The following is a 144,179-nucleotide window of genomic DNA, read 5'->3' as shown; positions in this document are numbered from 1 at the left end:
GCCATTTTTCATTTTCATTCTCAGTCACGCTCTCTCGTGATGTTTCGTTCAGCGGGTGCGCGCTGGAGTCGGCTGTGTGCCCGCCGATAATTGATAGGCCTATTAAGGCCAGTAACAAAGTAATTAATGTCATGTTTACGCTGCCTGTCCAGCCCTAAGGTTGGCCGGCAGGCAGAAAAGCCAAGCAGCCTTCACGCTTTTTAGGAAACCTCATCCACGAGCGGGATGAGGTTTCCTAAAGCTTTTACTACTTAAATAAAAAGTTTATATGAAAAACTAAAAACATATCTCATCTCATGTGACACAGTCACATGAGGGGATATGTCTCATTAAATTTTTAATGTCTGTAAATTTAAAAAAAAAACGCTTCAATCTCCCTGAGGCAGCTCCGTGCCTTAATTGGTACGCCCATGTAAAATGGCGGTGCGGAGCCAATCACGGGCAGCGGTCAGCTCCACGACCACCGCCGCCCGCTCCCGTCGAGCCCATCCAACGTGGGAAAAATTCAGGCTGTTGTGTTCTTAATTAAATTCCATTAAACACGCTATTCGATAAACATACAAACCGCCTAAGCAAAGGGATTTGGAGCCAATAACACTGCTAAAAAATCTGGTTCACTGAGAAATGTTTTTCTTCTCAGTATATAGTTTGTACTGAGGAATTACAGCTGCATCGGCGTTAGTTATTTGTAAGTGAAAGATTGTGAGAATTAGGGATATTATTGAGCATGCAGAAACAAACAAAAGATAGTTCTTGGCACATGGAATATTTCCTTTGCTGTAAATTGTTTATGTAAATAGCTCTCAACATTTAGACTTTTCTTGCCAATGCCAGCTTACTGCAGGACCCAAGCAAAGAATTGACTAAAGATCTGACAAAGTAGGCAACATGGCTTTTTATTGAAAGAGTTCTCCTATTCACATCACACAGAGGAAGATTGACTTGACTGATATGAAAGAAAAAGAGATAATGGGTGGAATTTAATGTCCTCCCTGAGATGGGCTAGGAGGCAGGGGGTGGCCCATTTAGTCGGGTGAGAAGGTATGATGTGGGAGCACCTTCGTGGCTTTCCCTGACTAAGTCCAGAAATGGAAGGGTCAAGGATGGCCTTTTTGCTCAGAGGCCAACTGGAGTCTTAAATGACCACTTTAGGGCTTCACCCTGCCGTCACAGATATTCTACCAGTGGTGGGCAGGGACCACACCAACATAGGCAAACACTAGTAGGTATGCCAGTGGCCTGGTGGGTGGGCCCTCTTTATCCGGCATCCTGAACCCAAGGGCGGGACCCTGGGGAAATCACCCCCCCACCCCTCCTTGACAACAACCGCTCTCCTCCCCCTTGCTGCAGCATCCCTGACTGGTCCTGGTGATCCCGCCTCACTCACCTGCACTACAGGGCTCCAGTAATGATCCTTCACGTAGGCCCAATTGCAGTATCAGCAGTAGTCACTGCTCTCGATGGTGCTGCCATTACTGGAGAGCTACCAACATCTGACTGGCCATCAGCTCTCAGGGTAGGATATGCGCCTCACACCAGTAGGTCCAGCAAGATGTTGTTCCCGACGGAACTAGTAATCTGAAAAGCAGCTAGTCGGCTGCCTGGTTGGGACTTAATCCCAATAGGAGTGGCCACCAAGTTGCCACTGCCTCTCCATCTGATGGACAAGCCCATCACCGTGACCATTAAATTTATCCCAAAGTATCTGATTTGAGCAGAATTGCTCAGTAGGGACAAAAAAACCTTCTAAAACTACAATCCTAATGGCTGGAAAAATACTAACCCGCAAAATTAGTCGACATCAGGATTTATGCTAGAAGAAATTCTATTGCATTCCTTAACTTAAAGTCCACTGTCAATTACTTCTACAGTTTTCCCATAGCTCTTGATTTGAGTAGAATAGTTTATTAATCCATTCGATGGTATTCACCAATCTGAGCAGAATAATTAAATTCAGAACTAATGTCCATTATGGTGCCTTGTGGTATAATGGATTTGTGCATAGGGTTCGCTTGCTTTACATGTAGTCATTTGATTTGCACACTATTGAATTTTGCTATGGAATTGTTCTCTAAATTTCCATACTGATGCGTTCATTAGATTTTTATTTTTTTCCATTTTCTGTATTTCCTTTTGCATTTCTTGCCTTTTATAAAAATGGCTTCAGATTTCAGATTTAAGTCTGTATTGATTTCAGGCTCTCACACATTTTAAAATGAGGACAAATGCCCCCGTTTGTTATTTTTTTCTCACAATCAATTATTTTATTTAAAGCCTCCTTTCATTTTCTGACTACTGCCTGGACTAATGGGAAACCAGGCTGGGAAATCTACCCTCTTCTCTGATATATTTGATTAAAATTGACTTTGGGAAACATTCCAAGGTAATTTAAGAGAAGTTAAGAGGAAATCCTTGCTGGTTTTAAAGTGATAAAATAGATGCCATGACTTGACAAATTATAGTATTGTCTCAGGATATGTGGTTTTAGCAACACTCTTAGGCCTTAGCTGGAATGTGAAGCCAACTAAAAGAGGCAACATTTTTATTTGGCTGTGCTCATTTAATCAAATATTTAATTCGGTAGGTTATTGGTTTTAAATAAGCTCCAGCTCCTGACTCCTAATTCTCAACAGTGACTTTTTGAGGCAATGTTTATTTTTATTGATGCTTTTGTTACAGCTGTCAATGTAGTGCGCACTTAAACTGCAGCAAAATGAGGAAAAGTCATTATATTAAATCATGTGCTATCAGCAATAGAGAAAACACAGTTGACTTGTGGCGGTGCAGTTCTCTATCTCCGGTAAAACAACTTTGCCTATATGTTTCTTGTGGGTTATCATAGTATCCCTGTGCAAAACGACCAAATCTGTGTAAGAAAATAGATTTTAATGGTCAGGCACTATCAAAAAGTACAAGCGCTGTGCCAATGTAAGGGCTTGGTCAAGAAAACGTAATGAAATTTATTTTTGTAATATTTGACAATTATCTAATTTACAGCAGTTATGGCAGCACATTAAGTGCTAACATTATGCCAATATGCCAAACAATCATCTGCTTTTCCAAGATTCCAAGATCTTGGCATCTTCCAAGATTACTTCTAATTTGTCACAAAGGACATTTTGGGGCATATGTGTATTATGGCCATTTGTGCCAGCAGTCTAGATTTAGATTTTGATAACAGCACAAAGTCAAAGAGAAGATGTAGACATCAATTTTACTGCTGGATCAGGGAAGTTATTTTTGAATAGAGGTATGTTAGTCTGGTGGCTATACTGTTAGGCTCATAATCCAGAGAACGTGGACAGTATTTTCGATCTCTGGGGGAGGCACGACAGGAAGTGGGCAGGCCCGCAATTTCCTGACAACGCTGGTGTGCCAGTTTGCCGGCATGCCCTCCACCCTCTGGGCCATATCAGAATTTTCCAGTCAGCGGGCAGGTCCTCCCCGACCAATTTGTGGTGTCCGGAACGCTGCTGGGGGATGGAGGCAGCCTCCAGAAATCACCTTCTTGCCCAATTAACTTGTCTATAGTCCTTTACATTATTTTTGTTTTCTCCTTTCAGCTTGCTTTCAGGCTTAGCTTTGTATCAACAAACTTGGATATATCACACCTCATCTCCTCATCCAAGTCATCTAATATAGATTGTACATAGTTGAGGCCCCTGCAACGATCAATGCAGAACCCGCTAATGATAGCCTGTCAATCCGAAAATGACTCCTCTCCATTAACCAACCCTCAACCCATGCTATTACCCCCAATTCCATGAGTTCTAATTGTATGTATAACCTCTTTTGTGGTACCTTATTGAATGCCTTTTGAAAATCCAGTTACCTGGAGGTTTTTTGTATCTTTTACTGCAGATTCAAAATAATTGTTTCATGTCTTTGCCATTTTTTATTACCCATTATGATTTCTCTTGTCTCGGCCCCAAAGGAACTCACTATATTTATTGCTGGACTGATGGCCTTGTTTGAACCTCTGCTGATTTCTGAGTTGAACATAATTCAGAGAGGCCTAAGGACGTCCTCGCTGAAATCTGCCACAGCTGCAGCCACATCTACAGCCTCAGAGCAGGGACAGATGATATTGTCAGTGGCTGTGAAGGTGATCAAGGCAGTGAATCTGTACACCTAGTTTCTTCCAAGCTGGAGCATGCGGCATTTACAACATCCCCCAGTTTGTCATCCACTGTTGCATAAGAGAGGTCACTGGGGCTCTCTATTCCAAGACAGCTGAATACATTTCATTCTCTCTTGCCAGCGAAGGCGAAGCGAGCATGGGTCTTCATGAGGATTGCAGATTTCCCAATGCTGCAATGTGCCATTAGCTGCGCACATGATTGATAGAGGTTGTTGGTAGATTAGTGAAGGGAAGTGGCATACAGCACAGTGTCTGAGGCAATTGGTATGGTAGGTGAGATATGGCATTTGAAGATAGATTCATGAAGCACTACATCCAGGTCCTCAGGGTTGGATTCCTGGCATTGTTGTCTTCCTTTGAGGGCCTCCTGGCCTTCTGTGGCATCACTTCTCCTTTTCACTTTCTGCACCAAAGCCTCCAGTGCAGCATTGGAAAATCTTGGAGTCCTCTCTCTGCCATAGTTTGTCCTGCTTGTGTATTCCTCAAGTCAAATTCGCTTTTACAATGATTTCCAGCACCTACTCCAGTCAGAGTTGCAGACTGGCTTGAAGCAGAACAGGGTAGCTTTAACTCATGTTAGCCTTTCATGACTTTGCACCCCTACCCCAGCTACAGCGTGCATAGTGCTGGCTGCAGGCGATAATCATTTAAATCAGCAGGCAGCATAAACTTTCTGTGCTGCTTACATCAGAAGCAATGGCGCGGGTTAATTACACATCAGCAACCCTGGGTCCATTTTCAGGGGTTAGTAATTTTTTGGGGCCTATGAATGATCACACAATAACTAGGTCAATGCAGATGGGGCAGGCCAATCTACACATTTCAGTTCCAGTATCTAATTACTTCTGAACTCATTCTAAGAATATAGTCTCCACTAACTTACCTGGAAGTTCATTCCACCTTCTGATCACTCTGCGTGAAGAACTTTTTGAGATGAGTCCTAAATTGCTAGTTAGAACTTTCCAGTTTAGTTTGAAGAAATTTTCTTGCTCTACCTTTCCCATACTGTTTCTTTTCACAAACTATCATAAGAACACCTATTTTGAGGCTTTCCTCGTAACCTTGCGAATTGTCTCTGAAGTGCCCCTAATAGTTGAATGTCTCCTTATGGCTGAACCTGGACAATACTAAATGAATACGCCTTTTGGGTATGGATGCTACAGCTATGTAAATATTCAATTTGGTTTAATGATGACTGCACTTGGTATTTTAGTCTATTGGAATCATCAGCTCTTTCTCACCATCAACTATTTCAGCATTATTCATAGAAGATGTGTTGCCTATTTTTTCTTCCCGCTTGTAGCATTTTGCAAATTAAAACAAAAATGTTGAAAATCTAACACAAAAACAGATACCACAAACACGCATCAGGTCCATCAACAAAGCAATTAGAAGGTTGAACAATATAGTCAAAACAGTGGAGCACAAAGTCATAGAGAAATTAGGAGGTGAGATACAGATCTGCTGTCTTTGAGCGATTCTGTGGTTGTGACCTAAAAGCAGAACATGTGCCTGCTTTCTTAGGTCCAAAGGTCGGTTCAGATAGATAGACAAAGGGGAAAGAATATACAAAAGTAAAGACGGGGAAGGGTTTAGATGAACAACTCAACTCCCCTTCCACCCCCTCCCACAATACCTCCCCAAAACTCTCCCACCAGCATGTTGTGATGAAGTGCCACTCCGATTTCTCTGGCATGCTGTGGGCATATGCCCAGGAAGTGGCAAAAATGGCATAGGCTGCTGCCCTCTTTGGATAAATGAACCCAGTTTACACAATTTGGGACAAGTTTAAGACTGGGGCAGACGTTGGCAACTGGAAGACCCTGATGCACTTGACGGAGGACTGCAGGAGTTCTTGTTGATGGTACAGAGGCATTGTGGTTACATTAGTGGATTAATGGTCTGGTTGCACTAATAACCCAGACAATGTGAGTTCAGCAGGGCAACTCGAGATTTCTAATTCGGTTCAAAAGAACCTGGAAATAAAAAGCTAATGCCAGTAAAATTGGTCATGAGGTTGTTGGATTGTCGTAAATAAACAACTGATTCACTCAAGTCCTTTACAGAAAGAAACCTATTGCCTTTACCTGGTCTGATTTATATGTGACTCTAGTCCCACATTAAAATAGTTAATTGTCCTCTGAAGTGGTGTAGCAAGTAGCTCAGATGTATTTTTCTTATTCATTCATGGGATGTTGGTGTTGCTGGCTAGGCCAGCATTTATTGCCCATCCCTGATTGCCTTTGAGAAGGTGGTGGTGAGCTGCCTTCCTGAGCCGCTGCAGACCATGTGGTGTAGGTACTGGAATAATCATCAACTTCTTGGCACAACTAGAGATGGGAAATAAATGACAATGCTCCCCTGTACCCTGAAAATTAATCTTAAAAACGTCCTCATTTTCAAATCAGAATGTGGCAGGCTGCAGATGTAGAAAGAAGTTGCTGAGAGAAGTGACCCTAAGAGAAAAATTCCTACTATTACTTCTGTTTTTTGTTAATTTTGTTGTGTGTTGTTGACATCAAACAGTAGCAGTTAAGCATAGCATAATTAAATGCAGAGTAAAGCTCCCTGAGTCATGACTGCAGGTGTGCAACCCCTGCTGTACTTTCCAAAGCAGTCACCTTCTGGCCTCTCTGAGCTTGATCACAAATGTAATATCAGTTTTTTCTTTCATCTGCAATATGAAAGCTGTGATAAGAATACAAAGCTAATGTAACTGATACTGCCATTCACATAATGGGATAGGGTTTTGTGAGGTTGCTCTTGATTTAGCTAGTATTATTAACAGCTCTCTCTCTCCACAAGTATTTTGCCCATCTCCTTTAAATTTACTGTTGTCATCCCTCTCCTCAAATTACCAATCCTTGACCCTACTGTCCTTGCTTAACTACCATCCCATCTAAATTATCAGACTGCTTATCCAACATCCAGCACTGAGCAGAAATTTTCTCCAATTATATATCAGGAGGAGTGAAACTATTCTCATTGGCCATCATAATAGATTCTGTCCCCTAGCTACTGGCTCTATCCGTCTCCTTGGGCTGAGGTTGAACCAAACTGTTTGCAACCTTGCTATCATATTTGACCCCCAGATGAGCTTCTGACCACATACCTGCACCATCACTAAGAGAGGCTATTAGCTGGAGTATTGAACTCCAAAATTGCACCACTGGCTTACACATTCCCAACGCATGTCCTAACATCCTATCAAAGTTAACATCCAGTGAGGCTCACACAAGAAGAGAAATGCATGTCACTGATACTATTTTGGAGGCAAAATAGTATCCGTGGAGTTGAAAAAAATGATATTGGCGAGCTGAGTTTTGCAGCTTATAACTCTTGAGTTCAAATCAATCTCACTGGATGGGAATCTATGGTATATCTTATTTTAAATAGAATTAAGATGAGGTTCGACTATATCTGTTGTAAATAATAATACAGCTTGGGGACTGCTTCAAGAATGTAATGCAACTCCTAAACTAGATACAATCGTACAGCATAGAAAGAGGCAATCAGCCCATCCTGCTTGTTCTGGCTTTTTGGAGAAGCAGTTAGTCCCACTCTTCAATTCTTTCTTCATATCTATGCAAAATCTTCCTTTCAAATATATACCTAGTTCCCTTCTCATAGCAACTTGCTGTATATAAAAAATCTCTTTATCTCCCCTCTGGTTCATTTGCCAATTATCTTAAATCCATGTTTTTTGATTACTGACCCTCTCTTCAATAGAAATAGTTTCTCATTTATTTTGTCAGAGCCCTTCATAATATTGAACACCTCTATTAGATTTCTCCTCAAACTTCACTGCTCTATAATTCTTACCCCAACCCTTACCAGTCGCTCCATACACCTAAAGTTCCTCAGCCCTGGCAAAATTCTGTTAAGTCTCCTCTGCACTATAATTTCTGCTCAAATCGAGGTCAAACAAGAGTAAATGTTACAATCTGAACATGCCAAATGATAAAATAATATTTTTCCTTCCTGATTTTCTTCTCTTCGCTTCTGAAGTTAGTGGAGTACATATTTCCTTCAATGAGCCTGATAGATGTGCAGTTCCCAGGTCCAGTGAAGAGAAAATGGGATCTGAGACCATTTGTGTCTGATTTCCATCCTCATTTTTTGTGCTTTGGCACAATCAAACCTGCATCTGCAGAAGCCACAGGCTCAGTGTAGAAAGGCTATGGGTTGTGACAACATCCTGGCTGTAGTACTGAAGACTTGTGCACCAGAACTATGTACATTCCTATCCAAAACTGCTCCAGTGCAGCTACAGCACTGGCATCCACCCAACAATGTAGAAAATTTCCCAGGTATGTCCTGTCCACAAAAGGCAGAACAAATCCAACCCAACCAAATACCGCCCCATCAGTCTACTCTCAATCACCAGCAAATTGATGGAAGGTGTCTTTGAGAATGCTTTCAAGCTTTCACCAATAACCCTCTTACTGTTGCGCAGTTTGGGTTGCACCAGGATCACTTGGTTCCAGACCTCATTACAGTCTTGTCCAACGATGGAAAAAAGAGTTGAATTCCAGAGGTATAATGAGAGGGACTGCACTTGACAACAAGGCAGCATGGCATGAAGGAAACCTAGTAAAATTGAAGTTAATGGGGATCAGGGGGAAAGCTCCCCACTGGCTGGAGTCATACCTGGCACAAAGGTGGTTGTGGTTGTTGGAGGCCAATCATCTCAACACAGGATTTTGTTGCAGGAGTTCCTCAAGGCATTTGCCTCAGTGCAACCATCTTCAGTTGTTTCATCAGTCAGCATCGCATCATCACCTTCTCAAGAACAAGTAGGATGGACAATAAATGTTGGCCTTGCCAACTATATGCCCATCCCATGAATGGGTAAAAAGGGAATAAAAAAGAACATGGTGATCATGCTCAGTGTGCAGTGCTTGAGTAATAGTGCTTCTTTTGCTTCGGCCAAAAAGTGTTTGCTCCAAAGCTTAGGAGCGAAGTGGATCCCTCCACAGACTGGAGGCTCTGCAGAGGTCCAGGAAGCATCCTGGAAAAGTTGTATTTCCCAGCTTCAGTGGTTGGCGGGGCATTGGTTCAATTTCTCTACCTTTCTATTCAGCAGCACAGACATTTAGAGCTATGGAAATAGTGGGATGACATCATACATCCAAATTCCTCCCACTTGCACTCAGTCTTATCTACAACCAGTTAAATGAGACATTGTGGCTTGTCAGGATCAGTTCATCCCTTTAGAATTGTTAACTTTAAAGGTGCCTGCTGATCAGACAATATTTACCCATATGTTTTTTTTTTGGGAATCCTCTGTTGCCGAGGGAAGCTACTGAGATGGACTTTAAACTGAAAAAAGTGAAGGAACCTGCTAATCTTCAAAGTTATGAACCCCCTCCCTCACAGTAAAGGAACTTTAAAGAAGCATAGAATTCAATATAGGGATTCCTCTGTATGCAATCTTGTTGGAGAAAGAGGCCAGAAAAGGGCAAAGGAGAATGTAAGAGCATTGAAGAAAGATGAAGTCAAGGATAAAGGAATTCATCCAATTTGGGAAACATTCACATCATGAAAGAGTTAGTCAATTCAAACATGTTGCTAACTTTTCCAGAATTCAGAGGGTGATAGATGGGAATCCCATTGCATTGTGGGCCCTCACTGCAATCCTATTGAACTTCCTGAATGGAAAGGGTTTCCACTCCCTGAATGTTCAAATTCTTTGTGACCAGCAGCAAATAATTCACCACGCCAGTGTCAAACCTGGAGGGATTAGACAGTATTCTTGAAGCGTGGAGATTTATTCTGGTTGAAAAGGCATACCCTGAGCTCTCATACATTCACTATGAATGACATCTTCACCAACTGAACATCAAACATCCAGTGGAGTTGTCATTGAGAAAACTGTTGGAGTTTGGAAGAGTCCATTTTGTGTGATAGATCAGGAAGGGCAATGCGGTCAAACACTGTGATTCCTTGCTGTGCCCTTGCAGAAGGAATAGAAATAGATTCCCCAGATGCAGAAGGTTTGGCTGTTATCAAGACTATGAACCTGAGACATGGGCCAGAATTTTTCCCGCATCGGGCGGGCTCAGCGGGAGCAGGCGGGGGCGGTCGTGGAGCCGACTGCTTCCCGCGATCGGCTCCACACTGCAATTTCACGCGGGCGAGCCAATTAAGGCCCACCCAGCATAAGACACAACTGGTAGCACTCAACGCTACCTGTGCGGGCAGGGGGAGGAGGAAGAGTCGGGGTCAGCGCTCTTTCGTGCATGCGTGTGAAAAAGTGCTTCAATCTCCCTGAGGCACAGAGCTGCCTCAGGGAGATTGAAGCGGTTTGTAAAAACATTTTTACAGACATAAAAAATTTAAAAAGGCATGTCCCCTCATGTGACTGTGTCACATGAGATGGGACATGTTTTTATTTTTCATATAAAATTTTTATTTCAGTAGCAAAAGCTTGAGGAAACCTCATCCCGCTTGTAAATAAGGTTTCCTAAAAAACGTGAAGGCCGCTTGGCCTTTTCACCTGCCCGCCAACCTTAAGGTTGGACGGGCAGCATAAACAATTACATTAATTAATTCATTAATGGCCTTAATGGGCCCATCAGTTATTGGCGGGTGCACAGCTGACTCCGGTGCATGCCCACCGAATAAAACATCGCGAGACAGCACGATGACATCAGGACGCATGTCCGATATCATCGCGCTGTCATCTTACACGCCGGTGTGTTCGGCCCGCCCCCACACGCCAACTGAAAAATCCTGGCCATGAAGATCCTGACTGGAAAGAGATCCTGACATCTGCCTAGCATGGAAATTTGTAGGGTGAATTGTTAGTGATATATCTTCCTCTGATTAAAACCGTCTTCTGACTAAACTTCCAAGCCCCATTTCCTGAGATTACATGCCTCTTCTAACCATTCTGTGACTCCTATGAGAGAAAAGCTGCCTGTGTCTTGCTAAACAAACATGCCACTTCATCTGAAAAACCACACAAGACCTAATAAGATCTTCCAACAATGAAGACAAGCAAAGTACTCACATCTGATTATTATTTTCAGTTATTGTTTAGCAGATGGGCTACAAACCTGTGCCAAGAGTTATCATTCTTTGCTCAATTGCAATAACTTATTGATTGTGCTGGTCCTTATTTCATGAGCTCTAAGAAAGAATTTCTGAGGGCATTTGTTGCTTTCTGACCTTTAGGGCTGCCTGGATCAACCTCCAACATATACTTTGAATTGGCTTTGAATGACTAGACCAGAAGTTTGATATGTGTTGCTATCCTGAGGTTAAACCTAATTCTGACCTGAGGTTCATCATGGCCACTGGTTGGTGGGAAAGCAGTTTTAGTGGATCTTGAATCCTCCGAGTGGGTAATATTTGTTGACTGGGCTCAAGTGGCTGAAGGCACACTCAACCCTATCCTGCAAGGCCTTAAGGCCTGCAGTATGTGCTTCTGAGTAAGAGAGATGCTGATCCACCTCTATGGGAAGGTGCATAATTTAATCTTCTTATGGCATCATCTCTTTTATACATACCTGCCCAATTCTGGCATTGTGCATAATTCATTTCCTGGATTGAGCTTCGCAATATTAGATAAAGACAAGCATGTGAAGGAAATCTCCCAGTTGATAATACAGAGGAAGGGTAAGGGTGAAAAAGTCCAAGTCACATGAGAGGTTGGAATTGTAAGGGGCTGCATGCAAGAAAGCTTGTGAATAGAGTTCTAAACACAGGTTCCATGAGAAAGAGTTAAGGAGCCACTGAAACAGGGTTCTCTGTGCAAGCTAACTCGTTCTATTTACGGAGTGAATTTGAGCAATGGAGAGGGTCCTGCAGTGCAAAACTGAGAAGAAGAAAGTGATGGTTCTCTCACCTCATCTGCCCTCATACAGTTCTGACACTGGCCGAGGTTCTTAAGGTGAAAGGGCTGTCAGTGAGCACTACTCCATTTCTAACTGCAATGCACAGGCAACTTGCTTGATTGGCTTTTTTCAGATGATCTCAACAATCATCTTATCCTCACCCTCATTTGTCCCATTAGGACCTCCAGGTCAGGATCTACTACCTCAGCCTTGGAGTTGCCTGGCTACAGGTTGGAGCTGCTGCATTTTGAAATTTCTGGTGCCTATCTTCAAGGAGCCTTGAAAAAGCAGAGCAATCCCCTGTACTGAACTATGAACAGGCTGACAAAGCCTGGAGGAGAAAGCACTGAGCTGCAGCTCTTACAGGAACTTGCCACCACTTTAAGTTGCTGCATGCTTTGAATTCCTGCAGCAACAAGTTTCCCTCCTGCCCCGAACACTTTCCTTCTAATCTACACATGATTTGCACCCCTGGACTGTCATGAAATTGAGTTAATCCTGTGAAATCTGGAAGGGTCAACAATGCACTTCCCCGCCAGAGTAAAGTCCCTCCAGCATAAGTGACCATGAAGAACTTACTTTATAAATTGAATGTATGTTGCAGTTCTCAACATCTTCATTCACTACAAATCTCACACCATCATACTTTGTAAACTAAAATCGCTTTTACTCTGACTTATTTTGGATTTTCAGAAGATTAATCTTTCTGCTTTCGTTCTAAAGCACTGTATAAAACATCAGACATGCCCACTCCATGATTTTCTAGCAAATCACAGCAAATCACCCCTTTTATAAACTGTAGGTTGTGGCACTAAATAACTACTCGGAATGGTTTTGGATATTGGTTTTCTGTTTGGTCTGATGTAACTTGACATTTGTGGCATATTCACAGTCCATAGTGATGTGAATGTGAAGGGATTTCAGAGTAATGCGACAGTTAGGGAGATTAGCCATAGCTACAGAACCATTCAGTTCCGTGACGTCCAGTTTTTCATCACGACACCTTTGCTCCCAAAGTGGCATTCATGGCACACATGTACATTTCTGGTGCCAGCTGCAGTGGACACTATTTTGGTTGTTAGCACAAACATGTTTGAGCATGTTAGCACAAACAAAGGAACATTCACCAGAATAATGCAGAAAATAAATCAGCACGTATCACTGACCTTGGAGCATAACTTTCCAGCTGATGCCCTCTCTTAACTGCGCACATGTGAACACGGGTTCAGCAGTGCAGGGAACCCTCAGAGGCACTATATAAAGGGATGGTCAACTGCCTACTGGTTAGTTGCTGGTAGATTTCTAGTGGCTCTTGCTGTGGTTGTAAAGGTGTTTGGTGATTTCCAGGACTGTTTAAAGTTGCTGAAGTGGGAGTGTTGGGGCATGTACTGTAGGACTTTGCCCTGACTTCAAGGATTCTTCACAAACTACATGCTCCCACACATGGGTGCAATAGTATGCATCCCTCTTGGTGTACAGCATGACAAGGAGAATAAGCAGAGGTCACATAGAGCAGGAGAAGCTGCTGGAAGAGGGAGGAGGAGGAGAAGGGCTGCTAGCAGAAGTCATATTCACTTGGGTTGATCAGGGACAAATTCACCTACCTGAACCTCAACTAGGAACTAAAGATGTTATCACTTAAATCAGTCACCTGTTGCAGCTACAGCTGTAGCTTCAGTGCAGGGCAAGTACAGCAATGCCAGTAACAATTAACTTCTTAGTGTCCTTAAATGTCTGGCTCCTTCCAAGTTTACAAACTGGAGCAGGCAATATTTGCAACATATTCCAGTTTATTGCACAAGGGAGGTCACTGAGCATCTGTATGCCAAGAAAACAGAATATATTTCATTCTCTCTTGCCAGAGAGAAGCAGGTGGAATGAACGTGTGGCTTCACAAGGACACAGTCTTCCCGGTGGCGCAGGGTGCAATTGATTGCACACACGGTGTTTTATGAATGCTGCATTTCAACTCTGAGATGTGCTTTAACAAAAAGTTCCCACTCCCTCAATGTTGATGTGTGACCATACTTAGCATATCATGCAGGTTAATGCCCAGCATCCTTGCAGCAGTTATGATGCCTTCATGCTGGAGCAGTCCACTGCACCATCTGCTTTCGAGCCACCACGCCAAACCAGAGAGTGGCTACTGGGTGATAAGGGCTATCCTTTGAAAATCCCATGCACAACCTATGCACACACATGCATGTAATGAATGCCATGCTACCAAGTGAAATGTGATGTACAGACCACTGAGGTGCTGAAACAATATTTCTGCAGCTTGGACCACTCTGGAGAAGCCCTGCAGTACTTGACAGAACATGTGTTAAGATTTGTTGCTGTTTGCTATATTCTGCACAGCCTTGCCAGCTTGTGGGCACAACCATTTCCATTAGCTTTATGGAAACCAGCTGAGGAGGAGGAGAGAAGGAAGGGAGGAGGTCATGAACATAGCCCCTTTCTATCCAGACTATTTGTGATTGACTCAATCGCTTGCGATAAAGAACTCTGCTGACCAAGATAAGGAAGAGACAGTTGGAATTTCTTGGGCACATAATAAGAAATCATGATTTAGAAAGTGTGATACTGATGGGAAAGATCGATAGTAAAAGAGATTGAAGTCGACAAAGGACAATCTTTTTAAAGAGCCTCATAAACTGAACGAATGTACCACCAACAAAATGATCCACATCTCTAGAGCAAGATTAATAAGATTAACATGGAGGTCCATAATCGCCAATGCCCGTTTAGGGCATGGTACCTGAAGAGCGAGAGAGAATGCCAATTCCCCATTGGTCAACAGTTTTGTACCTTACCTTTCCTCTGTTAATGAACATTGCACCATATGCTTGAGCACCACACAATAAACATGCCAAACCAAAATTATAAATCAAGCCTTGCTATATTGTATACAATTGTCAATGGATCACCGTTGTGCATTCCATTAGTGTCTGTCTCCCACATGCCTTTGTCTGCATGAGTGCTACTCCAGTAGTTGCAGCATGGATGATGGAAGGCTGTTGACTTTCAGTGGGTGAGGTTGCAGCTGGCTTTGCAAGACATCTCGAGCAGCTGTAAGCATAGAAGGTGTCGTTTCGATCTCAGCATGAGCAGCAACAGTCTGGGTTGGCTGGTTGACCCCAACAACAAGGGCATGGGGGGGGTGGCAGTGGTGGGCGGACAAATGCTGTCCTGCTGAGAGAGGACAGCAACTTTGTGCACCACAGTGCGATGCCATTCCCATGAAAAGTGGGTTATAGGGCAGGGCTATTGCATGCGTCAGTAAACTGAGCAATGTGTTGGAGGAGAGATTTCTGGATAAGTATGGCACACTTGTTGTGAAACTACACTTTATATCAAAGAATATTTTTGAATTTACAGCCTGGAAAGCACTAATTGAATTTCTTAAAAAGACTAAAGCCACACTCCATTGACTTGGTGGTCACTGTCAAAGATGTCTGCACATTTGCATCACTGTACCATTTGCAAAACTACTGAAATGGAGACAACGGCCCAGATTTTCACTGCAGCAGAAAGCTTCTCCCTCCTGGTGAAAACAGCGGAATTGGACAAAAGTCATAAATCCCGCCCCCAACAATGGCACTTCCCATTTTCACCATTAAAATCCACTCTAGTCAGATTTTGGTAGCCCAGGAGTGTGGAACCGGAATTATGCAAAATATGCCCTGTAAAAGCAGATCTGAACTTGGCGTATTTCTTTGGGTAGCCATGGGACCCCTTTGGAGAGATGGGGTGCCCCTGTTGAACTTGCTTAAAAATGTATTTACAGCTCCAGAAATGGCACAAAATAAATTCCAACTGCCTTACCTAACCAAGGCATTATGGAGGTTGGGGCTCCTGGTATCACAGGGCAACTATTTTTGAACCCACTGACCTGTGCACCCAGGTGCTAGGAAGAACTTTGTGCTGGAGATGGGCACATGGTGCTTTGTGCAAAAGGACATATAAGATGGGTATGACACCCTTGCACATAGAGGCCTTAGAAGGCAGACACCATGAGCAGCCGGAGGCTGGAGAAAGGACAGAAGGTCAGGAAGAAGAGGCTCCTGCACGCACGAAGGAGGAGGAGGAAGGGCAGGGCAACCAGGTACTGCCCTGTGGGAAGGACATCCATACCTAGGGCATCATGCCTCAATATGACAGAGAACCATTGTCAAAGGTGACTGAGTCTAAGCCGTGAGGTGGTGACAGACATATGTCACATGGTGCAGCAGCAACGCGAGCCACAATCTATTGACCCCCCATGCCCTGCCAGTCACTGTGAAGTTAACCGTCGCTCTTAACTTCTATGCCTCAGTATCTTTCCAGGGACCTTTATGAGACCTGTCTGGTATATCCCAGTCAGCAGCACTCAGCTGTATAAAGGCAATAACTAATGTCCTGTTTGTTCATGTGGAGGATTACATTGATTTCCCTATAGATTTGGTGTTCCATACACAGAAAGCCAACTATTTGGCTTTTGCCAAATTCACACATTTTCCTCAGGTGCCGGGTGTTACTGATTGCACCCATGTTGCCATAAAGGCTCCAACCCAACAGGCAGAGACCTTTGCCAACTGGAAGTCCTTTCACTCACTCAATGTACAAGTGGTTTCTGAACACAACAAGGTCTCCCTTCTGGTGTGCGCAAGGTTCCCTGGCAGCTACGATGACTCCTTAGGAGTTCACAACTCCCTCAGATATTTCAACGACCAACACAGATCTGTGGTTGGTTCCTAGTGAACTAGAGCTACCCCTTAAGAACTTGGATAATAGCTTCCCTTTCGGAACCCACAAACAGAGGCAGAGTGCAACTACAACGGCAGCCATGTCATCACCAGGAGTACCATCGAGCAAACCATTGACATTTTAAAGATGTGCTTCAGGTGCTTTGGTCACTCAGGTGGAGCTCTGCAATATTCCCCAGCAAAGATATTAAGAATAGTGGCGTGCTGCATGCTGCACAAAATTACGCAATGGGGGGGCTTACAAATCAATGCTGATGATGCCATGGGAGGAGCTCCAACCTCTGAGGAGGAGGAAGATGAAGAGGAGGTCCCTGTCCATTTGAAGATTTTGAAATGGATGAGGATGAGGAGGTCGCCAATGGCAGAGCAGCTGGGAGGCATGGCCATGTAGCCAGAGCCGACTCTGTGCAGGATTGGATCATTGCTAGATGAGTCCTTGTGCGAAATAGATTCTCATCAGGTCCTCCCATATCACAATTGCCATCAGCCAGCCCCTGGTGACATATGAATGCAAATAACCATAAATGAAGGGGCCATGCTGCCAAATTCCCCATTATCATGCCCACAATGCTGAGAGTGACATGACATCATACTCTGCTGGGAGGATTGTGTGTTGTAGCATTTACGCAGATGAGACACCTCATGCATGAGGAGCCCATAATTCTACAACAATAGCTCCTTGAAAGAACTTCCGCACTATCAATCCGGCAAATGGTCCAGTTTCTGACGTGGGTTCCACATGCAACATTCCTAGCTTCCATATACTTCTGCTTACCACACAAACACATCCTGTGACACGTGGAATGCAAACACAGCCAAAATAGAGGACACAGCAGATGATCATAGTATTTGCATGATACATGGCCTCTCGAACTGCAATACCTACACCTAGGACAATGTGTAATACTCATCCTTGAGATGCACCTGTTGCTCAGCATCTGCTTGTGGAGTCTGATCATTGACCCTCCCTTTAAGTTGAGCTTAGGTGGACAATGAGCATCTAAGGGCTTGAATGTTTGAACTCTGGAATCTTATGTGATACAGCAGAGAAGGAAGAAACCTTCCAAAAGCATCACAAATCAGCCAACAACCTTATCCTCTCCATGGCGTGTCAAGATGGATCTCAGCATGCCGCCCTCATTATTACTGGTAAGAACTGTCTTCATAATGTTACCATTCTTTTTGAGCTCTCTGGTGTACAAACACACAGAGTCATGTACAAAAGTAAGTAAATATATTCAAGAAATGCTCAAATGTGCTTTATACAATGTGCGAAGTGTAACCACGGTGAACCCGATAGTGCACTAGGTAAGACGGCACCGATCGCTCTCGCACACTCTAGGAAGTGCACCCCGCCACCGCACCCACCCCCCACCCTCCCCATGTTGCTTCGGCGGAGGTTATGGCAGGCTGCTCACTTCTCTGTCTAAACAGCAATGAGGAGCATGGTGGCCAGCCTCGTCATGCAGGCATCCATTGGGGACCTGCTACAGACTGTGTCCACTGCATTTCTGTATGGGCAGCTGTGGTCACTGGCACATGTGGAGCAGCCGAAGGCTTTGGCGGAGGGGCTGGGGTAGTGGAGGAAGATGAGGGTGCTGAGGGACTTCACCCTCCTCAGGTACCTCCACAGCCTTGGATTGGCCTTCGGGTGCGGTTGATGGGACTGGCTGTTGGACCATCAGCCCAGTGAGCAGCCTGCCATAACCTCCGCCGAAGTAACATGGGGAGGGTGGGGGGTGGGTGCGGTGGCGGGGTGCACTTCCTAGGAGTGTGCGAGAACGATCGGTGCCGTCTTACCTAGTGCACTATTGGGTTCACCGTGGTTACACTTCGCACATTGTATAAAGCACATTTGAGCATTTCTTGAATATATTTACTTACTTTTGTACATGACTCTGTGTGTTTGTACACCAGAGAGCTCAAAAAGAATGGTAACATTATGAAGACAGTTCTTACCAGTAATAATGAGGGCGGCATGCTGAGATCCATCTTGACACGCCATGGAGAGGATAAGGTTGTTGGCTGATTTGTGATGCTTTTGGAAGGTTTCTTCCTTCTCTGCTGTATCACATAAGATTCCAGAGTTCAAACGTTCAAGCCCTCAGATGCTCCACTGCCCACTGGAGCATCATCATGACGTTCCTCCCACCTCCGAGGGGGACTGTGCACAGATGTCTCTGACTCTGACAGCTCCTCCTGCACTCTGGTGTGATGACTGTGCTACACGTGCGCTATATCCCTCCGATGGCTGAGTTGGTGGAGTGTAGATTAGAATGATGTGAAGCTGCACCCTCAGACAGCTCTTCCTCTTCTTGGTGTCTGAGGGATGATCTGGCCTGGGGGTTGGGGAGGTGAAGGAGCAGAGCCGGGATTTGTGTGAAACACAAAATGAGCTATTTAGTTTTCACCCCTCACATGGCGAAAGCACGCTCTGCTGCACGCTGTTGCCTGTGGTCATGCTTACGTTGTCCACATAATGCAACCCCATCCTTTTACTCCCTCTCATGTGCATGCCCCATTTAACTCAGAGAACGAACATCATGGCCTCCACCATTACCAACATGTGCCAAGGTGATTTCAATTCCTCCTTTATCACCTGCTACCAGCGATTCACCATCGCCAATGGACAGCTGCTTAGGAATCTTGGCAATCTCCACGACCATTTATTCAATGGAATGTATGGATATCAGGAAGGCTGACCCACCCCCATTCCAGCTATCTCCATGGCGTTTTTCACCCTTTTGGTCTGCAACGACAACATTAATTTATGTTAGCCTGATATATAATGCATGGAGGGATATTGCTCTTCACTGCGCCTGTGCAGCACAGTCTCATTCATGTATGTTCCGTGTGCACTTACATGAGCTGTGTACACATACAAGCCTCAATGCTGAAGCAGAGGTATCCTCTCGCACCTTAGCTGCAGCAAGCAGATCTGACCCTTTCCTTGGAGCTCTGTGTGGATTGTAAAATTGTAAAACTCTCTTATATACCCACATACCTCACTGTAAAAGTCTGTGATATACCAATACACCTTACTGTAAAACCCTAATATACTCCACACCCCTCAATGTAAAAGTCTCTGATATACCCACACCCCTCATTTTTAAACTCTCTGATACTTCTCACCTTGCCAGAAGGCAGCAGGTCATTGAACCTTTGTCTGCACTGAATGTATGAGTGCTGATGCTCTCCAGCTGCGATCACCAGAGCCGCTATTTGAATCCAGGCCTTCTTGGCTGCTGCAGGGGTTTTACAGTGACCAGCCGGGTTGAAGACTGATCTCCTCTTTTGGATCTCTTCCACCAAAACTTGAAGGCCCTGGTCAGAGACCCATCCCTTTCCCCGCATCTCCTCTGTATGACATTCTATGAATAAAAATTCAGATTACAATGCTTTCATTCACCCCTTTGTGCTTACATGCACTAATCATTTTCACCATATCATCAATGATTACTATTAAGGTTTGGTGGTGAAGCTGGCTCTGCACAAATGCCTGGAGTCATGTACGCTGCAGCTGTGACCCCAAGCTAGCATGCTGCACTCTGCGACCGCAGACAGCTCTACTGGTTTCCCCACTCTTAGTCACACTGTTATGACATGACAGTGTCAATCTGTGAGGGACCTGGTGAAAGGCCAACAGTGTGAGTGATAGATACAGGGCAAGAGGGCAATTGAATCGAATAATGAACATAGCACTGTTCATCATTCATCCACTCACTGAGTCTTGGCAGCTAACTACATGATAACATAATATCTGTGCCAGGAAGTTCCAGCATCTCCCATAGGGAAATTACATGATGGGCCATCCGTTCCAGGGTCAGCTAACAGTTGGACAAAATTTGCAGCTGAGACACTCATCTGATAAGGCAATGATGTCTCCTCTGAAGCACAGGGACTTCACCATTGATGACCTACATTTCAACTTACACTTTCTGAAGGCCCATTTTTTTATCTGCACCCAAGTCACCTAAACCACGCTGGGGCCAGCTCTGACCCCTTACGACTTAGGGGATCACCTGCCCCCGCTCCTATTCTAGACCACACCCTCCGGACTGAAAACCAGAAGTTCAGGCAGCCATTTTTAAAGGTTGGGTTTGCAGAGCCAGGAATTTTCCTGTCTCTGTGCACCCGACTTGGGAGTGAAAATCTGGGCTAGCCTGCCTGCAAAGCCACACCAGGAACAATGGCCTTAAAAGAGATTAACGGGGAGCCATTTTCTATCCCATTATCAAAATGTCCAAACAATCACCTGGGTACTCAACTGGGTGGAGGCAAACAATTAGACTTAATCACTTGGACAATGAGGCCCTGGCTGAGAGAGGAATGCCCAGCCATGATCTTGCCAAGATAACTGGAATATACTAACCATGACATAGGACAAGTCAGCCCGCTTTCTCTGAAGAACAGGATAAGCAACCGAGACACTCAAGGAGCAAGACTCAGAGTGGGTTCCTTCCCTCTCTCTCTCTCTCCATCCAACTTACAAGTTTTGAGCCCTGTCTTCTGGTTTTGACTACCCAGCTGCTGCACACAGAGATTTTTAAAAAAAGAACTCAACCCAGTGCTGCTGTCTCCAGAAGAACAGACAAATCATCCATCTACATCTTTAAACAACCTTGATGCTGAAAGCAGCAGGACCACCAAATTCAGCCTGAAACCACCCAAGTCACTAACCTTCAAGAGCCACAGAACCCTTTAATTTTACATACTCTAAATTACTTAATCTATCCTCCCTCCTGATTAATCTATTTATGTGTGTGTGAACTTCCAATGTGAATTGTAAAAGTTGGAGTGTTTTGTTTTCTTAGGCCAGGTTAAGTATAATAAAAACTATCCTCTTTTCTTTTTAAAAATTCAAGAAAACTTGTCTGATCAAGTCTTTTATGGTCACAGCAGGTAACCAGTTAAACACTCAGGAATTGGCAAGTACATCCTTTTTAAAAAAGGGCTGTTGCAGTCAAACAAGGAGAAGGAAAAGGTGGGAGTGGGAATCATTCGACACATCCTCACCTGATTGTAACATCCTGCAAACTCCTTTGAATGCTGGTGCACGGGAAAATGATGGCAGCAAGCTGACCTTGCATGACCTCAGCCTGAGCTTCCATTGCAGCACCTAGACATTGAGTAACATCTGCCTGTGCTGCAATGAAAGCTGAGACATCAGCCATCAGACACTGCATTGTGGTTGGGTCTGCAACTGTGCCAGTGCTCTTGGCAAGCACTTCCAAGCTGGAATAGATGGGCTTCAAACTCTGCACAAAGCCCTGTGTCAAATTGGTGCTGGGCTCCTTCATGCTGCTAGACATTGACTGCCAGCTTTCTGGCTGGCCTGCCAATGCTGTGAAGCAGGCACCCCCTCCAATCCAGCAATTACCACATAGGCCAGTTGAAGAGGAGAAGTTACAATCCCCGATCAGACAGCGACCACAGAGACTCAGGCTTCCTTTAACTGGTTTTATTCAAGCTTATGCACGGGAGCCGCAATCATCCCTAAGAATGAAGACCCAGCTCCCAGATTGGTTACATTTCATTACTTTTGCACTTTTTCTTATCATAATACATTTGAGTACATTTGAATACATCCAATTGGTAACCGACACATCGGTCTCATGCTAACTCTACCCTATTGAGTACATAAACATGTGAATTTGCTAACCAATTATTCTAAAGGATGTATACATAATTATATTATCCAATCAAAATTAAAACACATTTGCAAAGACCTTGATTCTCACAACTCAAGACTGTTTGTGTTTCATCAAAGCCCCCTCTTTGTCTATTGTATGTCCTCCCATATCTAAGCTAAAACCATCTGCCCCTTCCCTATGTGAGAGGGGAGTACACCTAATCTAAGTTATGTCCTGCTTGTGTCTTCCAGTCCGACTCTCAAGGCTGTGCAATGTTCATCTGGTAATCTTCAACTCTTAATATGTTTAGCAGCCATGTCTGCCTGAGGATTTTAGGTGTTTTTCAGTAAATTTTTACAGTGTTCTATTTTAGCATTTTTAGTTTCCCCCTAACAGCTGCAAGCATTTAATTTTATGTACCCATGACCCTTCTTTAGTTGACTGCTTCATCTGAATCCTGTGCAGCAGAACCCATGTGAAGCCTCACCCTCCAGTGAGCTGGAACCTCTGCCACCCTTTTATCCCTTGTTCTGGCTGGAGCACACTCAAGTCCGGCATTGCAACACGCCTCTATAATCTAAAACATGCACGGTGTCAGTATTTAAACTAGTGGCTGTGAGTGCGAGAGTGAGCGACAATGTTCCCTCTCCATCACTGTCTTCCTGCTCTGGTTCTTCCACCACTGTCTGGTAAGGCTGCATTTCTTGTGTTTCTGAAAGAAGAGATACACAAGACTAAATTCCTGCTGAGAGAAGCGGGTGCTAAAGGGTGTTGAGGAAATCAAGTGATACCTGTTAACACCATCAGCACCTAGTAAATCGGAAGAGGTTATGGGATGTCAGGAACTAGGATGTGAGAAATGGATTAGATTGGAGTATGCCATCATCTTCAATGCTTTCAGGCCCGCTACTGGCCACTACCCATGACCTCAGTCATACCTGCTGTAATGATAGTCAGCCCTGCATCCTCCATTTGGTTGAGGGCAGACAGCCCTGCCCGGTCCCACCAGCTAGGAGCTGCTAACTCTGGTTGTGTACCACTGTTTCCTGAAAGAGGAAAGTGTGCCAGTGAGTGTGGTGCAATGCGCTTGGGTAATGTGGCTGTCTTGGTTGAATAGCTGGAGTGTGTGCAAGCTGTGAGATGTGGGTGTTAGGCTTGCAACTTTGCTCACAAAAGAGTGAGGTAAAGCTAAGAATATAAGGTATTGATTGTGATTGGAGATTGTTGATAGGTGTGTGATGGGGGTGTTGGTGAATTATATGTGAGCCTGGTGATACAGTTAATGGGATATGGCGTTTGAAGATACGATGACTAATCTTGACCACTCAGGTGAGGTCATTGAACTTCTTACGGCACTGCATCCAGGTCTTTTTGGTTTTGCTCCTGGCATTGGCCAACACGGTTATCTGCTCCCACTGCCTTTGCAAAGCACATCTGGAAGCCCTCCTGATCCCACCACCCACCTCCCCCCACCTCATCTCCACCTCCTGCATCAAGGCCTCCAGTGTGGTGTAGCATCAGAAAATCTTAGTGCCTCTCTCACCCATGTTGTACCAATCTTGTGCACGTAATTACATGTGATATATCTAGTATTGAACACTTTGTGATATTGCTTGATTTCACACAGTAAGAACAGATTTTCTGTAATTCTTCCAATTGCAAAACATGTTTCGGTACAATGTGCTGAATTATGACTTTCACTGGGAGATTGACGTATGTTGAAAGGAAAATGTCATTATGAAATGGCTGAATCCATTAAGAAGATTAACATCTTGGCTTGGCTTTTAATTTATTTTTCCTGGAATATCAATCACTGAAAAATTGTGTTGCAGATATTCCAGTGAACATTGTTCAGACCGTTTAGAAGTGGGCTGCAAAACTGTTGGCAGTAAAGATCGGAAATTCCACTTTGGGAAGCTCAGCCATTGGAGTGTCCGCCAGGGTGTATAGTTTGAAAATTGTTCCTGCTACTTCTTAAAGTTTGACTGGGTTTTAAAAGCAGAAGCAGATTTGTTTTGATCTAGAATACAGTAGCAAAAGTTCTGAAAGTAACATTCAATTAGGAATTGATAAAGGAAAAAAGAATGAAGGGCAATAGGGAAAGAGGAGGGGAGTGGAACTATTTAGATTGGGTTTAAGTCAGGCAGGAAGTTAAGATTTTTACGATTTCAAACCTGAACCCAACCTACTTTGAGCTCGTGGACTTCCAGTTTTAACACTAGGGGCTTGGGAGGCAGGCAATCAAACAGCTCTCTGGAAGCAGATCGATCTTTAGGAGCTTTTTAGGAGGCTGCGTGTTTCCATTTTAACAAGATTTTTACTTCTAACTAATGTTGACCAAGTTTCCCAGATTTTGGGAAGCCCAGCAGGTGAAAGGAGGTGAGACGGGCTAGACCCGCAAGCTAAGAGCCTTTACAGCACTTCTTGTGGACCAGGTTGAGCAGGAGTGTTTCCTTCAGGCCAAATAAGCTACCCTGTTAACTTACCCACCTGTCATCTCCCTGCCCCCTCCCCAACTATGATCAGTCTGACCACCACCTGCAATCACCAACTTCCTCCAGTACCCCCATGATCACCAACTACTCACTACCACCATTCCTCCATGCTGTGTCCTGACTTACCTGCTGTAGCCTTGTGTTGCAGGTTCTCCTGCCAGGCAGAGAGCCAGCTTGTCAAACAGTCTGGCTGCTGGGGAGGTAATTGCAGCAAATTCAGGAAACCTGTATTCCTGGGTTTCCTATTTATAACTCCCCTTCCCGGATCCGAAAGCCTGGCTTGATAAAAGAACTGGATCAGGCAAGATGGGCCGAATGGTCTCCTCTGCTGTCAGATTCTATGAGACCCAAGATTGTATCATCTGTCTTGTCCTGCAGATAATTATGAGCTTATTTTCTAATCTGGTGTGATCTGGTTCTTCCAACAGGGAGCCAAGTTCAAATGGAGTGCAGGTTAGAAACAGTATTATTATCTGTTTATAGTTTCAAAACACCAATTCTTAAATTCTGAGGAAATGAATCATACGGGCCAGAAAGGTTCAACCCAAGTCTGTGCTGAGTTAGCTCATTGCAGCCATAGTACCAATGCGTGTGATAAAATTAGCTATCGAGCTTGTAAACCAGTCAGATTGAGGTAAGATCCTGAATGCTAACCATGGCTGTGTTGGAAGGTTTGCTTAAATGTACGTAGCATTGGGCTCAGCTGTGAGGCCTCCAGTGGTTGCTGACACTCACTGTTTAGTTTACTCATGCAACTGGCCGGTATCTGGGGACTTGCATTACAACATGGGTCAGCATCTTCAGGAGAGGAGAGAAAAGAATTAAATATTCCTTCTGCTTCCTTGATAAGGCTGCTGTTGAAAAAGGCACTCATGTTTGAGAACAAAATATTCCTGAGTACAAGGGACAGAATTTTACGCCACATGGGCAGGCACCTGCCCGACCTGATTGGGTGAAAAATAGCAGGAGAAGACGTTGGGCGAGTGTCCCGACGTCATCCCGCATGTGTGAAATCTTCAGGTGGGCAGCCGCGCTTGGGAATTGGAGCCGCACCCGCTATCATTTAAGAGGTCACTTAAGGCCATTAAAAACCCAATTGAACCCAATGTTACATTGCCCGTGTGATTTTGCACTCATTGCACAGGCAAAATTAGCAGGCGGGCAGCCCACATTGTGCAAAAATTCATCCAAGGGCGGGATAAAAAAGGGTCAGCAGCATAGCCAGTGTGAGTAGTGAGGAATTTAGGAGATAGTTTGCTGCTGGTTGCTTATTTGAACTTGACAGCTTCATCTCTGTTCTGAGCTTCAGTCTTAGCATTTCTAGGCTTCATTTCAGGACTCATTGGTGTCTCCAAGGCCCCTGGGGGACTTTGACTGTGTGGACCCTTCCAGGTATAAGAGAGCCTTCTCCTACCCTGGTAATGGGGGTTACGGTCTCTGCTGGTGGCACTTCCTCTGAGGAGAAAGAGAAGGGCAGAAGGGAGAGGAGGCCAGGTGTCTCAATGCAGCTTCCAGGGGAGCGACCTGTGGGAGGAGAGGCGCAGGCACAAGGGGCGCAGGGCCAGCAGGTAGTCCAAGGTGGAAGGAGCTGCAGAAAATGCCACTATCCCACTGCCAGGGTTTACAGGCGGTGATGCAGCTACCTCAATATGTCAGACTTGCAATGCCAAAGGGGGCTCCGCCTCTCCAGGGAGACCATGACCTCCATTTGTCAGATGATTGGGCCTGAAATCAGCTCCGACTATGTGGGTGGACACCCCATGCCAGTGGCTTTGAAGGTCACAGTGGCCCTCAACCTCTATCCAGGGGTCTTTCCAGGGGTTAGTGGGGGATCTGTGTGTAGTCTCTCAATCAGATGTCCACAGTTGCGTCAAACTGGTGACAGAAGCTCTGTTCAGGTGGATAATGACATTTATTCATTTCAGTATGGACGAGGCCGGCCAGGCTGAGTGAGCCAGAGGCTTTGCAGCGATTGCTGGGTTCCCCTGCATCCAGGGTGCAATCGACTACACACATGTGGCCTCAAGGCGCCAGAGGGTCAGCAGGGTGCCTTCATCAAAAGGAAGGGCTTCCACTCCATGAACTTCCAGATAATGTGTGACCACAGGATGCAGATTCTGTAAGTATGTGCAAGGTACCCTGGAGCTCCCATGATGCTTAGATCCTGAGACACTCCCAGGTGCCGAGGCTGTTCGGTGCTCCAGCCCAACTGGATGGATAGCTGCTGGGTGACAGGGGCTATCTGTTGAAAAGATGGCTTATGATGCCTCTCTGCCACCCAAGAACAGAGGTAGAGCAGCATTACCGTAGGAGTCATGCCTCCACAAGGGCAATGGTAGAGAGGACCATAGGTCTTCTCAAGATGCACTTCCAATGCCTGGACCATTCAGAGGGAGCACTACAATATCCCCCAGAGTGGGTGTCACTGATAGTGGTTGCGTGCTGCACTCTCCACAATCTGGCACTGGCAAGGGGGGACCCACTGAAGGAAGAGGGTCTTGACACAACTCCATAGGCCACGGAGGATGAATCCAGTGGTGAGTCAGAAGGGGAGCACAGTGAGGAGAACGCTGGAGGCAGACCTCTGTATCCTTCAGGGAGGTAGGACAGCAAGGACGCCTTGATCCAATGCTCCTTCAGCTAGGCTGCCAAAGATCTGCTTCCATCTCATTCCAGGGCTGCAGCCTCCATCCCGGATTCTGAAATGACCCTTTCCTTTGAACCCAAAGTCCACTCAGTGCCTGTGCAATAAAGTTCAGAGCCACTCACGTCCAGCATTACATACTGGCATACCCTACACCGAAAAAATACAAAGGTGAAGCATACTCAGGCCATTACAACAAAAACAAATTCATTTCATTTTGACAATTCAAAAAAAAAAGAACATCACCTTCTCTGGTCTTCATTCCCAGACCAGAAAACATAAACAAAACATTACACAACAGAAGGTCACATGTGACCAGTCCCTCTTGTGCTCATGGTGCCTTAAACTTACCATTGCGAGTGCTACGTCTGGGTGCTCCACCCTCGCTGGCAGTGGCATTGGACGCAGCCTGCCGACTGTGCTGTCCAGTTGGTCTTGATGACCTTGGTGGTCATACTCTGGCCGGTGGAGCCTGTGCTGGCCCCACCTGGGAGGGAGCGGCCAGTGCCACGGCTGGCATCTCCCCAGTCACCGCAGCCTCATCAGATACCACAGCCACTGGTGGAGGGGCGGAGGAGCTGCTGCCATCATCCAGAGTGCCCTGAGAGGAGTCTGCAGAGACAACAAGCAGGTCATGCACCAACGTGAGGTCACTCTGAACCACCCTGCTTGCCATTGATGGACGGGCACCTAGCTGGGATACTGGGTGCCTCTTCCATCTCCTACAAGGACACTGACCGTCTGAGGTCAGAGCTTGTGCAAATCCAAGCGCAACCCCAGGGACCCGTAATTCTGTTCCTGAAGCTGCCTTTCCATGAGAGTCACTACTCTCTCAATGGAGGAGGTAGTGCACTCGGACATGAGGGTCAACACAGTGCTCATGCTCTACATTGACTTCTCCACAAGAGAGATCATGGCACGAAAACTCTCCTGGATCTCCGCCAGATCCTCCTGCACATCCTGCTGGACATCCAGCATCTGCCGCCTAATGGACGACTCTAGAGGCTCATCATCTGCCTTCGACTGAGCATCATCCTGGCCCCCAGCAGTCCTCCGACTGTCGGTGTCCTGGGCACTCTCTGCCTCCGCCTGCGCCTCAAGCGAGTGTGAAGTGCCCTAACCGCTGTGCTCCGACATTCTAGCCTAGAATCTAACGCCTGCTGAGGTGCTGGTATCTGTGCTGGTGCCTGGTTCAGAGAACGGGTGTGACGCAGGTGCATGTGAATTCCGGCAGTCGTCTGGCGTCAGCGGCGGCTCTTCGGGATCCTGCAATTGAGTGCGTGCTGGTGAATCTAAGGGAGAACAACAATATGTCATTAATTTAAGTCATCACACTGTCACTGTGCATGCCAGGTACCCTAGTGAGTCCATGGAGATCTGTATCATGCTGCCATCATCTTTCAATGATCAACAGGGACTCCAGTTTTGAGGCTCCCGTCAGTGATGAGACTACAATGATGAGTTTGAAAAAGGGTGCAGAGAGCGGGAGAGACTTCAGTTTGAAAAGAGTGTGGAGAGCAGGAGAGACTGCAGTTTGAAAAGGACGCGGAGAGCGGGAGAGACTTCAGTTTGAAAAAGGACGCGGAGAGCGGGAGAGACTTCAGTTTGAAAAGGACGCGGAGAGTGGGAGAGACTTCAGTTTGAAAAGGACATGGAGAGCGGGAGAGACTTCAGTTTGAAAAAGGACACGGAGAGCGGGAGAGACTTCAGTTTGAAAAAGGACGTGGAGAGCGGGAGAGGCTTCAGTTTGAAAAGGACGTGGAGAGCGGGAGAGACTTCAGTTTGAAAATGGTGCGGAGAGCAGGAGAGACTTCAGTTTGAAAAGGGTGTGGGGAGCGGAGGGGACTTCAGTTTGGGTACCTTGGGTACCTTGCTGGGAGTCGGAGCGGACCTGCGGGAGTCATTCGGGATCTGAGGAGCGGGCTGTTTCACTGTTTCAGCTGCTGTGAGGCTGCGGTCCGGGGAAAAAAAGAAATGCAACTGTGACATCATAGGAAGCTAATAAGTTGATTGGCTGGTAAGTGCTCAGTCGAAGGGGCAGTGTGTGAGAAACCAGCTTAGGACAGGCAAATTAAGGTAGATCTATAAATAAAGAGAACTAAAACTTTAAAATAATAAACCAAAGTTTGAAAACTTTAAAATTAAAATCAAACAACAAAGATTTTTAAAAAAAATAAAAATAAAGTAATTTAAACAAACATCTAAAATACATACCTTGTAGTTAAGAAGCATATAACCTTTAGTTGTCAGTGGTACTAGCATTCAATAAACACAGTAAATTGTAGCATACATAGGAGGAAAGTAATGAAAGTAAATTAACTAAATAACATAAGTTAGAATGGCGGGACAGGTGTTATGTTATAGCTGTGGGATGTGGGTGCTTTTGGATGTCAAAGCGATCCACGACAAACACGCCTGCAGGAAGTGTAAGCAGCTTGAGGAATTCCAGATCAGGATTATTGATCTGGAAGCTAAAATGCAGACGCTGTGCAACATAAGGGAGGGTGAGAAATACCTGGATACTTTATTTCAGAAGACAATCACACTTCTTAGAAGAGGGTCATCTGTTTTGCTTAGCAGTGAGGGACAGGAGGGTATGACTGTCAGTGAGGCAGGTAATGGGACCAAGCGGACAGTAGTGGAGGAGCCTCAGGCTTTGCAATTGCCAAACAGGTTTAGGTGCTCACAGCCCATGTGGGTGAAAGCAAAGTCTGCAAGGTGGATGAGCTGGCTGGCCATGGCACTGTGGTACAGGAAGCCATTCAAGCGGGGGGGAGAAAAAAGGAATGTAGTGGTAGTAGGGAATAGAATAGTGAGGGGGATTGACACTGTTCTCTGCAGCAAAAAACAAGAGTCCAGACAACTATGTTGCCTGCCTGGTGCCAGGGTTCGGGACATCTGCTCAGGGCTGGAGAGGAACTTGCAGTGGGAGGGGGAGGATACAGTTGTCATGGTCCATGTAGGTACCAATGACATAGGTAGAACTAGGAAAGAGGTTCTGCAAAGTCAATATGAGGAGCTAGGTACCAAATTAAGAAGCAAGACCTCAAAGGTAATAATCCCTGAATTACTACCTGAGCAACATGCAAATTGGCATAGGGCAAATAAGATTAGAGACGTATGTGTGGCTCAAAGACTGGTGTGGGAGAAGTGGGGTCCGGTTTGTGGCACACTGGCATTAGTACAGGGTAAAGTGGGGGCTGTACCGTCGGGACGGTTTACACCTGAACCATGCTGGGACCAGTGTCCTCGCAAATTGCATAACTAGGGAAGTAGAGAGGGCTTAAAACTAAACAAGAGGGGTGAAGGATCAAGCTTGGGCAGAGGTAGCAATTCATGGTGTAGAGTCAATACAGGAGAGCAAAATAGTAATATGAGAAATGAGGGTCAGAGAATGGTAGGAAGGGACAGAGAGAAAAAAACCTAAGAACACATGAACAGTCAAGACTAGATGTTACAAAGGTAACAAAAATACAAAGCTGAAGTCTCTCTATCTGAATCCACGTAGCATTCATAACAAAGTTAATGAATTGATGGCCTACATTGAAGAAAATAAATATGATCTGATAGCAATTACGGAGGTGTGGCTGCAGGACGACAAAGATTGGGTTCTTAATATTGAAGGGTGCATGACATTCAAGCAGAATAGGAATCTAGGTAAAGGTGGAGGGGTAGCAGCGTTAATCAAAGAGGGCATTGGCGTAATAGTTAGAGATGACCTTGGTTTAGAAGATCAGGATGTAGAATCAGTTTGGGTGGAGATGAGGAATAGTAGGGGAAAAAAGTCATTAGTGGGAGTGGTCTACAGGCCCCTTAACAGTAGCCACAATGTGGGACAAAGTATTCAAAAGAAAATATTGTGTGCTTGTGATAAAGGGACGGCAATAACCATGGGTGATTTTAATCTACACTTAAACTGGAAAAATCAGATTGGCAGTAGTAGCCTGGATGAGGAGAATTTGAGGAGATAGTTTCTTAGAGCAGTATGTTCTGGAACCATCCAGAGAGCAGGTTATATTAGATTTGGTATTGTGCAACATGACAGGATTAATTAATGACCTTCAGAGTAAAGGCACCCCTAGGTAGCAGCGACCACAATATGATTGAATTTTACATCCAGTTTGAAAGGGAGAAGTGTGGGTCCAAGACTAGTATTTTAAATTTAAATAAGGACAACTATGTGGGGATGAAAGCTGAGCTAGCTGAAGTGAGCTGGGAAACTAGGCTAGAGGATGGATCAATAGAGAAGCAGTGGCAGACATTTAAGGGGATATTTCAGAGTATTCAGAATAAGTACAATCCTACTATAAATAAAAATTCTAAGGGGAGGACCCATCATCTGTGGTTAACTAAAGAAGTTAAGGAAAGCATTAAATTTAAGGTAAAAGCATACTACTCTGCAAAGATGAATGGCAGGACAGATGATTGAACAGAATATAAAGTACGGCAGAGAATGACTCAAAGGTTATTCAGGAGAAAGAAATTAGAGTATGAGAGGAAACTAGCTAGAAATGTAAAAATGGATAGCGAGAGTTTCTACAGGTATCTAAAAAGGAAAAGAGTAAATAAAGTGAGTGCTGGTCCTCTAGAGACTGACAGTGGGGAGTTAATAGTAAATAATAAGGAAATGGCAGAAGAAATGAACAAATATTTTGCTTCTGTGTTCACTATAAAGGATACAAAAAACATTCCAATATTGGTTGCAAATCAGGAGGTGAACGGGAGAAAGAAACTTGGTGAAATTGAAATCACTAGGGAAATGGTACTGAACAAATTGATGGAGCTGCAGGCTGGCAAGTCTCTGGGTCCCGATGGACTACATCCTAGGATCTTAAAAGAGGTGGCTAATGAGGTAATTATTGCACTGGTGTTAATTTTCCAAAATTCGCCAGAATTCTGGAAAGGTCCCATCAGACTGGAAAGTAGTAAATATAACCCCCCTATTCAAGAAGGGAGGGAGGCAGGAAACAGGAAGCTATCGGCCTTATAGGCTATAGCTTGACATCTGCCGAGGTGAAGTTATTAGAATCGATCATTAAGGAGGTTATAGCTGGGCACTTGGAAGAGCTCAAGGTAATTGGGAAGAGTCAGCATGGTTTTCTGAAAGGAAAATCATGTTTAACCGATTTATTGGAGTTGTTGAAGGAGTAACTTGCACAGTGGATAAAGGGGAGCCTATGAAGACATACTGTACTTGGATTTCCAGAAGGCATTTGATAAGGTGCCAGATCAAAGATTATTACAGAAAATAAAGCGCACGGTGTAGTGGGTAACATATTAGCATGGATAGATGATTGACTGGCTGGCAGACAGCAGAGTGTACGCATAAATGGGTCTTTTTCTGATTGGCAGGATGTGACGAGTGGCTTCCCACAGGGGCCTGTACTGGGACCTCAACTTTTTATGATTTACATCAATTACTTAGATGAGGGGAGTGAAGACATGGTAGCTAAATTTGCAGATGACACAAAGATAGTCCAGAACTAGGGGGCACTCTTTTCAAATTAGGGGTAGCTCTTTTTGGACTGAGATGAAGAGGAGTTTTTTTCTCTCCCAGGGTTGTGCAACTTTGGAATTCTCTGCCTCAGAAGGTGGTGGAGGCAGGGTCATTGAATATTTTTAAGGCAGAGGTAGATAGATTCTTGTTAGGCAAGGGAATCAAAGGTTATTCGGGTCAGATGGGAATGTGGAAATCGAAAAACAAGAAGATCAGCCATGATCTTATTGAATGACGAAGCAGGCTCGAGGGGCCGAATGGTCTACTCCTGTTCCTATTTCTTATGTTCTTATGTACACAAGAAAGTTTGCACCATCCAGAACTCTCACCTCTGTGCACTGCACTCTTACCTTAATCTGACACCCCAGCCTCTCCGCAGCCAGTTGACTGAGGTGCGTGGTACCTCTCCAGCTCCAAGGCATCCTGCTCGAATCTGGATAGGATTAGGAGGTTTGGGGGCCTCCACCTGTCCACCACCTTCATTGTTGTTATGGGTCATCTTCTCCTGAAAGGACAGAGCAGCGTTGATTAGTACACTCTCTACCTGCAGCCTCATTGCAGCCTGGCCAACACCACATGAGGAACACCTTGCAGGACACACCCGAGTCGTGGCTCTCAAGCCACAAGGCTCTCAGTCCAAGCAGCCAGGGCTCACCCCCTTGGCCAGCTCCGGCGTCATTGACAGTTGGCACTCAGATTCTAACACCCCTGAGGTCCACGGGAGGATGGCCAGACCGTAACACTGCTCCACACTGATCCATGCCAACTCAGTACTCACCCTTGCCGAGCACAGCACGTCGTTAAACCTTTTGTGGCACTGCACCCATGTGCACCTCACATCTTTAAGGCTGTTGACCTGTGCTGCCACCTCCTCCGAACCTCTTTTTGTTAGGTGCAGTGGCCTCCTCCTTCTATCTCTGGGGACAAGGGTTTCCCTTCTGGCAGCCACCTCCTCCAGGTAGACCGTGAGGCGCTCATCCGAAAACCGAGGGGCTGAGTGCCCACCCGACCTGCCCTCCCGCCTGGAGTCTCCAGCCGCACTTGATGCCATAACTTCAATGTTCACAAAGCAGAAGATGTGTTCTTCCCTGGCTCCTTCAAGGAGCTGCCTGGGCCGTTTTTAAACCGGCCGGCGGGGTGGCCATTGGACCTGGTGGCTGACAGGCCCCCACCTCTGCCCCCGCTGGCCCCTTCCCGACCAATAGGAAGATGCCATTCACATTGGGCGGGCTTTAATTGGTCAGCCAGCGTGAAATTGCAGTCGGGGACTGATCACACCCACCCGCCAAGGGTAAAATTCAGGCCAAGGCATTCAGAAAAGATAGGGGAGGAAAGAAAGAAGGGGTGGCATTATAGATTAAGGAAAATATTACAGTAGCGGAGGGCAAATAGGTCCTAGAGGCCTCAGGACAGAATCTATTGTTATGACCAGTCCCTGCTAGGGTTATGTAGGCCGTACATCCCAAAGGCTGGCGGGTCGTTTCAAACAGCATGCCCCAGCTGCTGTTCGCAATGGACAGGGTACAGACTGTACCCAAGGAGCCCGTGCTTGCAAAACTCAAAACACAGTGTCCAGCATTAGAAGTGATTTTGCGATTGGACAACATTTGCTAAATAATAATCCTCAATGTGCTAAGAATTACACTGACAACCAATTTAAGATTGTCAGTTGGGCTCGCAGTGTGGTGCGTTTGTCTGTACTGGAAGCTACATATATTAATACACAGGGCCCTGTTGTTTTCCCCATTATATTGGTATTCTTGTGAGTGTCCTGATGAGTGCAAGATGAAAAGCTTAGACATGTCTCTTTTCTCAGCAATAATCAAGTTCTGCACTACCAAACAACAACTTGATTGAGTTTTTTGATGAGGTAACAGAGAGGGTTCATGAGCAAAATAAGGCTCATGTGGTGTACATGGACTTCCAAAAGATGTTTGGTGAAGTGCTACAGGTTTGTCAGCAAAGTTGAAGCCCATGGAATGAAAGACACAGTGGCGGCATGGATATGAAGCTGGCTGAGTGACAGAGAGCAGATAGTAGCGGTGAACACTTGTTTTCAGATTGGCGTAAGTTCCTCCGGGTTGGTACTAGAACCACTCCTTTTCTTGGTCCATATTAATGACCTAGATGCGAGTGTGCAAGGCACAATTTCAAAATTTGCAGATGACACAAAACTTGGGAATATTGAAAACTGTAAGGAGGATAATGATATATTTCAAGAGGACATAGACAGATTGGTGGAATGGGTGGATATGTGGCAGATGAAATTTAATGCAGAGAAGTGTGAAGTGATACATTTTGGTAGGAAGAATGAGGAGAGGCAATATAAAATAAAGGATACAATTTTAAAAGGAGAGCAGGAACAGAGAAACCTGGGGGTATATGTACACAAATCATTGCAAGTGGCAGGGCAGGTTGAGAAAGTGGTTAAAAAGGCATTCAGGATCCTAGACTTTATCAATACAGGCACAGGGTACAAAAGCAAGGAACTTATGGTGAACCTTTATAAAATGCTAGTTAGGCCGCAACTGGAGTATTGTGTCCAATTCTGGGCACCGCACTTTAGGAAGGATGTGAAGGCAGTTGAGAGGCTGCAGAAAAGATTTACTAGAATGGTTCCAGGGATGAGGGACTTCAGTTATGTGGATAGATTGGAGAAGTTGGGACTGTTCTTCTTAGAGAAGAAAGTGGGAGGAGATTTGATAGGAGTGTTCAAAATTATGAGGGGACTGGACAGACTAGATAGGGAAACTGTTCCTATTGGCAGAAGTATCGAGGACCAGAGGGCACCAACTTAAGGTGAATTGTCAAAGATCAAAAGGAGGTGTGAGGAAAATAATTTTTAGCAGTGACGGGTTAGGAACTGGAATGCTCCGCCTGAGAGTGTGGTGGAGACAGATTCAATCATAACTTTCAAAAGGGAGTTGGATAAAGATTTTAAAAATATATAGGGCTGTAGGGAAAGGGCTGGGAAGTGGTAATAGGTGAGTTGCTCTTGCAGAGAGCCAACAGGGACGCAAAGGGCTGAACGGCCTCCTTCCGTACTGCAACCATTTTATGATTCAATTATTATAACTGAATATCAACTGGGTTCCTGAAAAGAAAGCAGAATCTCACAATTAGAGTCCTTGCCATTCCGCCAGATCCTTCGGACCCTCAGACCTGAGGAGGGTCCTGGTCAATGGTTGGCCCTATTTACTGGGGGCAGCATTGGAAGTGCACTGCAGTGGGAGGAAGTTAAGTTGGGAGCCCAGGAACACCCTCTTCTGTGGACTCTGTGCTTGTTACATATGCAATCCCTTCTCTATCAATGTGAGGAATCCCCGAAAATTCTGGGTCAGTGGAAAGAGAATGGAGACCCAACATAATGGGCAGAATTTTGCCCTTGATGGGCGGGTGGGCCCCACCGGCTCAGTGGCGGGTGGGCAGCCGATCGCTGCCGCCGAAACAGGCCCCGCTGCCATTTTGAGTGGGTGGGCCAATTAAGGCCCGCCCAGCGGGCCACCCGGCGGTAAGCGCTATGTGCTTCCTGTGCGGGGGGGGGGGAGGGATTCCCCAACTGTCAAAGTGCACTCTTTCGCGCATGCGCGCAAAAGAGTGCACATCTCCCTGAGAGTAAGTGCTGTCTCAGGGAGAGCGCTGAAAGTTTCATAAACTTAAAAATTAGAAAAATAAAAAATTTATTAACATGTCCCCCTCATGTGACAATGTCACATGAGATGGGACATGTTAATAAATATCACGTAAAGTTTATTAAAGGTTTTTAAAACAGACATGAAACCTCATCCCGCCAGTGGATGAGGTTTCATGTTTTTTCAGAAGCCCGCTGGGACTCCTGGCCTGCCCGCCAGTCTTCAGGTTGGACGGCCAGGGCCTTTAATTGGCTTAATTATCCTGTCAATGGCTTCAACTGGCCATTGACAGGTCAGCGGGCGGACAGCTGATTTCACCTTTCTGAATTTGAAATGGGGCGGGATGACGTCGGGGGTTCATTTTCGCATCGACCCAACTCGCGACAGAAAAATTCTGGCCAATAAGTCTCTGCACTCTTTTTCTCTCTTTCCCTTGTAATTGAATGCTTCTGAGGTTCCACAGAGAGTAATAGTATGGTTGGTTGCTTTATTCCACTGAAGTGTGTGGTTACTTGATTCCACTGTAATATGTCACTGTGAATAACCACAACACGCTCCAGGGTTAGAATATCATCTGGACCTCTCAATGCAATGACTCAGACTTATTCCTTATTCCTCCATATCAATTGTTCTCAATGTATTGTGCAACAATGAATTTCAGTATTAGTCATATATCCTACAAAAGTCATCCACTCACAAACTTTACAATCATCTAGCAGCCATATAAATTATTTTTAATCTAAATAATTGAAGTACTGACCATTTCTTTTGGGCCCAGATATCAGGGTCCAAAAATATATCTTTGATCAGGCCTGAAACAATGTACCACTATGAAGGTATTTAGCTGACATTGACCAGTGGGACGGCAGCTGCAAGCTGTGCTCTTAAATTGAATTATAAAGGCAAGATCTGTCTAAGAACAAAACTCTCATGTTCTACTGATGGTCAAACTCTAGCTTTCTGCTAGCACCAAATGGTGATTTTCCTTGCAGTTTTCATGTCCTTATGATGGAGTGACCATTTAGTAAAGCCAAAGAGTTAATGAGTTGTTGGATTTGTGCTGTATGGATTTTTGTCTGAGGACATTCTTCCAGTTGTGAAGATTTCTATGTACAGGTGATACTGCATCAAGTTAGGCCTTTCAAAAATTTTGTCCATGCAGAGCTGATGTGAAAGTGTTGGAGAGATTTGCTAAGAATTTTCTGCGTGTAAAATAGAGGATCTTAGAGAGAGTTAATTAATTTTATGTCAATCGTTCCTGTGTCCATCCGACACTTGTATTGTGGAGGTGCACATACAAGTGAAACAGGGATGTGAAGAGTGGGAATATTGATGTATTGGGAGTTACTAACTAGTTTCTCCTGATGTAAAAGCAAAATACTGCGGATGCTGGAAATCTGAAACAAAAACAGAAAATGCTGGAAAAATTCAGCAGGTCTAACAGTGGAGAAAACAAACAGTTAACGTTTCGAGTCCTTATGACCCTTCTTCAGAGCTCCTTTTCCAGCATTATCTGTTTTTGTTCTCTTGATGTAATCCTTGCAGCTAGGCTCCTGTTTTCCTAATAGCAGGGCAGACCGAGTTTCATCCCAACACGAGCCTTCTTTGCAAACATTCATTAACTATAGTGTATAACCGCGTCAGTAACATGCTACAATTTCCCAATACAGCTCCAGTAATGATCAGAAAAGCTACAAGATGTTTGATGTGGGGAATAACTCACAAACATTGCAATGACCTTTAGAATATATAAAGAAAAGACTATGGCCCTGACAATATTCTGGCAATAGTACTGAAGACTTGTGCTCCAGAACTTGCCCCGTGCCTAGTGAAGCTGTTCCAGTACATCTACCCGGCTATGTAGAAAATTTCCCAGGTATGCCCTATACACAAAAAGCAGGACAAATCCAATCTGGGCAATTACCGCCTCAACAGCCTACTCTTGATCATCAGTAAAGTGATGGACGGGCTCATTAACAGTGCTATCAAATGGCACTTCCTTAGCAATAACCTGCTCAATGTCACACAGTTTGGGTTCTGGCAGGGTCACTCAGCTCCTGACCTCATTACAGCCTTGGTTTAAACATGGACAAAAGAGCTGAAATCCAGAAGTGAGGTGAGAGTGGCTGCCCTTGACATCAAGGTAGCATTTGACCAAGTGTGGCATCAGGGAGCCCTAGTAAAACTGGAATCAATGGGAATCAGGGGGAGAACTCTCCACTGGTTGCAGTCATACCCAGCACAAAGGAAAATGGTTGTAGTTGTCGGTGACCAATCATCTCAGTCCTAGGACATCACTGCAGGAGTTCCTCAGGGTAGTGTCCTGGGCCCAACCATTTTCAGCTGCTACATAAATTATCTTCCTTCCATCATAAGGTCAGAAATGGGGATATTCGCTGATGATTGCACAATGTTCAGCACCATTCGCGACTCCTCAGTTACTGAAACAGTCCATGTCCAAATGCAGCAAGATCTGGACAATATCCAGGCTTGGGCTGACAAGTGGCAAGAAACATTCGTGCCACACAAGTGCCAGGCAATGACCATCTCCAACAAGAGAGAATCTAATCATCACCTCTCGACATTCAATGGCATTACCATTGCTGAATGTGCCACTATCAACATCCTGGGAGTTACCATAGACCAGAACCTGAGCAGGGCTAGCCTTATAAATACTATGGCTACAAGAGCAGGTAAGAGGCTAGGAGTCCTGTGGAGAATAAGCCACCTCCTGACTCCCCAGAGCCTGTCCACCATCTACAAAGGCACAGGTCAGGAGTGTGATGGAATACTCTCTACTTGCCTGGCTGATTGCAGCTCCAACAACACTCAAGAAGCTTGACACCATTCAGGACAAAGCAGCCCGCTTGATTGGTACCCCATCCATAATCATTCACTCCCTCCACCACCAACGCACAGTGGCAGCAGTGTGTACAATCTACAAGATGCACTGCAGGAATTCACCAAGATTCCTCAGACAGCACCTTCCAAACCCACGACTGCTACCATCTAGGAGGACAAGGGTAGCAGATACATGGAAACACCACCACCTGTTAGTTCCCCTCCAAGCCACTCACCATCCTGACTTGGAAATACATCACTGTTCATTCACTGTCACTGGGTCACAATCCTGGAACTCCCTCCCCAAAGCACTGTGGGTGTACCTACACCACATGGACTGCAGCAGTTGAAGAAGGCAACTCACCACCACCTTCCCAAGGGCAATTAGGAATGGGCAATAAATGCTGCCCTAGCCAGAGACAACCACATCCCATGAATGAAATGAAAAGAAAAATGCTACTAGACCCTCGTCTCTAACTTGTTGATATCAGTTACAGTTCACAGAATCACAGAATCACTGTGTAGAAGAGGCCCTTTGGCCCATCAAGTTTGCACCGACTGAGTTATTTGGGGAATCTTGAATTTGAAGGTTCAGCAATTTTTTGACTTTTTAAGGTTTTCTGGTGGCTTATGCTAGGTTAAAAGTGTCTTAGTGCAAGCTGTCACAGAACAGTATTGCATTGCTTTGTGATAAAGTTACCATGAAATCAACACAGTGATAGATTAATTATGTTCCTCCAGGCATAGTGAGGCATTTCTGGCTATTATAGGAGATGTATTATAAATACTATGGCTACAAGAGCAGATGAGAGGCTAGGAATCTCTAGGCCAGTTAACTCAGTCGACTAGGCAGCCAGCATGTGGCTCAGAATAATGCCGGCACTGTGGGGTTTGTTGCCTGTTCTGGCTGAGGTAGGCCTGCCTCCATGCTTGCTTGCTCTGTAGTAAAAATCATAGCATAAACCAGATGACCCTTGAATAATTCAGGATGCTACCTCAAGAAAAAAAAATGAAAGTTAACTAAAGGCATATCACAAGTGAATTTAAACATGAGAATGATAGTTTTTACTTGGCGAGAGAGTGTAAAATGGATGATGGCAATTTTAATGGAAATAAAAATCAGGAGAGTTGTAAAATGGGCTACGATTATTACCCATTTTACACCACTGCACAATCAAAATTACACCCATTGTATTCTGTATACTTATTGGCTATTCCAACCGAATCAGAGAGTTGTGGTTTAGAGCTCCATTTCAGGACTTGAGCACAGCTAGGCTGACATTCCAGTGCAGTAGTGTGGGAGTGCTGTACTGTGAAGATGCTGTCTTTCAGGTGGAATGTTGAACTGAGACCACGTCTGCCCGCTCAGGTGGAAGTGAAAGTGGCACTGTTTTGAACAAGAACAGGGGAGTTATCCCCAAGTGTCCTGGACAATATTTTCCCTCACTCAATGTAACAAAAAACAGCCATTATCACATTGCTGCTTGTGGGAGCTTGTTGTGTGCAAATTGGCTGGTGTGTTTTTTAATATTTATTCGTTCACTGGATGTGGGGGTTCCTGGCTGGGCCAGCATTTATTGTGCATCCCTAGTTGCCTTTGAGAAGCTGCCTTCTTGAACCACTGCAGTCCAGAGTGGGCAGCCGTGGTCTCAGTTTAACATTCCACCTGAAAGACAGCATCTTCACAGATTATTTGGTCAACATTGTCAGTGCACAGATATCACAAATATATCTTTGTATTTTATATAAGTTATTTCTTTTATAATTGGGTTTATTCATTAATAATGAAGTCCAATGTTTACATTCCCATTTAAACCAATAAAATCATTAAACAGCAGAAACTAATATTTTGACAGGCATCCTTTATTGAACATCTCACACCCTACCTCAGTACACTCAGAAAACCCTTTGAAACACTATGCATGGTTCAAGCAAAACCAGATGTGCTGAATAGTCCCTTTCTGACCCATTTAATTCATTTACCAATGAAACAGAAATGAAAAAATGGCACAGTATTTCTTTGAAAATTCAATGCTTGTGCTGTTTATTTTTGTTAAGTTTATGGTTTATACAAGGTTCAACACTTAATGGCTTTTATCCTCTAAATGGTTGAGAATAGAGGTTTAGAGTTTCAAAACTTTCAGTTCCAAATTAATGTTTTTTTTGTATTACTGGTGTGAAGGACTTGATGTCTGTTGGAAATGGTAGGCTCCATTTAGTGATCAATTCATAACTCAGACAAAATAATGTGTTATAAAATTACAGGGGTTAACACTGAAGTGATCCCTTACTAATGAAGAATAGCTTGTGAACCTTTCATGGCCTCCGGATGTCCCAAAGCACTTTACAGTTAATTAAGCACTTTTGAAATGCAGTCACCATCATTATGTCACTTGGTCAAAATCCTAGAATTAATTTCCTAACAGCACTGTGGGTGTGCCTTTCATCGAATAAGAAAGACTAAAATCCCTTTCCACCGAATGCAGAATGCTGTAATCAGAATGAATCAACAATTTAGGGATTTTCAGTTCAGGGTTTACTGGATTTGAGTCCCCTTGCATGACCTGTACCCCCAGAGGGAGCTCTTCTGCGTTGTCTTCAAATAATAGAAAAAATCTTTTTCATCGCCTCAACTACCCTTCAATTTGCATATGTCGAATGCCATGCTACGCGGGTCTGGCATTCTTTCAATTTACAGGAAACTTTAGCGTGACGTATTGGGTGGTTGACTATAAAAGTTTGCAAACTGCTCAGTGAAAATACAGAGTTGGAGCAGAGGGCGCTCGACGTGAGAAGAGCAGAAAACCTTTCGGGCGAGAACATGGCACAAGGTCAGGGAGCAGCGAACAAAACCTGTTGTAGTGGCAAAAGTGCATGAAATAATATGAGGAAGACATCAGGGCTTTTACTTAAATTTTAGTCACGCAATAAGTTATGAAGTCCTGAAAAGTAACGATAAATATCTCTTTAGAGTTTAATATTTTGAAACTTTTGTTGTTACTGATCCAATTTATTGCATATTAGGTTATTAGAATGTGCTATTTTGTAAGCAAATGAAGCGAATGGGATCATTAATATTTGGTGATTTGTAAAACTGAATTTAAGAATAATAACATCAAGTTTGCGGATTCCACTGACTGAACATTTCTTGTTGGTTCCTTCTTAGCTTTGGCTGTAGCAGGTACAGATTTCCAGTGTGAAGTCAATAACAAAGCCCACAGGACAGCCGATTTCGGTTCTAGCCGACTGATTGTGAGGCGGGGGGATCGCTTCACCATCACCGTGCATTTGGCCGGCAGGGGCTACCAACGGGCAGAGGATCAGATCTCCGTTATTGTGGAAACAGGTGGGAAGTCACTTGTGTGAGGCAAAGGGAACAAGGATGCATTCAAACACAATTTGCCGTATTTTGTGAGCCGGTTGTTCATATTTTAGAAAATAAAAAAAAACTTGCCCCCAGGACGTTCCAAAGCCTTTGAAGCGCAGTCACTGTTGTAAAATGTGAGGGGAATTCGGCAGCCAATTTGCGCACAAGAAACGCCAATGAACAGCAATGTGAAAATGACCCAGATCATCGGTGTTAGTTGATTGAGGGATGAATATGGGTCAGGCCATTGGGAGAACAGCCCTGCCCTTCTCCAAAATAGTGCCGGGAGGTTTTTGTGGCCCCCTGAGAGAGCAGGCGGAGTCTCACTCTTAAGTCTCATTTGAAAGATGGTTATGATAAATACTCAGTGATGTGGAGTTGGAACACTTAATGTACTTCAAATTGCTTTAGATTGGTTAACTCATCAAATAAAGTAGCAGAGGGACTTCTGATATGATCATTTGTTAAACATTTGTACTTTATCTGCCCAAAGTGATTTCTAGAGGACAAATTCCTTAAATTTTGCTAGTCTAGTTGTGCTTTAGAAGGGTTCTGAGGGAAATAAGTGCAGAGTTCTCATGTGCACACAGCATAGCTCTCCCCAAATTCCCAACATTGAGCATCATTAGACAGGAGTCAAAGGTGGGCAATCCAGGCTACATTATTCAGGACAAAAACAGAATTACCTGGAAAAACTCAGCAGGTCTGGCAGCATCGGCGGAGAAGAAAAGAGTTGACGTTTCGAGTCCTCATGACCCTTCAGCAGAACTGAGTATAGTTAGGAGAGGGGTGAAATATAAGCTGGTTTAAGGTGGGGGGGTGGGGAGAGAGAAGTTGGGTGGGGGGTGGGGGGTGGTGGTTGTAGGGACAAGCAAGCAGTGATAGGAGCAGACAATCAAAAGATGTCACAAACAAAAGGAACAAAGAGGTGTTGAAGGTGGTGATATTATCTAAGAAAATGTGCTAATTAAGAATGGATGGCAGGACACTCAAGGTACAGCTCTAGTGGGGTGGGGTGGAAAGACTGACAAGGTATTACAGTTGTAGATTTAAAAAAAATGGAAATAGATGGGAAAAGAAAAATCTATATAAATTATTAGTCAGGCAGAGCTCCCGATGTCATCCCGCATCATTTCAATTTTCAGGTCGGCGGGGGCGCAGCTGAATCAGCTGTGTGCCCACCGTCAACGGCCTATTGAGGCCATTTTAAAAGTAATTAACATCATTAATGGACCTGCCCGTCCAACCTTGGGGTTGGCGGGCAGGCTGGGAGCCCTGGCAGGCTTAAGAAAAAGCATGAAACCTCATCTATGGGTGGATATTTAAATATTTAATAAACTTTTCAGTAAAAGTGATGGACGTCCCAACTCATGTGACAGTGTCACATGAGGGGACGTGTCAGGGAAATTTTGATATCGTTTCTTTAACATTTTTAAATTTGGAGCCAATCTCCCTGAGGCAGCACTTAGCCTCAGGGAGATCAGTGCACTCTTTCGCATGCATGCGTGAAAGAGCGCACTCCAGGCTGAAGGAATCCCCCTCCCCAGCCCGCACAGGACATCACACTTCCTGGCGGACTTCACGCTGGGCGGGCCTTAATTGGCCTGCCCACGGAAAATGGCACCTGCCCACGATTGGGGGAACTGATCAGAGGTGTGCCTGCCTGCGCCCGCTCCTGCACTCCCCCCCCCCCCCCCCCCCCCCGACAGCGGGAAAATTTTTCCCAGTGGCTTAAATGGGAAACCATCTTATCAATGTAAAATGTATATAGAACTGATCTGGAACTAGAAAACACAAGAGTAGATACGAACATAGGAATTAGGAGCAGGAATAAGCCACTTGGCCTTTTGAGCCTGTTCTGCCATTCAACAAGATTATGACTGATCAGATTGAACCTCAACTCCAGATTTCTGCCTACCCCCAGTAGCCTTTCATCCCCTTGCTTATCAAGACTCTATCTAGCTCTGGCTTAATAATATTCAAAGACTCTGCTTCCACTGTCATTTGAGGAAGAGAGTTCCAAAGACTCATGGCCCTCAGAAATAATTCTCCTCATTTCTGTCTTAAATGAGCAACCCCTTATTTTTAAACAGTGACCCCCTAGTTTTAGACTCTCCCATCAGAGGAAACATCCTCTCTACATTCACCCTGTCAAGATCCCTCAGGATCTTAAAGATTTCAATCAAGTCACCTCTTACTCTTCTAAACTCCAGTGGATACAAGCCTAGCCTGTCCAACCTTTTCTCATAAGACAACCCACCCATTCCTTGTATTAATCTAGTAAACCTTCTTTGAACTACTTCTAATGCATTTACATCCTTTAAATAAGGGGACCAATACTGTATACAGTACTCCAGGTGTTGTCTCACCAGTGCCCTGTACAACTGAAGCATAACCTCCTTACTTTTGTTTATTGCAAGGGGAATTAAATACAATGACATTCTATTAGCTTCCCTAATTATCTGCTGTACTTGCATACTAACCTTTTGTGATTCATGCACTAGGACACCCAGATGCCTCTGAATCTCAGAGCTCTGCAATCTCTCACTATTTCGATAATATTCCTCTTTTATTCTTCCTGCCAAAATGGACAAATTCACATTTGCCCACAGTATACTTCATTTGCCAGATCATTGTCATGCACTTAACCTATCTATGTCCCTTTTATAGTCTCCTGACGTCCTCTTCACAACTTACTTTCCTACCTACCTTTGTGTCATCAGCAAATTTAACAACCATACCTTTGATCCCTTCACCCAAGTCGTTTATATAATTTGTTGAGGCCCCAGCACTAATCCCTGTGGCACACCACTCGCTACATCCTGCCAACAAGAAAAAGACCCATTTATGCCAACTCTCTGTTAGCTAGCCAATCTTCTATAGATGCCAATATATTACCCCCTACACCGTGAGTTTTTATTTTCTGCAATAACCTTTGATGTGGCACCTTATCAAATGCCGTCTGGAAAGGAGCATTGAACTGAAATCAGTGTGACATTAGGAACAAATCTATAAGTGCATCATAAGTAATACCTTCATTAGCCATCTTAATTAAAAGCAGATAGAGGAAATTTAGTTAAATGTATGACAGCTTTTATTCCTAATATCGCACACGCTTTTAAGATTTTAGGCTGAATTTTCCTGTTCCAGTGGTGCTGGGTTTGGAGGCAGGGAAGCAGTAAAATAGAGGGGAGCCATGTTGGAACAGCTCCTCGATGCATTCCCGCCACTGGGGATGTTTCCCTGGGGTGACCTGGGAAGTGGATTGGCTGCCCATTGCCTATGGCAGGGCAGGCAATTTGTATACTTCAGGTCATAATTGGGGCAATTTTGTGGCTCAGTTGGCATTTTAATCAATGGCGGAGCAGCCCCCTACCATGTGTGAAGACAGCCATCTCCATGGAGGTGATCTCCCTGTGGTGGGCTGGGCGACCATTGGAGACCGAGCTCCATGTCCCAAAGAGACGAACACTATCAGGAGATGATGCACCTCGGGCCAGAATGCTTCTGCCAGATGGGTTTCCCCTCTAATCTGGGGGGCCAGTTGGCTTGGCCCGTCTGAAATGCTCACTTAGATTTATGCCTCCAAGAGTGCCCCCATATTGAGTCTCCCTTGCGTTCTCCTGTGACTGGGCTGGCAGCATTGGGAGTCACCCGCTGTCCTTAACAGGATGGCAAGCATGGAGGTGAATAATTAGGAGCTTCCTGCTGGGAAGATTTTTCGGCCGATCTCCTTCCCTGCAAAGTTGGGCTGGGATCTTCGACTTGTTTCACCCGTGGGAAAATTCTGCCCTTTCAGATAAAAAAATTATACATTGTGCGTTGTAGAAAAAAATTAAATCTATTCTATTGTCTTTCCAGCCTCAGTCCATCTTATTCATTTGCATCATCATTTTAACTCTTTGTGCACAATAACACTTCATTGAGAAGGGAAGTTAAACAATTGAAAAGTTTTATTATTAGCTTTTGTGCTAGTAATTTTTATAGTTTAAAATGATTTGGAATTAATCTGTTATTCATTATCACCCCAAAAAGATGTTAGGTGTTAACTTATGATTCTTTACGGAGGGGCTAATGCTTTAAAGTTGGAGGAGATCAAGCAAAATCTAAAAATAGGAACAAATCCAATGCAGTTACAAAATTACTGGGCAAAATGACAATCACTACTTTGAAGCAGCACATTGGCAAACTGCTTTCATATATCCGGAGGATGAGCCAGATGCTACAAAATTCAAGTTTTCTTTTTCTTTCTTTGATGTCAGAACCACTTTGGTACTGGCTGCAAAGTGGAATGGGTATGTTCCTTTAAAACAAGATCGATTATGCTTATACTCGAGGAATAGCAGCAATCTATGCACTCATGGGAGGGGGCAACATTTCAGATCCAGCTGAGACTCTGTGACGATATTGCAGAGTGCAGAGGCACACGCATGTGCCTCATTGTTGGCATTTCTCAAGTGATAAAAAATTGGTCATGAGCTGAAGGAGTAGATTTTGACATTTTACAAGAGTGTAAAATGTGTAATGACAAATCAACAGACCATTTTCTATCTCACACGATTTTTATTTTTATTGAAGTCAATAGAATCTTGGCAAATTTCGCACAAAGAGAAAATCTACCCCAGTGTATCCATCTTAAAGTCATTTGCCAATGGAGCTCAAAATAAATGGTCTAAAAATAGCCGAAGTGTCTGAAGCTGCTCATTCAATTACTCACTAGTAGTTTGTGATTAATCCTTTCTAATGTCATGTGTGTTGTCAGTTATATATTTAGGAAACTTTTAAAGCTCCTAAGTAGGGTAAAAGGGTCTGGAGTGTAAGTGGTAAAATAGGTTGTATTCCTAGGAAAATAGAACAAATACACAGCAGATCCAAGTTGACCTTTTGGATGTAGATGTTTAACAGAGCTGAAAATTAAGCTTCTTGATATGATAATCCAATCCCCTGCTTTTTCCTAACATCCCTGCAATTGTTTCCCCCTTCAAGTACTTATCCACTTCTCTCTTGAAAGCTACTATTGAACCCTAGCAGACAGTGTATTCCAAATCCTAACCACTCATTGTGTAAAAATGTTATTCCTCCAGTCACTCCTCCTTCTCTTGCCAATCACCTTAAATCTGTAACCTCTAGTTATCACTCCTTCAACCATTGGAAACAGTTTTATCTTTTTTCACTCCATCTAAACACTTCATAATGTTAAGAACTTCTATCAAATTTCTTCTGTGTCTTCTCTGCTCACAGGAGAACAACTCCACCTTTTCCAGTCTATCCACATAACTGTAATCCCACATCCCTGGAACCAGTGTAAACCTTTTCTGTGCCGTCTTCAAAGCCTATTTCGGACAGATGATCCTAATATCTTCATCAGCTGTTTTGGGCGGTTCACACCTCGTTAAAGTGTAATTCCTTTACAGTCCGGGTTATCTGCTGTCACAAATTCAGGCTGTGATTTACAATCGGGGGTTGTTATGACCGAGCAGTTGGTAAAACTGAGTTAGTTTTCCAGGGCGAAACTTTAAACAACTGCCATAACCAATAAGGTTAAGTGTTATGTTTGAGATGCAACTCTAAATTCAGGAATCATACCACCAGTTCTCGAGAGGTTTTTATATTAAGCTAAATGAAACATTTTATTAATTTAGACAAGTTAAAGATATACACGTGGCTACAAATTACTACGATCATAACTTTTTAACAAAGTCCCAAACTAAATTCCATTAAGGCAACAGCAACCCATAGCCTTAACCAGATACCAGGCAAAGCATTTTCACCTTACAAATTCAAAATTAGGTTCTTTTCACCTTGGTTCCTGTGGAAACAGGCTTACAGCTGTGTTTGATCTCAAATTGCCTCTGCTGTACACACACAACACTACTGAAGTTATACCTAGCACAGTCCATTGAATGTAAATTCACATTGTATCAGCCTCTTTGAACTCCGCCTTCTAACAATACAATCCCTTTCATTGTACCAATTTTATTAGTAATATAAACATACTGCTTGGTCTCTGCTAGCTAGGTGGTAGTTTTCACCCCAATTCTTGAATGCTCTATTCAAAAAATTCAAATGCACTCTACCTCTCTGTTTACATCTCAAAACTAGTACACATCAAAGCACCCAGACTAGCTGGCTTTAATCCAATTAAGAAACACCCACAGACTAAACCTCTATTTTAAAAGATTTTCCAATAATATATACATTAATAGCTTTATGACAGGGTTAAGTTTGGTCCTTCACATATTATGAAACTATCTGTTGCCAGAATCAGTTTTGGCAAAGACATTTTGAGTAAAAATCTCAATAGGGTCACTAAGTTGTGAAAGCCTGAACTATAAGGAATGCTGATGACTGTCATGAGGATGGCTTGTATTTTTTTTTTGAAAAGCTGAAAGCTAGAGGATGATATGCAGTGATCATCAAAATGAAACGGTGAAAAGCAACTAAAAGAGCAAAATGGTGTGGAAGTAGCTAAAAATGCAAGATAAATTTATAGGAAAAATCCACATAAAAATGCCAGATATATCAAAAGAAACAAAAAATCTGTCACTTCTCTCTCGACTTTTCCTCTCATACTACAACAACCAATGCTGGCAGAATTTACACTTAACATTAATCTGTTTTACCTGAATGCAGATGCTGACTGGTTCACTGTGTGGTTCCCACATTTGCTGTTTCTATTTCCAGTTTGCAGCATTTGCAAATTTTCATCTTTTTACCTGCACCCTTATTCAGGGAGTGTGTCTTTTTAAAAGTAAAGTAATTTTAAAAAGGATTACGTTTAACGTTATTTTTCTCTCTAATTTTGTGGTAATTTTTCAAAAAATTGTTTAAAAGCAATGAGTGCCGATAGAATATTGAGGACACTAGACAACAAACAACAGTGTATTTATCTGGTTAGTCCTAGAAACTGCATCTATTCATTTCAATTGGGTTTTAACGCACGCCACTGGGCCTACTTGTCTCCTCTAGTTCAGTGATGAAGTCATCAATTTAAAACATAAATCAGCTCAAATCACCCAAATACTGAGCACAATACTGAATCAATTGTTTCCGATCTTATAATCGTTGTGAAGTATTCAATTTATGAAACACATTTGATTTGCAATATTATTCACACTTGAGTTGAACTGAATCTTAAACATTTCATTGTTTGTGTTGTAATTTTTCATGTGTGGTAACCTCATACAAAACTATCTCAAACTGGTGGTGAATGACTCAAGAATTCCTCTTTATCATGGCCAATAGGAATTTATAGCCAAGATGCACTAGAAAAGAATATAAAAGATTTACAGGAGCAATATCAGAACTGAGAGGTTATGAGATTCAACAGGCTGGGATCTTTTCTGTAGCAAAAAGAAGGCTGAGGGGTGACCTAATAGAGGTATGAAGGAATTCGCTAGGGTAGTTGTTGATCTGTTTCCATTTGTGGAAGAGTCCACAGCCAGGGACCATAAAGTCACTAATAAACCCAATAAAAAATTTAATGAGGAACTTCTTTATCCAAAGAGAAGTTAAAATGTGGAAGGTACACCACATGGAGTGGTTGAGGCAAAAATCATTAATGCCTTTAAGGGGAACCTAGATAAGCACATAAAGGAGAAAGGAATAGAAAGGATATGCAGAGGAGGTTAGATGAAGTAGGATGGGAAAAGGCTGATGTGAAGCATTAACACAAGCAAAGTTGGATGGTATAGGCTGTGTTTGTGCTGTAGATTGTATATAATACTGTAAGGTTAACATAAATGACTAAAAATGTTAAATACTTTCTGTTTTGACAGTTGGAAAAGAAATTGTTCTAGTTATGGCTCATCTCAGCCAGTGGTATAAATAGAACATATGACATAAACCGAAAACAGTTAATCGATTCCTGGTGGGAGACCCTGTGGTGAAATGTCCTCATTAATGAAATATATGGTTTTAATCTTCCAGTTCATTGTTCACCCCCTTGAAAACAAGCCCATTACATTTAAATAAATGTTGCGAACATTCACTTGCACTAGTTCCTACTAAAACACTCGGGTATCCATGTAGAACTTCCAGCTTCAGCACAAAACAGGCGATACATCAAATGGAAGTCGAAAGGAAAGTTGGATAAAGTATATATAACAGACAATCCAAGATTGCCACACAAAAGTTCCACTCAGTGATTCCACTGTCCATCATCTTAAATGAGTTAATACCTCTGTAAAAATAGCAGACAGACCACTGTTACACTAAAGGTATTATTTATTCATGTACTAATAGCGCAAACAGTATTCTGGTTCTTGTGTTTCTCAGTACTTGGGTTAGGCAGTGGACTAACTGCATGATACAGCTCAAAAGCAACTCTCATATTGTACTGGTATCACTATTCATGATTCCTGGGTTCTACAGCATCAACAGCAAAAAGTAAACTCGCCAGATTCGTAAATCCTAGCACCCAGGAAGGGTGTCATTGGTGATGCCACAGGTTGCATATCCAGAACTGACAGCATAAGCATAGATGACCAAAGATGACCAGCTCTCCACCTTCCAATTCACTGACCATTCATTGACTCTACTCCAGAGAGATGACCCTGTTTGCAAGGCAAACGTAGGTGTGACGCAGCAATCTGACATTGACTCGGACAATGGTTTATCAATAGTCTACATCTGATAATTCAGTGTTATGTGCATGAATAAAAATGGAAATATCAAATATTTGGATTAGGCAACTTAAACAACACAAAAATGGGAAATTACGGAATCACAGAATTGTTACCGCACAGAAGGAGGCCATTTGGCCTATTGTGTCTGTGCCTGGTCTTCAAATGAACAATGCACCCAGTGTCATTCCCCTGCCTTCTCCCTGTAATGCCACATATTCTTCCTTTCAGATAATAATCCAATTCAGTCTTGAATGCTTCAATTGGACCTGCCGCCACCACATTCACAGGCAGTGCATTCCAGATCTTAACCACTCGCTGCGTGAAAAAGTTTTTCTTCATGTCTCCATTGCTTCTTTTGCCAATTACCTTAAATCTTTTTCCTCCTGTTCTTGGTAATTCCACCAGTGGGAACCATTTTTACCTTATCTACTCTGTCCAGACCTCTCATGATTTTGAGTACCTCTATCAAATCTCCTCTCAAACTTGCCTTCACCAAGGAAAACAGTCTCAGCTTTTCCAATCTATCTACATAACGGAAGTTCTTCACCCCGGGACCATTCTCACGAACCTTTTCTGCACTCTCTAGTGTCTTCACAGCTTTCCTAAAGTTGGTGCTCAAAACTGAATGCAATACAGTACTCCAGTTGAGGCTGAACCAGTGTTTTATACAAAACCTCTTTGCTCTTGTGCTCTACAGCCCTATTAATAAAGCCTAAGATACTGTATGCTTTATTAACCACTCTCTCAACCCTGGCCTGGCACCTTCAATGCCTATACATATGTACACCCACATCCCCCTGCTCCTGCACCCCCCATGCTTAAAATATTTATTTATCAGATCATTCATACTGAAGGACTTTTAATTCAGAAGCTCAGGCTGTCATGAACTACAAGGATAGTTTAACTTAGCCTTGGTTTCACACTGAGATTGTGAAAAGTTGAAGCTGAAAGTTGAAGTTTGAGAGCCCAGTCTAGTTTACAAAATGGACATGTTATTCAGACATACTTGTATATAGAAATAAAGCAGCAACTGTTCAACCAGTCAGCAGTGAAATTGGGAAACACTTTTTTACACAGAGCAGAGGAAATTTAGAATTCCTATCCCCAAAAGGCTGTGGATGGTGGGTCAATTGACATTTCAAGATTGAGATTTGCAGATTTATTTCAGCATGAGGGACATGAAGCAAAGGCATGTAAGTGGAGCTGATCAGGACAGATCAGGCATGATTTAATTCAATGGCAGAACAGGCTCAAGGGCTGAATAGTCAATGTTCCTTCATGTCTTCAGTTCTTTCATTTCAGAATAAAAACAGAAAATGCTGGAAATACTCAGGTTAGACAGCATCTGTGTAGAGAGAAACAGGTTAATGGCCTTAAACCAGAACTGCTTATGAAAGAAGGGACATTTTACCCATGAACTGTTCAAGCTTGCGATCCTTCACATCCCAGAAAGGAAGAGAAAAAGTTTTTGGTTAAAGCAACAGATAAGGCAAAGGATGAAGTGAAACTGCAGACTAGGAATAGCTTTGTGAAAGAGTGAGTCTGTGTGCTGAAGAGAGAAGTACAGAGTGTTCATGTGATGGCTAATAGTGTTGAGTGTGGATCTTAGGAAGTAACGAGAAAAGCTGTTTGATGAACTTTGAATGTGGATCAAAAACACCAAGGGTGGAATTTCAGTTGTAGCCTATGTGGAATAAGTTGGGACCGGAGCTAGTTGCTAAGGAAGGAGATGTGGATGTGAAAGCGAGCTGTGAGAGATATCTGATCAAACACAAGGAAAGAAATGGAAAGCACAAGGTGAACAAGGTAAAATAGACAAATGGAAATCCTGTCAGAGAGATGCGCAGAACTTCTTCAAAGTGGGCATTTGTGGAAGAGAAGTGGCAGTGAATTAAACACTAGAGGCAAAACAAATGCTGCAGATGCTAGAACTTCAATAGAAAATGCTGGAAATTTCAGCAGGTTAGGCAGCATCTGTGGAGAGGAAACAGACTTAAGGTTTCAGGTTGATGATGGCATGCACTGTCACATGCATACTCCTAACCTCTCTCTTCAACAGCCCCAATTCAGACTATCTCAAAGCTGTCCTGACCTACAGTTTAATTTTATCCTTCATATCTCAGCCGACATTTAAAAAAAAAAGCATTTTTCTATCTTTCAGATGTGAAGGATCAAAAACTTCAATAACTCATGGGTAGCAATGTTCTCCAGATTATTCTTAGTAGTTCTGATTAAAGGTCATCGACCTATAACATTAACTCTGTTTCTCTGTCCACAGATGCTGCCTGACCGTTTGAGTATTTCCAGCATTTCATGTTTTTATTTCAGGTTTCCAGCAACCACATTATTTTGCTTTCATTCCAGATTCCTGGGTTCAGACAGCACAGTCTGATGGAGATGGGAAAGTCTCTGTTTTGTGTGGCTGATTGCATGGGTCCTACATGAAGTGATTTTGAGAGAGTTTAAACCCAATTTCCTGGCCTATCGCTATTAATAGATGGGGTTAAATTGAGACATGAATCTCCGGACATAGTGATCTTAAGGATGGCCACGACTGAAATAGAAAACTTTGGATTGTTTGGATGGGGTAGGTAGTTCTTCTGAGGCTGATGTTAATCTGTATTTTTGAAGTAAAGAATAAGGAGCTTTACTCTGCATTTGTATTCATTTCCCAATCCGCTGGTCTTTTTAAATCCTTCCCACCATGATTGCCTCACCACACTGCTGCTACATTGGTGCCTATTTTGATTATTCACTTTTTGCAACTTTTCCAAGTCTGTTCAGGTCACTCCTTTTTTCAATGTTTCCATTGTTTCCTGAGTCTACATGCCTATATTTACCGTTGACATCACCAAGTTGGCCCAAGACCCACTGAAAGCATTAATTTTCAATGTCTGTACATAGCGTTTGAGGCCTGTTGCACCAGAATGACTCAAGGGGACACTTTAAACAAACAGATTTGAAACTTAGATCAACATTAAATTTAATCTTTGCCGTGGTTTAGCACTCCGCCAGATTTCATCTATGGAGGTGAAATTTGATTGCTTTTATTCAGCTGGATTCCAGACCAAAACCTACACCAGAACATGAACAACCCCCAGAATATTAAGTACTCACATCAGAAGATAGAAAACCACACCAGAATACGGAAAAACCGCACCACAGTGTCAAGTACCCAAAGCAGAACATGGAAAACCCACACTAGAACAAGAAGTAGCCATATCAGAATATGGGGTACCTACACCAGCAAAGGCATTGCACAAGTTAACTCTTTTCTAGGTCTCAAAATGAATGTTTTATTTTTAAAGGAACATCAAAAAAGACAAGGAAAGTAATTGGGATTTTTTCAGTATCTTAGTTTGTTTAATTTGGACTGTCTGCTTTGTTTGATCAATATAAACAGTGATCAATGTTTTGTTAGTCTGTAGCTGGAATTAAAATAGCTGCTAGCATCTTGCTATGTTAACAGTTTGCCCATATCACACTATTGCTTAATTTGTCATTCCGCTGTCTGAGATCTTACATTAATTTGATATGTTAAAAGAGATCAAGACAACAACAGCAACAAAAAAAATCAGAAATTGAGTTTATTTTTGTGAAAAATGTACTTAGGGATTATTGGGCTATGAACATAAACTGAAGGCTGTCTGCCTTCCAAGATGATAGGTAGTTCTGGAATCTTCCAGAATCTTGTCATTCATATTGAAGATGAGTTTGTTTGCAGCTTGATAAAGACAGATTGCTCCATCCTGTATGTTGTTATGTTTAAGATGATAGCCTGACTAATTGGAAACTTTCTCAACATGCTAAATAGGGATTAGGTTTAAATCATATCTGTATTCAGTTCAGGATCTAGGTAATTTGAAGAAGCCAGGGAGGAAAATGAACAAAATAAAATGGCTGCTCTGTGGAAAAATGTCTGTAACTGTTGCACATCAATGAATTGCTTTGTGTTGCCGAGACTGTTACTAAGCAAAACCAGCAGTCATTTTGCCCACTGAAATTTCCATAAACAGCAATGACAAAATGAGCAGTACATCTATTAAAACATCAGTAGTAGTAAATGTACTGATGTCAATAGGCAGGGTATTTTACCATGCCACTGGGAAAGCTACCTGCTTCAACTCAAATAGTGCAATGGGGTCTTGAAAATTCTCCTGAGCCAAATGCAGAACACCAGATGGATGCTTCTAGGTGTCTCGTTTGAAGGATGGCAACTGTAGAAGGATATTTATAATTGGGAAGAAGACTTGGAGGGGAGATGTAGAGTAAAAGGTTAACAGGAGCACATGATGCGGATGAAATTATGATGTAATACTACATGGTTGAGTAACAGAGATCTGGACGGAGAAGAAGTTCCAACGTCGTGCAGAGTTCCCAGTATGTACATAGAAGCTGTAAATAAAAAGCAATGGTTTGAACAAATTACAGTCTTGAGCAGCTTACTTTCGGAGAATAGACAAACCCCAAGGAACCCCATCTAGACCCCAACCACATGACAAAATAGCAACTCCAAAAGTAGAATTTCAAGCTAAATCATATGCTTAATTCTTGGAGTGTTGATGTTTAAAAGACAAAACTCAGAGTCACATAGGGTGCCTGGTCTTTCTGAACCCCCTTATTCAGAATGTGATTACTAACCTGACACAATATTGGACCTTGTTTCTTTAATGATCCAGAAGCTGGCCTTAAATACCCACTTGGCTGAAGTCCTTCAGGTTTGTTAATACATTCTCCAGGTCCATGATGGCCTCATCCTGGAAGTTTTCATTGAGCAGTGGATAAATAAAGATCATGCCTTTCCCTTTGTGGTTTCGGTGATTAAGTCTGCCTTGTAAACACACTGGTCACTGTGGCTGCAGCCATAACCTCAGTTTTTGGTGGGGCAAGGCCTGGTCACTAAATTGAATAAAGCACTAACTATACCCTTGATACTGTGGGCTGTGTGGTCTCAAAGCTGCCTGCTGACAAGGCAAAATTCATATGAACTTTTACTTAACTTCTAAAAGGCATTTTGCTTCTAAACATTTTATTGTAAATGTCTGATTATTTCTAAGCAAAAGCCACAGTCGATAACACTCCTGCAAAGCCTCTTGGGATATTTTGCTATTATAGGTGCTTTATGAAGCAAGTGGTTGTTGTATTACAGACTCTGCCATGCATTGTGAATGTGTTGATAGCTTGCATCATTTAAATCCCAATACCTTTTATTGCATTGGAGCAATAAATTCCCCAAAGTGTTGTTTTATACAGAATTTAGAAATATAGCAATTTATTTAAGCTGAATGTGCCAATGTTCAATTCCAGTCAGTTTTGTTTCTTTACTGCTGATGATGTCACAGCAGATGTTCATGCTTATCTACCTTGTGATCTACTACATCCATCTGGGAAACCAAAGAGAGCCTTAGTTCTCAATCAGAGAGACAAAACCTCAAAGTGCGTCAGATTATATGCTTAAGTGTCTGGCATGGGGCTTGAAGTGACGACAGTCTGACTCGAAGATAAGAGTGTCGCCATTGAGCCAGAGCCAACATCTTTTTATAAGTATCTGACTGGGCCAATCACCCTCAAGTTGTGAGAGAGAAGGGAAGGAGAAATCAACTGATTGGTGCTACATTAGGAATATTATTACAGGGTGACATCAGTAATAGCTCGTCCGTGGTCCAGTGGGTCTTTCCACCTTCTTTGATAAGTGACATTGCAAGATGGTCAATGGCTGCTACTGGTAGACAGAACATGAGAAAGGTAAAAGAAATTTGGGGTGGCTCAGCATATGGCATTTAATAGGTACATGGTCATGACTTCTCATGCAATAAATCACTGGGCATGGCCAAGGTACTGGAAGAGATGTCGATTAGAAGTGAAATGTTTCCTCACATAGAGGGGAGGGAATTGGTAAGTGAATTATGTTGTAGCTATTCACCTCTCAATTGCAGAAGAGCAGAGACCTGAGAGTTAATAACCTGTCTGCTCTCCTGCCTGGGGACTGATTGACACATGGGAAGAAAACCCAAAGGAAAAAGGGGGAAAAATAAGTATGTTGTTGGAAAGGAAAAAGAAAAAATTATATGCAATTGTTGGGCAATAATTTATTTAGAAGGCAACAGCTACCTGTAATAAAAGCTGACTATTAGCTGGTGAAAGAGTTTGGTCACTTTTGACGATATACTGTAATCCTTTTGAACGGCTACATGATAAGCTCTCAGTAATACCATTTGTGCTAAGAGTCTAATTCATTTTCTGAATTCAATAAATTTCTGCCTTTTTTCTTTCAGGTTTGGCACCTTCAGTAACATCTGGAACTAAGGCCCAGTTTCCGCTGTCAAATTCACTGGATGAAAGTAAGTGGAATGCTGCTCTTGTAAGCAGTACTGGGAACCAACTCTCCCTGTCCATATGCTCACCTGCCAATGCCAAGATCGGGCACTACACTTTAAAACTGTGTACAACACAACGTCAATCTACACCATTTGATCTCGGAAAATTCATCTTGCTCTTCAATCCATGGTGCCCAGGTAAAATGCTTTTTAAATAGATTCCATTGTGAAATTAGAGCTGTGTGATAGTATAACTGTGCAGAAGACATGTGCAGCCAATGTGGCCTTGCCCACATCCTGTTAATTTAAAAGTGTCAAATTATAATGAGAGCGAGTATCACAGTTAAACATTTTTTGTTTAAACCGTTTTGAACAATTGCATGACTGATCATTAGTCTTCTGTATTTGGTTCCTCATATTTGAGAGTTTATTTGTGATATTTACTTAGGTAAATAATAGCAGCCTGGGGGAATAAAACATTTTTCTGTCTTCTTTATTATCCTGTGTTGGTACGAAATACATTGAAGATCAATAATGTCTTGCCCCAACATAGGCCAGGATTCCCCGGTCGGCGAGCAGGGGGTGGGGCCCGCTCCCCGACGCGTAAAATGACGTGGGAAGACATTGGGCGGAACTCCTGACGCAGAATCAGCTGTATGCCCGCCGACCTGTCAATGGCCAGTTGAGGCCATTGACAAAATCGTTAAACTAATTAATGGACCTGCCCTTCCAACCTTAGGGTTGGTGGGCAGGCCAGGAGCCCTGGCGGGCATTAGAAAAAGCATGAAACCTCATCCATGGGCGGGATGAGGTTTCACGTAGGTTTTAAAAAAATGTAATTAAAGTGTATTTAAAACTGATGGACATGTCCCAACTCATGTGACAGTGTCACATGAGGGGACATGTCAGTGAAATTTTTTTCTTCTATTTTTCAGATTTTTTTATTGTGGAGCTGACCTCCCTGTGGCAGCACTTAGCCTCAGGATGATGAGTGTGCTCTTTCATGCGCATGCGCGAAAGAGCACACTCTTGATTTTGGGATTTCCCCCCCCTTGCCCGCACAGGGAGCACATAGCCCTTCCTTGCGGACGTCACGCTGGGTTGGCCTTAATTGGCCCGCCCACATAAAATGGCGGCGCGCCCCTGATTGGGGGTGCTGAAAGGAGGCACGCCTCCGCACGCCCACTCCTGAACTCTCTCTCCCCGCCCCCCCCCCCCCTCAACGGGGGGAAAATTCTGCCCACAGTCTTAAGTTGAACTTACTCTGCCTAAGTAACATACCTCAAATGCAAACTCAGGACTGGGATCTCTACTATACATTCCTTCTCCCAAGACCAAACATCCTGCGAATCTCTCTAACTGAACATTCTCAATTTGTGCAGAATTATGAACAGTTTTGAGTTCAGGACTGGATTTAGGTAAGTTTGTTTCAGATTATTTTACTTAGTGACCTCACAACCAATTTACATTTTACAACCCAATTTACATCCCACCAGTCTCCACTGGATTCAAATCAAGCCCACTGAAAGAAAGGGCAGTGTGTAAAAACCCCCAAACCCCTTACCTCAAAAGTGTCCTTGAAGCCCATCAGTGTGAGGATATTTAATTAATATCAGTGGGTGTTGTTATTAAGCTATTTCATTAATGTGGGCGGTTGTTATAAAGTTATTAATTAGCTGTTGTTGTTACCTTGCCAACTGCTTGGCAATATTGTGCGCAGTAAATCCTCTAGGTTGGTTTCTCCAAGGCATCCCTCACAGGATTGATTCACATGTACTATTTATAATGGATATTTGAGACATATTGAATTGGATTGACTGCCATGCAGTACTATTATCTACACACAGCTCAGAAAGGTGACTCATCCTGCAGCCACAAATTACAGTAACTTTGGATGTTTGTGGGATGGCTAACCTCCTTGAGACTTCTTCAAATTTCAGACGATGCCGTCTTCCTAGACTTCGAGAATCAACGCAAGGAATATATACTGAATGATCAGGGCTTGATCTATCAGGGTACGAAGAAGTTAATTTCACACGTTGCTTGGAATTTTGGGCAGGTACTGAAGAATCTAAATAATTTTTTGTCCACTTCAGTGGAAAAAAAAGTAACTGGCAAGCAAAAGGAATGGGCGCCCACACAAGGGCAATTGTAATAATTTAGCAATACAGCTTTCATTGTGGACTTTTATCACCCTTATATATTCAGAGCAAAGTACTCTTAAGAAGGTTAAGAGGAGATTTGATAGAGGTGTTAAAGTAAATACGTGGCAACTGTTCCCAGTGATGGAAGGGTCAATAACCAGAGGACACAGATTTAGGATAATTAGCTAAAGATTCAGAGGTCAGATTGGGAGATTTTTTTAAATGACTTTTCATGAGTTGTTATGATTTGGAATGCACTGCCCAAAAGAATGGCGGAAAAAGATTCAAAACGGAGAAAAAGGGAATTGGATGCATACTTGAAGGGGAGAATGCTTCAGCTATGGAGAAAGAGCAAGGGAGTGTAACAAATTGGATAGCTGAATGGCCTTCTTCTGTTCTGTGATTCCATGAGGCTTTGTTTATTCTATGCTAATGTTTACTCGTGGTCCCTCATAAATCATATACACCTGGCTGTTACCCTTTGATTTACCTAAACCTCTTCCCTACTCTTTAAAGTATTGGGGAAGCCCTGTATTGTCAACCTTAATGGTAGCATATTTGTAAAATAAAGAATATGTATCTAAGTTGCTAAGAACAGATTTTTATTGGATAAGGGTATTTAAGGGATATGGAGTAATGACAACAAAATGGAATTGAGGTACAGATCAGCGAGCATCTAGCTGAACGTCAGAACAGCCTCAAGGGGTTGAAGGGCCTAAGAAATGTTTTGCCTGGATAGTGATTTGTGTAAACTACATAAAGGTCAAGGGACCAATTTTCAGCTTCAGGTACAAGTTGGTTCTAATTTGATTTGCATTGTTTTAATATCTGCCAGCGTCTCAAGTGCAAGTAGCATTTCATTTTCCCAGTCTAAGCTTATTTGTTTAATCGTTCACAATTAGAGGGAATAAACTCAAACGGGCCTGGGCTGATACCATTGTCGGAGAAGAAAATTCTGTACAAGTGAAATTTAAAGGGATAACAATAAACGAGGAGCATACCGAGGGGAAACAACACTTCAGAAAATCTTTGAGAGGTCATGAAAAGGCATGCCAATCTAAGAACAGTTGCTGCAGACATGTGACAGAACAACCCAGTGCCTGACTTCCCTTTCTCAATGTTGCTGAAATGAAAGATGTGCAGCATGAAATGTTTATGATGTGGGTTGTCCCCAGTGCCACACTACAGCACCACTCCCATAGATCAGGTTCACAGCATGCCAGAAAGGGGGCGCAACCAAATTGTCGGCCACAGCTGACATTTATATTCCTGGGTACATGCAATCTCCAGGCTGCATGGTAGCTGCAGGTGTCCTTGCAGCAGATTGCACAGCTCGGCCTGTGCCAATTAGCTACAAGGTGACAGAGAAGGCAGGCTTCACTGGTTATTCCCAGCTGGCAAGAATTTTTCTGTTGGAGAGCGGGGGCGGGGCCCACTCGCCAACGCAGAGAATGACGTCGGGCAGAACTCCCGACGTCATCCCGTGTCATTTGCACTTTTTCAGGTCGGCGGGGGTGCAGCCGAGTCAGCTGTGCGCCCACCGACCTGTCAACGGCCTATTGAGGTCATTCAAAAAGAAATTAAAACAATTAGTGGACCTGCCTGTCCAACCTTAAGGTTGGCGGGCGGGTCGGGAGCGCTGGCGGCCACCTGAAAAAGCATGAAACCTCATCCGCGGGCGGGATGAGGTTTCATGACTGAATTTAAAAATTAAGGTTAACTTTTACAAAGTTATGCCCATGTCCCAACTCATGTGACATTGTCACATGAGGGGACATGGATGGTTGATGAAATTTTTGAAAAAATAACTTGCTCACTTTTTGGGAACCGATCTCTCTGAGGCAGCACTTAGTCTCAGGGAGAAAGGAGCGCACTTACGCATTTGCCATTCCACCCCCCCCCGCCCCCACACACACACACACACACACACACAGGGAGTGCACAGCGCTTCCATGCAGACGTCACACTGGACAGGTCTCAATTGGCCCGCCGACGAAAAATGGTGGTGCGCACCTGATCGAGGCCGCTGATCGGAGGGCAGACCACCCACACCCACTCCCGCGCTTCCCTCCCCAACGGGGGAAAAATTTTGCCCCAGATATGTTTGCTAGGGCCTGAAGAAATAGTTTAGTGGTATCTTGTAAAGACAGGCAACATTACTTCCTTCATGCAGTACCATGCAAAATATAACGAAAGAAAGAACTTTACATAGCATCTCTCACAGCCTTGGCATGCCCAGAAGCGCTTCACAATCAATGAAGTGTTGGCACTGTTGAAATGTAAGGAACATACTGTGATTAAGTTACATCTAAAGAACCTTGCAGTATCAATGGTTAGTCAAGCATTCAATTCTCAAAAGTTCCCCTGACAAAGTACCAGCCAGCACAATGTCTACCAAAGTGAAACAAAGACAAAAATAGCTGGAAAAGCTCAGCAGGTCTGACAGCATCTGTGGAGAGGAAGACAGAGTTAACGCTTTGAGTCCAATTGACTCTTCAGAATCAAAGTGAGCTGTTACTTCTCCCTGCGAATACATGGGTTTTGGATGTGGGCAGGGAAGCCATGAAGTATCTCTCAGACAGCCTGATCTGGCATCCCTCTGCAGATCCTACTCTTCCTCTAAACATGTCATCTTCAATGTCCTTATTGGCAAACCCTATGGTGCCAATAAAGGCAGAATGGGACAATAACAAAAATAAAGATAACTTGGACAAAGGCTTATGAAAGAAAAGCCCAAAAACCAGGTGCTTTCTGCCCCATCAATATGATAGACCAAGATTTCAGGCATGGAAATCTGTTTAAACTGGGTGTGCATCTAACAGTTGTTAAACAAAAGCAAATTTCACTGCTTAAAACAGATGGATACTTTACATTTTATTATTGATTCTTGCTTTCAGTTTGAAGATGGTATTGTGGATATTTGTCTGAAACTGTTGGATAACAGCTCAAATTGCCTGAAAAATCAGGAAGAGGATTGTTCTCAAAGGCATGATCCTGTTTATATCAGCAGGATTGTGGCAGCTATGGTAAGCGCTGAAACCTAATGCCTTCTACTTCTATTATTAATTTAATTATCTCCGCAGGGAGGAAATTAATTGTTTTCTATATATTTGTTTACTGTTGTTGTAACAAATGACCATTGGATGGACTTGACTGTTTTTCCAGTCATCCTAATTTGTTAACATATTCAAATCTTCATTACTGTAATGCCGTTTAAGTAAAAGACAGTAGTGAAAGGATAGAATTTATGGATTTGCTCTGAATGTTACAGCTATAAGAAGGAGACAGCTGCACATTATCTATGTACAATGACTGATGGTATTATAAGTGACTTAGTAAACAAGTATTAATTACTGATGCCCAAATGCGGCCTAGATGAAACTTCTCCAAAGCTTCATGATAACTGAGTGGTCTACTGGGTGTGCTAATGCCAATCCTTAAAAGGTGTGGACTTGGGTTCATGTACCTGGGTGCCTGTAGGCTGAATTCACAAATCCAGATGGCATATAATAAACACGTGTGTGTCTCTATAGAATAGAAGGAGAGAACATCAGCTTAGACCACTGGCATTCATGCCAGCTTGACCGGGACAGTTGGGGTCTGGAAATAACTTACATTCCAGCCTACTGGAGGTAACTGAGAACACTAAAATGATCAAAGAAAGTCCAGAAACAATTCCACCTTTCAGATTATCTTAATGATAATGGTAATCAATAAATTAATATAGTTACCTGCCCACAGAGTGCAGAGTGAATAGGTTTTCAGGTTTGGTCGATGCATAAAATTTGAAATAACTCACTCTGCAAGTGGCAGTATGTTAAACACCTCTTTAATGTCTAAGCTGTCATCCAGTATATCTCACAAAAATCTAAAATAAGTACTCTTATTATTAATTATTTTATCCTTATTGTGGCTGTCATTTATGATCGAAAGCCTGCTTGTCTATTTTGCTTTAGAATAAGGCAAAACTGTGAAGCCAGTTGATTGATTGTCAGTAACAACTTCCAAGATGTACATATACTCAGCATTTTGACTACAGCAATAATTGCTGCAGAATTCTGCTTTGCCTGCTGCCAATTCAATACATGTGTAGCCAAATAATACTGTAAAACATTGTAATATTATGTTATATTTAATCTCTTTCCCTTATTACCTGACTTCATATATATTTTTTCTTGTTCCAGCATCAGTTTCAATGTTAACTCTCGCTGTTCTGCTATGGGGACGGAGATAATTTCCTGATATTTAGTTAGAATTTACTAAGGTTCTGTGAGGTAATTAATATCAATTTGATGGCATTTAAACTTAATATCACCTAACAGAATTAGGTCTGGGACAAAAAGTAGTTCCTATATTCACAATATTCCTATATTGAATGCTCTACAAGGTCCATGTAAACATAATTTGGTTGATTTGGTAGTAAAATTTAGCAACAATAGCAACAATACATGTAACTAAAATCCAAACTTGGTTTGTCATCCCACACAGGTAGCTTTATAAGTGAAGTCTTGCATTTATCTCTCTGCTATGTTCAGGGCAGCTTGATGCAGGCCACCATTTTGTACAGCTGGTAGTTATCTTTACTGCACTGATTGTTATCCATTGGTGGCAAGCTTGTATTTACAGTTTTCATCTGCTCTATTCTTTGGTCCAGTTTATAAAATGGATGAAGGTTGTTCCTAAAAAATGTAAATATTTAAAAAAATTAAGCTAAAATAACCCATTCCAACTGCTTTGTTAATACTCAAGTGTGATATATAGAGGAAAGTGATAAGGAATGAAGGAAAATAAGATAAAAGGCTTGGGGCCACATTCACGACCTTAATGCTTGGTGTTAAGCATTGCCTGGATGTAACAGAGTAAAATCTAGCAGGGTGCACTCCATGCCCCTTATAGAAAGCATCAGATTTTCCTTTCGTTAAATTACATGCTGGTACATAATGGGCTTTGAGAGCAAATCTCCACAACACCACAAAAACACACTTCTTAAAGTTTCTAACTAATGATATTTCGTAGGGATTCCTGTCAAAAGTCATTTGCTTCCAAATACCTCAGGGAATTCAAAAAATGCATTATGTTAGGATGGAGCCTTTGACTTTTCTATGACAATATCTGGAAACGAAGTTTGAAAGAAATTTAGAAACATTTATTTCCTTAAAGAGTAGAGTGGGTAATGTTAAATTGAATCAGATTCACAAGCAAGGCAGCCCCAAGAGTTATTTTTCTTATATCCATCGAAAAATAATTACAACAAGCATAATTGGTTCTGGAGAGGCCTCGAGGGACTGAAGAATTGAATAATAAATAGTTGCCACATCTTCTGAAATGACATAGCTTTGGAAAGGCTACATCAGAATCATACTGAACAAGTCCTGATTAAGCAATGTCTACTAATCACTGTTATACTTGCTGCAATGCAAGAGTTTACTAAGTCATTTGTGTTAATATGAATTAGACATGCAAAATGAATAACAGTTTATTAATTAATTTACAAATGTTATCAGACTCTAAATAATATGGGAAAGGGAAAAATATTTGACGTGCAGAGACGGGGAGCAGAATGTAATGTTTACCGGAGGCAAGGTTGGAGGGTGCATTTGACCGTACCTCGCCACCTCCCCGCCTCTGCTCGATTGAATCCAGGGTGAAAAGGCTCATGGATGGCCTTCAGCACTGACAGTAATTAAGGCCCTTAAGTGGGCATTAAATGTCTCATTAACTGCCTCATTCCGCTGCTGCTGTTATTCAACCAGTGGCGAGTAGGGGACTCACCATATTGAGAGATCGAAAAGCAAATGTGTTTGCTTGTAGCCTCACAGGGGGCTTTTCCTCGTTCAAAGGCACTCAGTGCTTGATCGAGGGACCCAGCATTGGGAAGGGTGGCCCACCAAGACCTGCTGATCTTCCAACTCCCCTTCCCCTCATCTGTCTGGCAACCCCATCCATGTGACCCCCCACCCAAACCAAAATGGTTATTCTCAAAGGAACTTTTACTCAAGACATAATGACCATTTCAACTTAGAAAGATAACAGAAAATGCTGGAAATACTCAGCAGGTCAGGCAGCATCTGTGGAGAGAAACAGTTGATGATTCAGGTTGATGACTCTTCAGGAAAAAAAAGAGCTATTCTATTTTGTTTAATTCTATTGCAGTCAATCAGAGCTATAATACATCATTGCAATTGTGTTTTATGTCAAGCTCTTTGGCTACCTCATACAGCTACCTCTTCCATGCTGTTTTATGGGGTGATGATGGTGTAGTGGTAATGTCACTGGACTAGTAACCAGTTGCTAAGGTTAATTCTATGGTGACATGTGTTCAAATCCCACCATGGCAGCTGGTGGAATTTAAATTCAATTAATAAATCTGAAATATTAGTTTCACTAATGAAGCCATGAAACTATCATTTTTTGTTATAAAAACCCCATCTAGTTCACTAATTCCTTTTGGGGAAGGAAATCTGCCATGCTTACCTGGTCTGGCCTACATCTAACTCCAGGCCTACAGCAATGTGATTGATTCTTAACCGCCCTCTGAAATGGCCAGCAAGCCACTCAGTTCAAGGGCATTTAGGGATGGGTAACCAATACTGGTATTGCCAGTGATTCCCACATCCTATGAAAGAATAAAGAACAAAAAATCATTAAAGCTGCATCTTGTATAAGTAACTCATTGTTCTAAAATTAGAAAAAGCTGGAAAAATTGAGCAGAGAGAAACGGAGATGTGAAGAAGAGTCGTGCGGACTCAAAACGTTAACCCTGTTTCTCTCTCCACAGACGCTGTCAGACCTGCTGAGATTTTCCAGCATTTTCTGTTTTTACTTCACGGGGAGGATTTTTTCCCTGGGGTTGGTGGTGGGGGGGGGGGGGGGGGGGTGCGGTTGGACGGGACCGCCCACGATCGGCTGCGCACCGCCATTTTACGTGGGCAGACCAATTAAGGCCCACCCAGCGTGATGTGCACCTGGAAGCGCTGAGTGCTCCCTGTGCAGGCGGGGGGAGTAGGCTGAGTCGGGGCTTGCGCTTTTTCACACACGCATGCAAAAGAGTGCAGAGATCTCCCTGAGGCACAGAGCTGCCTTGGAGATTAGTTTGATTTTTGAAAATTTTTAATAAAGAAAAATGTAAGACATGTCCCCTCATGCGACAGTGTCACATGAGCTGGGACATGTCAATGAATTTTATTAAAAATTTTTATTAAACTTTAAAAGCCTTCATGAAACCTCATCCCGCCAGTGCATGAGGTTTCATGATAAACGTGAAGGCTGCCTGGGCTCCTCGCCTGCCCACCAATCTTAAAGTTGGACGGGCAGCTCAGTTAATTAGTTTAATTGCTGTTTGAATGGCCTTAATAGGCCTTTGACAGCTCAGCGGGCACGCAGCCAACTCCAGTGCGTACCTGCCGAACTCAAGATCTGAATGATGCGCGGTGATATCGGGACGCACGCCCGATGTCACCGTGCGACGTTTTACACGTCAGAGAGCAGGACCCACCCCTGCTCGCCGACCCAAAGATTCTGGCCCATATTTCCAGCATCTGCAATGTTTTGCTTTTAACTCATTGTCCTGTATCTCTGTGTAATACTTTACCATTTATTTCTCCTTTTACAGGTGAATTGCAATGATGATAAGGGGATACTGCAGGGTAACTGGGGCCCTGATTATTCATATGGAGTACCTCCAACTATGTGGAATGGAAGCATTACTATCCTTCGTCAATGGAACAAATTGGGCTGTCAGCCTGTTCGCTTTGGCCAGTGTTGGGTCTTTGCGGCAGTGGCCTGCACAGGTATGAAGTAGACTGGGCAATGGGGTTTGATAAAGAAACGGTATAAGACACCAACATCAACATCTAACTGGCATGGGACTGTGTGGCTGTTGTTGAAAAAAACAATTGTGGTTCCAAGCTATTGAGAACTGAATATGTATCCACAGACCTCTTGAAAACCAATATTCCACATTTCAATGTGTCAGGAAATTTTCTAAAGGAAGATCTGAAGCTCCAATATCTTCTGTTAAAAAAATTTTCAAACCTCAATTATATGAATTCCTTATGAGTTATTCCATCAGCATCTACTGGTGTGTAAGTAATGAGGTCTCACTGGAGTAGTACAGTCAGAACTGGTTCACTTGAAGCAACTGGGCTTAGTAAATATTTGAGTATTGAATGAGACTTACTTTGACCAGTTCAGATGTAAATCTATTCCAGTTTTGTGGCAATGCTTATGAAGTGCAGAAATGTAATGGCATTGTTCCTGATTTGTTTAAATATCATTGCATTGCTTTTAGTGAGAAGTTATGTAGGTATAAAAACACATTAGTTAAAAATAGTACTCTTGAGAACAATAATCGATTAAAATTTAGGTGGTAGCTATGAAGTAAAATGAGGCAGTGAGGTGGAACTGATAACCCATGGCTGCAACAATTTAGTCCTATAAGTTAAATTGTCCCAATTGGCTGGTATTGATGTGATTTCTAATTTAATGTCCTATTGATGTAGCCTGAACAATGCACTTAAATTATGGCCTGAAGCTCACTTTCTTTCAGACACTGTTGGTATCTTGGAATAGTGGAGAAGGAATTTGTAGTTTAACAGAGTATAGATATTTCATTAACTGAATGCTGTGACTGTTTATGCATTTATGTTTTCAGAATGCACTCACAGTTTAGATGGAAATTACAATATGTCACACAATCACATAATAACAAAGGTTTGGCAATTTACCTTGTCAATTAAAGGGGGACAGTGGGCCTTTAAAGAGTTCAGTATATTATATAAATAATGTTTGAGCTTATGCCATTTAGAATCAGCTGTTGAAAATTGAAAGCCATTTCTTGGAGTAAAAATATCAAATGATTTGAATTAAGCTGCATAAATAACAGCAAAGTGGAAATTTGATACTTCATGCAAACTTGAATCATCAAATAACTAGAGCTAAGAATAGACTGGATTTACAATTTTTATCCCTTTTTTGTACGTCATTTTGGTAAATATCTCTTGGCGATTTGTTCATTGCTGTACTCCGGCAAAGGTGTTTTAGTGCTTTAGCCAACTGAACGTTTTTTCCGAAGTTTTGTGCTCAATATCAGTAGAGAGAGTTCTCAGGGCAAGTATAATTAACACAGGTCAGGTATAATGCTCACTTGAAGCCTGGCCTCATTTGCTGGCTGTATGGGTGATAACAACAGAGGCCGTGAGCTCTTTTGAGAAGGTGCTGTGGCATCTCAGCAGCAGGGTCCTTCTTTAAATATGCAATTCGTATTCTGATCACATCACTGGGGCCCAGCTATAATTCTGACCTGAGGGCTATGTGAGGAATCTATCCTGACTTTCTCACCGGACCAAACAAGTCAGGAAGAGGAACCAGAAAGGCAAGCCGACATCTTTGAAGTTTCATTGAGAAGTATTTCAAAAAGCAAAATGACAAGGAATTGTGGGTACTCTTTCTAGACTACGCAAAGGCTTTTGACTCAGTACCAACCATGCAGAGCTATAGAAAACCCTGAATGGATTTGGAGTCTGGCTCATTCAGAAACTTTACAAACAGGCTAAAGGTGTGGAGCGTGTACTTGGAGACAAGGCAGAGCGGTTCAGTTTTGGCAAAGGAGTTAGCTAAAGATGTCTGCTTTCACCACTGCTTTTCAATATCATAGGAGAAAAGGTCATCAGAGACATCAAAACTGCTCTCAGTTACGACCACGTGAAGTGAGATAAAAGTGACTCCCCTATTCTACCACTCCAGGTCTGACTCTAACTGGATTTTTTGTGAATTTAGTGAGTGTGCTTTGCCAATACTGCAGGAGTCCGCAATGTATGCTTTCAGGTTATAAAGAATTAGTCAGACAGGTTTTCTGAGTTTAAACAAAGAACAAGGTAAGTTAATTGAAACTGTTTCCTGAATTAAAAAATAGCTAAAAAAAAAAATGTAAATCGCAACCACTTTTCATACATCACACATGTTTCCTGGGCGCGCGCACACGCACACGCACGCGCGTGCGCACACACACACTGGTACAAATGGTAAAACTAGAGGATAGGCTTAAAGATTTTTTGTGGTTCATGAAGCAGATAAAACAAAGGAGTATGTGGTTAGCTGTCCTTTGGCTGGTCTCGATGTGATGATTCTACGCAAACTGGTTTGTTCCATTGTTTTTCTGGGTATAGTTGTATGGAGCAGATTTCCACATTTTATTCCCAATAGATCTTGGTTTGCAGTAGATTTCTCAGGGTGGTTACTTTACAAATCTGGGTGCAATACTTTCGCGAGAGAGAGAAAGAGAGAACGCAGCTTCTTTCCAGTCTTTCAGTACAGCATTTGGGTCTCTGATTTCTGATCTCTCTGGCTCAGTAAACAGTTCTTAAAGTCCTAAAGGCTGTATATTCCAGAGGAATTTGATTAATCCGTGTCTGCTGCTACCATTGTTTTTAGAACAGGCAATTACATTTTGATGTCTCATCTTAGAAACCTCTGAAAAGTTTCAGGATAATGTAAAAGCCGGTAGGAAATGGGGTCTTTCATGTTCCCCAGGGGGTTTGAGTGGCTGTTCCTTTTCATCTTCCTTGGTGTAAGACAAGTTTGTATATTGTAGCTGTCTGGCAGTCCTTCATTGTCATTATAGGATTAGAGTTTATTGCTTTTTAAAATCCAGCCAGAAAAAAGAATTAGAAATTGTATCATTGCTTTTCAAAAAAAAAACACATCCTCGTAATATCTCCCAGAAGATCCTAGAGCCGATATTGGTGATCACAAATATCTGATCCAGAAGATCAGATCTGCTGCTGACATTAGCCTAATGACCGAAGACAAGCAAGAACTATCCACGATGGATGAAAGGCTGAGAAAGTCAAGTCTGAAATTTGGGTCGAGCACCAACAACAACAAGACACACTAGATGAAGTTGAAGTCTTCACATGCTGCATCTTGGCTTTATCAGATCTTCGTACAGGAACTTGGTGTCAGTTTCTAATCTTTCATGTACTGAAACCAATGATACGATGCTCCTTGACTACTGAGTATCTTGGCACTGGGAATGTTTCCTCTCAATACTGTGGACAAAGACAGGAACATTTTCTTTAACCTTATTTCCGGTTCACAAAGAACAGTCCATGAGGTCAGTGGAAATACTCACACAATGAAATCTTCCTGCCTTTGTTTGCACTGCAAAGCAGTCCCACTGGTACATACTTTATTCTTTGGTGATATTTCAGAGATCGTGACAGCGCTATCCTTAATCGAGAGGATCGCTTGTTCCAATTCTAACCTTGGCCTGCATTTGATTTCACCTGCCTTGTTCAGCATGTGAAGTTCAGCAGTGGAGGTAAGGGGTTGGGGGGCGCGGGAGAGAGTTGCAGGGGTGAAGGACTTTGGCAGCAAAGGCAAGGGAGTGGCTCTCAGTGGCCCTCCCTTGCTGATACTGAGTGGTGCCACCACAACTCCCCCCACCAACCCTAGAAGTCCACAAGCAACCCTGACCAGGTTTGCTTTGTGGGCTTCCCACGTGATGAGTCTCCTGGGTAAATACCAGTGATAGTGAGAAGTCCCTTAAGTGGGCATTAATTGACCACTTAAGGGCCTCAATTAGCAGCAGGAGCTAGCAGGTTGTCCATGAGCATTCCAGTCCGGACTTAATTAGAGCAATGACAGGAAGATGGTAGGGTCCCCATCCACCCAATTAAATGCCCCTCCTCCCAACAAATTCATCTCAGGGGAGCAGGGTGCTCGCTTCGGCAGCACATATACTAAAATTGGACGCTACAGAGAAGATTAGCATGGCTCCTGCCCAAGGATGACGTGCAAATTCGTGAAGCGTTCCGTATTTCAGACTTTCAAAACGTTTCAGGGGAGCAGATTAAATTTACTCGTGGGAGCTCTTCTGCCAGTCTCTTAGATCAGTGGTGCCTATTATCAGATATATAGTGGTAATTTTAATGGCAAGGGGGTTCAATGCAGCATGGCAGATGGGATTGAGAGAGATGGCAATCCACCCAACCTGCACAGCGTGAGGCCTGAGGGATAATCGAATTCTGGGCCCCATTTGCTGACTTACATCAGTCTCCTGCCCAAACCTAGTAGGAAGGAAAAACTGGCTGTCAAGAGGGAGCAGATTTTCAGGTAGCCAAAATCCTCTGACAGGGTTTAGAAAGAGTGATCATCGGCACTAAGGTAAGTGCTTGGGATAGTGGAGGGGGGAAAGCACGAGAGGCCCATGATTTACAAAAGTAAAATAATGCAGATGCTAAAAATCTGAAATAAAGAGAGGCCCAAAGTTTCTTAGTGGGATCACATGGAGTATTCATGTTCCTCTTGGCCCACAGGGAAACTCCCATCCATCTAGAATTAGGCAAAGTCCACAAGGAGCTCTCTCTCTTTACGCTGCAATTCTGTGCATCGCTGTCATTCCTCCCTCCGTCCAGTTTCTAATGTTGTCCAGCCTTTCTCCAACCTGGCCTATTCTTTGCTGATGCTTCGCCTCCTATTGTTGCCAACACCAGGCTCCCACCCCACCTTTTTCAGCGGCTTAACTTTCTCAATTTCTGCTTCTTCACATCAACAAAAATCCCATGAGATGCGAGCAAATTCACTGTCACTTTGTCCAGCTGATTCCAAGGACTCTTCACCAGTGCCACATTTCAAAACCTGTAATCCTCACGTCAGGGTCCTGCTCTCACACCTGTACAGTGCAATAGTCCACACCTGGGATTTTGCAAGTTGCTTTTTCAAGTACAGGCTGATGTTGGATGCCCTCCAGATTTCACTCAGCTGAAAAGTTGTGGAGTGGGGAATTGATAGCCTTGTCTTCATTTCAGTCTTGCTATCCCTATTTGTGGTCACTTTCAATCGCAGAAATCGAAATTAATATATATTCGCAATGGTTGTGAACTGAGTAGTCATACATCTGTCACCATGAATCAAATGCAGGCCAAGGTTAGAATTGGAACAAGCGATCCTCTCGATTAAGGATAGCGCTGTCACGATCTCTGGGATATTACCAAAGAATAAAGTATGTACCAGTGGGACTGCTTTGCAGTGCAAACAAAGGCAGGAAGATTTCATTGTGTGAGTATTTCCACTGACCTCATGGACTGTTCTTTGTGGACCGGAAATAAGGTTAAAGAAAATGTTCCTGTCTTTGTCCACAGTATTGAGGAAACATTCCCAGTGCCAAGATACACAGTAGTCAAGGAGCATTGTATCATTGGTTTCAGTACATGAAAGAATAGAAACTGACACCAAGTTCCTGTATGAAGATCTGATAAAGCCAAGATGCAGCATGTGAAGACTTCCACTTTCAATTATGTTGTCAGATTAAACAATGCTGTGTTATGTTGCAAGGCTAGATTTCAAGATGATCAGTGTCACTTTTTCATCAATTTTGTTGCCTCTTCTTCTGAAGATAGGAACATTTTATGCAAGTGGCCATTTCCAACATTTTGGGGGTGTTATTAGGTAATGATTAGGAGCGAGACTGATTTAAGGAACTTGGTGAATATTTGTTGAATAACCAGAATTGATTTGCACCAATAAGGAGAAGAGCATATTCAAATGTTATATTAAGCACTTCCGCACAATGCAGGGAGAAACATTGGCCGAGGAGGTTCGCATACACAGAACAAATTTTTCTGATTTTTCTTCCCATCCAGCTTTTCCCTTTGCATATTACCTAAGTGTCACAGGGAACAATGGCCCAAATTTTTGTAAAGCCAGAAGGGTCCCACACCTCAGCCAAAATGGCACGCAAGCCCAGGTTCTGGAAGTCCAACCCCCAAACCCGGTACCCACCATTTTTGCTGGAGGAGGGGGGAATGGGGGTGAGTGTTGGTGGAGGGGGTAATGGGGGTGAGTGTTGGAGGAGGGGGGAATGGGGGTGGGTGTATTTCACACATCTGCAGTTCAGTGAGGCAACTTCAAATTTAAAAGTGCAGTTATCTTCAAACAGAAACAATTTTGGTCACCCATATTTCTGAAACATGATTCATGGGCTTTAGACATTTGAAGGAAAGGTCTAAACCTGCTGGAGTTATTTGGAGAGGGAAGCTACCCCTTTGGGATTAAGAGTAGATATGGATGTGCATAAAATGGAGAAGGTATTTGGAACTGTCAAGCTGTCAAGTCATTTAATTACCCTGCCCTTTAAATTTTGAAAAAAGAAAACAGACAGCCTGCAGGTGAAAAGAAAATTAATGTTTGTGATTTCAATAGATGCTTGCTCACATAATCATGAGGGCTATCATAAGAGGATTGATGTTGTTTGATTGCTTCCGCAACCTAGCATTATCATTGTTAGGGGGGCCTGTAACTTCACATTTTGATTCCCAGTTCAGACAGATTATAAAGGATTAGATCTCTTTGATGTGAGGCTATACAGAAAAAATATTTTTTTTATGAGGGATTAAGTACTTGAAATAAAGGTTTGTTTTTTTTAATAAATGATTAAGTACTTGAAGGGATTTAAATTTGTTTTTAAATGTATTGAATGGACTTTTATCAATGAGAGTTTTTCTAATATAGTGAAGTCTGCAATTGATACTTAAAATTTTATTTAATCTCAAAATTACTCTTGTGGGGTCTCATGGTGGATAGTGAGTGTAGGGTTAAAGGCAAAAGGTAGTGGGTGGGGGGGGATAAGCTGGTACTAAGTTGACATAGGAGCCATAAAGTGCTTTGGGGATAAGTAGGTGGGGGATGGTGGATGTCCATGTGTTGGGGTGAGATGGCAATAAGTTGGCCTGGTATGAAGCCCAAAGGTGTGGGTTGAAGAGCATAGGAGAGTATGAGGAGCCATGGGATTAGGTGGGAGGGATGAGGTGGCATGAATTGTCATGGGTGGGGCATGGGGAATTTGAGGGGTGAGGGCCCTGCTTTTTTTTCTAACTAGAATGAAGTCCCGGAGGCATCGAGGTGGACTGTTTAACCAGTTCACTCTGGCACCCTGCAGCCCCTGTGGCTGCCTCTGAGGTCTTGCTGGTGGTGGCGGACCCCAGTTAGTACCCAGCAAGCACCCAGCATCACACCCCCCCCTACCAATGCCCAGAATAAAAACTCAACTGTTTGGGGTACTTCCTCCTGAATCGGTTTTGCAGAGCTGGGAACTTTCCTGTGCGTTCCCAACTCAGGAGTGAAAATTCTGCCCAATTCCAGCAACATTTCATTCCAAGAACTGTCAGTTGTCTGATATATCAGATGGTCAAATATCAGACAATCTTAGTAAGAAAGTCTTCTGTTTCATTGATGGTAGCTTTGTAGTTATGGTGTAGGTATGCAACACAGTGAATCTTTTATTGGGTTTTTGAACTGGCCAGTACAATCCAGGAAAGTCCCAAGTTTGACCTGATTACATAGAAAATATTGGGACATGCATTGTGACAGTACATCAATGTTAAGTATTAAGAGATTCTGATGATTTATCTGATCTTTTCTGGGGGAATGGTGTGGCACTACAATTGGTTACGGTGCCTCTGAGCTAAAGTGACAAAAGCAGCCAAGGTTCCCATTACTGGTCACTAGTTTTATAACCCTTTCTGGATCGTATTTGTGGCTGTTGAGTGAGGACAGGATTAGACTATGACTGTGATGCCCCCATTATGGTTGAATAAATCAAGATATGTATTGTGATTTGGTTGAGACTTCCAAAGGTATCTATAAACTGGATTGCACCTCAGCATGTGTTAGCTGACAGGAGGGGAGAATCTTGGAAAGCACTTGGTCCTATTCAGTGTAAAAAAGAACGTCTTTTCTCTCATATAATGGCCCAGAATTTGGTTGCTTTCTCATGATCAGATTATAAAATTGGTACCTCTGCTTCATTGTGGTAAAGGTAATGGAGGAGACTTTGGTGTGGATTATGCTCTCTTTTCAGGCATCTTTGACAAATTTAACAGTGGACTCACACCCATTCTGTGTATGTCTTGAGGCCGGTATTAAGTTTTTTGGAATCTTTGTCGAACATTCTAGGGAGCTGCCTAAAAGGCACTAGGCCCTTTATGCACCTTAGTTTTAAAGACCCCTATACAGAAATTAGTCCTTGATGAAGGCCTGCTCCATCTAGAATTCTTCAGCAGTCACTGTAAACGCCACCACAGGCAAGCATAAATTATTGCTGACTCATTAAAAAAATGCATTCCTATGTAGCCAGGAGGAGTAAGGGTGCTTCTCTGACTTGACAGTCCTCATGAGTGCTCCCCACCTCACCCCACTGTTGTCCCTCCAAATCCCACAATTTAATTTTCATAAAATGGGCGAGCTGCTAGCACCTGTCCTGTCTCCATATATAAGGCACAATTTCAGGCCAGTGCCAGATCTGTTAGTTTGGGGTTATTGTTAGCAAGCCTCTTCTATTGGACCTGAAAACAAAGCAGAACTTATTTCCAGTCCCAAGTCTGCAGATGAGAATACTCTTAACTTGCCTGGATGAGTACAGCTCCAACAACACTCCAGAAGCTTGACCATCTAGGACAAAGCAGCCCACTTGGTTGGCACCCTGCCCACCACCTTAAAAAATTCACTCTCTCCACCACCGGTGTGCAGTGGCAGTAGTGTGTACTTCTACCAGATGCACTTGTCCTTCTAGATGATAGAGTCGCAGGTTTAGAAGGTGCGGTTGGAGGAACCTTGGTAAGATGGCGAAGGGCAGCAGGCGTATAGGAACACCCTCATTTGTAAGTTCCTCTCCATATCAAACACCATCCTGACTTGGAACTATGTCACCGATCCTTCACTGTTGCTGGGTCAAAATCCTGGCATTCCCTTTCTGACAACACTGTCGGTATCTACACCACATAGACTGCAGTAGTTCAAGAAGGTGGCCCACCACCACCTTCCCAAGGGCAATTAGGGATAGGCAATAAATGCTGGCCCTGGGAAACTCACATCTGAAAAACATTCACTTATTATGTGCTTTTATTTTATTGGGCACCACTGGCTAGGCCAGCATTTATTGCCCATCCCGAATTCAGAGGGCATTTTTTTAAGCATCAACCACATTGCTGTGGGTCTCAAGTTACATGTAGGCTAGACCAGGTAAGGATGGCAGATTTCCTTCTCTAAGGGGATTAATGAACCAGGTGGGTTTTTATAACAATCATCAATGGTTTCATGGTCATTATCGGACTTTTAATTCCAGGTTTTTATTGGATTCAGATTTCACTATCAACTGTGGTGGGATTCAAACCCAGGTCCCCAGAGCATTAAACCTGGGTCTCTAGAATATTAGTCCAATGACAATACCACTATGCCACTGCCTCCCCTCTACCTCTATCAGATATGAGAAATATAATTCAACTTATCTAACTCCAGAGCTCGTTCCTATGAGGATTTAAAATGATCCTTTGCTTATTTACAGATGTTAATAATGTTTTTGATAAAGCCATTATTCAAGTGCATCCATATAGTTTATATTCTAAAGAATGTGATGCAACCTACTAGAAGCCCCCATGGAGAGTTGAGTTTTCTATTTATAACAAACATCTGTAGGAAAATGTTATAATTTATTTTAAGGCTTGTGCATTATTGCAGCCATGAAATATTCTTTAATTCTTCCTTTCAACCCATTCCAATTATAACAAACATCATCTTGAACGTACCCTGAGAGAGTGACTGAATATTAAAATGGTGGCCATCCCAATCTCAGTTAATGCTAGCTTTACTTGTGAGTCAAAGAATTGGTGTGAAGATTGATACTTTCAGAAAATAGTAGATTTGTTTTTGTATCAGTCATTGGATGGAATATAAATCCACATTTGTTGCCTCAGTTCTGTGCATTTGCAGCAGTAGTAATTTTACAACCATAAAGTGTACCCATTTCACTGCAATCTTGAGGAGAGAAACATGCTGTGTGAGGGGTTTGGAAAGCAGCAGAATATGCATTGTAGGAATGCAAGTACGGCATCAATGTTAACACAGGGCTTGATAAATGATGAACGTTGAAAAGAGTATGTCCCGTTGACTTGTTGCTAGTGACTACATTAACAATTAACTCAGAGAATCACATTGTCTGATTTGGCCTCCAGAAAGAGAATTCTAATTAAACTGTCACATAGTTACAAAAGTTTTGCAATCCTTTTACCTTAAAAATTGGCAGCAATCACTTAGAATTTTGTCATTCAGCCCAAGACATGTCCTGGCTGATAAGACCGTCTCCTCCACACTGACCATTTCTTAATTTAGCTATGTTGCTGCTCATTCTGATTCCACCAATGAGAATTAAGACATGGATATTCCCAGAATTGGAAACAAAGAGGTCTGAGCTCCCCAAAGCAGCGACAAGTGAATTTTCAGAACTTGTTTGCATCATTAGACCCTTCTGGATGTCATTTGTTGCATTTTTTCCAGTAACTAAAATATAGCCACTTTAGTACCAGGTTTGGGCAGCCATTGTGTTTGTTGGTTATCCCAATCTACACTTTTAAAATACTTGCATCGAACCATGTAGTTATCGATGATGGCACAATAGTAATGCTTTTAGCACTGATTGATTTCCCAGAAGGGAAACAGTGAGATAAGGACCCTCAAAAAGTGATTCGAATTAAAAACAAAATATTTCTTTCTGAATGATAAAATATTGAGGCAGTAGAGAAAATCGCAGCAAATTTAACTGCTGGACTTTTTAACCATCAGTGCATAATTTCACATAAACAGCGGTGATTTTTATATCAATTTATAACTGAAACTTAGGGTGGGCACAAGAGCTGTCTTGAATTTTGAACCAGAGCAAGGCAATCAGCGCAGGATAAATTTCTGTCGGCTGTATAAGCTCAGTGGAAAGCCTTTTGATCCGACACAGCAAAATCAACAATTTTTCCTCATGCTGCTCTCCAAGGTAGATATGACTCAAGACTATTATTGTGTGTACCTGATGCACTCACATAACACTTCTCTTTATTGTAGTGATCCAGGTGTTAAACCCTGTAATGACTCGATGGAGCAGACAGGTTTCAAGGGGAAAGAGAAACTTTATTTCAGAGAGCTTTTCAGATGCTACATGCTTGATCAGGACTCTCATCAGGAAGCCCCTCCCCCTGCCCCGGATTGCCCACTGTTAGAGCTCATTGATCAGACCCTCCCAGAGCATCACGTGACCCCCTGATAGACAGCAGGAAAGGCTACCTTCAGTTACTACATTTTCTCCCCCTTTAGTTTTGTACAATTTCTATTTACAGGGAAATAATTGAATATCCAACAACATGTACATATATACAGCTTCGGGTGATTCACGATCAAGGGTGGAATTTTCCCCAATTTGCACGTAGTGCGGTAGCAAGCGGGTAAAACAATGTTTTACCTGCTGGCCATGATGGTGAGTGTTCACGCTGTATTGTCCCAGACCAGCCTCATTATTTATGCACTCCCGGGAAACACGCTGTTTCCATGGTGGGCGGGTTCTCATGCGCCCACCAGCCGTCACCCCTCTGCCGGATCGCGCCGGGCACCATGCTTAAAGACCAGCTGCAAGCCCAGCGCTCATTGCTTCCAGCTCACCACTGCTGCCTGGGAGACATGGCCAGCAAAGGGAAAAAGACTGCAACCGCCCCCCCACTCCCCACTACAATGACGGGTCCTTCGAATGACTTCTGGATGCCGAGGCCCACTGGAACGTCCTGTACCCCCGCTGACCAATCCAACTTGGGAAGTAGTGGCAGCGGTCATCAGTGCCAACGCCCTACAGAAGAGGACGGCCACCCAGTGTTTCAAGAGGATGAATGATCTCCTCCATTCCGCCAGGGTAAGTCACTCTTTTCATCACTCCCAACTCACACACTCACAAACCCATCACACACCCACAGGGCCCTCACTCACTGCCAGTGCAAAGGACATCATCATTCACTCTTTCTCACACACACCGTTATTGTCCTCATCCCAACCATGGGACCACTCATCACCCACACAGGCCAGGCATACTTATCATCTGACCTGGCAGGCATCTTACTTATTCTTTCTCCATCTCTATCCATGCAGGACAAGCTGGCACACAAGAGGGAGAGGTTGCAGACTGGTGGCAGAATGCCCAAAACCAAGGTCCTCATGGGCTTTGAAAACAGAGCCATCCAGCTGGCCGGCCACGTTCTGTACCGTTCCTGTGCTGACGGTGAGGTCGGCGCTGCTCTACCAAGTGAGGATCCAGCAGTGCAACATCCATTAGACAACCATGCTGTGAGTGATGTGTCCTGTTTCACAGGCCACTGACATGCACTAAGTATCTCTCCTTGATTTTGCAGGTGCATCTGGGAAACAGCCAATAGAGTCCATGACCCAGGGCCTCCAATCAAGCCTTGAAGAAACCTCAAGAGGAATCTGAAAGCAGCCTCCCTGAAGTCTCATCACAGCGCAGAGACCTCGATGGAACCTAACTTTAGAGTAGCCTCAGGATCACAACCTGGTGAGCACATTATACTATCTGATCCACGGCAGGGACTTCCCAGGTCCCCGGCACTCGGAGGATTGCTGGAGGCTAGAACATTGCTGAGCCTGAGTCAGATGACGAGCCTCTGGACTTGGTCATGTCACAGTTGCTGGAGCTGCAAAGGCAAACTCGGGAACATCAGGAAGGGATGCCCGCTGCACTCCTCAGATTGCAAGGCATGATGGAGGAGTCCTTCCGCCTTCAGGCTGAGGTGATTGCGCCAGCATTGCAATGCACCAAGGTCAACACTGGTGGTGTGGTGGCCGCCATGGAGACCTTGGTCCAGGACTTCGCTCCTGCACTGCTGCGTGGGCTCAACTCCAATGTTGATGCCATAGTTGGCCTTCAACATTGTGCACACAAGATGGGTGCAGGGCAACTCAATCTCAATCCAGCTACCCCTGCTTCTCAAGGAGTCAGCCTGGGGCCCCTCGGGCACCCATAGGGAGAAGGATCAGCAGGTGCACACCCCAGGCCCATCCATCCAGGTGACTCTGAGAATGTCTGGCTCATCTGACTCCCCTCTTCCTGTGACCTCAGCAACTCCAGCTCCATAGGCCGAGGAGGGTGTCACCGCCACACAGCAGGACCCCAAAAGCAGGCTGGGAGCCTGCAAGTCTCAGCCCTCCAGAAAATGCCCACCAAAATCATCACTGACAGGGCGTCGCAGTCAGCAGGCTGCCTCTACCTCTGCTGTGGATGTCTGGGGAGCAACAAGACATAGCAGCAGGGTAAGGTAAGTTGAGGAGACTTAGTTGCACAGCCTGGGCACAGGTGTTAATCACTTATACATATTGTTCATTATTGTCAATAAATTCCCAAGAATGTCTCCCTGCCTATGGCTCCTTGTTCTGATGAGCGGTGTTCATGTCATTCAGATGTGATACCTTTCTGTACACGATAAAGGCAGGTGTCTCAGTCCAGGCCCTCTTTCCTCTGCAGCCTTCAGACCAAAGTGATGGTCCGGCCTTTCAGTCCCTGGAAATGTTACTGATGCCTGCACCTCAATGGTGCTTGTAATTGCTGCCAGAATGTTGTGGGCACGCACCACAGAGTTCTCTCATTCTCTCGATGTGCTCTCAGCACCTTTTTAAGGAAGGGCTGGTCCCCATATCTTCAGTGTCTGTGACCACTGATGTTGTGCTCCTGCTCCTGAAGGGCTCAGGTGCTAAAGGTGGACAAAGCATCAGATGGTTCGGAAATTTCATGACTGCGTTTCTATGATATGACCCTGGTCACAGAGTGCAAGCGAGCTGTCCTCAGCCACAGTGGAGTCAGACTTTCTCAGAGGTTATGTGAAGACTTATCGATGTCCTCACTGCATGTTGTCATCATCCTCCTGTAATTGAGTGACTATTAGAGCCTCCACTCCATCTCCATGACAGGAGCATTCTCACAGAGGGTATGTGCGTTGCCATAAGCCAGACTGGAGTCAAACGTTCACAGATGCAATTTGAGGATCTATGGGGTCTCCTCACTACATGTTGTCATCATCCTTCACAAATCTAGCAGCTATGAGGGCCTCTTGAGCACGCCTTGCTCATCTAGCGAGTGCGAGGGGCTCATCTCCATCACCATTGCTCCCAAGGACCTCCTCCGCCTCACCCCCATTGGTGTCCTCCTCATCAGAGGAGACATGCAGCTCCTCCTCAGCCAGCTCCTCTCCCCGTTGCAGTGCCAGGTTGTAAAGGACGCAGCACACGATGACGATGCGTGACACCCTCTGCGGACTGTATTGCAGGGCTCCACCAGACCGGCCCAGGCACTGAAACCTTATTTTCAGCATCCTGATGATCTGCTCCACCAAGTTGCGAGCTGCAGCATAAGCCTTATTATAGCATTGCTCTGCTGCAGTCTGAGGCCACCGCGCGGGTGTCATCAGCCACGGCCTCTGCGAGTTAGCCCTTGTCCCCAAGGAGTCATCCCTGCAGCTTCTGTGGACCCTGGAAGACCCCAGGGATCTGTGACCAACTGGGGATGTAGGCGTCGTGCGCACTCCCTGGAAACCGTGTGCGCACCTGCAGGATGCATTTCTGGTGGTCGCATAACAGCTGCACATTCAGTGAGTGGAATCCCTTGCGGTTGATGTCATCCACCTTGTGTAGCGACGGAGACCTGAGCATCACATGGGTGCAGTCAATTACACCCTGCACCTGTGGGAATCCCGAGATCTGGGAGAATCCAATGGCCTGCATCCTGGCTGTCCCGGTCGCGGGTAAAATGCACAAAGTTGTGTGCCCTCAAGGATGGCATCCTTGACCTTTATAGATGTATTTGTGGGTGGCGGCTTGAGATCCCACAGAGGTCACCTGTGGAGCCCTGAAAGGAGCCATTGGCATAGAAATTGAGCGCCGCAGTCACTTTCACAGCCACTGGCAGTAGATGCCCTCCATGTCCCCTTGGTGTCAAGTCCTGCAAATTGCAGATGTGAGTGACCAGGTTCCTAGGCGTGCGCAGTCATTGGCAACACTGCTTCTCGGTCATCTGCAGGAATGGCAGGCGGCATCTATAGACCCTGGGTGTCACCTAGGCACCGATCAGCCACGGCTCGCTGTTGCTCCTAGGCAGCATGTGCAGGAGCCCCAGTTGCCTCTACTTCTTGAGCTTGCTGCTCCTGCCTTTGCATGGTCAGGAGCCTCAGTCACTCTCCTGTCTTCTTTGCTCCTTGTAGGCCATCAGGCATACAGCTAGGTCACCAGTCTCCATGCTCCTGATGATGTGGTGGTCCTGCAGCATGAAAGAGAGAGATGTGGTTAGCATGGGTTAGCACCTTTCCTGGCCCTGTATGACGCCCCTTAATGCTTCCCAGAGTGCTGGCCACCCCTCAGATGGTCACAGATGAGGGCGCTGCATGGCTGCCCTGTCAACCTGCGACATGGGGGACACTGCTCCTAACCAGGATGCTGAGATTGCAAGGGGCTGTGAGCCTCCAGCAGTGACTGCTCCATGGCCAGCGTTGGTGAGGAGATTGTACACCATGTGCAGTCCAACTGCTCCGTGGTCCAGTAAAGTGATCGTGACCTTGCAGACCATGCCAGGTGGGAGTGGGGGGTTGCGGGGTGTAGAGGGGAGGGGGGTAAGGTCTGGAGTGCCTGGTGGCACTTTGGTGATGCCCTTTACCTGAATAGATTCTCCAGTGTATGTCTTTAATTTAGTGGCTGTTCGCTCCAGTTTTATTGGCTGTCTACCTTCATTAAGGTATTTGAAAGTGTGTTTTCCCACTGTTGCAGTTGAGGCACCCGTATCCATCTCCATTATTAGTGGCTTCTCATTAACTTGGACTGTGACAGTGATGGGTTCAGTTTTTACAGCGCTTATGTTATACAGGGAATAAATGTCGGTGCCGGCAGCTTCAGGTTCTGCTGTATTTTTTAATTCAATCATGTCGGTTTGCTGCTTTACAGACTGTATGGACTTTTCCCGACATCGTCTTACCAAGTGATCTTTTCTTGTGGCAGTATTGGCATTCTGCCTCCTTGAATTTACAGGTGTCCAGTCCATGGTCACATCCACATCTATAACATCTTTAATCTTGTAGAAACACTTCAGCAACGACTCCAAGGCCTTTCTCATGTTTGTAACAGCAGACAATACATCTTGCTTCAACGCTGTGGGTGTGGTTTTCATGCCACGTTCAGTGGTACGTTCCTGCCCCACATGAAGAACGGCACCATGTTGTATTTGTTGCAAAGCTTCCAAGTCTTTCGCAGCACTTTCCATGGCAAGGGAGATTTCTAGGGTGCACTTAAAGTCAATGGCGACCTCGGTGAGTGAGCGGCGCTGTATGGTGTCGCCCTGAACTCCACAAACTAATCGGCCCAGCAGCAAATCATTTAGTGTGTCCCCGAAGTCAGTGTTCTGTCAACTGCTTAAGGTTCACTACATAGGTTGCGATGGACTCTCCCGGAGCCCTAACTTCGGAATTAAATTTAAAATGCTGCATTGTTATGGATGGCTTCAGCTGTAAGTGCGTTTTCACGAGGTCCACTAAATCATTATCTGGCTTAGAATTGGTGTGTTCGGGCCATCAGGCTGCAAATGAGAATGTATGTCTTACTGCCACAAACGCTCAAAAGGATGGCTCTGCTTTTCTGCTGTGGTAATTTCGTTCGCTGTGAAATAAAATCCGATAGTTGCATCATAAGGATCGATTCTGCTGAAGAATGGCATGACTGGTGAGTCGTCTTTTCTTTTTCTTAAGATTCGATGTACTCAAGTTAACCAGGTGAGGTGCAGTGTCGGAGCTATCCCATCCTCGTCGCCAAATGTAATGACTTGATGGAGCTGACAGGTTTCAACAAGAAACAGAAACTTTATTGCAGAGAGCTTTTCAGGTGCTACATGCTGGATCAAGACTCTCGGCAGGAAGCCCCCCCCCCCCCCCCCCCCGCATTACCTGTTCTTAGGGCTTATTGGCCGGAGCCTCCCAGAACATCACGTGACCCTGATAGACAGCAGGAAAGGCTATACCTTCAGTTGCTATGATCCCTTTAAAATAATTTCCACTCTTAGCTGTTTTCATCTTATTTTTCTTGTAGGCCTGTTTTTAACTCTATTTATGGTGATGCATTCACTGAAAGATATCGCTATTTTGGTGAACCAGATTTTCTGCTAATCTTCAAGTTTTGAGAGAACCCTTGTGGAACTTCCAGCCTTGACACTTACAGTTTTAATTTCTATTTTTAATGTTTCTCTAAAGCTTTAGACAACCCCAAAATAAAGGGACTCTCACTGATCTTTCCAGTCATTTATTGTTCCCATGTTTGATGTTTTGCAGCAACATATGTTTTCCCATGGGAGAGGTTCTTCATGATATCATGAATAGGGGCAAAAGTTGAAGAGTCCAGCAGTCACATTTGCTGCGGTTTTCTCTCCTCCCTCAATACTTTATAATTCAGAATAAGATATTTTGTTTTTAATTTGAATCAGGTTTTGAGGGTCCTCGCCTCACTGTATTCTCTGCTGGGAAACGAAACAGCGCTGACTGAATGTGTTACTTTTGTGCCACTGTTACTGCATGATTTGGTGTAAGTGTTTCAAAGTATAGATTGGAATAACCAACAAACACTGCCTGCCCAAATATGGTACTAAAGTAGCTACTTTTTCATCACTGGAAGGAAATTCAAATGCAATAACTTATTACCAGTAACATCAGTTTCTACCAGTTGTGATGTAATTTGGGGGCATTCCAACACGCAGCCTATTCTGAGCTGTTTTGAACCAAGTGTACAGTTACCTTTTCTTTCAATCATTTAAGTGACAAATCAGATAAAAATGCTGTTGAGTGGAGCCTGACTTGATTGTTCCAGTCTCAAATACCAGCCGTACGGGACCCAAACTAACATTTGTCACTTTTTGTTCTAGTTTTGAGGTGTTTGGGAATTCCCACGCGGCCTATTACGAATTTCAACTCTGCTCATGACACGGAGCAAAATCTGAGAATTGACAGCTTCATCGATGAGAATGGAAAAACATCGAAAAAATCGAAAGATAGTGTCTGGTGAGTTTCATCACTTCATGTACTGCATTAATTCATGTAGAATGTGCAGTAGAAATTGAAAAACTTGGCACGATCTTTTCAGAGGGATAATTGGTGAATCAGAATTTGTAAGGACGAGGTTGGGGGTTGTTTATTTGCTTCTTCATTCCATGACTTTACAGAAAAAAAAAAATCCACTTCATGCAAAAACTAAAGAAGCATGCCTGTTGAAGAATGTGACAGAATGCTTCCACTCAAAAATTTGCCATACTTTTAGTATTTTTGTTTGTGGTTATCAAATTTTGCGATGTCAGTGTTAGGAAACAGAATAGGTCTAATTTTTCAACTCAGTGACAGTGCTGCGCAGACAGGTATAGCAAGGGTTAATGGGCAGTAAGTCTCTGGCTTCGCTAATGCAACAATGCACCTCAGTCCCTACAGTATCGGATGAGTAGCTGAGACCTAGGCCCAGATTTCGTGGAGCGTAAAGGACACTGAAGCCATTTAAAAATGATGTGCACGACCCAATTCCAGGATTCCTGCCCTCATCCCCGGTGTCCCCAGTTTTCATTGGCATGGGGCAAAGGTGTGAGTAGTGACCCCACACCCTGCACTCCCTGACCTGACTGACTCCATTGCAGAAGTAGGCAGACTGAGAGGTTGGCGGTGGGATAGAAGATGTCATGTGAAGATGCATTCACTGACTTTGACCACCCACATGAGGCCAATCGACTTACTGTGGTGCTGCACCTAGAGTTGACCACCCTGGCCATCTCCCTCCAGCCCCTTCTGAGGCTTGGCCTTGAGGGCCTCCTGGCTTCCTATGGAACCATCGTGTCACTCCTCCTTCCCACTTCCACCACTAAAGCTGCCAGTGTCCCACCAGTCACCGTGGAACACTCTCTCTGTCCAAATGTTCACTTCTCAAGCATATAAGTTGCAGCAATATTCTCCAGTGCTGCTTCCCTTTAAGAGGGGCAGCCTAGCTTTAAGAAAACCAGGCTGGCGGCATCATCTAGTTTTTGAATGATGCTACTGGGCTCCCCTGCTGAGCATGGAGGCAGCTTGCAGTGTTAGTAAGAAGGCAGCAGCATGGGACACAGTTGGCCACATGGTACAATCATGCAGATGAGTGGGTTCATTAAATATGCGCGCTGCCAACATTGATCTGAATGAACGGGCACAGATGTCGAATTGCAATGCCTGTGTTAAAAAAGCAGGGTCAGCCAATTTTTAGCCCATTATATCTGTGCGCTATTCCTGTCTGTGCCATTTAGCTTTCTGTTGCTGTATTTTTGTTACATATATTTGTGTTAATCTTTGTCCCAATGTTATATATTCATATAACTACATTTAATATGGATAGCATCTTAGAATCGTAAAAACATACAGCACTTAAGAAGGCCATTCAGTCTGTCATGCCTGTGCTGGCTCTTTGGAGGAACAGTGATCCTTAATCTCACATCCCCGTTTATTTGTCCCATCCCATCTAACTTCCCCTTAAAAATTACTTATGGAATCGGCTTCCGATACTTCTTTAGATAGAATTTCCCGTACACACACATACATAAAATCTAAATATCGCACTAAGCTGCATGCTATAGTTGAGGATTAGATTATGGTGCGTTACTTTTTGAATAAACTCAAACTTTACATGGTTGGCCCATTAAAATATTTTCAAATAATGCTGCTCCACTTTTGTAGCAGGTCATCAGCTTGTTAAATATCATCCAGGCGGCCTTTTTCTTCTGACTTTTCCATGCATTCTATAGGGAAATTCTGTAATCCTTTTATCAGTGCCTCATTCCTTGGAAAAATTCAGATCAGGAATGAAGCACAGTGGGCATTCAGCCTTCATTTGTAACTCTAAATTCCTCCTCCCCATTTTTATTTCTCTTTGGATGTATTTCTGGAAAAAAGATAGTTCCATATGCATTTTTAAAAAAATGATTTAAAAATAATTGCCATGGTGTTATTGACTTCCTAATTGTGACCAATACCTTTAATTGTATTTGTGAAACGAGTAGATGAGATAGGTGTCAATACCTGGCAGTGGCTACCACTGGAAAATCAGAAACTGAAAACACAAGTGTATAGGAAACCAAGGAGAAATTGTTCTGATAGACTGATCATCTTTAAGCTCTGCCTCATTACTGGTTTAACAATCAGTGGCCCAGATCTCATGGACAGCATTGATGCTGTGCGTATCAGCACTGCGCGCAAAGATTTCTATCACGCAACCCTTTTGCGATTTTTCAGCCGGGATTTCCGATCCTGACTGAAACATTGATGGGTCAGTGCAACCATCCCCAGGGAAGACCATCGAGTGGGTGGGTGAGTGGATGGGTGGGTGGGGAAAGGGTGGGTGGGTAGTCTGTAGGGGCGATGGTTGGACTGGGCGTTGTCGGGTCAGGGGTAGCCAGGTGGGTAGTCGGGTTGAGGGGCAAATGGGGTTGGGGGGGTGGGGTTCGGCTGTGGTGCTCAGTTCAGTTATGCTGGCTAATCATGGAGTTAGATCAGGTGTTAACCGGTGTAAAATTTCCAGGGTAAGTGTCCAAGTAAGTCCCATGTATCTGGCCTGAGTCTCTGACACTGAGCTCAGTATCGGAGACATGTGTGGAGTGCACTGGACAGCAGATATCACCCCATCGGAAGTTCAAACTTCATGGGCAAGCTCAACACGTGTCTGCGTCAGGTCTTCCATGGGGTCCTGGTGTGCATCTCCCAGCTTACATCAAGTCTACAATGATCCGGATAACAGAAGATTTGGGCCAGCACATCAGGGAAATGACAAGCCCCTGTTTAAAGAAGTACAGCAAGTTTCTCAATGCACAACCCGTCATCTTGAAGTTTTTAGTTTTAGGCATAGGATCAGGAAAGTCTTTTGCTTCAGGCATCAGCGGCCAGTTGCTTTGGTGTGAATGGATTCAGATATTCCAGCCTACGTATCATGGGCAGAATTTTCTGGCTGACGTGCGGGTGGCGCTTAATGTCGCGCGAGCGTCCCGACGTCAGTGCGCGGCATCGCGACATTTCGGTCGGCGGGCGCGCACAGCAGCGGGACGCGCGCCTGCCATTAATTAAAGGCCTCGTTAAGGCCCTGAACTTGCTAATTGTCGATGATTTTGAGAGGCTCGTGCGACCTTCAGGTCGGCGCATGGGCCCAACGGGCAGGCAGGTAGGAGATTTTTTTTACTAAAACTCATGCACTGGCAGGATATGTGGACTCAGGGGGGTTGTTCATGTTTTTCATGAAGTATTTAATGCAGAAAGTGTTTTAAAGTTGCCTGTGTGATTGTTAGCAGTTCTCATCGATTTCCAAGAGCTTCTTGTGTACTTTGAAACCAGTCTTCAGACAGTAATCTTTCTCGGGCCTGCAGCTTTCCGGAGGCCCCCATTTAGCCTGGGTATGGGCTCTGACCTCTCTACTGGAGGCAGCTCCTCTGAGGAGGAAGGGAGGGATAGAATAAGGAAGTGGCCAGGAGTGGACAATCAGCCTCCAGGAGAGCCACCTTTGGGAGGCCAGGCGCAGGCACAAGGGGCGCAGGGCCAAGAGGTTGTCCAAGGTGGAAGGAGCCGCAGAAGACACCATTATCCTGCTGCCAGGGTATACAGGCGGCGAAGCAGCTACCTCAATATGACTGAGATGCAGTGCCAAAGGAGGCTCTGTCTCTCAAGGGAAACAGTCAACTATATCTGTCAGATGATTGGCCCTGAGATCTCCCCTAACTGTGTGGGTGGACACCCCATGCCAGCGGCTCTGAAGCACACAGTCGCCCTCCACTTCTATGCCTCTGGCTCCTTGCAGGGGTCGGTGGGTGATCTGTGCGGTGTCTCCCAATCAGCTGTCCACACTTATGTCAAGCAGGTTACAGACACTCTCTGTTCAGATGGGCATTGACCTTCATCCACTTCCGCTGGGACCAGGCAAGTCAGGCACAGCGAGCCAGAGGCTTTGCAGCCATTGCTGGCTTCCCCCGCGTCCAGGGTGCAATAGACTGTACACATGTGGCCATCAAGGCGCCAGCAGGTTAGCCCAGTGCCTTCGTCATAAAGGACAGGCTTCCACACCATGAACGTGCAGATAGTGTGTGATCACAGGATGCTGATTTTCCAAGTCTGTGCAAGGTACCCAGGCAGCTCCCACGACGCCTACATCCTCAGACACTCCCAGGTGCCGGGGCTCTTCAGTGCTCCGACTTGGCTGGATGGTTGGCTGCTGGGTGACCAAGGGCTTTCCCCTCAGAAGGTGGCTCATGACGCCTCTCCGCCATCCAAGAACAGAAGCTGGCTAGCGGCACAATAGGAGCCAGGGCACCACAAGGGCTGTGGTGGAGTGAGCCATCGGTCTTCTCAAGATGCAGTTCCATTGCCTGGACTGCTCAGGGGGCGCACTCCAGTACCCCCCCAGATCGCGTCTCTGTGATAGTAGTAACCTGCTGCGCTCTGCACAATTTTACGCTGCAAAGGGGGGATGTAGTTGACGATGAAGAACTTGACGCAGTGGATGAGGCTGCACATGATGAATCCAGCAGTAGCTGAGAGGATGAGGAAGCACAGAGCGATGATGAGGGGCAGCACGCTGACCCACTACTAGGGCAGGGACACCCGGGACAATTTAATCCAAAGAACCTTCAACTAATTGATTAGCAGAACCAGCATTGCCTGGCACTTCCACAAGTGGCACTTAGGTGCTACATCTTCCACCTCATCAGCTGCAACTAGGGGCTTAGTACAGAAACATCAATGTCCACCCAAACACTCATGAGATGTTTGTGAAAAATACAAATGCAGCACAAAGGAAACACCCTCAGCCATGGCCAGAAAAGTGGACTTTATTCTGTCCAACATAAAACAGAGAAAAGTCTCTATGACAAAAATAAGTCTTTGTTCCCTAATCCAAGGCCAACACAAAATCACCACTGACATATCCGTGGTGTGCCTAACGTGTCTTATGCTTTCGTTTGTGGGTGCTACGTCTTGGTGCCGCCCCATCGCTCGGAGTGGCTTGTGAGACAGCCTGCTGACCCTGCTGTCCTGTTGGCGTCGATGACCTTGGTGGACGTCCTCTGGCCCGTGGAGCCTGTGATGTCCCCGTCTGGGAGGGAATGGCCAGTTCCAGAACTGGCACTACCCCAGTTGTCGCAGCCTCAACGGAAGAAACGTTGACTGGCAGAGGGGCGGAGGAGCTGCTGCTCTCATCCGGAGCGCCCTGAGAGGAGCTCACAGTGACGACAGGCAGCTGCTGCACCGACGTGACGTCCCATTGGAGCTCCCTGCTCACCGCAGATGCATGGGCACCGACACTTGGTGCCCAGAACATCTCCCACATTGGGAATGACCATCTGTGGCCATTACCGTTGTGAGGGCTTGCAGGTCGAGCGTAACCCAATCAGAAGAGTCTCCATCCTATCGAAGCCCCTCTCCATGAGAGTCGCCAATCTCTCAGTGGAGGAAGTGTGAAGCTCTGTCCTGAGGTTCATGCCTTCACTGACACTCTGCCTGGACTCCTCCATCACAGAGACCAGCTGAAGTGTACTGTCATGCAACCCTACCAGATGTAAACGCGATTCCTGCCACTTGTCCTGCAGCTGCTGCATTGGTGGCAACTCCAGAGGCACATCATCAGTGCCAGACTCAGCATGTGCCTGGTCCCCTTCAACCCTCCAGCTACTGGTGCCATCGGCGCACTCTGTCCCTACCATCTCCTCCAGCGATAGTGAAATGTCCTCTCCACTGTGACCCGGGACACTAGCCGACGTTAAATTCCCCACCGAGGTGTTTGTGCCTGGCTGGCTGAAATGAAATGCTGCAAGTTGCACGTCCTGGGCCTTAGGTATGGAGGGGGGCGGCTGCGGTGTTGTTGGGCGCAGCCATGTGGTGGTGATGCTGAAATTAACAACGACAGTGCATCAGGTTGTGTACAGTCAGTTAAACCTTTCATCCCTTCCCCCCCCGCCCAGCCTCATAAGTCACTCATCCTTCAAGACCCTAAGGAGACGAACATTGGTGGGATGGAAAAGAGTCAAGAGGAGGCCCAGACACGCATACAGTCAGGCTGGTCAGATGGCCTCAGGAATGCCACATAGCATGTAATGTGCCATTGGAGTGGGGAGAGTGCAGAGGTACCTGACCTGGATGCATGCTGGCCTGGAGAATTGTGGTGCTGAGGAAACATTCCAAACACTTGCGACATTTGCCGTGGATCACAGGAGATTGAGAGGTCACATTATTGGCCTTCATACCGTCATGAGGGGCATAGAACGGGTGGGCAGAAGGCAACATTTCCCCTTGGTGCAGGGATGAGTAACATGGTGGCATTTATTTTAGTTGAGTTCTATGAGGTTCACAGGTGAGGTGCTGAGGACCTTTTGGACAGAGTAATGTGGGACGCAGTGGCTGAAAGGGTGGTGGAGGTACCAACCCCCCTAAGATGCAAAACGTCTTTGGCTGTGCAGCAGCGATGCCATAGCATGTTAGGCCTTGGGGATAGTGGTCACAAATGGGATAAGGCGACTTTGGAAGGTGCTGGAGGTGGGGGGCAGGCTGCAGGAGAGGCCAGCGGGGGGCGCGAATCCTCAAGGGGACGAGGGACCTTTTGTGTATGACCCACACGTCAGAGTGTCTCAGTCTGTGAATGAGCAGTGCTGCAGCATTAACGATTGCAGCAACCATCAGTGCTTTGGATGGTGGGCAGACAGAGTGGATGGGACTGTGGACCTCAAATACCTGGCCGCTGGACCCCAGCCTCGCCGCCGCCTGCCTCCTCCCCAGCTCCATGGCCTGCTCCTCGAAGGTGGTGAGGCGCTGGAACAGGGCGTGCCCACCACCATTCCGCTGGTGCTCCCGCAAATTGTGCTTAGTTTTTGCCTGCAGAACAGAAGAGGATTTACTGGGGCTGCTCGCTCATGTAGTCTGCACACGCACGCCGCACCCCAACCACAGTGGCCCATCTGAGGCCTCCAACGGCTCCTGTCCACACTACTGGTGATCAGTCCCCAGAAGATACTCCGGCTGCTCACAACGGCTACCTTGGACATATTCGGCGTCCATCACTTTGAATAACACACGGGTCTTAGCGCCCATGGCAAGGAGGCGCAACTAGGTGTGGCGCCAAGGCCAGCAGATGGCTCTTGGCCACGACACCTTGAGGCTCCCCTTCCACCATCTCATCACCATCAATATGACATGTGTTAGATTTCTGAGTATGTGTCTAGCGACCTCCCCTGCAGGTTGCCCCCAAACTACTCAAATGCAACAAACGCCAATATATGCTGCGGGGAGAACCCATCTTCTCCTCAACCACTAAGGCTGATGTAAGCATGGTCACTATCTGTTTGCCCACCCAGTGTGCGCCAAATGCCCGAAGCAGTAACGACAGCAAGACCGGGGGAAGGGGGAGGGGCTCAAAGGCTAAAGCTACCTTCTGGGTCAAATGGCCAAGGCCGACATGGTACTCACCCTTCCAGAGCGCAGCAAATCATTGAATCTCTTGCGGCACTGGGTGCCTGTGCACTGACAGCCTCACCAATCTCCTCCCACGACTGCCTGGTGACATGGGGGGCCCTCCTCCTCCCATCCTCCGGGTACAAAATATCACTACGGCTGGACACCTCTTGGAGGAGGACAGCAAGGCATGCATCAGAGGAGTGAGGGGCATACTGGCTCCCCGCTGGCCTCCCCTGCAGCCTGTCTCCCACCTCCTGCTCCTGTTAGAGCAGCCTGTCTCTCTCTGCGAGTGGCCATGGTGCACTGCCTCAACGAGGCTGCCTGGCCATTCTTTATACAGACTGCCGGTTCCCCATTCGGCCTGAGCACGCCCCCCTCCACAACGATTTTCCCGTTCTACACGGGAGTTGCTAACACGCTGGGCAGCTCTTAATTAGCTAGCCCGCGCAAAACAGCGGCGCAGCCCATTTTGGCGGCGGCAAACAGCTGCCCACCCGCCGCCAAGTCAATCGGGCCTGCCCGCCCATCAAGGGCAAAATTCTGCCCCATGCGTTTTATTATTTAGCAGCTGAATTCCTCTGTAATTGCTCAATATACTATGCACAAAGTATACATGTTATGACGGTGGGGGGGAAATCATCCTAGATTTGCACTAAGTGCGGTAGGGGGCAGAAGAAGGGACGTTTTACCCACCAGCCGCAATGGCGGGTTTTTGTGCTGTATTGTCCCAATCCCACCTCATTAATCACGCATTCCCAGGAAACACGCCATTTCGCTGGCGGGCAGCCTCTGATTCGCCCACCATGCTGTCGCCTTGCTGCTTCCTCACGCCGGGCGCCATATTTAAAGTGCAGTTGCGCACACACCTCTCGGTGCTTCCAGCCCAAGAGGGCACAGTTGAAGACATGACCCCAAAAGCCAAAAGAGTGCAGTCCCCAATTCAGTGATGCATCCCGGGGATGCCTTCTGGACAGCGTTAGAGCCTACCATGATGTCATTTAGCCCCGCTCTGGCCACAGGAGGCCCAGCAGTGTCTCCACCCTGGCTTGGGAGGCATTGGCAGAGGTGGTCAGTGCCAATGCTGCACAAAAGAGATTCACAATCCAATGCAGAAAGAGAATGAATGATCTTATTCGTGCCGCCAGGGTAAGGCAACCATCTCATCACTCTAAACTCACACGCTCATAAGCCCATCACACATGCAGTGGCACCTCACTCACTGCCAGCTCAAGGTACATCACCACCCACTGTCTCTCACATACACCTTCACATCTCCATCTCTCCTCATGTCCTCTGGAGACTGCCTCCTCAGCCCTAACCCTCTTGAGGCCACATTCACAGATCAACATGTGCCCCTACACACACCCTGGGATACCCCTCTTCCCCAGTACAGCCCTCTCCCTGCAGCCTCTTCCCTTTCCTGAGGCCTCTTCTCCCCCTTCCCCAAGCAAGCCCGAGTTCTGCAGCCATTGAAAAGCCATCCCCGCCTTACAGCTGGTCTGGAAGGTAGAGATCTGCCCGAGAGCCCCCTGAAAGTGATGTGGTGCTGTCTGTGAAGCCTGGTGCTGATGACCGTGAGTGCTGCCTGAAGCAATTTGGCAAACAAACCTCAAGTCCCAAGCGATGTGCAGCTCACCAGGTGCATGTTGCTTATGTTCAGCCGTGAAACGCCACGCTGACTGCCTGGATGGTCCAGCATGGGGGGATGACTCCAGCGAGCTGGGCTCACAATAACATGCAGATGTATTACAATGAAGTTCCTGACAAGTGGCAGTGGGAAACACGGCCTGCCATTGACGGAGGGTGGAGCGGACAATTGCAAACTGCTTCCATGATGTCATGAAATCGAGTTTTGGACTTCCCGCCATATTGTCCGCTCACGCCGTCAAGGACACCTGCCGCCAACAGGAGCGGACGATTCAGCCTGTGAAATCACACTTATTTCACCCTGTAGCCAAGAGAACAGACACTGAGGCTAATTTTGGTTGATAACCTGAAACTGCAAGATGGGATCAACCGTCTGTTATGCATCTTGCCCGATTTTCATTTCCAGTAGCATCAATGAAATGAAAAATTGGGAGTTATGTGAAGCGAGCGGCTGATTCCACAGCCACAATAGCCTCATTACATCTTTCTTCACTATTCCCAATACAACTGGCCACTGAACAGCTCATTTCCATCAAGCAGCTTTACTCAGTAAAGTTTTAAACATTTAGGGAAAAGGTTTCCTCTGTACTGCATTCCGAGAAAGCAGGTCTCCAATTACCTTACACACAGTGGGAGAGGAAATCCTCCACTCCTAGCTGTTTCTGATTAGAAGTGATGCTTGTATAAACTGTTGTGTTGCTGGAAATGATTACATTTCTGGTGTTGTGGTTTCCTGAGATTAGGACACATGAAACATAAACACTAATTTCACTTGTAGAGTACTGAAGCTCGACTGGGCTATCCCAGTCCAAATGTATTTATGTTTTAGTAGAATCCAATTTAGCCAGGCTTTCTTGATTCAAAGAAAGTTTATTAGTTACTAAAAACCTGAGAAAAAATAATAAAAACACAATACACATACACACAGATTAGAGATGAGAAATTGAGTCCAAAAATGAAAGTTTAAAAAAAGCATACAAGTCTGTCTTTGACTTGTCCTTGAGAAGTAGATGACAAAATGTTGCAGCCATTAAATTGGGTGATTCTGGTAGACCTGACTTTGGCAGTTGAGCAGTTGGTTTGGAGACACTTGGTTCTGTAGGTCAGCTGAGGGAGCTGACCTATTTCCTTTTTGACTGTGGCTTTGCCGACTTGTGACTTGCCTCCAGCAAAGAGAAAGAGTAGAGACAGAGACTTTTACCTGCAAGCTGCAGGGATGCTCTTCTTCTGCTGTTGCCTTCCCAGCACACACTTACACACCAGAACTAGAGCACACAGATCAAGTTTTCAGCTGGCTTTTTAACCCCTTTTCTTGTGTGTTCCTGGAAGGGAAAACAAACATGTCTTTCACTCAGATTTGCTTTCTTTCAACTCAGATCATGTCCACATCCTGAGACATAACTCAACAGGAGATGGTTTCTAATGAGATGGTAATTAGTCTCCATTGTCTCCGCAACCACATGAGATTAGACTTCAGTTTTTTGCATTGCATCTCTCCCTCTCAAGTGTCTCTGTCTGAAGTGGGTCTTCACACCTTTTTTAGGTGTGACATTCCAAGGCCTCTCTGGACCAGTCGGTTAAGTTTTTAATCCACGCAGGAATTTCCCAGAAAATGGTGACTTTACAGTGTCAGCCAGCTTTTGCTTGTATGCCCTTTTAAAATAAAACCCATGTCTTCCTCAAGAAGAGGAACAACTGTCATGACAACTGTTGAAACCTTCCAGGAACTCATACTTTGAAACTCTTTCGAGTTATCAACAGTCACAGATTGCAACTCTTTCGAGTACAATCACAGTTCTTGGTTTCCGGGAGTGGGACATGAACCCACAACCCTCTGATTCAAAGGCGAGGGTGCTATGAACTGAGCCACAGCTGACACCTCAAGATGAACAAGATCTGCATCCCTGTAAAGCTAGTTTTAAGACTAAAAATAAATATCCAATCAAAAGGCTAGGGTGGTGCTTGTTAATAATAATTACTCTGTAACACTGAAGGAATTTCCACTGCTGGATAGAGTCATGGATGACGCGCCCTGACCTGAAGCCAGGCTATGATGGATGGCAAGTAGTAGATCCAACGCCACAGGAGAAAAGTGAAGGTAAGTGTAGATAGCGTAGAGTGTACTGTAATAATTTTGTACAGGAAGTGCTTAGAGACTTTTCTTTGGCAAACAAACATGATTGTCCCCTGAGGGTGAAGTTAATAGTCCTCCAAAGGAAACATTCATAAGGCTCTATAATCAACTGCAGATTGTCATCCAATAAACTTGGAATAATTAATCCTTCAACTAGATTGAGTGCCTAGTCTATTAGTACCTACTACAATTTTCTGGCCTGCAAAAGCATCACCAAAAATTGTCCCTAAATCTCCTGTGTGTTTCACTCTTTATTACCAATGCAAAGCATTCATTAAAAAAAGGCCAACCTTTTTAAGTTGGGCTTTTCTGTCTTGAAGCTAAAAATTTACAAGCAGTTAAGAATGCCCTCTGATTGACTTCAGGAACTTACAGTCGGCTTTCATTATCTGGATGTGTTTATTTACATCAGTTCTTTTGGGAACACTTGAGCATGACCTTAAAAGGCGCAGGCTACGATAACAGCTATAATACCTGCACTCCAGATCCCAAGCTGCTACACCACAGGAAATTTATCAGTCAAAAAAGACAATGGGGGTGAAGGGCAGAGGGGAGATTTTACACCCCCATTGTGAGCACAAAATAAAATAAAACGGGTGGCTAGCCCATTACATTCCCACCCATCCCTGAACTGTCCCTTGTATTACAGCAGTGGGTAGCATGTCAGCCATCCCACCTATCCTTAGGCCTAATAAGGCCCTTAAGTTGCCAATTAAGGCATCTTCCCACCTTGGGTGCCATAATACGGTGGAACATAGTATAGGGAATAGTGGAAGGAAAGTGGCCAGCCCTTTACTTTTTCTACTCAGGTTAAAAGGCAGGAAGTAAGGGGCTACCTCTTTTGGGGGTTCCCTTGTGCTCATCGGGGGCATCTCCCCAAGATCTGTGCGCCCCCGGCCTCTAATTTTCGCTCACCCCCAACCCCTCGCTAGGGTCCCCAATCCCTCTCTGACCAAAAACCCCAGACTCGGCTAAGTCTGGAAGACATGTTATTTTCTTATCAGGACCCCCTTGTTGCCACATTACTCTGTATTCTGGCACCACTGGGACTACTCAGCTGCCAGCCCGTCAGATTGGCGACAGATCTTGAGGACAGGACTTCCTTTCCCTGAGGGACAGAAGTCCCAATCTCACCTTGTTGAGCTCGCTTCCAGCGTATTATCACTGTGGGACAGCCCTTTTTTAAAGTCGGTGAGCTGCTGACTGACTTTTCTACCAGGGGATGTGCGAGCAACATACCAACCCCTTCATAAATTCAGCGTAAGATATTTTCAGGAGATAAATATGAGTTTCAGATGGTGGCCATCTGCCTTAAAATCTTAACTCTTACAGTTTATAGTCATCAGAACTCGATGAGATTCTGTCATACAACCACTTCTGAATAACCATAATTTGGCAATATAATTGATGATTAAATAGTTCAAATTAACTATAGTATTGCACATTTTTAAAATTGTTCAAAAAAGCAGAATGCAGCTGTTGTAAGGTTGACATTGCAGTGACGTTTAGTTTTGTTCTTTTCAGGAATTTATTGCTGTGGACCGGCTCCAGTTAAAGCAATTAAAAGTGGAGATATTGATCAGAAATTTGATACCCCATTTGTCTTTGCTGAAGTCAACGCCGATTATGTGTCATGGCTTCTCTGTAAAGATGGTTCCAAAAAACAGATCGAGGTTAACCATCGACTAGTTGGTCAGAATATCAGTACAAAGGCTGTTGGCAGCGATGAACGTGAAGATGTCACGCACAATTATAAATATGCGGAGGGTGAGCAGTGATTAGACTGGCATCATATTTGGCATGAACAACAAAGGTTACGGGAAATACTTGAAAACAAGCTTAGAAAATTATATTTAATCACCCCTAATGGGAATTATGATAATTGAGTGACTGATCCTTGAATACAGTAATGCTACAACAGAATCAACCACAAGTTGCAGGGAGGGGAAAAGAGGCTGAATAAAGAATATTTGTTATACAGCTTAAAGCACACTATAAAGCATATAACAAGTACAAAGTACATCAAAACCGTTAAGGTATGATTGGATGTTAACACTGAAGTTCCTTAGAAAATTGAGACTGAGGAAGGATGTTTACCAAATGCCTACTTTAGGGTCATCCTTTAATTCATATACCCTACATTATAGTTTTCATCATACACAGGAGTGTCTTTAGCAGAAGCACAGTTCAGAATCAAGCAGCCTCAAAAATAACTAACTTTTAGCTTTTTTGTTTTTGTAAGTGTAAGGAGAAAGGGAAATGATGATCACAACCTGGCAAAAGGCCATCATCCTGAAATATGTTTCTCGTTTCTGAAAGCCTGGAAGAGGTGCTGACTGATCTGCTGAGTGTTTCCATTCCAGTGGAGAGATTAGAGAAGCTGAGGTTGTTCTCCTTATAGCAAAGAAGGTTAGGGGAAGATTTAATAGAGGTGTGCAAAATTGTCAAGGATTTTACTGGAGTAAATAAGGAGAAACTGCCTCTGGTGCAGGAAGGCTGGTAATCAGAGGACGTAGATAAAAGATGATTGGCAAAAGAACCTGAGACAAAATGAGCAGAATTTTTTTTATGCAGTGAGTTGTTATGAGCTGAAATGCACTCCCTGAATGGTGTAAATACTTAAAGGCGAATATTTACAGAGCTACAGGATAAATGTATAGCACTTTCAAGGAGATGGTACAGGCATGATGGGCTGAATGGCCCCCTGTACAGTGTCATTCTATGATTATATGATTTTTTTTTCCCCCTGGGTGATGGGTCATTAAGCACACAGGGCAGACATGCAGCAGGATGACCACCAGAAAGAAGGAGCCCCAATTTCAGGTAGAGGAACACCCTTGCCAAGAAGCAGAAATGTGCTTCTGAAGCACTTCACTTAAATTAGCGTAAAGGACGCCGAATGATTTTTGTCCATCAGCAAGACCACTAGACCCATCAGAGCAGTTGTGGCCATGTACTCTGGTACCTGTCCTCTGGCATTACCTGGCATCAGCAGTACTTCAGTGGGGAGTAGGGAAAATGACTGGTTTTCCAAGCCCCATCTTTCCTGGCATTTTTAAATTCATTTATGGGATGTGGGCATCGCTGGCTAGGCCATCATTTATTGCCCATCCGTAATTGCCCATGAGAAGGTGGTGGTGAGCTGCTTTCATGAGCTGCTGTAGTCCCTGTTGTGTAGGTACACCCACAGCACTGTTAGGGAGGGAGTTCCAGGATTTTGACCCGGTGATAGTGAAGGAACAACGATATATTTCTAAGTCAGGTTGGTGTGTGGCTTGGAGGGGAACTTCCAGGTGGTCATGTCTCCATGTATCTGCTGCGCTTGTCCTTCCACATGATAGCGATTGTGGGTTTAGAAGGTGCTGCCTAAGGAGTTGGTGAGTTTCTGCAGTGCATCTTGTAGATGGTACATACTGCTGCCACTGTTCGTCGGTGGTGGAGGGAGTGAATATTTGTGAAAGAGGTGCCAATCAAGCGGGCTGCTTTGTCCTGCTTGGTGTCGAACTTCTTGAGTGTTGTTGGAGCTGCACTCAGCCAGGCAAGTGGGGAATATTCCATCACACTCCTGACTTGTTCCCTATAGATGGTGGACAAGCTTTGGGGAGTCAGGAGGTGGGTTACTCGCCACAGGATTCCTAGCCTCTGACCTGCTCTTGTAATCACAGTATTTATATGGCTGGTCTTGTTCAGTTTCTGGTCAATGGTAACTCCCAGGATGTTCATAGTGCAGGATTCAGTGATGGTAATGCCATTGAGTATCAAGGAGCGATGGTTGGATTCTCTCTGGTTTGGAGATGGTCGCTGTCTGGCACTTGTGTGGCACAAATGTTATTTGCCATTTGTCAGCCCAAGCCTGGATATTGTCCAGGTCTTGCTGCATTTGGACATGGACTGCTTCAGTACCTGAGGAGTCATGAATGCTGCTGAACATTGTGCAATCATCAGCAAACACCCCCACTTCAGATCTTATGATGGAAGGAAGGTCATTGATGAAGCAGCTGAAAATGGTTGGGCCTAGGACACTACTCTGGGGAACTCCTGCAGTGATGTCCTGGAACTGAGATGATTGACCTCTAACAACCACAAACATCTTCCTTTGTGCTAGGTGTGACTCCAATCATGGAGATTTTTCCCCCTGATTCCCACTGACTGGTTTTGCTCGGGCCACACCTGGTCAAATGCTGCCTTGATGTCAAGGGCAGTCACTCTCACCTCACCTCGGGTGTTCAGCTCTTTTTTTGTCCATTTTTGAACCAAGGTTGTAATGAGGTCAGAAGCCAAACTGGCTGAACCCAAATTGGATGTCAGTGAGCAGGCTGTGGCTAAGCAGGTGCTGCTAGATATCACTGTTGATTACTCCTTCTATTACTTTACTGATGACCGAGAATAGACTAATTGGGCGGTAATTGGCTGAGTTTTTTTGTCTTGCTTTTTGTGTACAGGCCATACCTGGGCAATTTTCCACATTGCTGGGTAGATGCCAGTGTTGTGACTGTAGTGGAACAGCTTGGCTAGGGGTGCAGCAAGCTATGGAGCACAAGTCTTCAGTACTATTGCCGGAATATTGTCAGGGCCCATAGCCTTTGCAGTATCCAGTGCCTACAGACGTTTCATGATATCACGTGGACTTGGCTGAACCCTGACATCTGTGATGCTGGGGACTACCAGAGGAGGCCGAGATGGATCATCCACTCGGCACCTCTGGCTGAAGATTGTTGTGAATGCTTCAACCTTATCATTTGCACTGATGTGCATCATTGAGGATGGGGATATTTGTGGAGACAACTCCTCCAGTGAGTTGTTTATTTGTCCGCCACCATTCACAACTGGATGTGGCAGGACTTCTGAGCTTAGATCTGATGCATTGTTTTTGGAATCCCTTAGCTCTGTCTATCACTTGCTACTTATGCTGTTTGGCACGCAGGTAGTCCTGTGTTATAGCTTCAACAGGTTGACACCTCATTCTTAGGTATGCCCGGTGCTGCTCCTGGCATGCCCTCCTGCACTCTTCATTGAACCAGGGTTGATACCCTGGCTTGGTGGTAATGGCAGAGTGGGGGATATGCCAGGCCATGAGTTTACAGATGGAGTACAATTCTGTTGCTGCTGATGGCCCACAGCGCCTCATGGATGCCCAGTCCTGAGTTGCTAGATCTGTTCGAAATCTATCCCATTTAGCACAGTGGTAGTGCCACACAATACGATGGAGGGTATCCTCGATGTGAAGACGGGACTTTGTCTCCTCAAGGACTGTCCAGTGGTCACTCCTACCAATATTGTCATGGACAGATGCATCTGCAGCAGGCAGGTTGGTGAGGATGAGGTAAAGTAGGGTTTTTCCCTGTTGTTGGTTCCCTCACCAACTACCACAGACCAGTCTAGCAGCTATGTTCTTTAGGACTCATCCAGCTCGATCTCCAGTGGTGCTACCGCGCCACTCTTGGTGATGTGCATTGAGGTCCCCCCAGAGTACATTCTGTGCCCTTTCCACCCTTAGTGCTTCCTCCAAGTGGTGTTCAACATGGAGGAGCACTGATTCATCAGCTGAGGGAGGGCGGTACATGGCAATCAGCAGGAGGTTTCCTTGCCCATGTTTGACCTGATGCCATGAGACTTCACGGAAGCTGGAGTCGATGTTGAGGGCAACTCCCTCATGACTGTATACTGCTGTGCTACCACCTCTGCTGGATCTGTCCTGCCAGTGGGACAGGACATACCCAGGGATGGTGATGGTGGTGTCTGGGATTCTGTGAGGATGACTGTCAGGCTGTTGCTTGACTAGTCTGTGAGACAGCTCTCCCAATTTTGGCACTAGCCCCCAAATGTTAGTAAGGAGGACTTTACAGGGTTGACGAGGCTGGGTTTGCCATTGTCATTTCCAGTGTCTGGGTCGATACAAGGTGGTCCATCCACTTTCATTCCTCTTTATTGGCTTTTTAGCAGTTTGATACAATGGAGTGACTGGCTAGACCATTTCAGAGGGCATTTAAGAGTCAACCACGTTTCTGCAGATCTGGAGTCACACGTAGGCCAGACCAGGTGAGGGTGGCAGATTTCCTTCCCTAAAGTGCATCAGTGAACCAGATGTGTTTTTGCGACAATTAGCAATGGTTTCATGGTCATCATTAGACTTTTATTTCCAGTTGTTTTTATTGGATTCAAACCTGGGTTTCCCAGAGCATTACTCTGGGTCTCTGAATTAGGAGTCTAGTGACAATACCACTGCCTCCCTGCCACCACTGTGGCCAAGATCCCTGGTTCGGCCTGTTGGGAGTAAAATTCATGGTACCAGTTTGAGGAGCAGGGATGCAGATTAGATATCTGCAACCTATTGTCCCTCTTCTTCAGCTGCCAGATCACCTGATTTTGAGTGGTGCAGCAGAGAAATATAGCCCTTTTGGTCCATAGATCACACTCATTTCAGTACGCTGAACGAGCTTCAAGTTAACAATTATTTCCAAATTTGTATGGATTTGGAACTTAATATCCTTGAAAATTAAGACAATTAAAAAAAAAGGTTATTTAAGAAAGCTTTATACTTGAGTGGGAAGACTGAGTCTTTCATCAGGGAATAAAATTTTCAGTTTCTATCAGGTTTCTGTGTTGGAGTATGAGGTTATTTCTGTAGCCACACATCAAAGTTGGGAAATTTTTCCTAAAAAAGAAAAAATGTTTGCTGTTCTAATATATCCCACAATTAATCAATTTTACAAAGGTTCTGAGGAGGAAAGAGAGGCTTTCACGAAAGCAGATATGAAGAACAAACTGACTCCAGAGCCAGAGAAGAAATTCTTCTTAAAATTGAAAGCTGAGAAAGTCAACTTGAACGGAGCTGACTTTGAAGTGTCTGCTGTTCTCTCAAACCAAACCTCGGTGGTGAAGAATTGCAGGTTGATCCTGTGTGCCAAAACAATCCTCTACAATGGGCAATCAATTCAAGAATGTAGCTGGAAAGATCTAGCCAAACTCACGATTAGACCGCATGAAGGTAATGCAAAAGTACATTTTGACTTTGAGAAAGGGATATGTGATGATTAAAATGTCATTTTGAAGCCAAGTCATTGTAAGGCCCAGGGAGCATAAATGGTTCCAGCTCCACCTCTAAACTGTCATTCAGTACGGATGCTTAGCCGCTAACCTGGTGAAGCAACAACAGGATCCAGGACAGGGTTTTAATGCATAAAGCTTGGCACAGAAATTCGTACAAGGCAATAGTTTGAACAATGTGCAGTTTTGGACATCCTATTATTGGAAAGATATTGACCATACAGCATGAATTGATCAGCTTGTTACTCAGAACAAGAATATTTAGCTAAAAGCAGAGACATGAGCTACTGAGATTGTTTATATAAAACACAAAAAACTGAGAGAAGATTTAACGGCACTTTTTTCAAATAATCATTGAGTTTAGGCTGTATAGCAGGGCTCTGTGAGAAGCTGCTCCTCCAATCCCAGGCTGTTTTTCTCCTTGCGCTTGCTGCGAGCACTGGGAAGGTGAGTGGCAGCGCATCAGCCTGATCACCGGAGCGACGGCGACGAGAGAGGTTGTTGGGGTGGGGGGGGATAGCGGAGAGAGGCTGCAGAGGGGGTTGGAGAGAGAGGCTGCAGGGGGATGAGGAAGGCTGCGGGGCTAAGAGAGGCTGTGGGGGTGTTGAGCAGAGAGGCTGCTGCGGGAGGTGAGGAAGGCTGCGGTGTGGAGGGAAAACCATTTTAAACCTGCCAACAAAGTAATACTCAGCTAACTGGGAGCTAGGAAAACTTGAAGTTACTGAGTTAATTAATTCTTTACAAATGAATGTGGAGTCTCTAGCTTAAGGCTGCATAAGGTCAGGAGCTATTGCACGTGGAAAAAAGTAGTGGATGATCAGTGTATTAATAGGGTAATTTAATACAGAACAGTTTTATCTCATGAGAAAGATTTGTGTTTAACTGTTATGCTGTTATGTCAAAGCATTTCACATACTGAATTATTCAAGGTGAGGTGACTGTGTTAGAGACAAAGGACTGAGATTTATGCTCCCTTCCGTCACCCCCACTGGCAGGTTTGAAGGCAGGGGCCAGTAAAATACATCAGATGGCCTACCCGCTGCCATCCCACCCACCCCTGACCTGTCTCCCATTTTACGTCAGGCAGCCTGCTCATCTATGGGCCAATTAATGGCCACTTAAGGGCCTGATTCCACCTGCACTGTTATAATACATGCAGCAGGGAAAGGCAGAAGCAAGGCAGGAAGCCCAGCAGCTTTCACTGTGTAGACTACTGCCGGGCAAGAAGGTGGGGAGTACCAACTTTGGATGGTTCCCTGTGCCCATTCGAGCCCCCTCCCCTGGCCAAGATCATAACCCTCCCTTCCGACCTCTAAAACATAGCCCCTACACCACTCCTACTCCTCCCTGGGGTGTGCCAGGCAGGCCTGTCCAAAATCCACAGAATTGTCTGAAGTCCATGATCAATCATTCGTCTTCTTTGGAGACTAGCTGTAGTTCCAGCTGTGGCCAACTACTTGATTTTGGTGCTGCTGGGACTACAGAGCTGATGGCCAATCAGAAAGCAAAGATATCACATGTATTTTTACATGGTAAATACATAAAACTTCATTTAGTATTCATCCTTTGTTCCTTTTCTTCAGAAAAGACGGAGACTCTGCAGGTGCTTTACTCGAACTATGGACAGTCCTTGACAGAACACAATCAGATTCTCATCGTGGCCCTTGCAATGGAGTATGAGGCTGAAGAATTACTAGTTACTAGAAAAGTGATTACTCTCCAGAATCCAGATCTACACATTAAGGTAATAATTACTGAGAAATATGGTTGGAAATAACATCCCACCATAACAATTTTCCATACATGAGATACCTTATGAACTAAATAGCATTTGTAAATCTCTAGATCTTATGCCATCAGTTGGCACACTGCTTGCGCACTTGAACACAAAATCAGCAGAATGCTTAAGGAAAATTCATAAATAGGCTATTTTGACTGTTTCTCTGACCATTCTGTAAAAATAGGACTGTGATTGTTTGCATTATAGTTATGCCTTCTACAGAGGCATATGAGCCTGGGGTAACAGGTAGACACAGCGCTGAGCCTCGACACTTCCTTTCTATTAACTTCTAGTACCAAACAATCTGGCTGTGCACCCATTGGGCTATAGTGATGGCAATACCAGATGTGCAATACCCTCAGATTCAGCTGCGAAATCTTATTCCTCACAATCAAATATGATAATACACTCCAAATAAAGAGAGGGAAAATGTGACTTCTGAGGACCAAACCTACATTCACACACTAGCCTACACTTACTGGTGGACCCCAACCTAAAACAGTATTGAGAACATTGAATCAGATGGTGTGGTCCAAATATATTGTCAAGTTGACCTGATCAAACCTTGAGCAAAGGAATGTGTTCAAGCAAGGAAAGCCTGCTCTAAAACTACTCCAAACTACTGACAGAACTACACCAAAACACTGTTAATCCACCCATACACCAATCCCTACTCAGCGCAATTACGTGCTCCCCGCTTTCCATCGATTATTAGCTCCAATGTCCAATACCTACCTGCATAATACTCAATTGCCCTTAACTTTCGACCAACCCCATGTATCCTAAGCTGATTCCAAACATGCAAAGAAGTCTAAAAATTAACAAAAGACAAAAAATAGTTTTACCTGAAATGTTGCCCAGCACATCATTAAAAATGTGTCTTCCTGCACACCCATAGCTTAAATTCTGCCAGGGGTTTGAGTTTTGCCCCAATGCTAGTGTCCTGAGGAGGCTGAAAACTTCTTTCTGGACTCAGACCCCACCTCCCCATTCTGTCTTTTATGTCTCCACTGTCATATTGCCACGACCACAAGATGTACCTTAGCCTTCCCTGGCCTACCCTAACACTTCCACTTTCCATTCCTGCCATGCCCAACCTTCCATCCATTGTGGCATCCCATGCTTGCTCTGAATCTCAAATATTACCCAGATCTGCCTTAATCAAATACCTTAGCACATCTTATAATGGAGCAGTTATATATTGCTTAACAGAGTTGGAATTAGGATCAAAGGAGCTAAAATTTAAAAAGTTGGAGCATGCAAACCATTGACATGGCAACAACTAGGGTATATTTTGCTCTTTTTTTATGTAAAAAGAAAGAAAAAACATTTTAATAATGGAAGAGGCTTATAATAGTTTCATTTAAAAATTGTTTATTTTTATGAACAGAGACAAATATGTCCCTTATTCACTTCATTAAGAGTTAAAATAATTTTTTTTTTTGTTGTTTCAGATCATAGGAGAGCCAGTGCAGTACCGAGATCTAACAGCAGAAATTTGCTTTACCAATCCGATGCCGGTGAATTTGTGCGATGGTACATTCCTGGTGGAGGGAGTCGGCCTCACAGATGAGCAGAAAGTTCCATGTCCGTAAGTAGAACCTGCAGTTTTCAGCACCCTGAGCAAAATGCCTCAGCAGTAACGTTTTTGCCTCTGATCTGGAAAGTTGTCGGTTTCCGTCCTCATTCAGGGACTTGAGCACATAATCCAGGCTTCAACGCAGTGCCGAGGGAGTGGTCCATTGTTGGAGGTGCTGTCTTGTGGATGAGACATTAAACCGGCCCCCTCTCTGCCCTCTCACGGGTTCAATAAAAGATTAAAGAGGAGTTCTCCCCAGAGTCCAGGCCAATATTTATCACTCAACCAACATCATCTAAAATAGTTTATCTGGTCATTATAACATTGCTGTTTGTGAGGACATGTCTTGCACAAATTAAGTGTATTTCATTGTACCTCATTGGCTGTAAAGTAATTTGGGGCATTTTGCTGTTATGAAATGTGTTCTAATTCTTTTTTTTCTCTTTCTTTGTCCATCACCCAATTCATCAACATCCAGCTAATTAAAAAACAGAATTAACTCCCCAACTGGCTCAGTGAATAAAACATTGTCCAGTATGGAACTGAGTCATATGAGGTCAATTTCCATTCTATGATCCTTGCTGATGTCATACAACACAGTCATATAATCCTAGAAATCACAGTTAGTCTAATCAGATGAGATGATCAAATGACACCCTTTCCATCCCCCATTATAGTAGAGGTGTTAACCCATTCAAATTAAATAGGTTAGTATCGATGACAATTTCTAAGCTAATGTCCCCACTATTAATGTCACATTTCAGAATTGTTATCAATTCAAATAATTTTCCAATTACTGCAGTGCCTTCCACTCTCAATTTTTAAAAATTATTTCATCACGCAGGTATCATCTCTTCGGATAGAGCCGTCTGGTCAAATTTAATTTTCCTTCCTTTTACTGTCTCTTTTTTAATTATTCCTTCTTTAACATTTATCCAAATCCCTTTAAAATGATGTTATAGTCTCTGCTTCAATAGCCAATTGTGATAAAGCATTGCAGACTCTAATGAGCCTTTTCATGCAAACGCTTATTTTAACTTCCTCTTCTGCTTGTCTACTGATGATACTAAATCTATCTTTGCTACTGATTGACCAACCAGTGAAAACAACTTTTTGCAAGCTGAAAGGGATGATGGAAGGAGGTTCAATGGTAACTTCCAGAAGAGAATTGGATGAATGCATGAAAAGGAAAGAATTGTAGGACTGTGGAAAATGTTGGACTAATTGAATTGCTCTTTTAAAGAGCTAGCGCTGTGTGATGAGCTGAATGGCCTCCTTCTATGTTAAATGAATCTATGTTTACCTTCTTAAAATTGCAAAGCAGAGTGGGGACTTTCTATTCTTGGCACCCTGTGATAGCAGAGATAGATTTAGAATAAAGTAGACAGAGCTTTAAGGGTACAAATGCCTCTGTGGAAACAGTTCTGCTGGTGCTAAAACATCAAGTGAAAGAAGGAAAATGCAGATTCCCAAACTCCTGGTACCTGGGTTTCCTGTGCTGCTGTTTCTCCCACAAAGAATGTGGAAGAATTTTGTCACATTTTGAAATGGAGCACATATGAAGAAAATTAAATTTGACCAGATGGCTCTATCCGAAGAGATGATACCTGCGTGATGAAATAATTTTTAAAAATTGAGAGTGGAAGGCACTGCAGTAATTGGAAAATTATTTGAATTGCTAACAATTCTAGGATTATATGACTGTTGTATGACGGATCATATGTGTGGTGTTTAAGATGGTGTTTAATTTTCTATCGTCTTTTATTTAAAATTACATTCTCAAGATGTGTCAGAATGTATTTGGATGACTGCAATTCTTGTGTTGCTGGTCCTCCCCCAGTGATATTAAGTAGAATATTGGGCACACCAAACTGGTTGACTGATGGATTTTCTATTTGTCTGGCATCAGTTGAAGTTGAAGAATTAGCAACTCAATAATGGATGCCACACATTTAAATCAATCAATAAAAATATCTTCTAACATCCCTCTGTTTGTTTCAGGTTACAGTCGATTACACCTGGCCAGGAAGTGAAGGTGAGGGTTAAGTTTACCCCTCAGAAACCAGGCCTGAGGAAATTGGCTGTGGATTTTGACTGCAACAAACTGAAAGATGTGAAAGGTTTCAAAAACGTTATTGTCAGACCAGTGGGCAAATAATGGACCTGTCAATCTTCTTCAAGAAACGTTGTATTGGAGACGGTGCCTTTAAGAAGGGAAGGGGAAATCAACACAGATTTATCACCAGAGATTTAAGTTCTTCATTCGCCTGTTCCTTAAATATTTCAAAGTTAAATTAGCATTTAACTGATAAAATAAACCAGTGCTGTGCATGTATATTCCATTTTGCTTTCTACCATTCTAAGGACACAAATGTTCCTTATAATCATCATGTTTGTTCTTGCTCTGTTTTTACTAATTACTGTTGCGTTTACTCAAAACTCTGCTGATCTGAAATTATGTAATCTCTTGGCATTAATGGTCTACCACAACCCAATACATACAAGATTCATTTTATTTGGATGTTATGGTGCCGGCATCAGATGGTATTTGATTTGTAACTCCATTCATATATTGTAGTTCACCTGAGGTTAGAAAGCAACCAGGGATTGGATCCAGCCATTTCACCAATCACATCAAATATATTAACTGACCAATAATGCTACCACTGAGTTACGTTACTGGACTTAGCTCAGCAGAGCACTCTAACCTCCAAGCCGGAAGGTGTGGGTTTAAGGCGTGGTCCAGCCACCTGAGTTATAAAATCACGTCAGTGCAGTACACTGGGAATGTGGCACTGTTGGAGGTGCTTTATTTTGGGTAACACATTAAACTGCAGTCTGTCTGTCCTGTCAGGTTGACGTAAAAGATCCCACTGCACTTTTTTCAAAGAAGCAACTGTATAAATGCAAATTATTTCTTTACTTACATTTGAGTCAGCTTCGTGAGTGCATCACCATTAACGGATTTTCAAGTGAATATATTTGCCATTTTAATAGCAATAGTCACCTTCTAATTGACATAAAGCCAGGCTACCAATAGCTCTTTATAATCCCTATTGTTTGTACAAGTTACTCTGCTTATCTGCTTTATTTTGCCTTCATCAACATCAATCTTTTATACAGCAGTATATTGTATTGTACTAGTTATCTTATCAATAAAAAACGTTGCAAAGAATGCGCTGGAGTTCTGTGGTTTTCTTCAAACTGCTCTGCCATATTTTTTCTAACTTTAAATAGATACTACTTTCTTTTCTATTTGTGATTCTTTCCTGTTAATCCTCAGGTTTGTGCATCTTTAAGAGAGAAGGCAGTCGTTCTGCTTCAAGGCCTGTAACATGCCATTCATGAACTGTCTAGCTGAAATTGGAACCAATCACCTGGGCACGTAAGCCCCCAATTTCCCATCTTTGAGGCAGTGCCTGATCTCTGCATGCCTGATGCCTCTTAAGTTGACATGCTTTTTTTTGTACATAAGATTTCTTTTTTTTTACTCTTCTCTTTAACTCTGGGCACTGGCTGGCATGATTGCAAAGGGGTTCTTCATCCACAACCTCTTCCTGGGTTGACCATGTTGCTGCTCCTGTTCAGCAAGCACCAATGGAATACAACATTCCTACTATTGTTCTGACAACTTGCTCTGGGTCATATCATGAGGTACCACAAAAGTGGTTCAAACATTGGAGCTAATTTAACAAGCCAAAGATCTGCTTAATTATTTCTCTTACTCATAAGTGTCACCACAGATCCTTTCATGGGGAGTTACGCAGAGATGGCACGAGCCATATCTCCTAGGAACCAATGTTGAATTCAGCCTTCCTCTTTGAATACCTGGGGAAGCTTTGACTCTCAAGACGTCTGTTGAGGACAATATGTGAATTCCCGTCTTACACTCTCTAATGCTCTCAGGAATGTCTATACCAATTTCAAATAATGCCAAGTGTTGAGATGATTGTTGTCATACTGCTGGACTGTGTTCCTTCATTCAGGCTTGTGACTGTTATATCAATAAAAGTTGTACAGTATTAGTACAATTATTATTGTTACTGCACTGACTGACTGCATTTTGTGTGACCCATAGAAATGTAGGGTGGAATCTTCCGGTCCTGTCAGTAGCAGGAAGCTTGGTGTGTGGGGGAACTCCAATTTGGTGTGAGGCCAAAAATCAGTTTCCTGACGTTGGGATGAACTTTAGAAATTCTGTTATCGGGACTTTAAAGGCGGGTTAAAGGCAGGTCAAACTCCCTGATGAACAATGTCAGGAAGCCATTTTGCATGTATTAGCATGTCATGCATGCTCATTAAAAGGCCACCTCACCGGAATTGAGTTCACCACCAGTCAGAAATTAGAACGTTCACTTTTACAACTGTATTTAAATGGTGTGCAACTGGTGAGCTTCACTCCTTCCATGACTTTGAAGTGAGTACAATCTGCTTTGGCCTTCTTGGGGCCCGCTCATTGCTTGACTCATATCGAGTGCTGGTAGGACAAGATGCATGAAGGCTGGACATGGGACATGGGTGTAGGGTGGAAATGTGGAGTGGAGGCTGGACATGAGTGGCAGGAAAAGGTGGGGTAAGGTGGAGCGGAGGCTTGACATGGGAGGCAGGTGAAAAGGGGAGGGAGGAGGCTGTTTGGGGAAGGAAGAGACCATCTGGGGCGAGGGTGAGGCAATAAAAGGAATGTGAGGGTGCAGTGATGTGGGATGGAGGGAAGGGCCTCTTGTTTTGGGTCTGGGGGTCCTGTGACTGGGTGGGGGAAGCAGGGTTTCCAGGCAATGATGGTGGGAGACAGATGGTCTTAGAGGGCGGAGTCAATGATGTCGATGGTAGGATCCTTGGGGTTGAACCAAGGATACTGGGCAGTGTAGGGCATAGTCACAGTGAGTGGGAGGATTGGGATGCAGTGGAGTGGCAGGTCCAGGGTGATAGTTGGGTAGCTGAAGGTTTCATGGGGGGTCTTGAAGCAGACGAACAGGTGGCTCAGCTAATGGGAGGGGCCAGGGTGAGCATGGGTTCAGTGACTTGCGTAGGCTCAGATGGGAGGGAAGGTATCTGGAGCTGTTCCATAAAAGATTGATGTTGATGAAGGCAAGGGTAATGGGGGGAGGTTCATGGGTGACAGAGGGGAGAGGAATGGTTATATTGGATGGGTCAAGGGTGATCGGGGAAAGCTGTTGGGTGACAGGGGGAGGGAGGGTAGAAGGTTGTGGTGTGAGTCTCAAATGTAACGCACTCCATTTTGCATTCTCACTTATGCAATGCAGTCGATATAAAACTGCGATACATCAAAGTGAAAGGAGGGCCTTTTTGGGTGGGTGGAGTTCAAGGTGAGCACAGTTGGCTAAAGGGACACCCAAATAATCATGAGGCAACATGCTCAGTTGTGCTCTCCTCTACAGTGAAGCCCATATAGCAGCAGGTTTGCTTCAAACTCAAGGGTCTCATAACGTTGAAATCCCAGCACGGTTTGGAGCTGCCATTCATTCTGTGCCATTTCCATCTGCTGCTGTCAGAAGCAGGGATGAAGGGAGGGAGGGAGGTGAATGCCTCAAAATGGCACAGCTGGTGTAGGACAGCCAACTCCTGACTCCAAACCTCCATCCCTCTGGGTCAATGGTCATGGATGATAGGGGATCATGTGTTAGTCTTTCTATGCTGCCAAGGCAATGGCCTCTCTAGAGAGTTTCGAAGCTAGTGGAGACAAGCTGAATAGTTTCAGAGGGAGGCTTCTCACACATGGCTCTCATCACCCCATTCAAATAGCAATGTCTTCATGCACAGTCAAATATGAACGGGAGGAACACCCATCTCTGGTCCTCTAGGGCACTCTTCACCTGGAAGGGGTGGGGTGGGGATGCAATGTCTAAATGTAAGCCAGGCACAGAATTTAGCACTGGGTTGTTGGCTCTGGGATGGTGGTAAACCTGAAAAGAATATGCTAATTCAATTCATTCACCGATCTACTGAGGCCTATATGATGCAGGCTCCAGGCAACCCTGCCTTTCTATGTGCTCTCATCCAGATGAGGAGAAGGAGGCCCCATCGCAGGTTGGCATAGGGCCTGGAGGAGCAATGGCCTGAGCAGCAAGAAGCAGCGGGGCCTCAAGAAGTACAGGGTGTTGGCGAACAGGGTCCACTGCAATGATAAGCATTGGCCCAACCATGGGTATACTGCAGGTGGTGCAGCTATCTAGCCAGAGGCATCATAGAATGTCCCGGAATGTGGTTGCACACATCTGTGCCCTGCACAACCTAGCGATACAAAGGAGGGACGTTTTGGCTGAGGGAGACATGGAGGACAGAGATGTCTGCTCTGACAATGAGACCAGTGAAGGGGTTGGAGTTGACAAGGGCCAAAATGTTGCTGAGCCACATGCAGAGGCCATAGCAGGGCTACGACACGACAGACAGGCCTGTACCAATCTGATAGTTACTAGATTCCAGGCAGAGTAAGCTGCTGACACATTTCCTTAACTTTCTGGTTTTCTATCCTCTGCTGGCTGGCAGTGCCCAGCTTCTTTTTGGTTACAGGCATTATACATTTTCTCCAATGTATCTTGGTTTATGGTAGTTAAATTAAATTGCAGCAATTACTGTCTGTCCTGCTGGTGGTTTGATCTTTTGCATGCTTCAAACAATGCTAATATGCAGAGCCCTGGCACTAAATGCATGCCAGGAGAACTCTGTTCTCCTGCAACTTCGGGCACCTGTAAGTAGAGTTGTGATTTTTCCCATGCCCTCACAAAGTCTGTGTGTATGGCAACTTGGAAGCAATATCAACTCTAGACTCAGCAGGGATGCACTCATTTCACCCTCACACCTGCTCCCAAAGGGGCAGCAGACCTGGCAGAGAGCTCTTTCAGGCAGAATCAGATAGATGGGTCCATAGGGGGGAGCAACATGAGAACACCATTTGACCCCTCGAGATTGCTCAAGCAGGATCATGCTCTTGCTCCCCAATCGCCGCTCATCCATAGTAAACCCATATCCCTTGACATCTTTATTATGCCAAGAATTTTCGATGTTACTTTGGAGTCCACTCACAGAGTGTCTCACGTGCAAAACGGGTTGTTGTGTTGCAACCAGTCCAGACCCTGGAATTACAGAGACTCCTACAAGTCTCAATTCCAGATGGCCTCAGCAATCATGCGAGACTGTGATCTGTCAATGTGGACGCCCCAGCCAAGGTAAACATCTTTCCTGTACTGACGCTGCAGAGCCCTGTTAGAGCTGCTGATGCTTCATGTGAATAGCCTCACAATCCTCGGCATGGTCCAGCTCAAAGTCCAATTTTACTTTCTCTCACCTCATGCACTAAGACCCCCGACCTTCAATGATGTCCAATGCACTTTGGTTACAAACCCTTTATGCGAGGTTTACTGCCACCCTTGACAAAGAGACAAGTAGATCTCCATGTGAGGTCCGACAAAGGCTTCAGTCAACTGCATGCACACCTCTTGAATCCCACACTCAATCCCTCTTGCAATCAAGGTTAACTTGCTTGTTGCCTCCTTACTTGCAGCTTTCATCTGCATGTTAGCTCAAAATGACAAATCACCAAGGAAGGCCATTCACGCTTAGACATGCCCACCACAGCTTTCTCCAGACATTTAGGGCAGCCTCTGGTTTTCTACAGATAAGAAGACAATATAGAGCTTCTCAGCCCTGAAACTGTATTCATAGCGTTCCTTGCCACTCAGGTTTAACTCCCCTTGGGTACTCATGGAAACCACCCACATCTCACATCTGGGCAACAGCAGGAGGAGATGCAATGACCTCACTGAACACATTTTCATAGTCAGAACATGGTGAGCTGCAAGTAATGGCTTGTGTGATGCATGGCCAGGCCACACACTCACGAATGATGGTGCTTAATCATACACATGTGTGATTGTTGAGTAATCACGCTGTCGAAAATGTGAGAGAAATGAATCTATAGGATTTTATTATTGGACTCTGATGGGGGCCCAACTTCCACACCCTCAAATGCCCATGGCTAGAACGATGGAGTTCAGGTCCCAATGCATATCCGGCAGCCACTGTGTTCTGCTGGCCTTGGGCCTCCAAAGCGGCCACCACCTTTTCCGTAGAGGCAGTCAAGTGCTCGCAAGCTGGGGCCACAGCATCGGACAGAACATGGACGGACTCCTCCAGTCTTCGGTTCAGTCTGTGCATAGCCTCAGGCAACTCTGCCTGGTGTTCTCCTGCCCATCTCTGTATCTCCAACATGTCTCTTAGGGCTGAGTCCAGAGGCTTGTCATCTGCATAGGACTGATCAGGGGCCTGGCCTCCAGCAGTGCTCTGAGTGTCAGAGAGTTCAGCTGTCACTGTCTCTGCCAGCTGTGGACCTGTGTCAGCGATGTGCTCACCAGATTGTGACTCTGAGCACTGAGGTGACTATATCTGCACTGGTGGAGGTTGTAGGTGAATGCCATGGCAGTGCATCCTCTGAGCCTTCTGAGGCATCCTCCTCAGAGGTGGGGTTGGGCATGGGACTGTGGCTGGTCTCCCTTGTTGGCCTCCCCCATTTTTGTTGGTACCTGGAATAGATAAAAGAGAGATTTAGTGATTGACTAAGCAGGCTCCTTAATTAAAGAAATGCGTTACTGAGTGGGCATAGCTGACAACTGCAGAATGGAGGCATCCTCACTGGCTTCCTGGGGCAGTCCTATCTCACCCTCAGCATAGGCAAGGTCCTGCTTTTCCACGGCTATCTCAGCAGCCTGCTCCTGAAAGGGTTGAGGGCTCAAATGTCTGGAATTCCACTTCCGGTCTAGGGCTGCTCCTGCTTGTTGTGGGCCTTCTTCTCCTGCAGACAGACAGAAGGATTGATTGTCATCCCAATGGTTGCATGAGCAGTTCCTGAGCATGGATGCCTTTGGCAGCTGCTGAGCCCTCCCCAGTAAGTGATTAAGAAGCAGGATGTCCTTCCACAGATAAAAGATTGAGAGCATGAAGCAGCTGGCACACATTCAGTGTGGATGTCCCATCTGCTGGTGAGTGTTGCAATCTAAACTCCTGTCTGACACCCCTGTGCACTCGCACACTTAGACTGCCTGATGCCCTTATGATGTCATTTTGCAGTGAGACTAAGTGGTGCACTAATTTTAGCGGAGTGCAGCAGATCATTCATTCTCTTCTGAGCAGTGGTTTCTGTGCTGGGCCCCATGGACGCTAACCTCTGCTGCGACTCTGTCCAGGCTGCCATGGGTGGACAGGAGGTCCTCCTGCTGCCATCCCAAGGAAACAGCACCTCCCGTCTTTCCTGAGTGACCTAGAAGAGAGTGTCCAGGAAGGCTTTGCTGACCCATGAGGCTGCAGGTTGTTTTCTTCTCTGGGACATGAAGGGCAGTCGGACTGAAGCTCCTGGCCTGCAGTGAGTGAACAGCTGTCTGAGTGTCCTTGAAACCAGGTGCCCGGATCTTAGATCCCATAAGGTAATGGTGGGGGCAACGATATTCTGGCTGAGTTTCACCGTGCTCCACACAGAAGCATCTGATCAGCGCAGTGGTCAGCCATCCCACCCCCCCCCAACCCCCCCACCCTCCCACCTTCAGCGGAAACCACTCTGGCTTCCACTCCCATCACCAAACTTATACTCCAGAATGGAAGATTCCAGCAGTAAACTCTGCTTTTCGGCTGACAAGAGTCTTACCAATCACAACAGTGGATAGATACCATCATCATGGCAAAATCAGGAGTATTGTTATCCATGAAAGCTTCAGCAGGATCCAGGCCCTTAGAGAATCTCAATTCAAAAGATCTCTGCAATGGTGTCCTTCTAGTAGAGAAGTGGCTTCACTTTAAAACAGAATTACCTGGAAAAACTCAGCAGGTCTGGCAGCATCGGCGGAGAAGAAAAACTTGGTGTGTGTCAGTTCTCTCCCACGTTATGATATGGTAGGTGGTATTTGCCGGGCTGACCAAATCCCAAAGGGAAACTTGGCCAAGTTATCACAGTGATTTGAAATTTGTATTTTTATTATGAGAAGGTATGTGCATTGAAGCCAGAAATAAAGATTCCACTACCACTTTTGAGGATTTTAAATATTTAATTAAAACATTTATTCACAAAAGGAAAAAAAATTAAACACACAAGATTACAGTTACACAGTTCAATTTAGTCTTATAACCTTTCCAAAAATATTTCCTACTTAGCTAGACTCACAAATAAACACCCTTTTCCATGCAACAGTCCATATAGATTATTAATCTATAAAACATCCAGTAATATTGCCACAAGGCACCCACTGTTGCTATAAGGGAGGTATTTCAAGAGCTTTTCTCTCCCTCTTACTCAACAATGAAAATCTGAGGCTTGTAACAAAGCCTAGCTTCCTGGAACAACCAGACACTTCTCTGGGGTGGCTAGAAGCTGCTTCCTTCATAGGACTGTGCTCGCACAGTACAGTCTTGAAAATCACATGGCCACATGTCTTATACAGCTTTCAATCTTTCCTTGAATACATTTTCCCCTTTTATCTTTAAACCCATTGTTATTAACTGTCTTCTGAAAGTTACCTTTCCCAGAATCTAAAATCTTTCATGCTGTCTTTATGGCCACAACTTTCAGGGAAAATAAATTTAATAACTTTGCTTTATTTATTTATGATCTTTGCCATTTGTAAAACTTCCTTCTCTTTCTCCCTTTGAAATTAAAAAATCACTCCTCTTTTATCTCCTAATGCAAATTCTTGTTCATGCTGTATTTCCTGGTATCCCATCTTAGCTTATCCATTTCCACTTCAAAAATGCTTGCTTTATACATAACCCTTTGATGATTTGAACATTGCAGTCTGACTGTCTTCAGTTTAATTAAGTTAATCACACACAAACACACACGCACAACATACACCCAGGCCCCACAAGCCTGCATCACAGTATCTCATAGTAATATTGGCTAAAAAATAACAGTTTCTTTACACCTGTTGGTATGAATTGTAAGAAATACATTTTGCAGAAATCAAGGATGCCTATATAGTAGTGAATATATTGCTAGACACCATGGACAAAACATCAAACACTTTGCTGGTTGTAGTTAGAAAAATAAAGTATATTAAGATACAGGAATATCAACAAACAATCCTTTCCAGCATCTACTCTCTAAATCTATCTCTTGTAGCCAGTTGTAATACTTCTTAAATATCCACTTATCCACTCTGTGTTCTGGATAAACTTGGGTTAACATTAGTCTTTAGCAGAACTATTCAGAAAAATATGGCTGGCAGCTTGGATAGTTAATACGCAGGACTATGTTTGGTAGTGTTGGAAAGCTGGCAGACTTCTGACAATGTTCATTGAGACACCTTTCAAATCACAGAACTTTGTAGACATAATACTTGGCAGGCACGAGAGGCTATTTTAACTGCCGGTGGAGAACAGGCTGGCAGTAGGTGGGTTGCACCTAACCCCCCTCTCTCACCTCCCGCATGTCCCTTCCAACAGGAGGCCTGAACCCTTTAGAGGTTCAAGTTCATTTACGTTCCAGTGGGGAGTCACAAGCGTCAAACAGGTGCCGGGTTTCAGCTCGCTAGTTCTGGGAGGGCAAGAAACCATCAAGTTCCCCATTGAGCTGATTGATAGTGGGAGCTGGAAGGGTGGGGGATGGAGGGAAGGTAATTCTTTTTTTTGGGGTGGAGGGGAGCGGTGGTGAGTGCTTCAGATGGTCCAACATGGCCCAGACCTTTTTGTGGTCTCAAGAGGAGCAATGTTAGCTCTCCTAGCTGCAGCAAAGCAAAAGTTAGGTATTTCCTGAGCTGCTTTCTGATCCCTTTCAGGCTGCTTGTTAGGCTAACCACTGTCAAGGAGAAATAGGTGGAATGTGCAACCTCTATTTATAATTTGAAATTGTAATTGAGCTCCAAGTTCCATTGATTTACATCCTTAATGAGGCTTTTGCTTTCAGGCAGGTGGAGAACTCTGGTAAAATGACAGCAGGCAGGGTCTCTGGAGAAACGGAGTGGTAAGGCAGTATTTGGAGTCACGACTACCCTGTTCTCACTGAAGAATTGGCCCTTCTACATTCACTCCTTTTAATGATCACTGCTGACACCTGCTGGACACCCGCTTCATAATTATTTAACAGGTCCCTGTTGTTGGCTTTAATAAGCTAAAGGGCCTCTGTTTGGAGTAAGCCTTTCTGTGCCTGGCTTCTTCCATCAATGGTACAATTTGTACACTCGACAGCTGGAGCGATGCACTGCACATTGACTATCGTTACTTGGTCAAACAGATAAATCAGTGGTATTTTTCATACTGGTTGTATTCTTATTTGTCTACAAGTGCCAAAACGCCCAACCATCAAGAAAGGTCACTGAGTAAATCTACATTGTCTCCTGATCCACCAAAGCCTCAAATTTACAATTCTCAACTTTATGTTTATATTTCTTCATGGCCTTCTAACTCTGTAACCTCCTATCGCCCCACAAGCCTAACCCTAACCCAAAGTATCAGTTCCTCTGGCCTCTTATGGCTTCCCATTTCTCCCATTTTTTATGGTGCATTATCAGCCACCTGCGGCTCACTCTCTGAAATTCTAAACCCCTCTGTTTGCCACCTCTCCCTCCTCCTTGAAACTTACGTCTTTAAACAGGCGTTTAGACACCCCTGCTAATATATCATTTTTTGTTTAATGTTTATTTATCCTCTAATAAAACCTATGGGAAATTTGAAAGTTCTTAAAAGCGCAAGTTATTATTGTTGCTTTAAATGTTTTCTAAAAAAAAAAATCTATTCAGGAGGGGTGGGTTACAATTGTGCTGGGTGTTATTGTTAGCCCATGCATTAGTATATGTACATGTGTGTTTGTGTGTGTGTGAAATTCCTCTGTTCATAGCTCTAATGAATCCATATAAAACCATATAGGGTCAAATGGGATAATCCCATGATTAAAATGGGGAAGATGATTCTTATACAAAGGTATTATTCAGTACATAAAAAATACTCAATGCAAATACAATTCTGAGAATTTAAACATTTTAAATACAAATCACTAATTTCTTCAAATTGTTAAATTAATTTTCCAAGAGCCGTTTTTAATGAGAATGTAACAAAATCAGAGTGAATTTTCTCTCCTTGAGAGTGCTCACCTAAGAACAAAGTTTAAGGGGAGATTTAATAGGAACATGGAAAATTATGAGGGGGGTTGATAGAGTAGATAGGGAGAAACTTTCCACTACCAGGAGGGTCCGCAACTAGAATGCATAGATCTAAGGTAATTGTCAAATAAGACCTGAGGGTAGATAAGAAGAATTCTTTTTTACACCGTGAGTTTTTACGATCTGGAATGCACTGCCTGAAAGAGTAGTGGAAGGACATTCAATAGTAACTTTCAAAAGGCTATTGGATATACAGTTGAAAGGAGAAATTTGCAGAGATAACGAGGAAGTGCAGGGAAGTGGGATTAATTGATAACACTTTGAGGTGTCAGCTGTGGCTCAGTTCATAGCACCCTCGCCTTTGAATCAGAGGGTTGTGGGTTCATGTCCCACTCCCGGAAACCAAGAACTGTGATTGTACTCGAAAGAGTTGTAATCTGTGACTGTTGATAACTCGAAAAGAGTTTCATGACAGTCATTGCATTTAGAGGTGTCAGCTGTGGCTCAGTTCATAGCACCCTCGCCTTTGAATCAGAGGGTTGTGGGTTCATGTCCCACTCCCGGAAAACCAAGAACTGTGATTGTACTCGAAAGAGTTGCAATCTGTGACTGTTGATAACTTGAAAGGGCTGCACAGGCACAAATGGCCATCAGTGCTGCATCATTCTACAGTTCCATGATTCTATGATCGAGGTGCTTCTACTAGATGTAATTATTAAGGTTATTTTAGAGTATATCAGAGACAGAAACATTTCCACGAGGATACAGAGTGCTCAGTTGGGTTATAGCAGCAGTCCGGAGACTTGGAATGATGATGATGTTGTAACTACTTAAAAGCATCTCTCTTCACTAAAAGTTACCTTAACTTAAAGGAATAAACTTTCCCATGAGGTTACGTCGTGTCCTTAATGTCCTGCAAACTCATTCTTGTCTAAAATCCAATCTCCTGCTCATGTCTCTGTGGGCTCAGGTGACTTCAGCTGGAGAGCTATCTGAAATAATAATGTTGTTGCATATTTATAGAAAGTCCATTTTAGGAGATTGCCAATCAAATTGAGCAGCCAGATAACTTTACAGTAGTTGCTAAAATGGGACAACTTATTTTTGGTGAAGGAATCAGAACTGAGAATCCAGTGGAAATAATGGATTTGGCATTGACAATGGCACCATTAAATACCTGCTATTGTTGCCCTACTGAATTTACTGTATCATAAGTGGGGTATCTGAGAATACCATTTCAAAGGCAGTATCATCATATAATGTAATTTTGAATATTACAATTAAAACATCAACTGTGCTATCATGTCAGGTCACTGTTGTAGGTAACACAGCAGCAAATTTGTGCACTTTCACTTAAATAAGAACAATGTGGTTTAAATACTAATTTTATCAATTCAAAGCACTTAAGGTGAGTTCTACGAACCATATTTGTTAACAGCAAAACTCAGTTAGGTTGCTTCAGACTAAAAGCACGAGTGTAACACAAACTAAGAGCTTGTAATGTGAGGCTTCCTTACGATGTTGTTAGAACAGGTCTATTTTCACCCCATTCTCATGGCCTGAAATTTTCCCTTGTCGGGCGCGGGCGATCGATGGGCCCGGGACCGGTCGGGAAACAGGCCCCTGACCGCGATCGGCTCATGACCGCGATTTCACGCCGGCCGGCCAATTAAGGCCTGCCCCGCATGAAACATGTCTTCCCAATGGTCAGGAAAGGCTGTGCAGGGGTGGGGGCCTGTCAGGCCCTGGGCCCAGTGGTGACCCGGCGAGTGGTTTAAAAATGACAGAGGCAGCTCCCTGAAGGCTGCCACGGGAGAATCATATTCTGTGGTCTGGAGACTGGAGCAATGGCCTGAACAGTGGCTGGAGATATCAGATGGGAGAGCAGGTCAGATGGACACTCATCCCTCCATTTTTTGTGCGAGTGTCTCGCTGTCCTCGTGGAGGAGGTGGGTGTCAGGCGGAACACCCTCGTTCCCAGGGATGGCAGGAGGAGGCCACCACAACAGACTAAAAAAGCTTGGGAGGAGGTGGCAGCTGAGGTCAGCAGCCACAATGTTGTGTGGCGCACATGGATGCAGTGCCGCAAAAGGTTCAACGACCTGCTGCTCTTGGGAAGGGCGAGTACCGTGTTGGCATGGATCAGCGTGGACAAGTGTTAAGGCCTTGCCATCCCCCCATGGAGCTCAGGGGTGTTAGAGTCTGAGTGCCAACTGTCAATGACGCCGGAGCTGGCCAAGGGGGTGAGCCCTGGCTGCTTGGGCTGAGTGCCTTGTGGCTCGAGGGCCACGACTCGGATGTGCCCTGCAAGGTGTTCCTCAGGTGAGGTTGGCCAGGCGGCAATGGCCCTGCAGGTAGAGGGTGGACTAATCAATGCTCCTGTCATTTCAGGAGAAGAGGAGCCATAACAACATAGAGAGGCCAAGGACAGGTAGAGGGCCCCCAAACATTCTAATGTTGATGGGGTTTGAACTGGATGCTTTGGAGATGGACAGCCGCCACCCACCTCATGCAGCCGGTTGTGGAGAGGCAGCGTCTCTGATGAAGGTAAGAGAGCAGTGCACAGAGGTAAGAGCTTTGGATTGTGCAACCATTCTTGTGTAGTCTCACCATTAATGGAAGCCTCAAACCTGGAGTCCGCATTGATCATTGAAAGACGATGGAATCATGATGTAGATCTCCATTGTCTCACCAGGGTGCCTGGCATGCACAGTGACAGTGTGATGACTTAAACTAATGACATGTCCTTGTTCTCCCTTAGATTCGCCAGCTTGCACTCAATCGCAGGATCCTGAAGAGCCACCCCTGATGCCAGAGGACTGCCAGGCTTCAGATGCACCTGCATTGCACCCCCTCGCTGAACTAGGCACCAGCGAAGATACCAGCACCTCAGTGGGAGTTAGATTGGCGGCTAGAATGCCAGTGCACAGAGGTGAGGGCACCGCAATTACTTGAGGAGCAGGCAGAGGCAGAGAGTGCCCAGGATGCCAGAAGTTGGAGGGCTGCTGGGGATCACAAGGGTGCGGAGTCGAAGGCAGATGATGAGCCTTTGCAGTCGTCCATTAGGCGGCAGATGCTGGATGTCCAGCAGGATGTGCAGGAGGATCTGGTGGAGTTCCATAAGGGTATGCGTGCCATGGTCTCTGTTGTGGAGGAGTCCATGTGGAGCGTAAGCACTGCGTTGACCCTCATGGCTGAGTGCACTGTCTCTTCCGGTGAAAAGATGGGGACTCTCATGGAGGCGCAGCTCCAAAGGCAGAATCAGGGGTTCCTGGGGTTGCACTTGGACCTGCAAGCCCTCACACAGACACTGACCTCAGGTGGTCAATGCCATTGTGGGAGATGGATGAGGCACCACTGACCCACTGACCCCTGGAAAGAGCCGGAGGCATAGAAGTTGAGGGCCACTGTGACCTTCAGAGTCACTGACATGGGGTTTCCGGGGCCCAGGCCCAATCACCTGACAAATGGAGATTGTAAAATTCTACCCCATCAGTTTGATACTATTTATATCAATAACCTTTCTCAGCTAAAAGTGGAGGCTGTGTTTTAAGCAATGGGACACATAAAGGGGAATAAACTATTTAAACAGAAATTGATTCCTTGAATTTCTTTATCTTTCCAATGAAATGTGACCAGGGGTTTATCTATTTGTTGAGTGTTTTGATATCAGGTTTCCAACGTGCAGAGCTGTGTAGAAGGGGAGAGTTATGCATTGCAACATGATGCTCCAGTAACCTAAATGTCAGGCTGTCCTGCAATCATTTGTCTTGGTTGCTCAATTCCTGAAAAGGAAACCAGTCTGGGTACACTGGCACTAGTCAGAGCAGCAAAAATATTTTCGTGAATATGGTCACTAAAAGCAGACAAAGAGCTCGAAGTGTGGTTTCAGTAATGCCTAGAATACATCAATATTGGACAGTCTTGCATATGATATATGCATATGCAAATTTGAATTTGCACTTTATGGATCTGTTTATACCCAAAAAGCGGTGTGATAAATCTATGGAATAGGCCCCCCTAGGGTGGTGGTGGAGGTTGTATGTATTGACTAATTCAAATGTAAATTAGATGGATTTCTTTCAGAAAATAATACTTTGGGCTTCAATACATAAGTAATTTGAGGCATGGAGCTAGATTGTACACTGAAGGTAGACTCCCCACACCCTGCGTGGTCGGCTTGCCCCATATTAATTTTGTTGTCTGATGAGCCTTTCATTATTAGGAGGAGAGACTTCCACCCCCATCCAGGAGGTAGCCCCACCTCATAGAGCTGCCCACCAACCGGTGGCCAACAGCTCTGCAGTACTGGCAGCACAGCCAGGAGCTGTGGTGTTATAATTCCAGCTGATGTTCCTAGTGGACAAGCCAGATCTCAGGGCGGAACCTGGCTTGATAGATCCTAGCTTTTATTTTTTGTTTAGATGCATGGAGAATGACTACTGAACAGAGTCACAGGAGTCAGCTGATGAACTTTTAACAAAAGAATAAAACAATTATTAAACAAGAAAAGATGAACTATATTACAATACTCCTTCACCCACAGCTATAACTTTACAGATTCGTAAGGATAACACAAGTTACAAAAGCTATTGTATACTTAAATTTTTACATCAAGTACACAGTCCGTGTAAACCAATAGGTGACCTGTGGTCAGACTGTGAAACCAAGGCCAGGATTTTCCAGTCGTTGGGCGTGCTCGGTAGGAGTGGGCGGGGACAGTTGGGAAGCTGACCACCGCCCACAATCGGCTCTGCACCGCAATTTCACGTGGGCGGGCCAATTAAGTCCCGTCCTGCGTGGATCATGAGCGGCGCCTGTGCGGGCGAGGGGAGGAAGGAGAGTGGGACTGGCATACAGCTTGCACATGTGCGTGAAAGAACGCTTCAATCCTCCTCAGGCAGCTCCGTGCCACAGGGAAAATGAAGCGCTTTTTGAAAAAGTTAATAAATACAATAAAAAAGTGAATGAAACATGTCCTCTCATGTGACTGTGTCACATGAGATGGGACATATTTTTAATTTCAAAAGCAAGTTTTTATTTAATTTGTAAAATCTTCTGGAAACCCCGTTCGTGGATGAGTTTTCCTAAAAAATGTAAAGGCCGCTTGGCCTTTTTGCCTGCCCATTAGCCGTAAGGTTGGACAGGCAGCGTAAAATTCAGATTAATTAGGATGTTAGTGGCCTTAATAGGCCTTTCAATTATTGGCGGATGCGCAGCCGACTCCAGCGCACGGCCGCCAAACGGAATATCACAACGGCGTGCGGTGACATCGGGACGCACACCCGATGTCATCGCGCGCCATTTTATGTTCCGATGTGTCGGGTGTGTGCCCACATGCCCAACATAAAATTCTGGCCCAAGTGCCAGATGCCACCCCAAACAGATGCTGTGGATCTTTCATCAACTACCCCCAGACGCTTGTCACACCGTGAGCCAACTGGTCTCATTGAACTCCATATCTCACAAGAAAGTTTCCAATCTCCGCCCTGAAAGAACTCGCTTTGGAATCTTTCCTCTCAGACGCCATCTACAAGGGTCACCTCCAGGGTTTTGAACTTTCCTTCCGATGTTCCTCTCCCTTGGATCCCCCGTGTATTCAAGCTTTCTTGCATGCACTCTCTCTCACTGACTCAGCCATCAACAGAACACAACTGCTTCACATGCCCATAGTAAAGAGCTACAGACCTTTGGCTGCCCTCTTGGATATTCTAGCTTCTTGCACACTATCGCTTTAAATTTGCATCCTGCAGCTTTCTTCTCTTTAAGCTTGAAACTTGGAGCCTTCCTCTCTGCTCCTTACTGTCACTTCCACAGAATAGGACGTTTTCCAGATCCCTGACATTGTCCTTTGACTAGAAGGTCCTCCTGTTCTACCCGTTGGCCTTGGGACCTTTTGGTTCTTTTGGGAAATCTAATATCTCTGCAGTTCCCTCTCCCAGTAGGCTGCTGTCAACTTGGTATCTCCCTTGAGATCCAGAACTTATTTGACATTCACTGTTATTTTAACTTTAGAGCAACTCATCTAAGATTCTTAGACTTATTTCCCTCAGCAGTCTGTTAGTATGTCAGCCAGAGAGAGACTTAAACTACTCCCTTCAACTTACAGCATAATGACCAACTGAACTCAAACTGCATTCGGTTTCTCTGCCTGTGGGCATGTGCGTGTGTGTGTGTGTGGGGGGTTTCCCTCTCTGGTGCCTGTTGCTAGGCAACAGCACAGTTTTTCTTTACTCCTGTTTGCTTTAACTCCTCTTCAAGAGTTGTAAAAAATCTCATTAGAACGCAGGCACCTTTAAAGTGAAACTAAAACTCAATTTCTTTTCCTGACACGCAAATACAGAAATACAAACCAAACTTAAACTTTAAAGCTGAAACTCATTCCTAACACCCATAAATATAACTTACTTAAACTATCTCTATCTCTATATCTCTAACAGTGGCTACTGCCAGTACTACAGGAGTCCCGCAAGAATAACCATGGATGCCCTGGAACCCAGGTAAGTCCGGGACCTTGCCGGGGCTAGGCTGGCAGGCCCCAGTGAAGGGGCTAGGTGAGCATGTTGGACAGGGTAGGGGGGAACAGATGGAGAGAAAACTGTTGGGGGGGGAGGGTCCTCCAATTGACACTGCGAACATGGAATAAAGCATTCCCCATCTTTCGTTGACCAGCAGTCCACAGGAGCAAACTTGTTGGGCTGCACGTTGAGCGAAGGCCTCTCCCACCATCTGTTAAATCATAGCGACAGTGGGATGAGGCCCTTAAGTGGGCATTAATTGCCCAGTTAAGGGCCTCATTTGGGCTACAGGTGGGCAGTCCACCCCACGCCCTTCCCGCTGCTCATAAATCGCAGTAGGGCCGGTGGGGGCACAGGTAGCTTGCTGGCATGCCAGCACGCTATTTTACAAGTCGACCCAGCTGCTTTCTTGCCCATGGTTAGCCAGTAAAATACAGCCCATGATATGTGGCAAGTGCAACATGATTGGGAGAAAAAGCTGACTTTGGGCCTACGTTTACCAAAGTTTTCCTCACATCACATCAGGGTCTCATGTAGACCAATTGATAGAGATTGATTGCAATGATGAGCCAATAGCTCCATTATCATTGCATCATGCAACTAGGATGGTAGGAGGTGCACTTGATGAGGTTCTTGGGATGAGGTCTTCAACAGGACATTGTCATGGCGTAGCACTGAAGGCCACCAGGGCACCCACAGAGAGGTGCCTGGCTCTTGTCCAGTGGTAGCACTGGTGGCTCAGCTGAATCTAGTGTGGATGAGGGAGTCTTGGGTTCCCTGGTCTGTATGTCAATGGTCGCAGTCATTGGTACCTACCTTGCATGGCCATAGGCTGCTGGGCCTAACTCCACTACCCTCTCATCCTCATCAGAGGAGGCAGCACACTCAAGAGGATCATATCTGTCACCAGTTCAAATCCTCTCTGCTGTGTCAGGTTGTGCAGAGGGCAGCAGACTACCATGAGACCCTTGAGGGGCCATTTTAGAACTGTACCCCAAAGCAGTCTAAACATCTGAAATGCATTTTCAGAAGGTCAATTGCCTGCTCAATGGTTGCCCTCGAGGTTAGATGGCTGCGATTGTATGCCTCTTCTGCCTTGGTGTTGAGGTTCCACACTGGTGTGAACATCCATGCCCTGAGTGGATGGCTGTTGTCACCCAGGATCAATCCACAATGGTTTTGCAGTGCAGAGAACAGCTAAGACAACTAGGAATGTCTCAAAATGTAAGAGTCATGGCAGTTTCCCAGAAACCTAGCACACACGCCTGCAGGATCCTTTTGTAGCGGTCACACTCAATCCACACTTTGAGTGGAACCCCTCCCTGCTCCTGGCTGTACTGAGGGAGCTTTGATGGACACATGCATGTAGTCTATGACCCGCTAGCCTGAGGCAATCCTGCCATGGCACCGAAGCCAATTACCATCCCAGCCTGATTTGCGTCATTGGTTTGAAACCTTATGTGCTCACCTACCCTCACAAGGCATCTGTCACCTGCCTTAAACAATGATGGGCCTCAGATTATGAAATCCCATAAATGTCCCCAGTCAATCCCTGAAATGACCCTGTAGCAAAAAGGTTAAGCAGCACGGTCACCTTCACTGCCACAGGCAACGGGTGCCCACAATCCCAGTGGCCTCAACTCCTCCTCCAGCAAATCCGCCTAGGTCAGCAGCCTTCTATCTTGATAAGCAGACTCTTCGGTGCTCCAACTGATGCTCTGACAGATGCATGAAGTTGACCTGTTGTGTGTAGATCCTTTGTGCTGGGTAGCACCTTCTGAAGTATTCAATCGCCTTAATGCCCCTATGAGCCCACACATGTGGGTACCAGTACAGCCTTATGCCACTGGTGCTCCTCCTCTCATGTGGCTGCTGAAGCTCCTCTCTCTCACTCTTCTCCTGACTGAAGGACACAATCCCTTGAGTGCAGGGTACCCATCTCCCTTTGCAGCCTTCAGCCCTCAGTGGGCATTACCCCTCCCTAGTCTTACCTCGACTCGCTGCAGGAGCTCTGTGAAAAAATACCTTCCAGTTACTGTCCTGAACTTCAGTCCTTCAAAACAGCAATAACTCCCTTTAAATTACACTCCCTTCCCATGGCAGCCCTGAACTATCCTGCATGGGAATTCTGCAATTCTTATTGTCTGTCAGTTATAAACAACAATCACCTCCCATTGTCCTCTCACCTCCTTATTGTTGGTGAGCCACTGAAGCTCCACAGGACCTATGTGTCTTCCAAAATATTAAAATTGCTGCACCAAATCACAGTTAATGACCCTCATAACAGCCTCAATTGGATGCCTGCTGCTGGCTCAGACTCCTGTTCCTGCTTCCCAGCTGCCCCAGGGAAATTTGACCAGCAATGGGAAGTGGTCGGGGAGCCATCCAGACATATTGTCCCAGTATTTTCCTGGCACCCCCGCCTTCAACCCTATCTCCATGGGCCTGAGAAAATTCAGCTCTTCAATTCTGTTCATCTCCTCACAAATGCTGCCAGGCTTTGATGAGTTCTTCCAGCTTTCTCTGTTTTATATTTCAAATTCCCAGCATCTGCAATATTTAGCTTTTGTAATGGAAATAACACTCCCAGACTTCTTTGACAAGGTCATCCGTCAGTTATACTTCTTAAGAAGAATTGGGCAGTTGGAGTAAGAGATACAGTGGAGCCTTTCCTGAAACCAAGCTTACAAAATATCACAGAATGAGGAGAATCAAGCGGTTGCAATTTAACAAACCTAAATATCCACCCATTATATCATGAAAAACACATTGTGCTACCGAGTGTGGATCTCAACTCAACACACCATTATCATTTTTATTAATGCTCTATCTGCCATTATTCTTTGCAGCTTTGTCTCCTTTTACTGTGTTATTATAAACTTGTTTGCATTGGCTCCTAAAATCAATTTCAAACACTTTTAAATAAAACAAACAATTGATGATTTATCACAGAAATAATATTTTTGCTAAGCTCTAAATCAAATTACTTGATGTGCTTGAATTTACTGAAGCAAAATCATACAAATAATCTACATATTATTATAACAATGAAACATTTGCTTAATTTAATCAATCAATTTTGATTCATAAGTAACTATGTAAATTTTACTAAATTTAAAGGAGAAATTTTTAATGTTTCCACTTCAAGTATAAAGATTTTGAAAAGTAGTTCAGAATGAGCAGTTTTGTAAATCAAAATTAATTGCTTTATGTGACAAACTTTTGGCTTAAACCTATTTCAGTTAGTTTTAGTTAAAAGTTGACTACATAATGATTTTCCACAAATATGGAAGTTTCTTGGCTATTTCAACGTAGACATTAACCAATTTATTTTAATGTGTTAAAATCCCTGTCGAAATAACAGAGCAATTTAGGACAAACATGTTCAGTATTTATGGTAAACACTGTGATTGTAATTTCCAGACTAGTGTGACCCATGATCAATGGGTCAATTTTAAACTTTGAATCTGCAATTAACAATTCTGTCACAGGTTATTTGTATCCATGAGTTCTTTAAATGCACAAAACTGCAAACACTAATACGTTCTTAACCTACTACTTTTTAGATGCATAATTTATTGCATGCAGTTTGGTGTTAACACAACTTGCCCACTGTGTGCGGTGGATAGTGAAATGAAAACAATATATTTAGAAAAAATGGGAAATCATCACTGAGCAGTTGCTTTCTCTATTTGTTAGGAGTTGTGTCCTGAATCTTATCACTAAGGTAATCACATTTTAACATGTATGTAAGATGTATGAACATCTGCTTGAAGTTGGAACCGTGGCTGAAATCAGCAGAGTGTTTTAAAGGGTCAATGCAGGGAAGTAACTTCTTGAATGGTCCAATGCTGTAGACTGCCATTTGTTCAAAATCCAGGCATGATTCAAGCCTTCCCTGTACAACAAGTTTCCCAATCTTGCTCAGATCATCTGAGAGGGGAGTGGTCCAGGATTAAGCCTCATCCCAAGGGCTAGCTCAAAAGCAATTAGATAGAAGCCAGGTAGCATCCTACCTTCCCCTTCACCTCCATTTTAATTAACAATAACTGAAATAGGTGTAAAATGATCAAAATATGGAATTTTATAGCAAGCTGTCTATCAATCTAACATTTTAACATCACCTAATTTTCAATGGGACTTTGTCAGGCTCCCACCATCACTCTAGTGGAACTCAACAGAAATTTGCAGCACTGCACCCCCGCAACCCCTCAATCCCCACATGCAGTACCGCTACCTACTTTATCAGGCGTTTCTTCACAGAGGTCAGGAAATATATGAAGCAGGATCCTTTATCTTTGTTCCCATTTCCAATTGTTACTTTTAATACCTATTGCTCCATGACAAGTTATGCAGTTGAGTTTGGTTATTAACTCTTAACACACCGACATGCCCATTGAATCATCTTTCCGTTTAAACATTGACTTACCCCATTATATGTCCAATTGCTTTAAGCATAGTCCTACCTTTCAACAGGGAATTATTCAGCGTAGTGCCAGGAGTGAAAAGACTTGTTTCAGCAACATTAGAGGGGAGCCCCAAGTCATATGTACTGCAGTGTTTTTCATGTTGCGGTAGTACTTCTAATCTTAAGTAGCCCAGCTGAGTTTTGCTATGAGCAAATACAGTTTGCAGCATAAATATTGTGTTTTAATGGTCGATGTGAATAATTTAACAACATCTTTGTTATTTAAGTAAAAGTAAATCAAACAGTTTTTAAAAATAGTCTTGAAAATGTCATGGACCAGATAGCATTGCAGCAGGACAGCTAACAGCATCTGCTGCTAATTAGACTCACCCCTATATCCTTGAGTCCTAAAAATTTTTATTTCCAAAATTGCTGAAAGTCTGATCTGATGATGTCACAACAATGGTAAAAGGGCCTCTGGGACCTGAGTGAACAGGGCATCTACTTGACCAATCAGATTAAAGAATTGAGAAGTACATAACAGAAGGACTGAGAAAGTGTAATATAGACTGGATACATTCATTGTCCAATCTGGTGTAAAAAGAAAAATGAAGAGAAGAAAAGTAAGATTGGATTAAGGAGGGAGGAAACTTTTTTTTAAATAGATTTTAGGCTTGACATTTAGGCTGGGATTTTGTGTTTGGTGGTGTGAGCTGGGCAATATGGCGCGATCAGTTTCACGATGGCGTGAAACCAGTTCACAATTGTTCACTCAGCCCGCCGATGGCGGGCTATGTTCTCCGCCATCAGACATCGGGAACCTGATTGTAATACATCAGCATATCATTATTAGGCCTGCCTGCCAGAATTGTCCCCTCCTTGCTGAATCGTCTGCCCACGTTGGTGGGAAAACACGCCAACGTGTTTCACAACAGCACATAAGCGACGTGTACCTGGCGGGCTGCACTTTGCTCAGGACTTCAAGGTTTGTTTGCCTCCCTTGCTTCGGTCAGCACTCACAGTCATCAGTGCCAGGCTTCACAGGCAACACCACATCACTTTTAGGGGGGCTCATGGGTAGGTCTCTACCTACCAGATCAACCATATGTGGGTGGCTTTTCAAAGGTTGCAGTGCTAGAGCTTGCTTGGGGAAAGGGGAGAAGTGGCCTCAGGCAAGAGAAGAGGCTGCAGCATGAGAGCTGTACTGGGGGAGGTGAGTATCCGAGGGTGTGTGTGGGGTCACATGTTGATTTGTGAAGTGGCCTCAAGGTGGTGAGGGCTGAGGAGGCAGTATCCAGAGGAGGTGAGGCCAGATGGACATGTGAGGGTGTGTGTGTAAGAGTGGTTGGTGATGTCCCTTGAGCTAGCAGTGAGTGAGATGCCAATGAATGCGTGATGGGCTTGAGTGTGTGAGTTTAGAGTGATGTGATGGTTGTCTCGCTCTGGCAGCACGGATGAGATCATTCATCCTCTATCTGCATTGGATGGCCAACCTCTTCTGTGCAACATTGGCACTGATCACCACTGCTACTGCCTCCCAAGCTTGGTTGGTCATGTTGCTACCCATCCTGTGGCCAGAGCAAGGGTATAGGACATCGCAGCGGGCCCCCACGGCATTCAAAAGGCGTTCCAGTGATGCGTCACCAAACCTGGGTGATGCGGTCTTTTTGCCTTTCGTGGGCATCTTCCATGTGGTAGTCGTGGGCTGGAAGCACTGAGATGTGTGCACGTGGCTAGACTTTAAATATGTTGGCCAGCTTGATGAAGTGGCGAGGTGATGGCATGGCAGGTGAATAAGAGCCCACCTGCCATTGAAACGGAATGGAATGCATAACATTGTTATATCTACCCGCTATCACGCTTAGTGCAAATCTGGGATGATTCCGCCCTTAATATCTGAAATAATGCAATTCCATGTGTATAATAGTTAATTTTGAATGTCAGAGATGCTGATTAACAGTAATTAAGAATGATCATACCATTAGAAGAGTACTTAATGTTGCAATGGTTAGACTTTACTTTCTGTGGCACATTTATTTCATATCTACCACATATATACAGCAGCTTCCCAATGTTTAATGCACTTTCATGGTGAAGCAGATAGAGAAAGTCTGGGCTAGATCTTCCAGTCAGCATTGAAGCTGGGGCAATTGCTGCCAACTGTGAAGATAATTTTGGCCCTACCTTTTTCCATCCTTGCAGCTGGATCTTCCTATCCCAGCTGTAGCCCAATCCCTCAGTGTAGCCATCCACAAAGATGAATGGTGAGAAGGAGCAGTAGAGAGGAAATGCCCCCATTTTACCACAGCCAGCTGCCTTGTTTAGGTAAGTTTTTAAAAGTCTTAAGTGTTTTACTGGGGTTAGTAGAGATTTGGGGGAGTGAGTGGGTGGATGTGAAAGTGGGTGGGTGTATGAGGATGCTAGTGGGTGGGGAGGTTGGGTAGTCAGGGGGGTATGGGTAGATGGGAGAGTGGGTAGTCGGGGGGAAAGTGTGCAGTCGGGAATGAGTGGCAGTCAGGTCAGGTGGGGTGGGTCAGGTCAAGAGATGTATGGTTGGGGTTGTGGGTGGTTGGGTGTAGGTAGGAAGTGGGGGTGGGTAGTCAGGGATGGTGGGTGGTTGGGTAGGGGTAGTTGTGAGCAGGTTGGGTGTGAGGGTTTGTGTGGGACTATTGAAAGGAAGGTATTAAAAATGCAAAGTGCTGGACTTTAATCAATTGTAATCCTATCAAGGCAATAAGGAACTACTAGGCAGCCAGGGTATACAACCAACAGGCACTCAAAGCCCCTGAGGGGGATGAAAGAACCCCATCTTCTGTTGGCTGCTACTATCTTGAAATGTGTCAAAAGTTTCTGAAATGAAACATCAAAATGTGATTACTTCTTCTACAACAATTACTTCAGTTGACATGATAATCAAATTCCTTTGGAATATACAGCGAGTAGGAATTTAAGAACTGGATTTGCCATACAGAGGCAGAGGAATATGGAGAAACTGCTTATGGAGCAGTAAGGAATCTCTCTCTCTCTCTCCCTGTCTCTTAAGTTAAGTGAAGCCCTACCTCTACAGTCTAAAAATCCAGCACAAGAGATCTCAACTGTCCTTTGGGAAGTACCTCAGGAGAAACTCATTGATTTCTGGAAGGTGGATTACAGATTAAAAAATAAAAGGAAATTGTCTCCCGTAAATGCAGTTACATGGACTTCACTTCACTCTGGAAGTTTAAAAGTGTACAAGTGTTGCAGTACATTCATGAGGAGGATTCCTAGAGGATTTTGTTCCTTCTTAGGGTGTACCAGCTAACTTAAAATAGCTGTAACGTTCAATAATCTATGCCTCAAAGGACTTAAACATATATTCTTTTGACTTTTTATTGGGACTCTAACCTTCCTTACTTCTGATGCCTGCCTGTGTGTAATACCACGTTTCTTATTAATTTTTCCTTCGGGTTTAGTAGTTAATAAACTTGCTCTTTCTTTGACTCTAGAAAACCTTGTGATTGGCTCCTTATTGTTCCACATAGGAGGATTCCTTAGAGGATCTCATTCCTTCTTAGGGTTTATCATGCACCAGCACAGATAACCACATTTTGGTGAGCCACAAATGAACATGAACAGGGACAGCTGTGGATAGTCTGCTTAAAGGGTGCAGTGCTCTCCAAGCTCTGCTCATCTGGGCACATTTGCTGAGTACTGGAGGTTACTGTTAAGAAGGAGGATGCTGGAGGTACATCAGCAACTTAGCCAGGCACTGGCAGACATGCCGTACACATTTTCCACAATAGTGGAGAGGATAAAGTGTTAATTGTATCAATGAGATTAATTACATAAAGGTGGAGGGCATTGATTGGATGATAACTTGAGCACATATAAAGAGACACTTACTGACATAAGGGTTGAGTGGAGGCAGGAAATATATACCTGTAATATTTCACTCTGTGAATAAATCTACTCCAAGTAAAGACTGGCTTTGGTTCCTTCCTTCACTAGCTGGCTATCAAGAGTATATCATTGTTGCAGAGAACGGTTGCCTCAAAGTGAAGGTTGGAAACTAAGGGGCAAAAATTCAAACAGAAGATTACAACCCTAGTGGCTGCTGTGAAAAATGGCAGAAAGCAAATGTGAATTTTCAGGGTACCCATTGATATTTTCGGAGTCTGAACCATATGGTCAGTAGAAAAATGAGTGGACATATGGGCACGGGTTATGTCCCTACCAAGGAGAAAACAAGATACAACCTTGGCAGAAGCAAAGTATTTTGTGGGCTGGATGCCCATGAGTTGGATACTGAACGTCATAAAAACCTTTGACTTTGTCAATGGTGGAGCCTTATAAAGAATCCTCCTTAAATTTCACTGCCCTCAGAAATTTGTCACCATCCATCCACTACTCCACAAGGAGATGCAAGCTGATAGAACCACCACAAACCCTATCTCAGTGAAAACTGGGGTCAAGCAAGGCTATATCATTGCACCAGCCCTATTTTTCACTTCCCTCACTGCAATATGGCACATCACCTCCAGCAAATTATCCACAGGCATGGAGATAATCCACACAACAGACAGGAAACTATTCAACCTATGCTGCCTTCAATCCAAAACCAAAACTACTCCAACCTCAGTCATTGAGCTTCAGTATGCAGATGATGCTCATTCAAAAATAGAGCTCCAGGTCATTGCCGACTCCATCTCTGAAGCATATGAGAAATTGGGCCTTTCACTTAGCACTGCACATCCAAGCAGCCCCCACAGCAAAACACCTCTCCGTGTCGACTAAGATCAATGGCGGGATCCTGGAAAATGTGGACCATTTTCCATATCTTGGGAACCTCCTCTCAATGAAGGCAGACATAAGCGATGCAATTCATCACTGCCTCCAATATGCTAGCTCTGAGGAAAACAGTATTTGAGGATTAGAATCTCAAATCCAAGACTACGGTCATTGTTTACCAGGCAGCAGTGATTCCCAATCTCCTATGTGCTTTGGAGACTTGGGCAACATACAGCAGGCACCTCAAAGCACTCGAGAAATACCATCCTTGGTGCCTATGCAAGATCCTCTGAGTCCACTGGCAAGAAAGGTAGCCCAACAGCAGCATCTTCTCCCAAGCCATCTTGTCCAGCATTGAGGTACTAATCACTTAAAACCAGCTCAACTGGACAGAACATGTTGCTCGTACGCCTGACACCAGCTTCCCGAAGCAACTGCTGTACTCACAACTCGGTCATGGCAAGAGGCTCCCAGAAGAACAGCGGAGATGCTTTAAGGATGTCCTCAGAGCATCCCTGAAGAGGTCAAACATGCCCGCTGACTCATGGGAGTCCCTGGCTTGTGACTGACCAAAATGGAGAAGGCTCATTTGGGAAGAGACCGAACATGTCGAGTGACTTTGTTGAGAATGTGCAGAGGTGAAGTTGAGGCACCGGAGGGAGTGCACAAACTTCTAAACAACCCGTCTACCTAATCCTTCAAGCACCATCTGCCTCATAAGTCTGCAGGTCACACATTGGACTTTTAAAATATTCATTCACGGGATGTGGGCTTCGCAGGTTGGGCCAGTATTTATTGCCGTCCCAAGTTGCCCTTGAGAAGGCGGTGGTGAGCTGCCTTCTTGAACCGCTGCAGTTCATGTGGTGTAGGGACACCAACAGTGATGTTAGGAAGGGAGTTCCAGGATTTTGACCCAGTGACAGTGAAGGAATGGTGATATGTTTCCAAGTCAGGATGGCGAGTGACTTGGAGGGGAACCTCCAGGTGGCGGTGTTCCCATCTATCTGCTGCTCTTGTCCTTCTGGATGGTAGTGGTCATGTGTTTGGAAGGTACTGTCGAAGGCGCCTTGGTGAATTCCTGCAGTACATCTTGTAGGTAGTATACACTGCTGCTACTGTGCGTTAGTGGTGGAGGAAGTGAATGTTTGTGAATGTGGTGCCAATCAAGCAGGCTGCTTTGTCCTGGGTGGTGTCAAGCTTCTTGAGTGTTGTGGAGCTGAACTCATCCAGGCAAGTGGGGAGTATTTAATCACACTCCTGACTTGTGACATGTAGATGGTGGACAGGCTTTGGGGAGTCAGGAAGTGAGTTACTCGTCACCCGATTTCTAGCCTGTGACCTGCTCTTGTAGCCACAGTATTTATATGGCTAGCTCAATTCAGTTTCTAGTCAATGGTAACCCCCAAGATGTTGATAGTGGGGGATTCAGTGATGGTAAGGCCATTGAACATCAAGGGGCGATGGTTGGATTCTCTCTTGTTGGAGATGGTCATTGCCTGACACTTGTGTGGCACAAATGTTACTTGCCACTTGTCAGCCCGAGCCTGGATATTGTCCATGTCTTGCTGCATTTGGACTTGGACTGCTTCAGTATCTGAGAAGTTGTGAATGGTGCTGAACATTGTGCAATCATCAGCGAATATCCCCACCTCTGACCTTATGATTGGAAGGAAGGTCATCGATGAAGCAGCTGAAGATGGTTGGGCCGAGGACACTACCCTGAGAAGCTCCTGCAGTGATGTCCTGGAGCTGAGATGACTGACCTCCAACAACCACAACCATCTTCCTTTGTACTGGGTATGACTCCAACCAATGGAGAGTTTTCCCTCCGATTCCCATTGACTCCAGTTTTGCTAAGGCTCCTTAATGCTACACTCTGTCAAATGTTGCCTTGATGTCAAGGGCCGTCACTCTTATCTCACCTTGGGAGTTCAGCTCTTTTGTCCATGTTTGAACCAAGGTTGCAATCAGGCCAGGAGCTGAGAGGCCCTGGCGGAACCCAAACTGAGCATCAGTGAACAGGTTATTGCTAAGCAAGTGCCACTTAATATCACTGTTGATAACCCCTTCCATTACTTTACTGATGATCGAGAGTTACCAGGGCGGTAAATGGCCGGGTTGGATTTGTCCTGCTTTTTGTGGACAGGACATACCTGGGCAATCTTCCACGTAGCCCGGTAGATGCCAGTGTTGTAACTGTACTGGAACAGCTTGGCTAGGGGCATGGCAAATTCTGAAGCACAAGTCTTCAGTACTATTGCCGGAATATTGTCAGGGCCCATAGCCATCTTAAAATCCATCAAACCAGGGTGGAGGCAAATTATCTTCGATTCCGAGGAACCGCCTGAGTGGGGAGAAATAAGAAGGCGGCCAAGATGTTTTGGCACTTCCATTAGGGTTCATGGATGAAATTTACAAGAAAGATGGTTTATTAGATATTTATGAGACTTTGATAAATTACAAAAGACAGAGTGTCATTCCATGGAGGAATATATCTTGGTCTTTAACAGGCTGTATAAAAGATTGAAGAAATTCAGCTTATCGATCTCTGGTTCAGTATTAGCATTTACATTGCTGGATTGTGCTAAGATGTCACATATCAACAGGCTCCTGGTTCTAACTGGGGTTCATTCTCAGAGAGAGTCTCTCTGTTGGATCAGATCTGTGCTACCTTAAATAAATTCCTGGGAAGCAGTCATTTCAGGCAACCTTGGTGGAATAAATGAGACTTTTCATGGTGTTACAAAGAATAGAATACTCAATGATTGCTGCATTTCATGATTGTCCAGATATTGGATGCAGGTATCAGTACAATGGAAGCTTTACAGACAGAAAGAATGAAGGTGAAAGCATGTGTTAGTAGGTCTGCATATCACAGTACTAGACAGGATTGGAACAACAATAATAGGCAAATGAACACTGGGAATGCCCGGGGAACAGTTAACAGGCGTTTCAGTTCTAACTCAAAATATCATTAGGAGATGAACTGTCCAAAGCAGAAAAGCAGGGTCTTCCAATGACACAGATAATTCTGAGGCTGAAAAAGGTGATGATAATGTTCAATCTGAAGGAGCTGTACTAATCACAAAGGGCTTTAGTCCGGTGGTGAGTGTGAAGACCCATTCAACTGTGTTATGCTAGATAGTGGTTGCGCTTCAACAGTATGTGGAACAGATTGGTTAAAATGTAACCAAGATTTATTTAGTAGTGAGAAGTGATGCAGGGTTAAGGAGTATGAAAGTTCTACTTGTTTTAGGTTTGCTGATGATAACACATTGAGGTCACTAAAATGAGTGGTGAGTCCAAACAAAATAACTGGCCTAAGCCACTTTATCAGTAATGACGTGCCGTCTCGTGAGATACCCTTGCTGTTGAGTAACCTTTCCATGAAAAAGGCACAGCAATCGCATGACCCCAATGTCACCTCACAACCTCAGTAATGAAGTTTGTTGCCCCTGCCGTCTACCATAAGGCACCGATGAGCCCTGCACCTATGGAAAACATGAAGGACAATAAGAGTATTGAAACAAAATCTAGATTTTTTATATTTTCCAGAGCTGCAAAAAAGAAACATAACATGAATTTTTTTGCTACTGTCACACAAAAACAACACATAACACTGATAAAATGAAAGGATGTCACCTGTGAAAACCCCATCCTGTGCTCACAGTGCCTTAAACTTGCGAGTGCTACGTCTTGGTGCCCCCTCCCCCCCTTCCCCCACCCCCCGCCATTGCTGGCAGCGGCATTGGAGGCAGATTGCTGGCTCTGCTGTTGTGTCGGCCCTGATGACCTTGGCGATCGTCCTCTAGCTGGCGGGGCCTGAGCAGGCTCCGCCTGGGAGGGTGCAACCAGCAACATAGCTGGGTACTCATCAGTCATTGTGGCCTCATCAGATGCCACAGTCTCTGGCCAAAGGGCAGAGGAGCACAGAGGGGTGCAGACCCTCAGGGATCTCCACCAGATCTTACCGCGCATCCTGCTGGACATCTGCCACCTGATGGACGACTCCAGAGGCTCATTATCTGCCTTGGACTCAGCAACGTCCTGGTCTCCAGCAGTCCTCCGACAGCAGGTGCCCTGGGCACTCTCTGCCTTTACCAGCTCCTTCTGCAAGTGTGCCGTGCCCTTCCTGCAGTGAACTACCATCTGAGTCGATGAACTAATGCCCACCAATGCATTTTTCTCGGCGCTGGTGCCTGGTAGCAGGGGAGGGTGTGATGCTGGTGGATCTGTCTGCGGCTCTTCCTCCCGTGTCAGTTGAGGGTCCTTGGGGCACCAGCAGCCTCTGGAGGATGGCTAATCTGTGGGAAGAAGACAATATGTTAATAGTCACACATTGTCATAGTCATATCATCATAGTCAATGTGCATGCTGGGTGAGCAGGTGAGACAATGGACAACTGTAACATAGTGGCATTGTGATTGCTGGATCACTGGGGACTCTTGCTTAGAAGTCCTCATTTGAGATGAGACAACCATACATTGTTTGCACTCTCTGCCAGTCTCGCATCTTCCCACTGGACTCTTACCTTCCTCCGGCACCCCTGCTTCTCTGTGACATGAGGATCTTGCCCTTTGCTAGCACTCTAGCTCAAGGGCATCGATCTCAAATTTGGTCAGTTATGATGATGCCACTTTCAAAAACAATTCCTCTGACATGTCTTCCTTCTTCCTTAACTGAGGTTTTCCACCCACGGTGGTTGACAGGGCCCTCAACTGTATCCGGCCCATTTCCCGTGCATCCACCCTCACACCTTCCTCTCCCTCCCAGAACCATGATAGGGTTCCTCTTGTCCTCACTTATCACCCCACCAGCCTCCGCATTCAAAGGATCATCCTCCGCCATTTCTGCCAACTCCAGCATGATGCCACCACCAGACACATCTTCTCTTCACCATCCCTGGCAGCATTTCGCAGGGATCGTTCCCTCCGGGACACCCTGGTTCACTCCTCCATCACCCCCTACACCTCAACCCCCTCCCACGACACCTTCCCATGCAACCGAAGAAGGTGCAACACCTGCCCCTTTACTTCCCCCCTCCTCACCATCCAAGGGCCCAAACACTCCTTTCAAGTGAAGCATTTCACTTGCACTTCCCTCAATTTAGTCTACTGCATTCACTGCTCCCAATGAGGTTTCCTCTACATTGGAGAGACCAAACGCAGACTGGGTGACCACTTTGCAGAACACCATCGGTCTGTCCGCAAGCATGACCCAGACCTCCCTGTCGCTTGCCATTTCAACACACCACCCTGCTCTCATGCCAACATGTCCGTCCTTGGCCTGCTGTAATGTTCCAGTGAAGCTCAATGCAAACTGGAGGAACAGCACCTCATCTTTCAACTAGGCACTTTACAGCCTACCGGACTGAATATTGAGTTCAACAACTTTAGATCATGACCTCTCTCCTCCTTCCCCACCCCCTTTCCGATCCCCCTTTTTCCAATAATTTATATATATTTTTCTTTTCCCATCTATTTCCATTATTTTTAAATGTATTTCCATCCATTGTTTTATCTCTACCTTTTAGCCTATTACGATTCCCCCCCATCCCACCCCCACTAGGGCTATCTGTCCCTTGCTCATCCTGCTTTCCACCCTTAATGTCCCCATTAGCACATTTCTTAGCTAATATCACCACCGTCAACACCTCTTTGTCCTTTTGTCTATGACATCTTTTGGCAATCTCCACCTATCACTGGCCCTCTATCCAGCTCCACCTGTCCCACCACCTCTTAAACCAGTTCAGCTTATATTTCACCTCTTTTCTATTTTTCCTTAGTTCTGATGAAGAGTCATTCGGACTTCGGACTCAAAATGTTAACTGTATTCCTCTCTGCAGATGCTGTCAGACCTGCTGAGTTTTTCCAGGTATTTTTGTTTTTGTCCTTATTCCTATAATTATACTTTGGGATACAGGGGCTAGGCAAACTCTTTTGCTGGGGAAAGGCCTGACATTTCTACCAGAGAGTTCTCTAAATGCCAAGATTTTAGTAAAGGGTATTGGCAGGGAGCATATACCCGTCCGTATCTTTGTATCGGGTGCACCTGGAGTGCGACCTAAACTCTGGAACTGGTAACAGTAGGAGTTGTTCATACACAAAGATAAAAACAAAAAGCTAAAAGCTACTGCGGATGCTGGAAATCCAAAACAAAAACAGAATTACCTGGAAAAACTCAGCAAGTCTGGCAGCATCGGCGGAGAAGAAATCAGTTAACGTTTCGAGCCTTCATGGCCCTTCGGCAGAACTGGCAGTTCTGCCGAAGGGCCATGAAGGCTCGAAACGTTAACTGATTTCTTCTCCGCCGATGCTGCCAGACTTGCTGAGTTTTTCCAGGTAATTCTGTTTTTGTTTAGGAGTTGTTCATAGTTTGCCTGCGGACGGAATTGACTTACTCCTCAGAAATGATTTGGCCAGAGCGAAAGTAGTAGCTTCTCTAGTAGTTATGGAAAGACCAAGTGAACTCAAGGAGACAGAGCAATTGCAGGAAAAGGTTCCAGGTGTGTTTCCTTTTTGTCTAATGACCCGAGCAATGGCTAAATAAGTTCCATCATCAGAGGTAAAATTGGCACCACAAACTGATATTTGGCTGTCTGAAACTTTCTTTGCGGATTTGGACAATCTGAAAGAAATGTTCAGTAAGTTATCTCTGATTGAGGCCCAGCAAGCCAATATAGAGTTAAGTAAAGTGGCACAATTAGCTCAAACTGAAGCTGAAGCAGAAGGGTACTGGAATATACTGCATTCAAAGTGGGATTCTGATTTGAGGAAGTGGAGACCTCCTCACAGACCTGCGGACAAATATTGTCAGGAAATATTAAAGAAAGCTCATGAGATTCCTATGGCAGGGCATGTAGAGGTCTGAAAGATCCAAGCACGTATAAATCAACATTTTTACTGGCCAGGTCTTCACAAGGACATGGTGCAGTATCCAGTATATGTGCCAGATGGTTGGGAAACCACAACATGCAATCAAACCAGCACCCTTAATTCCCATGCCAGTATTTGGAGAACCATTTAGTAGGGTGTTAGTAGATTGTGTGGGACCGTTACTGAAAACAAAAGCAGGACACCAGTATATCCATACTATTATGGATATGACAACTCAGTTTCCAGAGGCTATCCCTTTGAGAATGATTACAGCTAAGGTCATGGTAGAGTGGTTAACCAATTGTTTTTTTACGAGCTATGGATTACCGATGGAGATCCAGTCATATCAAGGTTCCAATTTTAAGTCTAAAATTTTTCAAAACATAATGGGGAGAATTTTCCCATCGTTGTGTGGGGGAGGGCCCCACACGCCGATGTGTAAAATGACGCGCGCTGATATCGGGCGTGCTTCCCGACATCACCGCGCTTCATTCCGATGTTCCGTTCGGCAGGCACACGCTGGAGGCGGCTGCGCGCTCGCTGAACTATCAAAGGCCTGTTAAGACCATTAATAAACCAATTTAGATAATTGACAGGGCTGCCTGTCCAACCTTAAGGTCGGCGGGCAGACGAACAGCCCAAGCGGGATGAGGTTTCATGAAGGTTTTATTAAATGAATGAATAAATTTTACTCAATTCATAGGGGAGAATTTTCCCCATGTTGGGCGGGCTGTGCGAGAGCGGGCGCGGGCGGGCACGGACCTGATTGCTGCCCGCGATCAGGTCTGCTTCGCCATTTTATGCGGCCAAGCCAATTAAGGCTTGCCCAGCGTAGTTCACGACTCCTGAGGATAGTGGGAGAGGGCAGGGGGCGGCGGGGGTGCACAGACTGCTGGGTCCAATGGCGACCCGGCGGCCTGTTTAAATGAAGGCCTGGCAGCCTTTGCAAGGCTGCTCACAGTGGCTGGGAGAAGAGCACATCAGAGGGGTAATGTGCATCACACATGTCCAGAGGGTAGGCCATCAAGGCAGGTCAGGCCGGAGGGTAGGCCATCAGGGCACTGTGCCCCTCATTTT

At 44.5% G+C, this 144,179-nt stretch overlaps 1 protein-coding gene and 1 non-coding gene across 3 annotated transcripts; both read left to right on the top strand.

The window, feature by feature from the left end:
* The first annotated feature begins 42,073 nt into the window (after positions 1 to 42,073).
* LOC144688614 (protein-glutamine gamma-glutamyltransferase 2-like) lies at positions 42,074 to 110,612 on the top strand. 2 transcript variants are annotated; one of them, XM_078555390.1, is made up of 13 exons: positions 42,074 to 42,300; positions 42,636 to 42,815; positions 57,739 to 57,978; positions 59,721 to 59,839; positions 62,822 to 62,950; positions 67,537 to 67,714; positions 85,687 to 85,822; positions 96,892 to 96,995; positions 98,556 to 98,798; positions 103,747 to 104,019; positions 105,662 to 105,822; positions 107,313 to 107,449; positions 109,439 to 110,612. In XM_078555390.1, the coding sequence occupies exons 1-13, from the start codon at positions 42,291 to 42,293 to the stop codon at positions 109,593 to 109,595; spliced, it is 2,067 nt and encodes a 688-aa protein (XP_078411516.1). In that variant the 5' UTR covers positions 42,074 to 42,290; the 3' UTR covers positions 109,596 to 110,612. The 2 variants fall into 2 exon arrangements, with proteins under 2 accessions (XP_078411516.1, XP_078411517.1); XM_078555391.1 differs by having other exon boundaries at positions 42,160 to 42,300; positions 57,754 to 57,978.
* On the top strand, positions 71,642 to 71,747 carry LOC144689285 (U6 spliceosomal RNA). The gene has a single exon (XR_013578620.1). It is a non-coding gene; the product is annotated as a U6 spliceosomal RNA (small nuclear RNA).
* Positions 110,613 to 144,179: the final 33,567 nt, after the last annotated feature.

This window comes from Cetorhinus maximus, chromosome 13 (assembly GCF_964194155.1).
Source record: "Cetorhinus maximus chromosome 13, sCetMax3.hap1.1, whole genome shotgun sequence".
Taxonomy (NCBI): Eukaryota; Metazoa; Chordata; class Chondrichthyes; order Lamniformes; family Cetorhinidae; genus Cetorhinus; species Cetorhinus maximus.
This window is presented reverse-complemented; position numbering and strand designations above follow the sequence as displayed.

Excerpts from the sequence above, each read along its gene's own strand:
- LOC144688614 (XM_078555390.1), top strand. Across the intron at positions 85,823-96,891 it reads AAATCGAAAGATAGTGTCTG|GAATTTCCACTGCTGGATAG; the intron begins GTGAGTTTCATC and ends GTAACACTGAAG. Across the intron at positions 105,823-107,312 it reads ATCCAGATCTACACATTAAG|ATCATAGGAGAGCCAGTGCA; the intron begins GTAATAATTACT and ends TTGTTGTTTCAG.